A 144,179-nucleotide genomic window follows, 5' to 3' on the forward strand; every position below is an offset into this window, starting at 1 on the left:
CAATTGCTGTGGTAATACCCCGCCTGGTTTCCTCCCCGTCTGCTATGTACTGGCGGAGTAGGTCTAACATGGCCTCCTGTTGGGCCTCCACCATCGACAATCGTGTCTCCAGAGTTCTGGAGGGGGCTGGAGTGGTGGGTTGTGCAGTGATGTGGATGACATTTTCGGGACTGGACTCCTCAGTGGTGGGTAGGTCACAGTCACAGAGGCAGGGATCAACTTCACTGCAGGTGGGTGACTGCAGGTGTTGGGGCGAGGGGGTGAGCACGGGGCGCGGGGTGGCCGGGCATGTCACCTCAGTGTCTTCCTCAGGCTTCACACTGGCATCAAGTTCTTCCCCAGTGGAGGCGGGTGCTTCCAGGGACTCCCCTTGGAGAGGTGTGGGTGTGGCCTGCTTGTCTCCAGCGGAGGTGGTGGTGGTGGTTGCCCTCTTCTTACGGTGTGAGGTGGGTGTCCTCACAGTTGTCTCCTGGGTTGCTTATTCTTTATCAGTGCCTAGGGGGGTAGAAGAGATGCAGGGCATCAGTGATGGTGTGACATGGCAGTGGCGGTGCTGTTCATTATTCATTTGATCATGCTTTCATGTCTTACAGGTGTGTCACGCAGGGTATTCAGAGGGGGCATGTAAGCATTCACTGCATGGCAGGTGGCATGCCATTGATTTTGGGTTTGTGTGAAGTATCACATGGGCAAGCTCCAGGTGTGTTGGCTGTGTGTTGGTTAAGGGATGGGCACTCAGCATGCATTTCAGTGTGGCAGCGTTTGGCCCGCCATCTGTATTTGGGTATGGTCATGTGGGTGTTGGGACATGCATTGCCTTGCCTAGACTCTCTACCACTTCACTTGTGCTACTTCATGGTCTCCCCTACAGGGATCTGCAGGGTCACTCGCCTCCTTCCGCGGTTGATGCCGCACCCATCTCCATCTCGCATAATCCCTCGATGGACTCAGGACTGATGAATCTGCTGGCCGTCTCCTCCCAGGGCATCAATTTGGCAGGGGGGTGGGCATCCCCGCCTATGGCCATGGCCTCCCTCCGATTGGAGGCCATGATATTGTGTACCCTCAACCGGAGGTCATCCCACCGCTTCCTGCAGTCCCTCACACTGCGCGGGGTGGGACCTACGGCTGATACCTTGCGGGCTACCTCCTGCCAGATTTGCCACTTTTGTTGCTGCACCTCCAGCTTCTTGTCGTGGGATTGTTTTGTCTCTGCATGTGCAGCTAGAGTGTCCACTAATACGGTGAGCTCTGCGTCAGAGTAACGCTGTTTACGCAGCCGGGGGGTGTTCTTCCTGGTAGCCTTTGACATCCTCTATGGATTTCCACTGTGCTCTCCGAGTATCGGCTGGTGGTTATGGAGGATGGCAATGGATTGTGTTTTTAAAGATGGCCGCCAGCCCATTTCCCGTTCCTGCGCGATGACGTAATTTCCGGGTCAGTTTTTTGGCGAACACGGTATTACCATGCCGGTATTACCATGCTGGTATTTAGGGGTTGGTATGAGGCGGTACCGCTATGGGCGGGTCCCGCGATGCCAGTATAGGGGAGTTGGAGGCCCTTTAGCGGCATGGCGGTATTGCCACTACCGGCATGGGGGGACGCGCATGCTCGCACACTCGTAATCACCCGCTATTAGCGGGTTCATACGAGCACGGACCTGCTCATTCTGGCATGCCAGTAATGAACCCGGTTTTACCGGGCAACTCGTAATGAGGCCCATTCAGTTTAAGGTTGCGCTACCACCGAATATCACGCTTTGCCTTAAACCATTAGTCACCTGTTGTCGGACATTGCTGTTTCAACCATATTCTTCCTGGCCACGTTCTGCGCCCCCACAGCTGCTTTTGAGACGCATTTCCATCTATTGGTAAGAAAACAGAAGAGAAAACGGAAAGGGAAAGAGACAAGAGGAGAAGCATAGTCACAGCTGGACTGGACTACTGCTTACCAGGGGTCAGTGAAGGAACTAGATCCCATCGACAAGCGCGACTGCCAGAAGTAGCAGGATGGAGAGCTTACCATCAATAATTAACAGGTGAGCCCTATGGGCCGGTACATACCCACAGAAATCGTTCCTGTGTAGAAGGGTTTGAGAGTCACAACAGTCAGCAAACAGTGCACTCAAGTTTTCTCATATCCACGCAGGAGCAGTGTCACCATTTACCGCCGCTCACAGCTTGTCCACAGAGGGAAAGACCGGACGGGTGATCTTAATCCTGGGAGGACTGCAACCATGCCCCAACGCCTCCGCAGAGACCAGATGAGCGTAACACTATAGCCAAAGTGTTTGCACGATTCTTGTTGATGGCGATGAACTCTTGAAGTGATGAAAACAAGTTTGTCCCTATAAATCAAAAAGGGTTTTAAAAGCTTAACAAAACTATAGATAACACACGAGCCCTAATTACAATTATGCAACAGGTTTGGATCATTTGGCAACAATCGTTATACGTATCATTTGTAGATTTTAGTTTAGCTTTGATACAGTTAAATGGGGGCTGCTCTGGCAGAAACTTTTAAAGTGGAATATCCCTCCAGGCTTGTTGAGAATGATCGTAGCCCTGCAAGACAAGATGCGGGTGAGAGTCTGATCAAATAGGGGGACAGGGGGTCACTGATGGACTGGATATCCACATATGAGGGCTGAAGCAGGGTTGCATACTGGCCCCAACTCTCTTTAATCTTTAGTTGCCAGTGCTTTTTCCTAGCCATTGGCCATCCTCAACTGGGCCAGTATCCCATTAACTGGGTTGGGTATGTGGATGACCTTGTTTTATTAGATAGCTCTACTAAGTGGTTGAAGAAACAACCGCATCTGCTTAGTAATTATGCCAAAGTGAATAAACTCAAGATCAACATTGACAAAATGAAGATTATGGCTGTTCATCCTCCTATGAACAACAAGTAAAAGAGATATTCATGGACTTTGAATGGGAACAAAGTGGAAGCGGTATCAAAATGTAAATACCTAGGCATTGATAATGCATTGAACTGGTCCCCAAAACTTAATAAAACTAAATTGTTAGTTGGATGGAAACTTGGTGCTCTAAGTAAATTTGCCTGCAAGCATGGCGGTTGCTCAGTTAACTCTATTTTAAAAGTGTATAAAGCAAAAATATGACCTGTTATGACTTATCGGGCTGAAATGTGGACATACAAATATAGAAAAGAATGAGATCTTTTTGAGGGTAAATGACTAGAACCTATATTTAGACTTTCGATTCGCACACCAATTGAATATGTTCACTCTGAATTTATTATTTGTAGAGAGCAACGTTAGTTGCATGACATCATAATTATCATTGGATGTGTAACAATTATAGCGACTTGACTTTCTCTAATTTCATGAGAGACAGCGTTATTGACCAGATTTACAGTACTGCTAAGGTTTGGGGCCCCTTTGTCGCCTCTCATAGCCCTCATATCAACTATCAGTGTTATAAAAAACATCCAAGATTGATTGTGCAAAGGTATGTCTCCGAGCAATTACTGGGGTACTTGGCCTCTAAGAGGAATACTGCCTTGTTTATTTGACATCATATTAGGAAGACTGAACTATGTCTATGCACATTTTTTCCCCAAAATAAAATATTATGGGAATATGCAAAAATCAAGTTTAAGCAAGTTGACTCATGAGAAATTAGCGATGCCAGATATAACATCATTAGATCTGTTCAGACCTGTAGACTATGTGGTAACAATGTTCTACAAACCACCAAGTACCAATTAACAGAAAGCAAAAGCCTCAATGCTGTATGTAGACAACACTTGATGGTATATGGATGGTAATGTGAAAATCAATCCGCATGGGAAGATGATCTTTGGAACAGCTATATGATGGGTCATTACATCAATTTGGTCTATCATATTACTAAGTTCGGGGGGTTATCAAAAGTTTACTTAATTAAATCTGTATGCCATAATTGACTGTCGTTATCCTGCATTTAATGTTTTACTGTATTTATTCATGTAGTGTGTCCAGGGGTGGACTGGGAACTGAAAGAGGCCCTGGAAATAATTACTGGGGACCAAAAGAGGCCCTGGAAATAATGTTCAAAGTGGGCCCCGTATGACACATTTTCAGCAAGCCCAATGCCTATGAGAAAATTTGGAAATACCATACAAAAGAGGCCAAGGGTGCAGAGGCTCACTGGGAAATCTCCAGAGCCCCCTATAGGCCAGTCCCCCCCTGAGTGTGTCCCTTTCGTTATATTGATATATTGAAATACTTTTGACTGTGTTGCACTAATATTAAAAAACACATTTGTCATAATAAACCCAAAAACACAAAAAGCATTGAACATAGACATACCTCATCTGTGCTGCTGAATTACCAAATGCACCTCCTGGTACCTGGACCTGTGATGTCAGTTGCCAGATAGCTGCACCGTACCCCAGTTCCATTTTCCCATATTTACACCTCAGCAGCATCTCCCCTGGCTCCAACATTGACCTATATATGTGGAAGTCTTCTATTTCAGCCCCAGAATCTCCAGAACCAAACTGGAGACTTGCTCTTCTCTTGATGATCTATAACTTAACAAACTACTCAGGCTTTGACAGCTCGTAGTTGAATTCCTATAACGGAGAGGGCAGACCTGCAGTGTGCGTACATCGATTTTGGGCCCTATGAAGAAGTGTATCTCAGTTTTATAGCTACTGGCCTTTGGGTGTAGCAAGACCCCAACTTGTAAACCTAGGAGATAGATGACCCATAATGTTCTTGAACTACAATGGCGACCTTAGGGTAGGGTCACCTGCGAATGAGTTTTTTATGTAGTTACTCTTCTCTAAACTGAATTAACGTTTGCTCACCTGCACATCAGTTAAAGATATATTTTCACTACTATATTGTGGGACATTATATTTTAATATTTATACACTTGTAATTGAATATTATAAGAAGTATGCTGTATACCTAGCCACCCTCCCTAAGTGTGTGCTCAGCCACGTTTACCACTGGTGGACATGTGTGAACTCCTGTTCACTAGCTATGGGTAAGTCTACCTTACATTCTGACACAGGGTAGAGACAAACCTACCTTACTCATGGTGGGACCTAGGCCAAGGACAAAAAGAGATATATAAAGTCAGATTGACTTCTCAAGCACCTGCACTGAAAACAAAAGTCAGCTTTTGTTTATCTCTAAGAAGAGATAAGGAAAAGTTGTCTTCCGGAGGCCAGTCTGCAGTGTAATGGCAAATGTGTCCAGAGACTTCCAACGGTCCTTTTTCAGAAAAGGAAATCTCTTTAGATAAACCCAGTGTCGCAATACACAAGCTGTAGCTGAACATGGCTTCACGGAGTTGTGCAAAACCTCAGATACTTCAATGTCAGCACTTCTTTTCCCAATGAAAACGCTGGGGCTGGTACATGTTATTTGTGGTATCAATGAAGTTGAGTCTTTCCTGAGCAGGTTCAGGAGCTCCATGTCAGTCCTTTGCTATTTGCCAGTGTTTGACGGTTCAGCACAATAAAGTGAACCCAACAAAATGCTTCAGCTCCTGCAGTACCTTTCTTTAGCCCACTGCTCATGGGCTCCTGGGACTTCTTGGTGTAACTAACTGGTAATGGCTACTCTGGCTCCTGGAACTCAACTTGATGATGGTTCCACCTCAACCTCATGGGGGCTATTGGCAACGCTTTAAAGCAAGGCAGACCACTCTCCATCCAGTATCAATACCAGTGATTCTACCGATCAAGTTGGGGAGTTCTCTTCTCCAACTCTAGTAACTAATCATTGAAAAAGAAAGCAGTCAATCAATACTTCATGCAGCAGTCCTAAATCCAAAGACAATTGGCCATCAACATGATTTATATCAAACACCCTTCTGTAAATCCTCAGTTGACCAATTCTCGGGCAGCAGCAATCAAAGTGTACTTTTAAACCACTATGTTTGACCCCAAGGCCCTGCAGTTCCCGGTGCATGTGGGAGGCGTATGGTTTCACTTGTATTTAAATAAAGCCTAAAGTGCACTTAATACTGGGCTGTCCGAGGCCCCAATCTACTGTTATAATGTGTGCCTGATGTGAGATTTGTCCAGGTCCCAGAAACATGGAAGCTGAGTTTTGCAGCTTTTTGGGCATCAGCCTCAGGTTCAGTGAAGTTGAATGCTGCATAAAGTTATGGGGTTAAAACAATGTGCGAAATTAAGAAGCTTTATTTTGCGCCTCCATTAAAAATAAAGATAGAGGTAAACATGCTAAACGTCTCCTAAAGTTTGAATTCAATTATTTTCAAGAGCGTTCCTTCCGTAAATAGAAAATCTGCATTGGGACTCCATTCAGGGTGTAAAGGAGGGCATGCAGACACACTTCTCTGCATTATAAAAAAATCGCACCACTGTGGTGGGATTGGCTACCGTACACAATCGATTTCAATGCAAAAGGATAACATTCATTGTTAAAAATAAAAGAAATTGTTAAAAAATAGTATGTTTGGATTTTTGCCGTTTCTAGTATATTTAACTATAAAGGGACGAAATAGTAGTCATTACAATACATAATCAGATTATATGTTGTTAAAATAGTTAAGCATGAGAATTAAGAGCAATTCATAGCAGATGCAACATCATCATCATACAAACACAAGTCGCTATTCCGAAATTCTGCTTCTACAATGTACAGAAATCTGCATCTATTTTCTCCACCCCAACCAATTTCCCATAATCAGTAAGATTTCAATAATTGCAGAATGCGTTAACATAAATGACTGCATGCTTTAATTATTTTACAAAACTGGAAATCTCTTAAAAGGAGACTTGGTCAGTTTTTAAAACATTTTCAAATGTACCTTTGGATAACATTGCTTCCCATGGGGAACCTTGCACGTGTGTTACTCCTCCTATTCACTTATTACTGAAAACCATTTGAATTATTTTTCCTGGTTTTCCTTTCGTGGATTTTCTCCAATACATTTTTATTAATTACTGAATGAAAGTAAAAATGTGCCTTGTTGTGTTTAATTTCTTTAAATATTACCAGCATTATTAAACCTTTTCCTATAAGTGTTTGTTGGTCTTTGAACCTTATTGCATGTCTTGCACCATTTATGAGAAAGTCCTGGGGTTGTTCATGTTACCCAGGGGTAAGTCAAGGGACACCATTCAGGTCTGTTGGTTTTCTCATTGATAGCCCTCACCCGAAATAATATGATATGATAGGTTATTTATAACGCGCGGACACAGGGATCGAACCGATGTTGCTCCATATCGTCTTGCTTCCAAGGCGAGCACGTTGCTGCTGAGCTATCCTCCTGAGACAATGTGATTTTCTTTGCATTAGTTCTAGCAATGAGGATCATGCATAAGGTCTATTGACACTTTCTTTTAGCAGTCATGGACAAAAGACTAAACCAACGTCTAATACTATGTTCTTTTATTCACATTTTTTAATTTAATGTTTTTTAATTATTGTATTTTAGTTTATTCAACTTTTCACAAAGTACATTCAAAACATCACAAAGGAAATTAAAAAAACATTAATTATCCTAAAACCCCAACTAAAACGTGTGGGTCCTCACCATCCTCCTTCCCCATCACAAGAAAACTTCCATCATTTCTATTTTCTTCCAAAACAGGCTAAGGAACATAGTACTGACCTGGTCATTTCCACTCATAAATTTCTCACATTGCTCCTCCTCATGTATGTTGGATCCCCATCCAATGGCTAAACCGGCTTCCATTCTTAAGGTCCCCAGTGCTTCATGTTGACATAACAAATGTCTGGCTACACCCTCTCCACATAATAGACATTCCCTCTCCGATTTCTGGATCATTTGCCAGGCTCCCTCTGTTTCCCTTGTTCTTACCAAGTTACACTTGATCGTCAGGTAGTCTCAGATCAGATAATTTACCAAAAAATCCTGTATGTATGTTGCCGGATGGCTCCTTTGTTGAATATGGTGCACAAACTCTGTGGCATTGTTCCTTATTCCTACATTAACCAGTGCCTGCTCAGCCCCTAGCTCGAAAACAATAGCTTTCAGCACTAATTTATAGTGCCGCATGGGATTCACCCAAAATATTACCTGTGGCAATCTTTAGCCATTTTCCTGCTACTTCACATATTCTAGCCAGATTGCTATCTAGCATGTATTTGGCTTGTGGAATATACGCTTCCAGGATTCGATTTAACAGTGAACCTGCTGTTGCATTAACCATTTTCCAATAAAAAGTAAGACATCCCAAGGCCATCTTCTGGTCAACAGACAGGAGATTGAATTCTAACCTAATCATTTCAAAGGCAGTATGAGTTGGTAGTCGTAACCAGCTCTTTACCAGCCCTCATTTCAACTTAGACAGTTCTCCAATTTTATATAGTGCCCATGATTCCATTACATATGTCATCATTCGAAGCACCTTGGCTTGATACAGATGGAGAACAGAGCCCACCGAAGGGCCTCCCCTTTTGTACAAGTGAACAAATACCCCCCACCTGATCCAACTGGGCCATACGATTCAGTCAAGATTCCAGAAGTATTCCCAAGTATTTATAGACCCTTACCTCCTGCAGTTTCAGACCTGCCAATTCCCAAGACGCTTTTAGCTTTCTCTTCTTCTTTGGTGGGTCAAAGATCATAATCTTGGTATAAAGATGTTAATGATCAGTGAATTCTCATCCGCCTAACTATTTAGTTTATTCAGGGAGCTGTGTAGGCCTCCCTGGGTTAAATCTAAAATGGCCAATCATCTGCGTAGCCTAGTCATTGAAGTTGTTTAGTGCAAAGCTTAGGTAGAATCACAGTAGAATGACACAGGGCCACACCCAAGTCTGCCATATAAAGATTAAATAAAATCAGGGCCAGGGTACAGCCCTGTTTCAGGCCCCTGTAGGTTGGTATCCAGGTGGTTCAACCACCTGTTTGATCCACCCTTACCTTGACCCTTGTCTGGGAATACAAAAGCACCAGCATCTTAAGTAGGCCTGGAGGAATGCCCAGGCTTTGCAGCTTGCTCCACAGCCTGTTGCGGTCAATGGTGTCAAATGCTGCTCTTAAATCAATAAATGCCACAAAGACTGGGACATTCCTCACCATCTATGACTGCTGTATTGCAGTAGTAAGGGCCAACAAGTCAGTACCTGTGCTAGATTTCTTCCTAAAACCAGTTTGGTAACGCGGGATGATATCAAGACATTGCTCAAGACATCACAAGTTAGAGTCACTCCATGTGATGCGACTTAAACCAGGATCAATGCTGAGTCACCCAGACTCTTTTGTCTGTTAATGCTGCCTGCAGCCTTGAATGTGCCAGAATTGGATAGTGATCGCTCTCCGCGCATTGGTAAACACACATATCCTTCACAATCGCGGGAAGGTTGGCAACAAACATGTTCCAAGGTACTGCTTCCCCCTTTACCCACTGTGGTGAAATTGGGTGGGTCATTGGTTGGATACACACCATTATTGGCGCTAAACCCAAAAGAGGATAATAGACAGGCCAAATGTATAGATACTGGCCTCCAGCAAGATAGCTCTGAAATACATCAGTCTTAACCACAGGGTCGCCTTACAGAGTAGAAGATAATGAGAGACTGTCTCATTGCCAGCACCGCACATTGGGCATTTTTCATGTGTGCGTAGAGGCAGCAATGGTCAGAATTCCTAGTCTAAACCTTGCATATAGTGATCTTTCATAAGCTGGCGTAATTACATCTAAATATGCCTTAAAGCCAGCCATGTTCCAAGTATTCCAGCCCCATCTTTAGTCTCAAGGCAAATAATACTGGTCTAAACACTATTTTTGCAGACAAAGGGATGGTGCCATATTCTAAATGGACAAGGGCAGTTGGTGCGCTACCAGGTAATAGTAATAGGTTTTTCATAAAAGAGTTCTCCCTGACAAACATCCGCTCAACATTCGCAAACCCCCAAAGTTCTGCTCCATAAAGTGCTGCTGACAATGCTTGCTTCTAATACAGCTTCACTGCTGGTGATAAAGCACCAGCTCCATAACGAGTACAAAAAGATAAAATGGGGCCTCAAAATCTTTCCAGTGTAAGGGCCGCCCTGCTGGTCTGGTCCTTCCATCCTGGGCATGCCTGAAATCTTACTCCAAGGTCGTCAAAACTATTAACCTGCTCAATTGCTTCTCCCTCTATCATCAGATGTATTGAAATATGCCTCCTTCGATTTGGTACAAAGTCCATTGACTTGGTTTTAGATGTGTTTACAGTAAGGCCAAGATCTTTGCACTTCCTCAAAAAAACAAATAGGGTTTGCTTAAGACCTTGTTACGTAATAGCAATCAGCACTGAGTCATCCGCATAAAACAATGCCAGGAACCTGGTTGAGGCCAAATTAGGGCAGTCCTGGCACCCATTTAATAACGCATCTATAATCTCTTGAATATAGATGTTAAATTATAGTCTGGCCAAGACACACCCCTGCCTTACACCCAAGCCTACCCCAAAGAAGGCTGTCTGTTCACCTGCCAGACCATATCGGACACAAGCTTCTGTGTCAGAGTAGAGAAGTGATAATATAGTAATAAGGTACTGAGGAATCTTCCATTTTGTCAATACTCTCAACAACTCCACCTGAGACACAGAATCAAATGCAGTCCTCGGTCCAGAAATAAGACATACATGTGCATTTTATGTAAAACAGTGTACTTCGGAGCTATGAGTTAGAGCATAAAGCATTGGTCCACTGTTCCCCGGCCCTTCTTAAAACCAGCCTGATGTACGCAAATCACATAATTGCTGCCAGTCCAGAGTTTTGGATGGTTCAATATGACTTTCCTGAACAGCTTACCGGCCCCATGTAAAAGAGAGATGGGTCTGTAGTTAGCCAGACTGTCCCTTCCACCCTTTTTATATACTAGGACAATAACAGATTTCAGCAAGGCATTGGGAATCTTCCCTCTAGCCAGTATGGCATTAAATATCCAGCATAGTATAGTGGCCCAAATAGACGGCTCATCTTTAAATAGGTCTGTTTAATCTCGGCCTGCCGCCTTACCACTCTTTTCAGCACCAATTGAATCCTCAGCTTCATTGAGCGTAATGTACGGCACATCTTCACCTAGCACGCAGTCAATGACTACTGGGGGGAGTAGAGAACAGACAATAGAGTACAAACTAGAAAAATGTGCCCTCGATTCTTCCTTACCAATGTAACAAGCCAGTCGTTGATCCGCTTTGGAGTCACTGTCGGACAACAATTTCCAAAATAGGACATTGGGCCTCATTACGGTTCCGGCGGTTACCCTGCCGGTGCTTACGATGGGTTGCAGCCGGACCTGTAATAACTTATCTGCACCTCACTTCCCGGTGCCACCGCCTCATTACGAGTCCTGCGGCCCGAGTCAGGTGCAGCAAATTGTTAGTCCCCATTCTCATAGAGTCCTATGGGATTCTATGGGTATGGGGACACGGGAGCACCGACACCTTTAGCAACAATGCCGGTGCTCCCGTGAAGAGCCTGCCTACCATGGCTGCTGTGCCCGAAAGGGTCATATCTGGAAACAAGGGTGCCAGTAAGCTTGTTTCCAGACCAGCACACTTCTAATAAGGCCCATATTGTCTCTGACGTAGTCGGCATTAATAATCCCTTCCATTGGTCCTCCTACAATGTTCTCTTTTTTGTCAAAATTAAGTTTTTGTACTCAAATCTTGGGAACTTCAATTTAGGTTTGTCGACCCTCAGTGGGTGTCCAATACATTTTACAATGGCTTTCATTGCAGCTCAATAGGCCCAATCGTACCATCCAGATCCACCCACAGCTCTTCGCTTGTTTGTTATTACAGGTACTGATACATACAGTAAGATGTTGCCCTTAATTTTTAAAAACTCTGTCAGGATTGTAACACGCTCAGTCCCCGGGTTACAGATAGATTCTATATTGGTCAGAATCGGGACATACAGTTTTTGTTTGCACTCGATAGATACAATTTTGGCCCAGTTCAGAGCTTTACGAACGCTCAGTCCCCGGCTCTAATGGTCCCAAGTCAATAACTCCAGGGCCATACTCCGCCAAATCCCATGAGAGACTGATGGGGAGGGGAAGATGGTCACTTTCTATCCTACTGAGTATTCTGAAATTGGTCGCCCATTCCCAGTCAGTCGCAGAGATGAAAATATAATCAATTAGTGAGCTACTATTATGCCCAATACAAGTCATCTTTGGCTGGTTGATCGTTTGCGAATCTACCATTACAGGCCCTTAGATTTAGATTTTACATGATGGTAGACGAATGGGCAGCTAAACGGTGCCTTGTTTGTGGCCAGGCAGCGACCAAGGCCGGAATGTCCCAAGCCAGATCTTGGTCGTCCCAAAGCCCTTCCAAGTTATTTAGAGGTTCCAGCTGAAGATTAAAATCTCGCACCACCAAAGTAAAATGTTTATGTGACAATATAGAATTATTCTTTAATAACACATATTGGAGGAATTCTAAGAATGGTAAACCATTTATGCTTAAAGACCTATGTTATATCTTAGCTAAAAATAGAGACTCGGTTTTGTTAGTCTTAATAATAAGCATTTGCACATCTGCAGAGGAAGTTATAAATTCCTTCACCTCCCAGCCTAAAGAGGCTTCAGTCTAGACAAGTAGCCCTCCCGATGTCCTGCACTTCATGCCCTTCGTCGCAGGCACACAGAAGATATGGTAACCTTGTAGCACGACTGGCTCCATGGCCCAAGTCTCCTGGAGAGCAATAACATTATATCCTCGAAGGAAATTACTCTATCCTGGGTCATCCAACAGCCTATTCATGTTCCAAGAGAAGATGCTAAACCCCTGCACACATGGAGCCATCCCCATTACTCCTGCCCCACCTCTGCCCAGTCAATCAGCTGCCTCCACAATGCCAGAATTAGGATCCGATTTTTTAGCACAGCAATCAGACCTGCCAGTTTGGCTTGATCCTCTGGTACACACACACATCAGGGCAGAAGTGAAAACACATCCCCTTATGGTGTTGTCTAGGGCAAAGGGCATGCTGCTCAGTGTAAAAGTTAGAATGAACTTTTGTAGCCCGCTTACAACATACTATGGGTTTATATCCCATAGACAGCAGGATTTCAGAGCATGCACATAGTAGCAAAACAATTGCAGGTGTTACAAATTCAATTAGGGCCCAGTTAGATGCGCTGTTCCATTTCAGTAGTTCGATATGATGTGATATGATATGATATGATATGATATATGATATGGAATTTATAATGCGCCTATACACAAGTGTTTCAAGGCGCGTCGAGGCAAAGGAGGGGAACAAAGGGAGGACAGACAAGGATCCTACTAGGCCAGGTGTCATTCAGATCGTGCAAGTGCGTGGGAAGGGGCAGGGAGAGTGCAGTACATGAGAATAGATAATAACAATAAGTAAAGTAACAGCCAGCAAGTGAAAAATGCATAGATAGGTGCAGACATCAGGTGTCAAGGGCTGGTAGGGGGACTGTAGGGGTACAGAAACAGTCCCCAAGTGCGGGAGTTGCCAGGTGGGCAGTGCAGGTGTGTGTCGCTGGCGGAGGGGGGTCTGGGCCCGAGATCAGAGGGTGTCCAGGTAGCCAGTGCGGTTCAGGTTGCAGGACCTCAAAGATAATGGCAAACTAGCCCTGCTACTTCTCCATGATTTATCAGCAGCATTTGATCTTGTCAACCACCACATCCTCTGTCAACACCACGAAAAGGCTGCGCACTTCTCGGACAAAGCCACCATCTGGATCAGATCGTTCCTGAACAACAGATCCATGAGGGTCTTCTCCACATCTGCCGCAGCCGAACCATCACCAGTCCTATGTGGGATCCCACAAGGATCTTGTGTTTCTCCCCCACTCTATAATGTGTTCACCAAGCCACTATTTGACATACTTGAGTATCTGGGTGTCACCTATACCAATTATGCTGACGACCCCCAGATACTCATTCCAATCACGGGTGACCACATTATAGACACTAAGGCCCTGATCAGGTCTATCAAGTCATACAGACCTGGATGGCCCAACATGATCTCTGTCTTAATGACGACAAGAGAGAGCCACCTCATCCTTGGCTCACAGAATCGGATGAACAAATTGGACCCGGGCTTCAAAGCCTTTAACATTGATGGTAACACCATCCAGGTTTCCAACAAAACCAAAACCCTCAGAATTTACCTTGATTCCACACTTTCTCCCAACAGACGAACCAACGCCGTCATTGCAGCCTCGGCATACACCTGCAAACTGATTTCAGCATGCCACCCTTTCCTGACCACACCCAATTGCATTACTCTCGCTAGGACCTTGGTTATGTCCAAACTTGACTACTGCAATGCCCTTTACTTAGGGAGTAGTCAACGTAACTTAAACAAACTTCAAGTTATGCAAAATAATGGCATCAGGGCTGCCCTCAACTTTCCTAGATCTGCACATATTTTGGACACGAGGCGAAACCTTCACTGGCTATCGGTTACCCAAAGAATATCCCTTAAAACACTCGCCCTTACACACAAATGTGTGAATAACCAGGCCCCTGCCTGCTTGGCTAACCGATTTACTCATCACTCCTCCTTCCACCATTCCTCTATCCCCAGGTCTCTAAAAGATTTCCTGCGCTTAGCCAAAATGCATGCCAGGTCCTTCAGTTTGCTAACATGTTTGGCGAGTAAAACAACCTTGTAGGAATGCACCAGGAGAGAGCACATCCAGTTCCATCCCTGCCTTCTGCAGTCTTCTCGCCACCTCCCGCCAGAACAACCCCACCACGGGACATGCCCAGAACATATGAAGCATTCCCGCATCCATCACATTACACCTGGGTCAACCCTTTGCCACTGCCCCCCAGAAATCTAGCGATCCGCAGGGGTATCAGATAAGCCGTATGTGTCACCAGCAATTGTATGAGCTGTAGTCTCTCATTACATGACACTTTCTTGTGGTACCCCAGTATCTTTTCCCATTGCGGCTCAGCAAAGGATACCTCTAGATCCTCCTCCCATTTCCTTTTTACCCCCAGAGGGGAAACAAACCCATTGGTTAGTAAAAGGTTGTATATTCGCAATATGGTATGCCCGCCCTGAGCAATATCACATAGAATATCCACTATCAAGTTCTTCTCTATCATTTCACCATATGTAGGCCACCATCTTGTAATCTCCATTCTAAGAGTGCTATGTAACATATATTGTCCCTGTGCACTCCCGTATGTTGTGCCAATACTATGAATGGTATGAACGCAGTGTCTTGCAGCAAGTCCCCTATGGTGCCCACTCCACTAGCCTCCCAGTACTTACGGATGTTCCTTCTCTCCTGAGGCGAGGATGCAACTATCGCCACCAGAGGAATCTGTTCCGACACCGGGTCTGTCAACCCCATCACAGCAATGGCTCTATCCCAAACTTTCAGCCCTAAGGACACCAATTGTGATTCTTGGCCACCCCGAGGTTTCCTGAACCACAATAACTCCCTCAAATAATAGTGCCTATCAACGGCTTGTAACATCATGTGTCCGGGGTAGGGCCTTCAGCAAGCCAGTCTACCACAAATTGCAGCTGTCCTGCTACATAGTGCAATTGAAAGTTTGGGACCCGAATGCCACCCTCTCCATGAGGCCTATACAGCGTTGATAGTGCAATCCTTCTCCTCCCATTTTGCCAAAGGAAACTTCTGCAGATGCCTTCTAGGGTCTTAAAAAAGGGCTTTGTGATATAGAATGGGACATTAACAAAAAAGTGTAATAGTCTAAGCAGCACCACCATCTTCAACAATGCCGTTCTCCCCATCATAGAGAGGGGTAATTTAGTCCAGAACCTCATGGAGCAACCATTTGACCTCTTATGCCTGCAATGTGTTGTGTCTGTGTTCGATCATTGGGTCGTGATACACATTGACTCCCAAATATCGAAATGTTCGCTCTTTCCACTACAGAGCCAGCACAGGCAGCACTCCTACCCCGCCCTGCATATTCCCGCTATTAGGAATAATGCTGATTTATCTATGCTAACAGTGATCACCGACAGCTTTGCAAAAAGCGCCAAGTCCTCCAATAGCAACCCCAAGTTATCTTCCGGGTTCTGGATATATAATAGTGTGTCATCAGCATATAAGGATATCAAATGCCTGGCCCCATCTATTTCAATACCTGCCTCCCGACATTCCACCCTGTGGTATTGGGCAATTGGTTGCATGGCGAGCACATATAGCACCGGAGACAATGGACAGCCTTGCCTCATGCCTTTCTCTTGTTCCCATGCACCTGATATGCATCTACCCATCTTAACCTGAGCCATTGGCCTAGTGTACACCAGTTGCACCCACCTGATGTATGTCTGCCCAAATCCAAACCTAAATGATTCTATACTTCTGTCTATGGGATGGGAAACAAATTCAACATGGAACAAGCTGGCCTTCTGAGGAAAGACCAGCAGCCAGTGCTTTAAGTGGGCCGGGGCCTGCCGGGGCCGGGCCCCGGCAGTCTCCAAAAAGTGAGGCTGAGCCGGGGCCCTGCCGGGGCCCCCCAGCCCCACCACGCCATGGCAGGACGCATTATCCCGCCGCGGCCGCAGCCGCAACGAGAGATGCGCCCGCCAGTTAAACGTCAGGCAAGCTGACAGAAGTGCCAGCCAGCCACAGCGTCGCTGTGACTGGCTGGCACTTCCGTCAGTCTCTGTAACTTTCTCTGATGACCCCTCATCTGAGGGGCCATCAGAGGAAGCTACAGTCCCTTAGTTCCCCTCGCCAGGTCACTGACCCTCAGCAAACCCGTGGGCTCCATGATCTAATATGTAGATTAGATCACGGAGCCCGCGGGTTCGCAGAGAGTGAAAGACGCCTCGGGGTCAGTGCTCTGAGCAGAGATCACTGAGCCCGAGGCGCCTTTCTCCTTTGGCAAGGCTTTATAAAAGATGCCTTCAACTGTGTACGTTTAAGCCATCTTTTATACACGTAGAAATATTTCTATGTTTATAACAGATGGCTTGAATCGTACACAATTCAAAGCAACTTTTATAAAGCTTTGTCGACGGACAAAGCCACCTTGGGTTTTGTCCGTCCTCAACGCTTTATAAAAGATGCCTACGTTTCAAGCCGTCTTTTATAAACATAGACATATGTTACAAATGTCTATGTTTATAAAAGGCAGCTTGAATAGTACACAAACCATAGTAAGGTAAGCACACAAGTGTGCGTAACTTACTATGGTGTGTGCACTTTCAAGCCACCATTTATAAACATAGAAATATGTAACATTGCTATGAATATAAAAGAAGGCTTGACAAATACACAAACCATAGTAGTACGCAAACAAATATATAAATGCTCAAATACATTTATATATTTGTTTGCGCACCTCACTATGATTTGTGCACTTTTAGGCCACGCCCACAATGGAGGCCACGCCTCCAAACGAGGGCCCCCCCTCAATTTCTTACCCCACTTAAAGCACTGCCAGCAGCAGAAGTCTTTTCACATTATGGCAGCTGCAGAGGAGGATCCAATTGAGGCCATGTGTATAGGGTAATCAATGTTGGACTGTCCTTCTATAGAGTGGTAAAAAAGCCAGAAGCGTTGAGTATCTAACAAAGTCCAGAAAACCAATAGGAATGTGGCTCTCATTAATGGAACTGCCCCAGCTACCACCTTGAACCTCATTAATCAGATGGTTCCATCACCCATCTCCCGACCAATGACTATCTCTAAACGGTTCCATGTGTAAAAAAATGCTGCCGCCATTTTTTGTAAAGGCGACATTTTTGCTGCGATTTTATCACTGCATACAACAGTGAGATGGAACAACCCGGCAGGTGATGCTTAAGGGGCAACCCGATAATAGGGGGTGCCAATGCAAAGTAACTTCTCTTAATAAGGGGGAAAATGATTCTGTCCCATCCCATATATACAGGGACGGTGATCCAACTACAACTCCAAAAGTAGCTGAAGCTTCTGATCACAGTACAGCTGCTCCTTTCAAAGATTCATCTGCGGCTATTCTCCCACCTATATGTCATCTACCAATTCATATGGCCAAGCACTCTGGTCCTTACAAAGGGAATGATGAGCTCTATGTAAATCATTCCACCCTTCTAGAGATGTGGGGGAAGGTTTCCCTGTTATCTTCAATCAGCAACAGTGATATTGCTTCTACTGTCTGCCCTCTGCAACTTATCCAGAACAGGACTGCGAGACTTGTCCTTGGCCTCAATCCCAGGTATCATATCTCGCCAGGACTGAAAGCTCTGCACCGGCTTCCAGTGGCTGCGAGGATTAAGTTCAAAACTCTCTGCATCGTCCACAATGCCTTCTGGGGCTGGGACCTCAGTACCTTCAACTCACCTCCACATCTTCGCTCATCCACCTCCAACTCCCTCAGGGTCAGTCGCTTCTCCAAGCAACGAGTTGGTGGTAGATCTCTTTCTTTGTCTGGTACCTCCCTCTGGAACAGCCTCCCTTAAACTTGAGGAGAACCATTTCCGGTTCCGGAAGCACCTCAAAACCTTTTTTCTTTGCGTCTGCTTTTTTTCTTCCTCTCCTCTGCTGACCTCCTGGCTGTATTTGTATTTGTATTTGTTTTATTTGTAGAGCGCGCCTGGCCCAAGGGCATCTGGGCGCATAACTTATGTTACAGTTACAGAGAACAACAAGGTACAATGAACACGGTACAGATATACATATTTACAATCATCAGGAACACAGTTCTAATGTTACAATATACAGAAGAACAGCGGGGTAAATGTACATACACTTATATTTTACACGATGAGTAGCATATGACGGGTTACATATCAAGGAAAACCAGCCAGATCTTGGCTTTGTGTTTAAAGGAGGGGAATGATTGCTCATTCCTAGTGGTGATAGGCCGTGAGTTCCATAGTTTAGCGGCAAGGACAGGGAAGCTAGCCCGCCCGCTTTTTGGAGTTTGTATCTAGATATGTTGAGGCAGTGCATTTGGGCAGATCTCAAAGGCTCATACAATTGCTGGTGACACATGCGGCTTATCTGATACCCCTGCGGATCTCTAGATTTCTGAGGGGCAGTGGCAAAGGGTTGACCCAGGTGTAATGTGATGGATGCGGGAATGCTTCATATGTTCTGGGCATGTCCCGTGGTGGGGTTGTTCTGGCGGGAGGTGGCGAGAAGACTGCAGAAGGCAGGGGTGGAACTGGATGTGCTCTCTCATGGTGCATTCCTACAAGGTTGTTTTACTCGCCAAACATGTTAGCAAACTGAAGGACCTGGCATGCATTTTGGCTAAGCGCAGGAAATCTTTTAGAGACCTGGGGATAGAGGAATGGTGGAATGATCTGTTTCGGGGGTAGGGGGTCAGAGGTGGGGGCAGCTGAGACTGCAGCCTCGAAAAAAGCATCACAACCAGACCAGTTGGACGCCCTGGGAGGTATTAGAGAGTGGGAGGGGTTAATACACACCTTGTTTGCCAAGAGGGGTACGATAGATGCAGAGGGGGACTGACCTTGGCACATATTAGGCATTTCTACCTATTCAGAATGTGAGGCATTTATAATGTGAATGAGAAGCAGGCTGAGGGAGGGTGGGGAGGATGTTTGGAAGGGGGAGGGAGGCGGGGGATTGGCGCAATGTTTTGTATATGTTTAAGTTGAAGTTTGTTGATATGGCATTTGTATATGTGGTGCCAAGGTTATTTTGTGTTATTTGGAAAACAATAAAATAATATATTTTTTTTAAGTATAGAATCAGATGTATCGGATGCTTCTAATTCCGTTAGTTCCTTTGGATCCACTTCAGCAACACCTTTGGCAATATTAACGGCAATATTAGTGGCAGTGGCAGCATCACCAGAATCATCGGCATTCTTGCGATTGCAATTTTGACTGCCGTCTAGAATGACCTTAGCCACTCTAGCCACTGTGGCTTTCAGTTCCTGCTGCTCTGCTGCCATATTTGCACAGAGAATAAATAAGGCCTCCATTTTAGACAATGTTAGGTTGAGTGATGAAAGAGAGGTTTCTTCATCTGCAAAAGAACAGTGCCTTGAAGAGGCTGATGCGACATCAGCAAAGTCGCATTCGCTATAGGATAGATCTGTCCGTGAATCCAGAGCATCCAAGTTTTGGCTTATTAAAGTATTGGAGCCAATAATGTTATCGTAGTTTGACAATACAGGACCAAAGGGTTGCTCTTCAGGCTCCAACATAAATTAAGAAGAGAGCCATTATTGTCTATAGATGGAAGACTATGGGTAGGGCTACAGTTAGCCATCAGCTCATTGCAATTGTCCATCAGCTCGATGGGAGGGGGTTGTATAGAAGCCACTATAGAAGTTGCTGAGACAGTCTCAAAGGCCTGTAAAACTGTAGGGGCAGCAGGGGCAACAGGAACTGCCTCTAGAAAACCAAGAATTTTCGGTTGAGACAGGCAGAACATATTTAATCTGTCCTTTTTTGCTCTTTTGGAGCAGGACACCGCGTTTAGCCCATTGTTCTGGTTAGAAGGGCTCCTCGAGCGCTTCCCTGTTGGTGAAGCCACGCTATGGAGGCCATATGTTCTTGTGGGCTTCACAGCTGGATTCGTTGTAGGCTTCATGGTGGTAATAGATGGCAATCTGAGGATAAACAGTTACAGTCCGCCTGATAATGCAGATTCACAGGCACTCACAAGGTTTTCCTCGCAAAAGGGTTACAGTTTTGTTTTGCATGGGCTAGAGTAGGGGATAGAATAAGAGCACATAAGAGCACAAAATGTACTCAAATCTCAGCCCCTCACCCCCTTCATTTCACTTGCCGATTAGCTAGGATGCAGTAAGGCTATGAAGGCTCTTAAGGCTTTAAGGCTGTGAAGCACCCAGCATTTGCTCCTTAGCAGGTTTACCTGGCTTGCCTGCATAGTTCAGGGTAGTCCAGGACGGGGAGAAACCCTTTGCACCACAATGATCACAAGGGGATCACCCTCAATTGCCCCTGAGTTGCCCCTGCTGGTCCTAAAATGCTAGCTCAGCGGGGGAATGGGAAGCCCTTTGGTTTAGCCTACTAGACTGCCGCTACTCCCCCCTCCCGGCTTGCCGTCATTTTTTTCTCCACACAGGCACATGCTTCTTTCCCGGGGCTTCCCCCAGACTTTTCGCCCACGGCCGCGATCGACAAGCGAGCTTTTTTCAAATGTTAGAGCAAAGCACCCTCTAACGTCCTTCCGTCGGTGTGTCAAGCTGCACTGATGCAAGTCGCCTCAGTGTATCAGCCGCTTCTGGCATTGAATTATCCACATAATAGTACCAGTCCCACCCGATCCAATCCACCCAGAAAAACCTCCATTTTACGCGTGGTAGCTGAAACTTCCTTTGCATAGGGTGGTACAATAGACATTTACACCACAACACCTCCCGTGTGTCCAACATATCTATGCCTGTATGAAAGTCACCATTGGCACAAGAATTTTAGGGGTTGGTGCAGATATTTCCAGAATCCCCAATGCATGCTTCACTCCCATTGGCAGTCCTCCCTTTGGACGCCCACCCAAACGCTTACTCGCAGGTCTTGTGATAAAGTTCCAACCATCTACCACCAATGGGTCTGATAACCAAGATTCCTGCAGTAATATCACAGTGAGATCGCCTAAGTAACTAAAAAGGCCATCTTCCTGAAACAAATGGTAATGCTCTCTGGTGTTCCAACTCACCATCAAGTGGATAGGTCCTAAACCCTGGCTGGGAGTATGGCATCCCCCTTGATTTTACCAAAGACCCCAGCCATGCCCAATTAGATTCATCACTCACTCTTCCCTGGTCCTTAATTTCAGGTGGCTCTTTCTTTAGAGGTGCAAAGCTAATCGATCTAGGTGGCAAACCCCCTACTTCATCTTCTGCCCACCTCTACTGAGCTGGAAAATGGACATTCCCAATGGCAGGCTTGGGATATTTTTAGACCATTATACCCGCCCTAGGTATAATAGAACAATCATAACCGAATTTTTAGATTGCCTCCTGAGATTCCCTAATATAGGGCAAAATGTTCTCATCAAAGAAATGGACAATTGATGTGGCATACTCAGAGTTTTCACATATGTCCACAATCCTAATGCCTCCACTAATTATGGAGCGTAGGGGCAAGACACCATGCATTAAAGCATTGACTCTAGAGTGGTTCAGGAACAAAGCTGTTGCCCCCACAGAATAGACTCTTGAGCTGCAAGGCTTTCGTCATAGTTGTTGGAAGCTGTTGGTTTGTAAACAGTCGCCTTCATTCATTCGTAATTCGTACCCAAATCCACCTTAGCCTCATTATTTCCCTTCTCCCCAGCCCAAGTGGGTTCCGATGTACCTCCCAAGTTACATATCAGGTCGTCGTTGGCCCCACCCATAACAGCAACACTCTGGGTGGGGGGCTAATGGACCCAGGTGCATCAGATTGCACCTCGCCTCCAGGACACCTGTGATCGACATTGGCACACACCTGGCTTACTCCACTAGTAACCTGATTGACATCAATCAGCTCCTTCCATGGTCTTATGTTAGTAGCACAATTAGAGAGTGTATGGCCTGATGTTCCCCAGTTTCCTTCGCCCCAGTTATAGCTACACATTTAATACATTCTGTGCTGCCATTAATGACCTTTCCAGAGCACATCCCAATACGGGGGTTTACCTAAGCCATTGGACACCCTACTTTTGATGTTGTCCTTTTTTTGTCAGCTAACTGCTTGTACATGATGGCCTGTCTCACAAGTTATTTGTTTGCCCTTTGCCTGGGCCGTGTATGCCAGATACGGGGTCCATCTCACTGCTGGCTATGGCAGTTGCTACTGTTACTGCTTCCACTGCCGTAGTTGCTCCCTTCACACCTTGTACCCCAACCAGTGACTTTTGCAATAGGACTCAAATATATCCCAACTTCTTTGCTTATTGAAGCCACACCTCTTGTTACCGGATCAGTGGATTTGAGAAGTTCATTGTTATGGTGTGCTAATTTCTCAAACGTCCAGCAGACAGCATCCAGTTTCACTGCTGTGGCCTCATATTTGAAGTTCAAATCCGTCAGGAGTGCTTCTAGGGTGGAGAAAATGGTCGCAGATGAGCTACTTGCCTCCAATTCTGGCGTTCTCAAACATATTTCTCCACCAGTTACCCCATCCTCCTTCCCCACTGCAGAACACGACGACTAATGACTCAAAAATGAGGCAGTATGCTTCCGACTATTATCATTCGAAAAGCTAAATTCACAGTCAATTGAAAGGGACTTGTCACCTGTAGCGAACACCAGGTCTTGGCAGTTTACTGCAGCGCTTGCACTGGGCTCATACTCATGTTCCTGCTACTGTCTTGATTACTAGGCACCTTGCCTCATATAGGTGAACTCGATGCCTTCTCCATTAATAGATCAGCACCCACTGTGATCATTGCCTTCAACAACTCAATGGACTTTAAACCCAGACAGGGAACAGCTGTCAGGAGGTCCCCAATCAGGTCAGTGCATAGATCAATAGCTGCCTCCTTGGTCGCTGGAGGTTGTAGGGGATACTAGTTGGTTATAGTGTTTGAAGATTGGGTGGTGATTTGTAGAGTAGGCTTTACAGACTCCTTAATGGCCTTAGAGTCCCTTAACCTAACAGTCCTATGTGGACACCCACAGGGGGATTGGGTGAGAGAGGGAGAATTAACAAATATATCCTTCCTGACCAATGGTCTAGTCACTGAGTCCTTAATTACTGCTCCTCCATCATTCTCACCATCCGCAATGGACTGGGGGAGGTCAGAGCCTAATCTACGCCTTCCCACTGCAGACTGCTTGACACCCATTGAAGTGCTACCATCTCACTTTAAGAATTGGAGATCACTTCAAGAGAGATGGTCACAGAAAGATCAAAAAATAGCCTGTATGCAGCGTTATGATATGATATGATATTTTATTTATATCGCGCTCGTACACAGGTGTTTCAGAGCGCGACCAGGCGAAGGGAGGGAAACAGGTGAGGAGCAAAAACAACGATTTTACTAGGCCCAGTGACATTGAGAACGCACAAGTGCACGGGGAAGGGAAAAAGGGGGAAAGTGCAGAGCATAGGAGAGAAACAAAATAAATAGCAAGTAAATAAATAATTAAATAGAGTGTTAGCGGTGGTAGTGCAGCCTGTAAGAGGCAAAGGTGTAAGTTTAGTCAGATAGGGTGTAGCGTTACAGTCAATATATGCAATTCAAAATGAATTCAGCTGCTAGACATGCATATGCAGGATTTCCTTGTTCCTTGCTCCTTAAACTCATGTGTAGACCGACTCGTGCCCGGAACCCCGGACATCAGACACTCAATCACACTACCTTTGTTGTAGAACACTCAGGGCTCAAAGGGCCTTTGCCCCACAGTCACCCTGTAAAACTAAAATATACTTTTGTTGAAAATATATATATTTTTTAAAATGTACCCTTGTTGAAAAATGCTCAGAATTCAAACTCAGGGGTTCAAAGGGCCAAAGCCCTGCAGTCACCCCGAAAAACACAGAGCAAGTAATAGTAACAGTAAAGGTCTTAGTGATTGTCGTGATACTCGTGACACTCTTGTAACACTACCTCACAGCTGCTTTAATCAGACCTGGGGGCGACGCCTGGTCTCACTGAGTACCAAATCCCAAGTCGGCAGTTGGCATCTCAGCTCCGCGGACCAAAGTGCAGCACGCAGCATGCATCAAGCTGCTCCTGACCCCTGATCGTGTTGCTGGTGGCATGTTGCCTCTGAGGAAAGGACCTAGCGCTTCGCTTCGGAACCATGTCAAGCTGCATCTCCTCCTCTCACAATGCAAACACCATTGCTTCCGACATTTTGCAAACTGGTGATTTTTATCTCCTATGTACACAGTAAGGTGTATTCCCTGCAACTCATGTACAAGATGATGGAGTTACAGTGTGTTTTACAACATGGCAAGGGTCTATGGGATGGCAGCTGCTCAGGGGAACAAATGACAAGAATAATGACCTGCTATAGGAAGGGAATGGGGGAAGCAAAGCAGATGCTGTTTCACAGTACTTCACACAGAGATTCAAGTTTTACCTCATTTGCGTGCTTCCCAGTTATAGAGATAACTTCTAACTAGAGGAGAGGAGGTTGGCCCATTAGGGCAAGAGACAGGATGACCTCAATGCACAACAATTTCATGAGAGACTAGCTCTTTCGAAAACAGACTATGAAGAGAGACTGATTCTACAGCCCATGTCAACAGAATGTAGCAACTGAGGACTGAGGCCCTCAAGGTGGCACTGCCTAGTCAATCCCACAAAAGCAGTTTATATCAGCTGAGGGACTTCCATAGCATGGCTGGGTTTATACCCTACATCCCTCAAGAATTATAAGAGAGATTTATGGTGGAGGAACACTGATGAACTGCCCTCAAGCACAGCCTTACTATGCACCAGGTTGATTAGGAACACTGGAGAGGTATTTATTTGGAGGTTAGTATTACCAGTGATAGATGCAATTTTAGGATTATATCGTGAGCACAGTAATCACATATTAAATATGGTCTTCATAGCAAGTTTAGTTTGACCACAGAACAATGCCTGAAGAACTCTAGGCATAGCCTGGAGAATAGTGGCCAGGCATGGTAGTTTCTTTGGATATTACACACAATAATTTGAGGGGTTGGATTAGAGGTATTGATGTAGAAACCCATAAGGTTTTGTACAACTTGGTCACTACAGATCAGATTCTCCATACCTGTTCTGTGGTGTTAAGCCTACATATGGTGAATTTGGAACTGACAGATTACAGATGAATGCTCCTGGTCAGAGGTGGGTATGCCAGCCCAGGAGTGTATCAAACATAGCTAGGGCAGCATAGAAAATGGTGAAGCAACATTCCCAAAGTAATCAACTTTGGAATGATCCCCAGAACAATCCCCAAGAGAATTCTAGTGGTGGAGGTTCATAGCTCATGTTCAAGGGAAGCAGAAGGGAACCAAGGGTGGGATGCAGCCCCTCTTTCAGGGGTACCACATCATTTGTTGGGACTGCGATACTTCAGTTTACATAAAGGGTGATCCTAGATGCCTGCTACCTGCCTAATGGTAGGCTGGGGAATGTGGACCTGCAGATGGAACCTGCTCTAGTAGCCAGGTTATACAGAGATAACTCTGGTTACACTTGCATAGTCGGAGACAGATCCAGACATCCTGAACAGGATTCCCCCAAAACATGCATGTACATTCAGGAGTCAAAAGTCATTGGAGAGCCAGTCATAGTTCTTCAAGGACACTGCATCCAGCTGTAGCATAATTAACTCAGGCAAGTGAATCCTGAGAGGTTTATGCATTTGTATGCCTCTAAATCTAGAGGGACGTAGTCGAAATTACTGCCTATCCAATGACAAATATCAACATATAGAGGGAATAGTTAAAAGCATGTGTATGCTGTTATATGAGGTGAGCTCCCTGTGGAGTGACTCCAAGGTTTTACATGCTGCCATGAGCCATGATGGCAAAGTCCTTCCAGACAAAGCAGATGTTGGTCGTCAGAAAGAAGATTCAGAAGGTAGTCTCATTGGTAGCTTGAATCCTGACAGTCAGTACCAGAGTAGTCAGTACCTGCATGTACAGCCTGCACCACATGAGCTAAAGTTGAGAGGAGATCTAACAGAGGTGACTTCTGTTAGGCCCCAGTTGGGGCCACCTTAAAGTCCTGTTTCTACTGGCAGATTCAGAGAGAGCCACCATGGTGAATTGGAACCAAGCATCTGCTCACAACAATTCTAAGTGTTCAGACCCTGTAACTGGGATCATAGTGATTCAGATACATGGCGTTAGGATGCAGATTAAAACAGCAGGTTCCTCTCAGTTGGCCTCTTCAGCATGACAGTGCTGTAAGCTGGCAAATGGGGGAATGTCTTATGAACTGACTGAGCGGCAGGCAGATGGTTGCTCTGCCCAAGCAGGCTTCTGCCAGGCACAGGACGAATGTTGCACCCTTGACATCTATATGCATAGGTATACAGGCATTGGGAGACGCTGCTAGCCTGAATGAGGTGTACTGGGAAAATGGGGACCTATATTCTGAGGCTACAAAATCCCATGAAGATCACCTGCTGGCTTGTGTTGCCACACAGCATCCCCAACAACATGAAACCAACAACAAAGTATCCCCAACAACCTGCACAGATTAACCAAATAAGGAACAGAAGAGAAACCAAATAAGGAACAGAAGAGAACCCTGAAAGTGCAAAAGGTTATCTGATGGCTGTGGCGTCCTAGAAAGAATATTCAAATTATCCAGCTTGACTATCCAGTTGCTGGTTGGGAGAACTGCACCTTGGCTTCTCAACTGAGAGGGCTCAGCGATCCAGGGGTGACTTCTCGTTATGAGGACATCCAGAGACGTGAGCCTACAACTACTTTCAAGAGCCCCACAGACTCCTGCTATCCTTCACAAAGGTGTATATCTGAATATTAGTGATGGAATGAGGGCAATGTGAGAAACATTTGCATCATGAGGGCAGTAAGGCTCTGGATGCTCTTTCTCAATCGTGGACATAAGGATGGATGACAGGTTAGGAGCTAGGGATCCAAACTTGAATCCTGTTGCCTGTAACATAATGACTAACCCATGTAGCGACTATGGTAACCTGTAGGGTCGGCTTCTTAGAGAGAAGATCCTGCTGCCTTGTGAACCCTGGTAGAACGAGGGTTTCACAAAGATGGACCGCAGAAGTGACAGTTGGGTGAGGACAGCACGGTTGGTGCCAGCAGGGGCCCCCATCAACATACAAATATTTACTTAAACCATACATATTTGTGCGCTCGGTCATTACAGACTAGTGACTAGCGAAAACCCACTGCAGGGAGCCCCGGCACCGTCAGAATTTTGCCAACAATCCTGATAACGCTCGCCAAGAGATCACTAGGCATGGAGTATCCTAGAACCAGGCCAACTTGAATCCTGACCCAGAGGGAGTGCTGCAGTGCAATGAAAGTCTACCCCTTGCTATATATGTTGTGTGGACAGCGCCACACATTTAACTATTTATCTGATGCGGCCATGGGTCAATATTGCCACAAAAATATGCCGATATTTTTGTATCACGATATTTCTGCGGGGATATTAACACATAGAACCGTGTGGAGAGGAGGAAATCTATCCTTCTACATTGCCTTGGCTCAGCAGGGTAGGACATTGAGGATTTGCAGGATTTTCCAGCAGGGGAAAGTGCAGACCTGAATAATATGAAAAGTCTATCAAGAAGATGAAAAAGCACTTTGTGTGATGCTGGAAATGCATCACAGGGACAGAGCCTCTGTATCCTTGTCCTTTACTGCTTTTTATCGTGTGTTCTGTCGTATTTTCCACGCAGGAGTTCATGTGGGACTTCTGGCGGTGCAGCTCTCCCTTTTAGTTTGGTGTACAGACCAATGGGATACCCTTATGGCGCCCATGGGTGGGGGTACAACCCTGTGCCACTAGTGTATGTTTTTGGGCACCTCTGTGTGGCCCACAGAGAAGGGTATGGGCTTGTGGCAGATCCATGCTAAATTTGACAGGTGCCCTGAGTATCCTCCATTTTAGGATACCCAGGACCTGCCATTGGAATCAGTTGATTCCTGATAGGAAACAAGATGGCCCCTGTGGCCTCTTGCTTTCTATTGCCTGTTACCTTGTTTTCACAAAGTCCCGGGAAGCCCTGAATCTGTCCCTTCCCCCTGACTGGCTATTGGGTGGAAGTTCCATATTTGGTGTTTTTGTGAAGTCCAGGTCAGACTGGATGTAGCCTTCCCAATGACTGTATGTTGCTGGTACACCCTGTGGGTGGGACCTGGGTGAATGGAGTGTATGATGAATATGTATGTCTTGTTGTGGATGTCCAGGTTCTGGTGTTTGACACAATGACTGAGACAGCCCTGCCCGTAACTGGAATGAATGCAGTTTGGAGTGTTGAATGGCTGGGTACTTGTCCCAATACACATAACTTGTTGTGAGTGTCTGGAGAGAAGTGAATGGCCTGAATGCACTATGCACCTGATTGGCTGCTTGCCTGCATGAATGCCCTTCTGACAGATTGGTTGCCTGAGTGTGACCCAGCAGATTGAATGGGAGATCAACTAGTATATATGTGAGACTCTCACTGCTAGAATTCATCTTCAGAAGCTGAAGTCCACTACAAAGAGTAACTGGAGTAAAACTGAAGCTTAACCTTGAAGCCCAGCTTGAAGAGAAGTCTTGCTGCTGCTCTACTTTGTCGATCTGAAAGCTGCTGTGTCTCCAAGGACTGACCCAGAGAGGACCTGGAAAGGCACCCTCTTCCCGAGCTACAAGGGACCTTCGTGCACAAGCTGATCTTTAACAAAGCTCCCTGGTAGACAGACCTACAACAGGCTGTCGACCAGAGACGGGGACTGCCGCGAATCACAAGGAGAAGCCCCCGGTCACTGTTGTCCACCACCATCGACGACTGCCGTCACCAACTGGAGCCGCCGTGCTCCCTTTGCCTAAGTAACATGTGATCCAAGGACGCTCTCGACTGCACCGTCAACTGCTTTGTCCCGCCGGAGAAAGTCAAGGCCGCCGACGCGCCGAGGAGCATCCGCTGGTGGGGTTCCTGCCACCTGATGACCGTAGAGATGCCGGACAACCAAACGCCCATGCTGGGCCACAGTTCTGTACGCCTCTTCCTTGCAGGATGCCAACGCTCCGTCATCGACGAGCACCGCTACGAACAAAGCTGCTACCTCCCTGTCGTCGTTCAACCCGTTTCCTAGTGGGATCTCCACGATCCGTTGCTCCTGCCTAAATGGGAGCCGCTCAAGAAGGATCCGTCGACGACCTGTAAGTGATTATAATCCGGCACACACCCAAGTCAAAGCCCGGCATGTAGTGCACAACTGAAACACTTGTTTATTTTTGTCTATAAGTTCAATATTCTGAATGATATACCACTCATATCACACTCTTCTCCTGAGACCCCCCCCGTCACACTGAACCAGGAATCAGGCTAGTTTGCCAAGGTAAATATTTATTTATGCATTTAGAATTTAATCAGCATATCTTTTAATAGATGAACAACAATCACCAATTGATTGACAGAACACAGAATAATATCTTTAATACACTATGAATCAAGTAATGAGCACCAAAAACATATGCAGCACAGAAAAGAATACTTTTGTGTTGGTTTGGACAGAAGGCACTATGGTTAGAGGTACCCCCTGCAACACCCCTCAACCCCCCAATAGGCAATGAATAGATGTGAGGAGAGAGCAGGGATTCAGGAATAGCACAAATCAAACAGAATATCAGACCCGCCTTCCCCCTTCAAAACAGAAATACAGAATTGACTTTTCAGCTGTAAGTATGGCTTTTAAATTGTCTTTAGAATTGACTAAGCAAAAACACCAAATGTGGTCAAAAATACTTAAATTGTTGTAAATTCCTATGGGAGCCGCTTTGAACAGTTGCACACAATCACAAGCAAGGATTTAGTCCAAAGAAGACATTTGAAATCTTAAAGTCCAAGTCAGAAACAAATTAAAGCTATTTCACACATGTAAAATTTCTCAGAATTGTAATTCGCGGCAAACTTTTCCTTGCGCGATATTCACGATAACGGGAGAATCGCACTGTTTTGCAATGCAGTTTTGCGTGCTATGGATAGCTACATATGTCAGGTACAAGTAGGAGTTGTTTCATTTCTATAATTAAAACTGAGGGAGTTATACAGGTTTTAGTGAAGGTTGTTTTTGTAAAATAGGCGCGAGCATGGAAAACAGAAATGCACTTTTGAAAATGACAAATGGGTTTGCTTACACTAGAGGATGACTATGAAAAAGCGAATACCACAGAGGGATCTTACAATCACGTGATCAGTGTAACCTGCCTATTGTGCAAACTCTACTTCTTCAGATGAGAAAAGGGTCAGCGCAAAGATAGTTCTAACAATACTGGTTCTGAATGAAAGATAGGATGGGTTTGAGATAGGGATAAGCCAATGCAAATATATTATGGGCCATAGTTCTTCCTGTTAATACTCACAGGGTATGTTTTTAAATTGGACCGTCAGCTCTGGTCATTGGATTGGGTCTGGTCTAGGAAAGACAGCACATCAGGCACGGTACTGGATTAGCTAGGCCAGTTGCCGGGTTGGCGCAGGATCTGCCCTCCTAGTCTGTGGGTACTTGAATCAGCTGGATAGCAAGTTCCTCAGGCAAGCCTAGTGGTGGCAAGCCAGAGAATTTCAGGATACTGGTTCAAAAGTCCTTCTCACACCACACAGCGCTTCAATGGGTGGAGAGAATAAATTTGAGAATTTGGGCCTTGCTGAAATCAATAGTTCTCTATTGCTGGCAAGAGTCTTGGCCTCTGGATCTGGAAGAATATTAAAGCTGGATGTAGAATGCTGGATCAGAGTGCTTTGCCAGAATCAGGAACGTGAGTGGATCTGTGAGTCTGTATGTGTTGTCAGCAGTCTCTATTTATGCTTTAAAATGACATCACAAAGTGGGTGTATTGGCCAGCTTAGCTAAGTGTTAGGCAGAATCCTGTGCAGTGCCCTTAGGGACCACTACACATAATTAAGACTACAGGTGGCAATACAAGTTTTACCTTTGGTACAAGCCTGTACTACTACGTTAAAGTGGTAGCAGTAGCGGAGCAACAAGGCTTATCTCAAGAGTATATGAGCAGTAGCAGAGATTACACAAAGGGACCACAATTACTGTGACGCAAGCAAACACTGACTCAAGGTTTCAGGTAAAAAAAATATAAGTACATTTATTTTTAAACCATCTGTTATAAACACAACACTTCTATTAATTCAAAACCACACATAAAATACACTACAACCAACCAATTCACTTTGGTACACTCTAACTCAAGGTAAGTACCCTATGTTTTAACAGACCTGTGTTATGAAACAAAAGATGTTACCGGGAATACACTTGTGATCACTTTTTGACAGTAATGAGTTTGGTCTTACTAAAGAAACGCGTATCCGCGACAAGAAATTTTACCGGGGCAAAAGCACACTTAGCACCTGAGTTAACCAGAGAGAGTTGGGGGCAAAAATCATAGGCAATACTTTTGTCATGGCAGACAGAATCAGAGAATACTATTTGACGGAATTCAAGAGTCAATAGGCCGGAGCCAGTGTCAAGTGGAACCGGGTTCCTGTTGTCGAGGATCACACAGTCGGACAGTTCAAGGTTCAACGTTGCCAGGAGTACTTAGATATTGTCAACAGAGGAAGTAAAAGTTTTGAGAAGGAGGGAAAACAAGGGCAAACCTTGGAGGCGAAGAAAAGGGGTTCACCCTAATTCCTCAAGCAGAACACAGTACCTTATTCACTGAAGAAGCTGGTGCCAAGGCAGTTGTTCCTGTTGGTTTCCTGTAGAGCCTCGGTTCCTGGTTCTTCGGTGCAAAGGAGGACGTGTGGAGGGGTCTGCACCACACAGGGATGAAGCCGGCAGCAGCGACAGTGAATAAAAGGTGCGCTCCTTAAAAAAAGGAGAGGCTCTTCAGATGGCTATCCGGACCACTACAGCAGTGTGCAGCGATTTTGACCAAGAAGAGGATCCTCTGGCTGTGGAAGATGAGCTGGTTATCTCCAACAGGCTCAAGGGAAGAAGACTCTGGACTGGATCTTCTCTGGTCGTCGAAGGGTAGATAGCTCAGGACTGCAGCAGGGCTTCACCGGGACGGGGTAGTTGCAGCAGCCATCGTCTTCTCTGCTTCTCTTCGGTTCCTTGTAGTTCCAGTGGCGGCTCTGACTTCTAGCCCAAGAGACCTGCCTTTTATGCAGAAATCCCCCATTCACACAGCCTGGCTGTCAATCACGCAGCAGGGGGTTTGTCCAGCCCGGACAACCACCTCAGCCAATCATGGCAAAGTGCAACTTGGGTTTCCTAGGATACCCTGTGCAGGGGGTGACTACACCCCTCCCTCACATCAGCCCACCTAGACACCCAGGTGCCCGGAGGAGGGCTTCTTGGCAGATGCCCACCAAAAGATAGTGAACAAAGGAGGCAAACCTGGTTTGCCGCGCTAGGTAATACACAAGAAGGACTTTAATAAAAAGAAATGGCAAATAAACCCAACTGGAGTCAAAAGAAAAAGTATTTGGTCAAGAGGGTTTATGTTCAAGGCTAATATAATAGCCTAAAACAATACCACGTTTATATAATATAATCGCGGTAGAAAAGTTAGGGTAGATACCACTGCCACCAGCCAAGTCTAAATATTAAAAGAGTAAAACAATGCTCTAGGAGGTACAGATAAAAAGGGATACAGAGTAACTCTTTCCAGTACTCCATGTAAGATTGGGTGTTCTGGATCTGTGGTTAAATGACTAAGTAAAGTTAATGGCAACTTTACCCTTTTCTGGGGGACTGTAGTCAGCCTCAGAAATGGAGTCAGTGGGAAGTCTAAAAGACAACCCTGTGTCACTGCACGGAAGGTGCTGTGTAACACCCAAAAGAAGGGGACTACTGAAGTGGTGTACTCCAGAGTCCACAATCACAAAAACAGGTAAAAGACACATGGCAAAACATGGGTAAGAGCGGGGGAAAAGCTCACACTCTTATCAAGTGAAAAAGATAAACTCCAGAAATTCAGCAAAGCTGCTGGGGGACTCACTAGGTGAGGGAAATTAGCCATATAATGAGAATTCTCCCTAACACTAAGCTTTCCCCTGTGAGCTGGGATAGGATCAAAATTCATCTCTGCCTTGAAATGTGAGTGATTGGATCAAGGCCGGATGATTTCACATTTTGTGGTTTGCTTTACAGTCCTCAGAGACCTCCCTTTAGCCACTGGTCTCAAAATCGGATTTCATACTAAATGTACATTTCTACATTGGGGGAGAAATATAAAGTACAGATTACAGGTTAGGCCATCTTCAGGACAACGGTTACTTCTAGAAGATCAATCTTGTTCCCCATTTCACAAAACGATTTGCTTACCACACGTGATGTCAAATTACTGCAACACCCAAGTGTCCAATTAAGCTCAATAGTCCAAATCACAGTTTACGAACCATAGATGTGCCGTTTTCTGAAATGGGGAACAAGATTGATCTTCTAGAAGTAACCGTTGTCCTGAAGATGGCCTAACCCCTATTTGTGTAATCACTGTTGACATAAGTGGTATACTATAACGGGTCGAAACATATGTCGACTGAGAAGGGAAAATCCAATTTCTTTTTCCTATGTCTTGTACGCATATTCACAATTATTGTTATGCCAAAACTTTTTTCAAACTTTAGCACTCCCCTGTTAGAACAGAAATATGATGACTGAATGGTATGATTGAGTATCACTATTGACAGGTGTTTGTAATGTTTTTTAATATGGTTTTATGAAAATAAAAAGAGATTGATTTTTTGTAAAAGTTGTATTGCTTGAACAACTTCTTCCCAGTAAGGTATACACCTTGTCAATAAAACAAAAAGGTGCACTTTTGACCCTTACCTGTGTTCCATACAGGACTAAAAGAGAGGGGTAGTCAATCTGTACTTTATATTTCTCTCTCCTAGACTTTCCCTTTCAACAGATCTGACCCCCCGTAAACAAAAAATTAGGGAATACCCAATTATTGAAACAACATTTCTACATTGGTCACCTTTATACAATCACACACAAAGATGCCATATTTTATGTAGCAGCTATTCCTGTAAACCCCGCAATGGTGGGATCTTCTCTCAACTTTCTAAAGAATTTTGTCCTTTTCGCTATGAACACAATTTCCCAATTTTATGCAAATTTCCACAAATGTGTGTGTTTAACATAGCGATGCGTGTACATTTTCCCAATTCTAACATGAATACATTTCGCATAAAACCACATATATTGCCATTCCTGTCCAGAACATGTCACACAGTTCTACTGCCTCTTCACACGTGCAGCCAAAAATTGTATTAACAACTCTGTCCTTTTTACATTTTTCACCACTTTGAATAACAAGTTATGAGTCTTTTAAAAAATGTTCATTGTCCATTCTTAACAGCAGATGGTCGCTTGCCTCCATCCCTTTGTCCCTCTTGGGAGTCCATTGCATCCCCCTCCTTGGGGGAAGCTCCTTCCAGGAGAGTTTACGACCACCTCACACCTCCGCTTCCTGGGCTGAAAGGCTTGTCATTGTTCCTTCTCTTTCTGTAGACAAGAGTCTGTTCTAACCCGCAATTAGCACTTCCCAGTGAGTTTCTGCTGAGAGGAAGGCCCTCCTTGTGGAAGAACCTGCTTTTCCAGTTCTTGCAGCTCAGCCAGGCTAATTAACTTCTTAAATCCAGCAAAAACCAAATTTGTTGCATCAAACATAAATACATTACTTGCTTAGCCTTAAAATCTGTGGGATCAAAAACACACCTAAAATCCTTCTTCTTTTTTGGCAAAAATCCTTTTTATGTTTGCTAATCCAGCAGACTTTTAGTTTTAGCTCACTGTAAAGTTTCATTAGTAACTCATCTGACAGCTGTCATTCAGGTATCCCAGGCTACTGCACCCAGATTTTGGCATGGGCTGTCAGTTTTCAGACAATCCAGTTTGTCTGAAGAATGTTTTGTTCTTCACATTAGGACTTTGTATGTTCACAATACTTCATTAGATACATGAATTTTAGCACCAAGCAAGATATTGAATGTTAAGAAGTGTTGTGTTATAGGCATTTTGGAGTTTTTAGCAACAAAGCAGATGTCATTTGTAGGCCCATTTTGGGGTTTTACTTGCAAAGTGCTGCTTCTCTCTCTGCACTCTGTTTGCTGGTCACGGAGCACACTGGCATGTTTTCTGCAGGGTGTGCTCTATTCCACCATAGATGCACCATGGGTGGTGTTTGTGCATCCCTCTTTTTGTGTGCTGAAGCACACGTTTTTTGTAGGTTTTTATAGGTTTTTGGCGCGCAAAGGGTTTTGCTGCCATTGTTGCAGTTTCTTTCACCATTACTAGCAGGGTGATGCCGCATAGCATAGCGGAGTGGGTCAATACATCCCACAGAGCCCCCCTTCCTGACAAGGGGAAGTCGGGAGATTGGGATGTTCTTTTCTGTCAGTGTGGAGAACTTCAGTCGCTTCTCCCCTCAGTGCTGGAGGCGACCCACTCTCCTCGCCGGTTCTGATCAGGAGTATTGCTGGTTCTGGTTGGGCGAATTGCTGGTTCTGGTTAGGAGTGGCACTCCGGGCTCCTTGGGTCTTTCCTCCCAGTCCCCGAGTGGTCCTCCTTGGTAATCCTTTGGATTCTTCTTAGTCCACATGCTAGAAGATAGAACATAGCATGGTTATGGATATGTTCTCACTACTGTGTCCACACGTCATCTGGGCATGTCAGCAGTGGGAAAGACACTTGCATTGGTTACAATTGGCAAAGACACATGCATTGATTATACTTGGCAATATTCCCCATCTATGTTCACTAATGGTTTTAACAGGTGGATTCTGTAAGTGAGTCCTGGGATGGTCACCTCTCCTCCATTTCTGAATCCCACTAATGACTAGGGTCCAAATTAATCTCAAGTTGGTTGAGGAGGTCACGGCTCATATAAAAGGCGGAAGGGACACCTTACAAAACCCAACAAGTATCTATTATGCTTTTGGCATCCCTCGAAATTTTGATCATACAACTGCTGAGCAGAGGATATTTGGAGTGGGGCGCTCCCAGGACCCTTATTGATGCACTGACTCTACGGCAGGTAGGGTCTGGTCTTTTAGGAGTTTTTTTGAATAATGCTTCGCTGATGAAGCTTTCTTCATTATTCAAGTCAACTCGGGCGAGGACAGACTCCTTCCCGTCATTTAACTGAATCGGGAGGAAGCGCTGTTCACCCTTTTTCAGAATGCCAGCTATGAACTTGGTATTTTGGATTGTACCTTAGTATAACATTTCAATGTACCTCCCTGCAGGGTGGAATGCCACTTGAGACTGGCAGGGAGGCTGATTTGCAGAATGGAGAAGAGGTCACCTCACCGTTTGGTGGTCCCATAGCTATGACGGTGCCGTTGGGTGTGTGATTGTTTTGAAAGTACAACCTAATTAGGTCCGGCGTTTGTTCAACCGTGTGGCATGTTGACACTCGCATGGTTGACACTTTGCTTTAATTTAATTGGCCGGTGGGTCTGGGTCCAGAGGACCTTGTTTACACAATCTATGAGGGGAGACAGCCTGCGGAGGATGTCATTCCCTAAGAGACAGGGGGTTCCCTCTGGCACCACAGCTAGGACCTGGTGCTTCATTTTGTGTTGCCCAATTTTAATTTCCAGCTCTGCAGACCCTTCAACAGGAATTTCTTTGACAGCAAAGTTGCTTGGGATCCAGTGTTCACCAGTGCTGGAATTGCACATTGCCCTTGCACCTGGATGGAGGCGTAGAATCTACCTTCCTTCTCCTCCAAGGGGCAAAAGTAATGGGTGCTCTGGGTAAGCTTTATGGTCAATTTGCTTATTTCTGACTCTGACACCGGGATAATTGGGTCAAGACATGGTGTCGGAGTTGAAGAATAAAGCACAGAGTTTTGACAAGCCGCTATTTGGGGAGTCACAGGCTCCCCTTGTTCTGTTTCTGGGCTGCCCCCCCTTTCTGGAGGCAGTCAGCAGAAGTGGTTGATGATGTTTGGGGTTCCTCTTGGGTTGGTTCTGGGTTGCTTCCTCCTTCTAGGAGATGGTCCTCAGAATGGAGTTGGATGGTTTGGGTATCTGAGCACCCAGTTTCATGCGCGATGATTTGACGGGTCTCAGACTCCTCCCTTACTGATTCAAGGCTGCCCTCCCTTTTTGAGACAGTCCTCAGAAGGGCCTTGGGGAGCTAGGGACTCTTCTTCCTCTGGTTCTGGGCCACCCCCCATTTTTGGAGGCAGTCCCCAGAATAGGTTTGGGCATGATCCTGGGTGTGAGCTTGGTGATCTGCAAAGAAAACAGGATAGTTGAATATGGGGGGAGTTTTGGGCTCCCCTGGTTCTGATTCTGGGCTGCCCCACCTTTATGGAGGCAGTCACCAGAATTGGTCTGAACAAGGTGACTTTCTTGCTGGTCATTCTGGGGTTTGATGATGGGCGGTTTTAACTCGGTCCCCACATCTACCCAGTCTTGCTCAGGATCTCTTGGGACCCATATTTCTTTGGGAGGAGTACCCCCATCCCTGAAGGAGAAGATCCTTTTACCAGAATCCTCTGAGGACCCCTCTCCTTCAAATTGGAAGATTCACACCTCCTCAACAAAATAGGCCTTTTTAGGCTCTTTATTTCTCCTACCCACCCTCTGTTCCCTAGGTTGCAGATTTTCAGGGGTAGGAGATTCTGGTTCCGGTTCCTGGGTTTCCAGGGGCTTTTCACAAGTGGGGAAGGAAGTTTCCTCTAAGGCTTTACACCCCCCTTCCCATTGTGTCTCCTCCCTGGGAACTGGTGGGTTGTCAAGGTTCTCTCCCCGTCATTGCTCTGGAGCACCAGACCCTTGATTTCAGGAGTTCTGAGTCACCATGTTCATTGACCCAGATCCTGTGCCAAGTTCTGGACCTGGCACTCCAGTTGGGACACCCGATCTGGCTGGTACGGGATCCTCTGGTCTACCCTTGGTTGATCACGGGAAGGGTAAATGTCTCTTCTCCCATAAGACCCTTGGTTGGGATAGTTTTGGTACCCCTCCACCCTTGGCCTCCCCTCTCCCGGATTGGGCTGTCTGGGTTTAGGAAAGTGGGGAAAAAAAGAAGGGTTGTGTTGGGGGTTGTGGTTTGGCGGGTACCAGGAAAAGAATCCCAGCCCGGCATTTAGGGGATTACTGCCCTCCTGGGGAAAGTGAGGAGGGAAGTTTCCTGGGTTGGCAGCTGCCTGGTAGGATCCCACCCCCCCTTGGGCTGGAAGAGTCCACACATAGCCCAGGATGGGTCTGTTGCCCTTGTAACGGGGGCTGATGTAGTCCGGGGAGTTAGGGGTCCCATTTGTGGGGTTACCTCTCTGACTCCCTGTTTGGGATTGGCTTGAGGGCCTTCTGGGTCTTGTGTTAGAAGGATTCTGTGCAGGAATGTTTTTAGGGCCCCCCATCTCCTGATATAAAATGGGGGCAACCTTCACCTCCGCCACCTTAGCACAGCAGGGGTGTTGGTTGGTTTTGGACTTTTATTAGCACTTTTACTCTCTAGTGGCTTCTGTACTTCGTAAATGCGAGTTGCTTGTTCAATGACCCAGTCTAGTGATCTTTTCTCATGAAAGTCCCGCACCAGCAGGGTCCTAATGCATTTAGGGAGTACATGAAAGAAGGTATTAATAAATTCCCTACTGTCAGTGCACACCCTCATGGTGGTCTGCGCAAAGGCACGTTTCAGCTCTTGGATAAATTCTTGTGGGGCCAGGTCTTCACTACATTGCAGGTTGTAGGCTGCGTTGCGGGCCTCTTGAGGGTTTCTATGGATTGAAAAATGCTTTAAGATGGCCGCCCTATAGGTGGACCATCTTAAATGGTTCTGATCCTCCAGCCCTGCAAAGAAGATGGAGTATTCAGGTCAAAATGTCCACTTGACATACTGAATACAGCTTTGGCTGTCCTTTAGGTGGAAAGTCTCCATCATTTGCTCAAACAATTCGAGGTGCTCCCAAACTAAATATTTGGCATTTTTATGGTAGGGCATTATGCCGCTCTGAATAGCCTTGATTTGCTTCAGGGGATCTTTTAGCAGAGCCCTCTTAAATTTGTTGGCCTTTTTAGCTTTGGTCACCCTGGTCCACTCATCCTCTGACTCAGAGGCACTGCTACCTGAGGTGGCTGTCTGATCCTCTAGGCTCTCCCTGATTCTGCAGGCTTGGGAATGGCTGGCAGAATGTGGGGGCCTAGTCTCCTGAAACCTGTGGTGCTCAGAAGAGTCTTCTGACTCTCCCTTGCTCCCAGGATTGGCTGAGTACCTGCCCCCACCCTCCCACTGTCCTAGCTTGGAAGAGGATTTTAAGATGCTCTTGGTGGGCCTATTTTCATGGAATTCCCCACCAAATTTGACTGACTGATCTCTTGGTAAGTGATATTTTTGCGGATCCAGTTCTCTGATTCTACGCTCACTGGAGTCTCCCTGATCAGAGAGGCTGGCCCTAATATTTGGGAACCTGTACATAGATGCCCGTCCATCCATTTCTGGGAGGTGCTGACCTGTCAGTCCCATATTTCCCATTGTGTTGAAGTCTGCCATCCCTGTGGCCCATGGTTCATATGAGCCAGTGGACATGAGGGTGGCAGAGTCCATGGAATTGAAGGGATTAGAGTCCCTGATGCCAGGGTTCCTGAGGTTATGCTCAGGGGTTTCTCTCTCCGATCTTACCTCATCTATTGCAGCCCCTACTTCCTGATGACATGTCAATATCTGATCTTTTTGCTCCTCTATTAAGGCCTTACTGGTCTCTATGACTTGTTCTTGCATGGCTATCTCTTGGTGGAGCCTGTCATTCTTTTCACAGAGAGCCTCATTGTCTCTCTGTGCTTCCTGCCTGAATTGGGAGTATTGGGCCAATTTTTGCTGCAGGAGTCTCACCTCCTGAGTTTGGTCCTTACTGCTCTGATTATTCTTTGCCAGAGCCTCCTCCACCCACCTGGTGTGCTCTAGTAGCTTTTTGTAATCCATTTTGAAGTGCCAGGTGATTTTCTTCTAACTTTGTTTTTAAATGGCTGACTTCCTGGCCTAAGGCGTCCCTTTCCTGACTTAGATTGCCCCTCTGTGCAGCCAGGTCGTCCCTCTGTTTTTAAGTGCACCAGCTTTCTGGCGCTCCTCATAAAACTCTGCTTAAGATTCTAGGTCTTTCAGAATTAATTTATTATTTTCCTCTTTTAATTTGTCTATCTAGTCTTGTAAGACGACCACCTGTTCTGTGCAGAATCTATTAAAAGTTAATTGTTGCGCCAGTTTTTGTTGACTCTATTTTAAAGAGTCCAACCTTTCCTGACACTCTTTTTGTAGTGTCAGTACCTGGGCATCTTGCTCTGCATTCTTTTGCAGTAAGAGAGCCAGATCTTCTTGGAGCTTCGTGGCATATTGTCTAGCCTCTGTTTCAGAATCCTTGCTATCCTGGAGCCTTTGCTCTGCAGAGTCCAGATTGCTCTGGATTTTCTGCAGGGCTTCCCCTTGCCTCTTTGTGAAATCTACATGGTCTGCGTACTATTACTGTATGACTCCTATGTGGAGGTAGAGGTAGGCCACTATTTTGGCAATTTTGCACTACTCCTCTTTTATTTTAGGGGTCATATACAATTCGCCAAGTGCTTGATTTAATGGACCCTTATCCTGCCACTTATTAAGGTTGATTTCAGTGACTTCTTGTTTTATTCCCTGCAGCTATACCTGTTCGTCCTGTTCTAGCCATTCATCCCTGACAAACAATTTGTGCAGTCGGTGTTCCCTTGCAATATTGAGTTCCACTGGGCAGATGCGCAACATCCCGTAGAAGGAGGAGGCTCCATCCTGGCGTGCATTCATTTGAGTATGTGGTGGATGGATGGCAATAGCCTGAGAGAGGTAAGGGCCCTCGGGTTAAGTTAAAAATAGGGGGACATTATGTATACCTTGGAGTATTGGAACTTACCGCTACCTCCTCGTATTTTAGGCATCAGAAGGCCCGCAGGAAGTTGAAAGGGAGACATTGTTGAGACTGCTATTGTGATCTAGTCAAATTCCAGGAGAAGAACAACACTGACATCCTAGGGTGAGCTGTACTCTTTGTCTCTGGTTTTACTGGTTATGGGCATGCTTAAAACCCATGTGTTTAGGGATAAGGGCATCAACAAGGAATTGGATAGACTATATTGTAGTCTTTTGTAAATGGTTCTAGGTACTCAAATTGAATTCTATCTGCGAAAGTAGTGAAGAGCTAGAATTGGTTTGCCTTTTTAGGTCGAAGACATACACTTCTTCTGACCTTTGGATTAGGTATATCATATATTGTATACTTGATACCCTATTGGTGATTAGGGATTGGCTATGGTGATTAATTAAACCTATAATTCCCGTATTAGTGATACATTCTTGTCTTTTTACCCTTAGATATAGCAATCTGGTGTACAAATAGGAGGAATCTACCTGAAGCACAGGACTACTTCTGCCCCTGATGAATGTCCAGTTACTTGTAACACAGAGGACAGAAACTTATATAAGTTGGGCTTGTTCACACAATGGGAAATGAGAATAATTGAGTTGCCATTGTTGTGTTTTTTGCTGATCAAATATTTGGCATTTTTTCTGATACTGTGAGGTGGAATGATTTTAACATGTATATGACTATGTGATGTGTACATGTTTTTCCAACAATTCTCTGTATTACTTATGCTGAAAAGAGATTTAAATATTAAAAACTGATATTTTTGGTAACATTGTTTTTTGATGATCATTTAGAACACAGAATGCAGCCCATATTTGCTAAGTGGCTGTTTCGAGAAACTGCTATCTGAGGGTATATTTACTGTTTGATATTGATTGTTGTGTGTTCCTTCCTTTTGTTGAAATACATGTTCCACTGGGGTCGCCATTCCGGAAATATTAATTTCCGTCTGGCTTGTCACAGGGTTACTTTACTTTTGCAAACGGGCCCAACTCCATTGAGTATTTCTTTCAAGGGGTGCTTGTACAGTGTAGCACAGTATGGTAACCCAACAAGGTGTATGTACCCCGTCAGCTAACAGGCTGTGTTAGACTGTCACGAGTGGTATGTCTAATTCAGGATCCCACGACAAGCCCCCAAGCTGTAAGTGATTTCAATTCAGCACACACCCAAGTCAAAGCCCAGCATGTAGTGCACAACTGAAACCCTTATTTATTTTTGTCTATACATTCAATATTCTGAACAATATACAATTTATATCACACCCTTCTGCTGAGACCCCCCCATCCCGGTCACACTGAACCAGGAATTAGGCTAGTTTACAAAGGTAAATATTTATTTATGTATTTAGAATTTAATCACCATATGTTTTAATAGATAAACAAATCACCAATGGGGTGACAGAACACAGAATAATATCTTTAATACACTGTAATAATGAGCACCAAAAACATATGCAGCACAGAAAAAAATACTTTTGTGTTGGTTTGGACAGATGGCACTTTGGGTAGAGGTTTCCCCTGCAACAACGCTCAACCCCCCCCAATAGGCAATGAATAGATGTGAGGAGAGAGCAGGGATTCAGGAATAGCACAAATCAAACAGAATATCAGTCCCACCGTCCCCCTTCAAAAACAAGAGAAAAACGGAATTGACTTTTCAGATGTGAGGATGGCTTTTAAATTGTCTTTAGAATTGACTGAGCAAAAACACCAAATGTGGTCAAAAATACTTAAATTGTAATTTCCTATTGGAGCCACTTTGAACAGTTGCACAAAATCACAAGCAAGGATTTAGTCCAAAGAAAACATTTGAAATCTTAAAGTCCAAGTCGGAAACAAACTAAAGCTATTTCACACATGTAAAATTTCTCAGAATTGTAATTTGTGGCAAACTTTTCCTTGCACGATATTCATGATAATGGGAGAATCACACTACAATGCGGTTTTGGGTTCTACGGATAGCTGCAGATGTCAGGTACAAGGGTGTCCAGTTATAGTTTCGAAAACAAAAGGATCGAATGCAAAAGGTGAGAGTGCATTCGACCGAAAACCAAAGAATCGAAATTTCTTTTTTTTTTGCTCTAGTTTAGCTTTAAAAGGTTGTTTTTACACCAAAAACAGGAGTTTGGGCTGGTGGGGGGGGAAATGTTGATTGTTTTTTTCGGTCGAATTGACTCAACCCTTTTGTCATTCGATCATTTTGATTCGGTACTATGACCTATAACCAGGTACAAGTAGGAGTTGAAATTTCATTTCTATCATAAAAACGGAGGGAGTTATAGAGGTTTTAGTGAAGGTTGTTTTTATAAAATAGGTGTGAGAATGGAAAACAGAAATGCACTTTTGAAAATGACAAATGGGTTTGCTTATACTAGAGGATGACTATGAAAAAGCGAATACCACAGAGGGATCTCACAGTCACGTGATCAGTGTAACACGCCTGCTGTGGAAACTCTACTTCTTCAGATGAGAAAAGGGTCAGCGCAAAGATAGTTCTAACAATACTGGTTCTGAATGAAAAATAGGATGGGTTTGAGATAGGGATAAGACAATGCAAATATATTATGGGCCACCGTTCTTCCTATTAATACTCACAGGATATGTTTTTAAATTGGACTGTCAGCTCTGGTTATTGGATTGTGTCTGGTCTAGGAAAGACAGCACATCAGGCACGTTACTGGATCAGCTAGGCCGGTCGCCAGGTTGGCAGAAGATCTGCCCTTCTAGTCTGTGGGTATTTGAATCAGCTGGATAGGAGTTCCTCAGGCAAGCCTAGTGGTGGCAAGCCAGAGAATTTCAGGATACTGATTCAAAAGGCTTTTTCACACCACACAGCGCGTCACTGGGTGGAGAGAATAAATGTGAGGATTTGGGCCTTGCTGAAATTAATAGTTCTCTATTGCTGGCAAGAGTCTTGGCCTCTGGATCTTTAAGAATATTAAAGCTGGATGCAGAATGCTGCATCAGAGTGCTTCGCCGGAATCAGGAAAGTGAGTGGATCTGTGAGTCCCTATGTTTTGTCCGCTGTCTCTATTTATGCTTTAAAATGACATCACAAAGTGGGTGTATTGGCCAGCTGAGCTAAGCTTGCCCCTGTGAGCTGGGATAGGATCAAAATTCATCTCCGCCTTGAAATTTGAGTGATTGGATCAAGGCAGGATGATCTCACATTTTATGGTTTGCTTTAGAGACCTCAGAGACCTTTCCTTAGCCACCAGTCTCAAAATCAGATTTCATACTAAATGTACATTTCTACATTGGTCTCCTTTATACAATCACACACAAAAATGCCATATTTTATGTAGCAGCTATTTCTCAAAACCCTGCAGCGGTGGGATCTTGTCTCAACTTTCTACAGAATTTTGTCCTTTTTTGCTATGAACACAATTTCCCAATTTTATGCAAATTTCCACAAATGTGTGTGTTTAAGATGGGGATGTGCGTGTACATTTTCCCAATTCTAAGATTAATACTTTTTGCATAAAACCACCTTTTTATATTTTTCACCACTTTGAACAGCAAGTTATGCGTCTTTTAAAAATTGTTCATTGTTCATTCTTAACAGCAGATGGTAACTTGGCTCCACCCCTTTGACTCTCCTGGGAGTCCAGTCCATCCCCCTCCTTGGGGGTAGCTCCTTCCAGGAGAGTTTACGACCACCTTCACACCTCTGCTTCCTGGGCTGAAAGGCTTGTCTTTGTTCCTTCTCTGTCTGTAGACAAGAGTCTGTTCTAACCCACAATTAGCACTTCCCAGTGAGTTTCTGCTGAGAGGAAGGCCCTCCTTCTGGAAGAAACCTGCTTTTCCAGTTCTTGCAGCTCAGCCAGGCTAATTAACTTCTTAAATACAGCAAAAACCAAATGTGTTGCATCAAACATAAGTGCATTACTTTCTTAGCCTTAAAATCTGTGGGATCAAAAACACAACTAAAATCTGTATTCCTTTTTGGCAACAATCCTTTTATGTTTGCTATTCCAGCAGACTTTTAGTTTAAGCTCACTTTAAAGTTTCATCAGTATTTCATCTGATAACTGTCATTCAGGTAGCCCAGGGTACTGCACCCAGATTTTGGCATGGGCTGTCAGTTTTCAGACAATCCAATTCGTCTGAAGAATGTTTTGCTCTTCATATTACGACTTTGTATGTTCACTATACTTCATTGTATACATGAATTTTAGCACCAGGCAAGATTTTGAATGTTAAGAAGTGTTGTGTTATAGGCATTGTTGAGTTTTTAGCAACAAAGCAGATGTCATTTGTAGGAACATTTTGGTGTTTCACTTGCAAAGTGCTGCTTCTCTCTCTGCACTCTGTTTGCAGGTCATGGAGCCCACTGGCATATTTTCTGCAGGGTGACCTCTATTCCACCGCACATGCACTATGGGTGGCAGGTTGTGCATCCCTCTTTCTGTGTGCTGAAGCACATGGTTTTTGTAGGTTTTTGTAGGTTTTTGGTGCACCCAAGGGTTTTGCCGCCATTGTTGCATTTTCACCATAAATAGCAGGGTGATGCCACATAGCATAGCAGAGTGGGTCAATGCATCCCACAGTCCCGACGACGAACTCTGCTATTCCAGGTACATTGGGGTTGTAGAACTATTTAAGAAGGAAATAAGACTCTTGTGAACAATATATGGACTGAGCTTGTATATCTTTATTTACAGGTTGCCCAGGTGGGGGGAATCTCCACACATAACTGTGTCTAACAGTAGAGGCCAGTATTCTGCCAATTGTTCTAACCAACTGCTTTTCTCCTATATCTATTGATGGTTACCTTTATTGAATGATCTGTGTGACATTTGACCAGAGTATATTTGATGAAATTTAATGAGATCTGATAATAACTGTGGTACCACTTAGGACTGAATATATTTGCCATTATAGATTAACTAAGCACAAAGTGAGTTAGTGTGATTGTATATAACCGTGAACTTAATTATATAAAGACTGTGTTTTAACTAATACAGTCTGTGGACATTCCTTTGTGGGGGCTTGGGGACTACACTGTACTTAAGAACCAGCCTGCATCACCTCCTGAGAAGCTAGGCCTTGATTGCTAGACTACGTTACCAATAATAGAGAATCTCGGCTGGGGTCCTTTGTGCCTCTCCTCTACCATATAAAGAGCAGAAGTACAGACACCCCCTTCCAGTCTTTACACTATGAGAAAAAGTTAAGTACCATTTTAGAATGCTATACGTTTGGAAAACGCACTCAGGAAGAGGGAGAGAGCATATTACGGCGTTAAGAAAAATAGCTAGGACACATTTGATGCACATTTAATCAACAATTGGATGGGCGGTTGAGAGACCAATTTATGTGGTAGTGCAGTAGCAGCAAAGTTAGGGAGAAGCTATGGTCTGAGGATGACCCACCCCATGGTACTGTCTTACATATTTGAAAAGATGTAGAACACACCATACAATGTATCAAGGGTTGGAAACCAAATTGAGGGAACTAGTGTGAAATTCGAAATACCCAAACAGGCGATCATTTCCCCGACAGACGCAATTGCCACATTGGGCAGTAGTAGCAGTCTTGACAGGAATAAACCCTTAAATGACAGACCATACAGAGCAAGAAGAAACTTTGAGGGCAGAGGAAGGTTTAACTCACGTGGAAGAGGTTGTGGTGACAGGAGGAGATGCTTCAGGTGTGATAGCGCATTTCACTGGACGAGTGATTCAGAATGCCCTGCACTAAGGATTATTTGCAGGATTTGTAAAGGGAAGGGACACTTGGTGAGATGCTGCCAAGTTAGAAAATCCACCAATTGGATTGGGAGTGATCTTAGCGAGGGTGAGCAGGAGGAAAGTGTTAATTTGAAAATGGATAAAGATGAAGAGGTTGATAGACCGAAGGCACCCATCGTTGTGAATGGAGTTTCTATGTTGATGATGATTGACTCAGGTACCAAGCATAGGTTGATGCCAAAGAAAATCTGGGAGGGTATGGGACTTGAGTATCTTAATGAAGTTGACATGCGCCCAAGAGTATATGGGGGAGCGACCATAGACTTAGTTGGTTGGTTCAGGTCAACCCTTAATTTCAAAGGCAGGAATTGAAGAAGTTAATGAATCAAGACATAATTGAGAGCATTGATGCCTCCGAGTGGGTCTTTCCATTGGTTGCCGTGCAGAAGGGTTCTGGGAAGATACGGATTTGTGTGGACATGAGAGAACTGAACAAATGTATTGTACTGGAAAGACATCCGCTGCCAGAATCCAAGAGATTATCTCCACCTTTGGACCAGCATGTTTTTTTCTCTATGCTAGATCTCACTATCATCAGGTGAAACTTCATAAGAAGTCCAGACAATTAACAGCGTTCATAACTTCTGAGGGTCTTTTTCAGTACAAGAGAATGCCCTTTGGACTTATCTAAGCAGCATCAGTTTTTCGGAAAATCATGTTTCGAATATCAGTGGTGATCCAGGAGAGATTTTCTTCCAGGATGACATACTTGTCTATGCAGACAATATGGAAACACACAATGAGAGACTTGAGGGTGTGTTTAAGAAATTGCAGAACGCAGGAATGACCCTCAGAAGAGAGAAGTGCAAAATCAACAGGAGTGAGATTGAATACCTTGGACATGTCATATCATAGGAAGGAATTTTCTCCAAGATGAATTTATGGATGCCATAGAAGGGATGCTGTCAACGACCAGCCATGATCAGTTACGAACATTCTTGGGGATGGCCGAATACAATTTGTTAGCATTTTTGTCAATCACACTGTTAATATGAGTGAGCTTCTCAAGAGGAAAGGGGGATTTAATATGGAATTAATTCTGCAAGGAAGAGTTTGCACTCAGAAAAGATACCTTGGCTAAAGCCCACATGTTGCAGAATTATAGGAGAGGAAGAGCCACCTTCATCATAACTAAAGCTAGTAACATGGGTTTGGTGGCTGTAACGACGCAGCTGGTAGGTGGTACAAAGTATTTAATCACCTTTGCATCAAGACATTTGAAAGGAGCAGAGAAAAATAATGCCACCATCAAAAAGGGGGCTTTGGATGTCAAGTGGGCTGCTGAAATGTTCGGAATTGTGTTGTGGATCACAAGATTTGAGTTTCACACGGATCATAAACCCTTAGTTGAAATGATCATGTCGAAAGGGGTTCAATAAGGTGTCTGACAGGATCAGGAGATGGGTCTCTCATCTCCAGGAATATGATTGCATCGTTAGATACATCCCAGGAGTAGAGAAACATGCTGCCAACTGTCTGTCAAGGATGTTCTCTAATGTTGAAAAGGTTGATATAGATGGGGACACTGAAGTGGTGTTCGAAATTAATGACAGTTCCATCTCCCAGGATGATTGAGAGAGAGAGAGATGAAGAATGATGATAAACTAGAACAATTCATGAATGCAGTGCTAAGAGGGGATCTCAACAAGACCCAAGTGGGGTCGTGGGGTCTCAGGAGCCTATGAGAAGTGAAGGTTGAGTTATTGATCCAGAATGGTCTACTGTGGAGGTAATAAGATCCTTCCCCGGAGGGCATCAGGAAATGCCTAGTAGAACTGAGCCATGAAGGTCATCAGGGCATTAGGAAAATGAAACAGAAAATTTGCAATGACTACTGGTGGCCAGCCTGTGGCCGTCAAGTTGAGAGAGTGGAAACCAGAGGCATGTTATGTGCTAATTATAAACCCTTGAAACATGGGAAATTAATTCAAAATATTGATGATCTGGTCACCTCGAATGGAATGACCATCTACTGGAAAAAGATCAAGGGTCATTCCAAAGTAGAGGGACCAGACAAAACTGGAAATGACTTAGCTGATCAGCTGGTCAAAACCGGAGCCATCCAAGGGGATCTACTAGAGATTGAGTCCCTGTTGGGGGAAATCCAGGTCACTGATATCACTAGGTCCCAGACAAATGCTCACAATGAACTCTCAACTGCACAATGGAGTAAGGAGACCCCAGATGCTGATTTGATTACGGCTCAGAAAGGGGATCCAATAATTGGTAAGTTTTATCAACACATTGAGGACCCAGAGAACTTTCCCCTGACGGATACTGATTACATTAGGAAAGAGGACCTCAGAGTGTTGATGAAATGTCCAAAAATGTTCCAAATCCAAGATGGTTTCTTGGGAAGGAGATCCCTAGCTGGCCATGATCAGTGGGTGGTCCCTACCTCATTCCGAAGCCTGATGTTAAGTCACGCCCATAATGCAGCCACAGCTGGTCATAGGGGGTTTCATACAATACTTGAAATCTTAAGAGAGGTTGCATACTGGCCACACATGGGGCAAGACCTCGACCTATACTTGAAGGGGTGTCTTGTGTGTGCACAATTTCAGCCAACATCCCTCACACACCATGCGCCTCTCCAAAAGAGGTGTATGACACAGCCATGGTCAGATTTACAAGTCGATTTCATCGGGCCCGTGATTCACTCCTCTAGGGGAAACAAGTACATGTTGACCGTGACATGCTTGTTTACTAAATGGGTGGAATGTCTCCCGGCCCCAAACTGCAAGGTAGAAACAGCAGTTGCCCTGATGATCAACCACATCTTTTCGCATTTTGGACTACCCCAAAGGATTGAGTTAGACTGAGGTAGCCATTTTACCAGCGAAGTAATGACAAAGATGTGGGAGATACTTGAGGTCAAAAGGAAGCTACACATTGCTTACCGGCCAGACTCTAGTGGTGCAGTAGAGGGATAGAACAAAACAATTGTGAGCATACTAAAAATGTTTGTGGCAGATTCTGGGCCAAGTTGGGATATTCGATTACCTCTTGTCCTAATGGCCATAAGATCTACCCCTTCATCTGCAAATAAAATGTCACAGTTTGAGCTGATGACTGGACACAGGATGGTGCTACCCCAGCATCTGCTCTACAGAACCCAAGAGCAGACATTGATAAATGCCTCCACAACTCATGAGTATGTTGAAAATCTAAGAAACACCTTCAACATGCTTTTGCCTATGCTCCGTGAAATCTAGAAAGATCTGCAGACAGCATGAAGACCCACTATGACTTAGACTACTAGAAAAGAATGCAATGTGGGAGACTGGGTCTACTTATACAATTTCCAAAGGAACCAGGCCAAACAGCGCACATTTTTGCCTACCTGGAGGGGTCCTTTTGAAATTGTAGACAAAATCTCACCAGTCGCCTACAAAATCTGCATCCCCAAAGACAGTTTGGCAGAGGGGGAAGATATGTGGGTCCATATTAACCAACTAAAGTGTTGCCATCCTAGGCACATTCTGCAGCAATTGGAGGAGTCTTCTGGAAGGGGGGGTCACTCCAGCTTCATAAAACTCCAACTATAAAATATTCCATATATAGTCCATAATTTACAACAAAATAAATGTTTCCTGATTTATCAAAATGTATGTGTCCGCCCCACTATATTAATAGTGGTGGGGAAATGTCGACAAATATGTTTTTGCTTTGTAATCCTAGGATTGGAATCCATGGAGATGAACAAAGGAGGGCCACCCGGGAACCGGGAGGAAAGATCCGAGGGGCCCGGAGTATCGCTCAATACTCACATCAGGACTGGGCGAGGAGAACTGATCAATCCACCCTAATGGAGGAAAAGGTGATGAACTTTGCCAGTTGTAGAATCAAAAGAGATGAGACTGACATCCCAGGCTTGCGAATTCCCATTGATGGATGATCAATGCCAAATCGCAAGGGCAGGGGCTTGTGGGATGTTTTAACCCACTAGTCCATTCCCTGCAACATTATTGTGCGCTGCTTACATCAGAAACCTCAGAATGGCCACTGGAAAGCATTATGCGCGCTAAAATCACCCAGAAGTGCACAGGAAAACCCAAAAAATAGGCGGCCAATCCACTTTTGCCTATGTCAGTGGCAACACAGGAGACCGCTGCCAAAACCCACCATTGGGCTACCACAGAGTAACCTGAAACTATTTGAAAAAGCAGTCCTGCATGGCAAGAGAACCACAGAGCTGATAAAAATCTGTTTTTCCTTGACTGTGGAAAGTGCAAAAATCATGGTTCTCAAACATCACAAAAGATCCAGCATCCTTGGTGGGTGTTCATCATCAATTTATTTAAAGAATTCAACTTAGCACAATGTCAGCAGAAACATATTTATCAGAAGAAAATCTACCTTTAAAGATGCTTGCTTGAAAGAAATATGTCAAAAAGGGTGCAGTACCGCTACTCGCCTGTGTCAGAAGCTGGCGATTAATTAAACCTGTCATTTAAACTTCTAAATTAAGATCTAAGTATGAAAAGGAAAGACTTGCTATCAAAAGCAATAGAGGTGGATACAATTCAAAACCATATTTTAAAAAGGTTGGAATGAAGAGATTGGTGGATATATTTGTTAAAAATGTAATTTGTATTTTAGGACAAGACCATGTTAAGCATTGTGTTAAAAAGTTAAAGCCAGCCACACTGAGCTCAAAGACATTCCACACCTTCTTCCAAACAAAATAATATTTTCCCTTGTGCTCTGCTGAGGATCTGACAGGCAGGTGTGAAAGGAAAAGGGATGAGTACTTTGGTCTGTTGCTCTGAGTGGAGACAAAGGGCTCCCTTGAACTGAAAGGAAATGCTAATTTGGGTGTAGGCTGAAACCAATGCCAAAGGCAGAGAGGCCTGGGAATGCTCTCTGGCCCAGCCAAGACCTTGAAGACTGAGCCAAACCGTTTTGTGTATTCAGAAAGCACAGGAAATATCTTTTGGAAAAAGACTTATAGAAAATGATGCCGAACTGGTAAAAATAAGGAATGTGGAGGTAATTAAAATGAAAAAATTGCTCACAAGTACTGTGGAACGTGTGCAATATTCAGAGACAGAATTATCAAAATGTGGACTTTGTAGCAGTTGTGATAATGTTAAAAATATGAAACTTTACAGGAATATGCCCAGATGGTATGTGCATGTATGTAAAAAAACTGACACTGAATAACCGACCAAAAGCCCGAAAAACTGTCATTTGTGAATCGAAGCTCTCCAGAAGATAGAACTTTGACAGACACGTGCCTTAATTAATATGTAATATAAATCTGTAATATTAGCACGTTTGGGATATTGTGAATATATATGTTTTATGGAAAATAGATTTTTTGGTTAGACACAGAGGGGAGGGTTTTTCTCCCTGGACCATAAACATGACACATCATGACACACTGTTTCCTTCTCGAATCAAGAGAGAGGGAATACTTAGACCAATCAGTTTCCTAGAGGGTGGGCGTAGTATAATCAGCCTCCCCACCCCCTTGGGAAATACATAAATAGGGACTGTTGAGGGCACAGACACACACACATTCACCCATCAACTGATCAACTGGCGAAGCGCTCTGCAGAAAGAACCCATATCCAGACTCCAGAACCCATATCCAGACTCCAGAACCCTGAAGTAGAAGGCCCAATCCAGAAAGCTGAACCCTTCTCAGCTGGCCTTTAAAACCTTGCTACCTGATTTTAACCCCTAAACTTCCAAGGGGTGTAACTAATCCGACAACCTGGCTGTGCTGTGTTGGCTGCTTCTTGCCAAGAACCCTTGCTAGAACCCAAAGATCCAAACCAGTAGAGCAGAGCTGTACCCAGAACCAACCCATCAGATACAGTCCCGGAGGCCGTGCAGACCAGAGTGCCTTGCTGAGAGCAGAACCAAGCGTGTGAGACCTGTCCGATGGCGAGCAAATTCCAGCCAAACCCTTGACCAGATTCCATTCCAAACCCATAGTTGTGAGTATTTAGCATAGAACTGTCCATAGCCATCTGTTAGTTTTAAGTAGTCCTATCCAACCCATCCCAACATATCCAGAACTGCATTGTAGAATCTCTTGTGTCTATCCTGAATCCTTCTCTAATCCATATAATCCTGTGACAATTGTAGTGATAATCATCTTTGCGCTAATATATATTTGCTGGAGAAAGGCAAGCTTCTCAGCAGATAGAAACCATCCGGGGGCGCCCCTGGATAGGTGGCTGTGCTGTCGTGTAGTTTGCGGCTCCATACACTCCCTAGTGTTAATAAATCTTTGTTGGTAAATCTTCAAAAGCACAATCTCATTTGTAAAATCTTGAACCTTTTTGAGAAAAATCGACCTTTACTAAAACCTCTGTAAATTTTGAACAGTACATGCTAGAAACGAAATGTCAAATTGAAGCCAACATCCTCAGCTTTCAAATGAACTAAGAACCACTGCATTCCAACTCCTTATAGTTTTTCTGTAATCACGTTTTTGTGCGCTGAAAAGTTTGCTGCGATTTCGCATTTGGCTCAATTTCACCACATGTAAAAACAGCTCTTTGTTGCATTCAACCTCTGAATTTAGTTTCCTATCTGCTAGTAATTCCAACACCCTTGCTATTGTCTACCGGAACCTATCCAAAGCAGCTCTCACTAGTTCTGAATCCTATTTAGCGAATTAAATCAATTTTTAGTATTTTTCCCATTCCTTTCAAATCACATTTAAAAGCATTTGACCTGTTTTAAAATAATTCTTGTTCTCTAAGCTTGCTGGGGGAATTGGGATTGAACTGCATTGTTGATTGTACATTCCTGGAACCTGTGTACCCTCATTCCATCTCTTCATATTGCATATTAGGGGGGATTGAGTAGTGACAGGGGGAAAGAGTGATTACATTGTCTTTCATTGAATTCATCTCAAGTTTTATTTCTGTGGTGCATTAATTTCATATCATTGCATTTCATTGAACCCACACAAAGTTATTCTCTGCTACGTTATTCTCATCACCCATACTCCTATTGATTAAAGAGATTGTTGAGTATTGTAATATTACCCATTGCTGATCAGTGTATAAATATTAATAAGTGTGACATCTAGATATTGTTCATATTCATAAAAGTAGTGTGATATATATTGTTTAATTCTTCAAATAAATAATTAACTTTGCAAAACAACCTACTTCTTGGTTCAGTGAGACTGGGGAGATTCAAAGAGAGGGGCGTGATATAAGGGTACATCATCCAGAAATAAAATAACTTTTGACATAAAAATATATAAATAAGGGTTTCAATTGGGCATCCCATGCTAGGCATTGACTTAGGTGGAGTGCTGGGTTGAAACCACTTACAGTTGCATGGTGACTATGAAAACGGAATTGCTTTAAATGCAGCAATTTGGAGACTTCAAGATGGCTTTGTAGCTGTATCATAGAAATGCTGTCCATTATCCTAAGCAGAAAAGGAGTGCTCGTAATTGGCCTAAGATTGTCTGCCTCCTTAGGATCAAGGCCAGGTTTTTTAACAAGAGGTGTCACCAAAACTTCCATAATTAAGGATGGGACTAATTTGTGATAGAATGATGCACTGACGAATCTCGTGGGAAATGATTAAAAGATGTCCCAATTTTACAGGATAATTTGGAGAGTAAAGTATCTCTGGGGAAGGTAGTATCTTATAAGGTGTTTTCTATATTTGTACCAGAAACAGGGCAGATTTCAAACAGCCCCTGGCAGTCCCCATGTCTTTCTGTCCCTTCCATATCTGCTAATAGCAATAGGTCCTTTGTATTTCAGTCCTGGTTCATTTTATTGTGTGCTGATAGAATTATATTCTCGAATGTCTGCTGAATTCTTGTGGAATCATCCTTGTCTGGCAAAAATTGTTTTTCCAGGACATTGGGTTTATCCCATGTTTTAAACATTTCAAAAGGTTTCTTGGTTTTATTGTCTGCTCTACGTATTTGATCATTAAAAAAGCTTTTCATTGTCTTCATGATTTTCAACCTATATTCTTTCTCAATCAGTTTGCAAGCTTTTTTATTTTCATCCATTTTATTTAATGACCAAGTGCGTTCTGCCTGTCTTTTAGCTTATTTAAGTGTCATCAGTCCTGTGGTAAACCAACACTGATGATTAGGTCAATCTCTTATACTTTTATGTTTAACAGGCGCGACTTTGTCTAAGAAAGCTTCAACATGAACTCTATATATTGTTTCTAACCTACTAGGTATATCATGATCTTCTGCCAGAATCATAAGATCTTCCAAGCAGGTAGTTAGCTCGGGAATTTTTATTTTCTTGAAGTTTCTACTACAAACATGATTAGAATTGTTATGGCTTCATTGCCGGGGTGCTTGCAGTTGTACTTCACATGCAATAAAAGAGTGATCTGACCCAATATACGGTGTAGTATGTATAGCAGTGACACTCATATTCCTAATGGCAACCCAATCCAGGGTGTGTCCCTTAATATGTAAGGGATCAGAATTGTGGATATGGATGTCCATATTTTTTAACATGAGCTCTAAATCAATGGCTTGTTTATCCTTGGGATCTCCTCTCCATCGGTTGAAATCTCCTAAGAGGATAGTGGCACAGTGAGGCTTATGTAGGGGCATAAGTAATTGCACAAGATGGTCATGCACACTGCTGTTATCATTAGGTGTGATTTTGGTATGGATGATTTCACATCCATCACATTCTATTTTGCTTTCATACATCCCCAACTCCTTTTTAAAAATTATGGCCAACCCACCCCCTAAGCCTCTGTATATTCTTTCCCCAAAAAGGCATAGCCTGGAAGGGTAGCTTGTTCAATTCTGGGTCCGCTGCATGGCTGATGATATATTCATGTATATCCACACTATGTGTTGGGAGCGACCTGGTGTTCAAGAGCAATCTGTTCACAACCTAAGTATTTATGCTATTAGTATCTGTTGGTCCAATGGTTGCAATATTTATGGTGGGTATGCTGCTGGGGCAAACAAGTTCCCCATTATGCTGACTGCTATTATCCTGGGCAAGGGGCACACACTGCTCCTCCTCTAAGCTGGCCACAACTTGTCGTTGCCTATTATATGCCATATCACACTCGGGGCAGCATATACCTTCCTCTTGCTCCAGGGGTATATCTGTAGTAGGTGGTATTACAGCTACCTGCATTGTGCATCCAACATCCGGCGTGTATTTCATTGCCACGTCTTATAACTGATTTCCAGTGTAAAGCTGCATTATGGCTTTGCAGTGCGGTTTCTGTGCAGCTAGCAGGGCTGTTACTTCTGGGTGCTGCTCCATGAAGCTGGCTCCAATACACTGCCATATAACCTAGAGGTATTATCAGTTTCGCGTAGCCCGACGTGTCAAGAGACCAGCAAGAGAATGCGCGTCCTCACACGCAGACTTGTGCAGATGTGCTAGTCCCTGGCGCGCCAGCGCTGACGTGCCTGATGGAGGTCTAAATATGCGCACGGACTACAATTCCGATGGAAATTGTAGTTCGAAGTGCAAAAATACTGTGATTAAGAAACCAAAGGTATTTAGACCAAGCACCATTGGCAAATCAAGGAAATATTCAGATTTTTTAAAGGCCAGGATATTTGAAGCACAATATAAGTAAAATCAACAAATATATTACAATATGGTAAGTAAAAGCAATTATATTAAATTTGGAACCTGGGCAATTGACAATTTCGTAATAAAGAACAGAGCCTAGTACAGGAAATAAAACGACTTAAAAGCACAATTTGTAAATGAAGGTCATGTTGTAAATGAAGGTCATGTGTTTATTAATCATTCAATAATTTTGGAAATGTGCCTATAACTAATGAAAGAGACCCTCCTGTTATTGATAATATTGACACCCAAGGCATGGGAACCCCGCACACAGTACAGCGGGTTATAGTTTCTTACTTATTCAGAGAACCTCCAGCTCACTCCAATAAAACTAAGTGGAAATTGGGAACCAGTGTACATGGCACCAGAATACATGTAGCCACAAGCCATTTCAATATTAGCCTAACAGTGCCAACACAATTCTATCCAACAAGGTTAGACTCGGCCATGACACTAATGCACTCCAATCATTAAGTTCATAGGCCATCAGCTCACAAGAATGCTCCAATACCTATCATAGTAATCCACATACTTTCCATCACCCCAAGGCCACTGGGCTGGCACCATGGGCCCACCTTGCCCCTCCCCCATCCTTCAAGTTCCGATGCTGACATGGCTACATCTATGGCAATCACTGTTTTGCTGCACTACTATAGTGGAGACGGGCCGAGAGGGTGCTCTGTCTCCACCTCCAGTGTACTAAAAGGCCCCACAGGCCCCCATTGTGCTGCGTCCACACATGTCTTACACGTTCCGCAGCAATGGGAAAAATGCACCACAGTGGGCATCATACCGCCTATTTGTCAGCGACCTTCACCTTATGATGGTTCTTTCAAATTACACATCATTGCATCCCATGCCCTACCAGCAGCTGACCCATTTAGTGAAAGGCTCCTCAATTCAGACTATTGCGTGGTTCTTACAAATGATGAATGGGACAGCCCTTAAATGGGACAGCCACCACGCTTACTCTCTCCTTACATCACCACTCAACTAGAACACAGTGATACTATGACACCATTCGGTATAACTGTTCTCATACCAACACTCACTGCTCACTCCACATCATTCTAAGTAACCACTGCTGGTAACACACCCCACAGCCAGGCGTTCTCCTCAGGCCTGACGCAACCACTTCCGCTCTGGATAAATCCTGCCAGAATGAACACATACTCCTGACTTCTCAATCAGCATACCTATCGCTATAATGCAGCTATTAGACGGATACTGCACGAGCTCAAAAGTGAAGAGAGCCCCACTCGGCCTGGAGATATCCTCCATTGGCGTAGTTGACTGAGGTGCCGCTTCTCTGGCTTTCATTATGTTACACCTAGCTTTGTCAATTTTGGCTGCAAAAGCCTTTAGTACCAGGTTACAGTCCTCCTCAGTGAGTTGAAAAGGCGGTGTAAGGTTTTCTGGTTTTTCAATATTCTTCAGGATGTTAAAAAGTTTGTTTGTTTTGTTAGCGGCTTTTTCAATTTCTTCATTGAAGAACATTTTTTTGCCCATCCTTATCCTATCTCTATATATTGTATCCTTTGTTTCCAGTTGTTTTTGTTTTCCTCACTTTTTTCCCCTTGCCACTTCCTTTCCAGGGTCCTTTTCTCTCTTTTCAGAGTTGCCAACTCAGCCGAGAACCATTTTTGGTTGTTATTATTTTTCCTCACAAGCTGAGTCTTTAGCGGAGCCTCGCGCTCTACCATATCTGCAATACATGTAGTGTATTTTTCTAGGAGTGTAGTGCAGTTATCTTGTTCCTGAAAGGATAGCCTGATTTTCCAGCATCCCTGAATTTGTTCTTTACCCAAATTCTTAAAGTTCCTGCTTCTCAGTTGAACATGAGGATTCTGTTGTGGAGCTTGCGTGTGAAGTGTCACTGTTGATGACACCAAATGGTGATCGCTCCAGACACACGGCGTGGTTTTACAATCCGTGGTCTGGGTATTAAAAGCACACAGCCAATCCAGCTGGCTCCCCTGTGGGGTGGTCGCCTCGTCATTGATAACTAGGAAATCAAGATTGTTGAGGTTTTTTTCAAGGGTAATGGCACCCTTATCATTTTTATTGCCCCGCCAGAGGTTGAAATCACCAACTACTATGGTCGATGCATTCTTTGTTCTCAGGGTTTCTAGCTGAGAGCATAGTTCACTCCCAAAGTCCGAGACCAAAGCCGGTGGTCTGTAGACTACCACTAGGTTGAAACAATAATTATGGGCAAATATTAGTTTCAGGTGAATGGATTCGCACCCACCACAACTGAAATTGGCTTTGAAAAATTTTAAATTGTCTTTGGCAATTATTGCAACCCCACCGCCCCGTCCTTCCTGTCTGTTTTCATTATAAATTATGTATCCATCAGGGATTGCCTTCTCACAGGTAGGCCCAATAGGGTCTTTCATCCAGGTTTCAGTGATGCATAGAAAATCGAAGTCGTTGTCCGTGATCAGGTCTCTAGTATTAGATGCATGTTTGGTCATAGATCGGGAGTTCAGGAGAGCCACTTTTAGGCTAATACCTTTGTCCTGAGGGCTACCTTGCCGACTTATATTTATCTGGCTTGTTAGTGGGTGCGTCGGGTCTATTGGGCCCTCCATACCTTGTATCCCTAAAATAGTGCCAGTAAATGCAACTAAATTGGAGGTTGTTGGCCTCTTACCTGTTGTCTCGAGAAGCTCCTAACAGAGGGGTGGCCGAGCCGAGCACCCCGGAGCAAACCGGAGATAACCGGCCCCCACGCGCCGGCGCTTACGCGCCTGACGTGATATTAAATAGTTGCTAGGACTACCAAAATGCTAGGAAATGTATTCCTTCCACACCCGGTCTCCACAGTGACAAAAAACAGCTGTCAAGCGCGTCGAGCGTGTGCATACAGCACGAAAGAGGAAGCAAACTTTAAAAATTTCAAATTTCGCCTAAGCTACAGGCAAAATCACGAAAATTAAGCCCTTAACTAACAAATTTCTTAAAATTTAAAACGGAACATTTTCAAAGCTGACTGAAACGACAAGTCACTGAAATAACCTAAACAGCAACCTAAGTTGTTTAAAAGCAAAATAAAATACAATTTCAATTACAACACAGAGCTAAAATACAAAACTTTAACAACGAGGACACTAGCTGCCCAAGTGAACACAAGTGTTTTATACCGGAGATAACCGGCCCCTACGCGCCGGCGCTTACGTGCCTGATGTGATATTAAATAGTTGCTAGGACTACCAAAATGCTAGGAAATGTAGTCCTTCCACACCCGGTCTCCACAGTGACAAAAAACAGCTGACAAGCGGGTCGAGCGTGTGCATACAGCACGAAAGAGGAAGCAAACTTTACAAATTTCGAATTTCACCTAAGCTACAGGCAAAATCACGAAAATTAAGCCCTTAACTAACACATTTCTTAAAATTGAAAACAGAAGATTTTCAAAGCTGACTGAAATGACAAGTCACTGAAATAACCTAAACAGCAACCTAAGTTGTTTAAAAGCAAAATAAAATACAATTTCAATTACAACACAGAGCTAAAATACAAAACTTTAACAACGAGGACACTAGCTGCCCAAGTGAACCTAAGTGTTTTATACCGGAGATAACCGGCCCCTACACGCCTCGTTACTGTTTTTGTATGATTTATTCTTATTATCAACTTCACTGCACTGCTTTGGTCTACTTTACTCGTTCTATTCTGTTTGTCTTTTTAGTTTATATTAGTGGTTATTTGATGTCGATTTCTCGCATCTGGTAGTTTGTTGGATTGGTGTAATTGAGATGCTGTTATTCTGTCTGGGTTAGTTTGCGTACGGGTTGGTTCTAGGAGAAGAGCCAGGTTTTCAGTAGTTTGTGGAAAGACATTAGATCCTCTGTTAGGCGGATGTGGGGTGGTAGAGCGTTCCACAGTGTGGGGGCAAAGGCTGAGAATGATGATCCACCTAACCTGACTGAGTTTGTCTTAGGTATGACTAGGAGGCCGGCTGAGCTTAATCTTAGAGTGCGTTGAGGGTGATAGGGTTTTAGCTGGTCTTGAAGACATTGAGATCCGGTTTTATGCACTGCTCGATGGGAGATGCATAAGGTTTTGAAAGTCACCCTTCGGGCCACTGGAAGCCAGTGCAGACTCTTAAGGGCCAGGGAGATGTGGTCTCTTGGGCCGAGCGCAAGTAGCAGTTTGGCTGCAGCGTTTTGTGCCCTTTGAAGTTTATTCAATTGGTAAGCGTGGAGTCTGAGGTAGAGGGGGTTTGCGTAGTCCAGTCTTGGTATAGCAATTGATTGGACAGCAGAGAATCTGTTGGGAAAGGAGAGATATGGAAAGATGCGGCTAAGGGTTTTTAGGTGGTAGTGGCATGATTTTGAGACGATGTTGACTTGGCGCAAGAGTGTTAGGTCAGAGTCAAGCGTGCATCCAAGGTTTTTGACTGCGTTATAGGGGGTCGGTGAGTTGCCCATGGTGGATGGCTATGGTTGTGGGTGTGGAAGAAGTTCAGAGTTGCCACATATCACGATTTCAGTTTTGGAGGGGTTTAACAAGAGGCGGCTTTGGGTCATCTAGATCTCTATGTCAAGGAGGCAGGAGGCGAGGTCAGGTTGGGAGTTGGGCTTTGGGTTCAGGAGTTTTAGAATTAGTTGAGTGTCATCAGCGTAGTTGTAACACAGGATGTTGTGTGAACGAATTATTGGTGGGAGGGTGATCAAGTAGAGATTGAACAGGAGGGCAGATAGGCTTGCTCCTTGTGGGGCTCCCGTGTCGACTGGTCGGGCTTGAGAGGAATAGATGGAGAGTATCGTTATTTGGTACCTATCTTTGAGGAATGAAGCTATCCATTTAAGAGCGGTTCCACAAATTCCTAGGGAGTGGAGGCGGTCAAGGAGGATTGAGTGATTGATCGTGTCGAAGGCGGCGGATAGGTCAAGAAGTATTAAATGCGGCGCATCCCGCTGAGTCAGCCGTTATTTTGAGGTCATCCCAGATTGAGGTTAGGGTGGTTTTGGTTCTGTGACGGGCTCTGAAACCTGATTGTACGGGGTCTAGGAGATTGTTGGCTTCGACAAAGGCATTTAGTTGGGAGTAGGCGGTTCGGTCAATGAGTTTGGCAAGGAACCTGGTGTTTGAGATGGGGCGGTAGTTTTTGGGCTCGAGAGGGTCGAGGGAAGGATTTTTTAGTAGAGGTTTGACATGAACCGTTTTGAATGCATCAGGAAAGATGACCGAAGAAAGGGAGTCATTTATGATGGATCTTGCGTGTTCTCCTGCGCAGGTGGAAGCAACAATTTCTTTGAGGATTGTGGCAGGGCAAGGTTCTAGGGGAGAGCCAGATGGTTTGCGGGCAGGTAGAAGTTTGAGAAATTGGTCTGGTGATATTAGACTAAAGGATTCGAACGTAGGTTGCGTAGTGGTGGCAGGCGGTGGGTTGGCCGGCATGGGGGGAGGGTTGCCTGGTGGATGTAAGAGAGCCAGTTTGGTGGTTAGAGCTTGTGTTCTTTCGAGAGCCGTGGCGTAAAAGTGGAGAGAGAGTGAGTCGCTCAGTGATTGAGAGGGTGTCGTGACGGTCGTAGTGCATGCCGGTTTGGTGAATTCGGAGATGATTTTGTGAAGTTGTGATGCTTCCTTTTTCAGTGAGTACATTCCCTTTATCATTTGGAGGAGCACCTCACATGGGGGATTATATTAGAGAATTGTGACAACATGTTTTGCCAAATACAAGTTTTTCACAGCAGCTATCACTCCAGGTATGGGGTGATTTATAATAACCACCTGTATAGTAAACTCACTCCATTGAGTGGTTTCCTGTATGAAATGTGCACAGACCCAGCACTTACGGTATAGAGACTTGGTGGCTAGCACCTCACTGGGTTGTTGACATTGGTTCCAATATGTCATTGCACTATGTCAATGCAGGTGCAGCTCACGGTCACCCACCTAACTGCATGGGGGCAGTACCACACCGAAGGTCCAATTAGCGGTCTAATGTCTCTACATCCAAGCATGAACTGTTCGATTAATCATTAGCGCACATTGCACTTTGAACGCAATTAATCCAGTGTGTTGAGATATAACAACTTAATAGCATTCTGCATTTGCATGCAATAATTGCATTGCAACTAACTACACATTCTGCTGTTTCCTTTTTGTTTTCTCTCTGTGTGTTTTTGATTTGTCTTTTGGCCTTTGTTGATAGTTGTTACATGGTTTCTTTATTTGGAAAATCTTTCATGATGCATGGTTATTATTTTTGCTTTGACATGTTCATGTTTGACACTATGATAAATAAGCACAGTACTGAAGAAGAGTGGTTGCTCGAAACACATGTCAGCTGGGCACACACATTTGATTTAGACAATCAGGCTGTACATTTGCCGGTTACATTTAAAGAATTGGAATGAACAATAATTGCAATGCCAATACCTCTGGCTGTAGAGGCCTTTGTCACTCTTATGTACATTCAATGGAATTGAGGACTAACCTTCCCAAGTCCACAAGCTCACTTGTAATATGTTAATTTGTGCAATTTTTTTGTTACTAAACCACTTAAAATATGTTGCAACATTGATACAGTTTCAACTTGTGCATACAACTGAAATATATGTTTTACAACTGAAATATAAAACATATTGAAACATTTTTGAAGCAAAGTATTCATTAATGTCAATCTGTGTGAGGCGCCTGGCGCGACAGCGTTCGTGCGCATTACCTTTGGGCTTACTGCACAAAAACCCAGACTCGCTTAAAAGTGGAAAATGTCGCTTTAATGTGACAGGCCAAAGCTCACAAAGAAACGCTAACCTGGCCCCTGGCCTTACAGATGAAATTAACCACTTTAACATTTCACCAAACATTAAATAAATAATTAACTCTTAAAGCCTCCAAAAATTGAATGAATAACCCCAACGTCCTCCCTACCTATCTCCAGGTCCTTATCATCCCCTAACCATCTTCTCCAGCCTTCGTCCCCGCTTTCTGCCACCCTCTCCCCGGGGCCATGCCCCTCCATCTTCCAGACCTGATCCCCTCACTGCACCCCCGGGGTAGCCCATTCGTGCAAACAGCACCACCCCCATCCTTACCCGCGCTATCCCCCCCATTGCTTGCCTCCCCCCTCATCCAAAGGGGCCATGCGCCCCACCACCAGAAAAAACCCTCCCCTGAGGTGTTCTTTTCTGCCCCACCACTGAGTTGCTCAACACTTCCAACTCTTCACCATACCCTCGAATAACAACCTTAAATCCAGAAGATAGTAGCTATTACCATAAAGCGAAAAATGAACTCCATCTTCCCTAAAAACCTCAAAGTTCTCATATATAATCTCCTTGTGCTCAAGAACTCACACCGCCGGCAGGGCACAAAACTTTATCATCTCCCTGTTTATCTTTTTTCTTGTACGCTCTACCATGCCTTCACTCACTGCATCCCTCCACACTCTCCTCGGTAACAACTTAGTCCATACCAAACTTACCTTAAGCCAAATTTCCCTAAGCCATGCCAGTCCCTCTTCATTTTCTTCAACAAAGCTACTCCCGTATCCCGCACCAGATCATTCTCCCCTGCTTGTATGATTAACCCGTCCGGGGCCCTAAAACTCTCCTTCATCCCCGCTAGCCTGGGCAGCAGTTGATCCCAGCGCAGCCCCCCAAGACCCGACCACCTTACAATTCCAATTTCATAGCTGCAGCCCAATTGCATGCCAAAAACCCTCTTTTCTGCCTCTTTGCCCGCCCACTTCACAATCGAGTGCCCGACAATCCAAATCTGCCGAATCTGCCCCGTCCTCCTCGCCGTCTCTGAAAATAAAATCACAGTGGCCCTCATTACGACCCTGGCGGAAATCGAAAAACGATGGCGGAAATGCAATACCGCCATCAAATAGCGCTCGGTGCGATTATGACCCGTCACCGTAAATTACGATGCCATTAGCGACACCGTAGTGAACGCCAATGCTAACTGCACCAAGTACGCGCACGCGCGCCATGCCAAACCGTAATTACCACCATGGCGCAACGGTACGCGAATTCTGACCCTAGCGGACATATACCTAACGCCATCAAGCATGGCGGAAAGTACCATTCCGCCATGGTGAGAAGTACGGCATCGCGAACCAACCGTAAAAGGCCCTACTGAGTGCCTGTACACCACTCCCTGGCCACATTGCACAACTCCTCGTAGGTGCAATGAAGTCACACAATGCAACCAGTGAAATGTACAAGTCACCCATGCATGCCAACGAACAAATGAATCTAGGGGCTCCAAGTGCCTTGTGAGTGGCCATCCATATTTGCCATGGCACCATTGCCGTACTGATGCAGCACAGGCATGTGAAGGTTCAAGTCCAGCAACATGAACTGAAATATGAGACAAACAAAAACAGGCCCCCCCATCGACTGACACCAGTGTAAGGCAACATTCAAAGCAGTATCCTGAGTGAGACTGCACCAGCCCTGTACTCCTGCCAGTAAACAAACCAACCATCAGCATAAGCATGTACCACACAAGTTGGCAGAGTGACTGAGCAGCCAGGCTCATCTCAAGAGGGGCCAATGGGAGCTGCAGGGCACAGATGGCACGAATACAGAAGCTATTCCAATGGACATGACCTCAGTCTCCCTCCAAGAAACGCACGCAAACACAGGCACATGTGACCAGCCATATTCTGATAATCACATCATTCCACCAATCCACCTGGCTGACCGGCATCTGTTACACAAAAGCTAATCCCCCGCCCCTGAGCATGACATCATTAAAACAGTCATAATGGTAGCCCCTATCCCTGACCACACTGGGCTTCGTAGGCAAACGCGCCCAGTACAGTACCACGCAACTATACTCAGAAGCCGGAACCCAATGCAGATCTTCTCACAATACATCGCTCCACAAATAGGAATATGCTACATTACTTGCAAAGAAGAACGCTACACGGTTAATATCAGAATAGAAATTTAATGCACAACAAAATCACCAAGCCCATACAGCTATTAGGTCATGAACTCCAAAATATATTTCATTATTGTGGGCTGCATCCGCAATAAATGACCAGCTTCTTCTTGTGTGACGCCCTGTTCCTTCATGGTACACAGGGGCTACATTCACGTTCAAAAAGGCAACATGGAAGCGCCTAGAACCGCAGGGCCGTCCCATTAGGTAGGCACTAGTCCAGCTGAAAGGTCGATATGTTGCTCCTAGCCACTAGTACTGCGTAAGGGCATGTGGCTTATTGGCGATCGTCCCATAAGATCGTAATGGTGCTCCACTGATTAACACGAAGCAGCAGGTGTCGGGAGTAAAAGCCATCTGCAGGAGTGGCATACAGATGGCAGCGGCAAAAGGGGAGGAGATACCTGTCACCCAAATGAAATGAAAAAGAATAGTATGGGCATCAGAACTTCATTTGAATTACTCACTTCAATGATCACACTAAATCCACAGCCATATGCATGCTAGCCCACTCAAAAGGATTATTCCCACCCAAAAATCACTTGCGAATCATAACTATAAAAATCGAGGTGAAAACACTATTACAAACGAGTGTTTGTGTGCATGCGTCTGTCAAAACAGAATCCATTAGATGGGATTAGTAACGTGCATAGACACAAGTGTTTGAAGGCGCGTCGAGACAGGGAGGGTTCAACAAGGGCAGATAGACGACGGTCCCACTATGGCAGCTCTGCATCACATAGCGCAGGGGAGGTGGATAGATTCCAAAAAGCCCTGCACATGGCAAACTCTCCATTAAATCATCTGTCCATGCATCCATACATCATTCCCTCATCCCGGAATGAAAACGCCTGATTATTTACTCACATAACATGTGAAATTTCCATTGAGTCTGTGCGTAATGCAGTCTGCAAAATCCACTGTGCTCCAGGCCGGAATTCCAGTGTTGTGAAGTAACATGTATTTGGGAACGTCCTGCCTTATCGTCCACTACGCTATTGCGCATCCCATACTATTCATATCAATCATTGCATTCTCGCCATGGCCCCTGTCCCAAGGACATTAAACAATAGAACGTTATATTTGCAGTCAGACCTGTGGGCGTCTCCTCGCCGCTAGCTGAAAACCGAAAGCGCCGTCCTTCGAATTCCTCATTTGCAACATCACGTCGAAAAGGCATCTGTGACCGCTTGAAATCACAAATTCATCCATGTAGTGCGGCAGTGTGTGAAAATGGTAACTGGCTTCACTCACAAATGGGACGCCCCGCCCGTCGGTGAACCTCGGTACAGTGCTGCATGAGGGTCCACCGTTAATCGAGTACTACATTCCACTGACCCTTCACAAGTTTGTTCGCGACTGCAAAGATAGTATGTGAAACAATGGGACCATAGCAGAATGAATATATGAACCAATATTTCGCTGCCATCGGGATCAAATACATGATTGTAATAGCAAGATGCCATGCGTCGAATTGCAGCGTTGTGTGCGGGACGTGCTCGCCCAAAGGGGATTGCAGCTTGCACAGGTGGAATGAATCACCACAGGTGGAGGCTATACAGCCTGAAAACACATAAATTGCACACCCAACCCCCTCCCACAACCACACCCACTCCAAAATGCTACCGGCAGGACTAGCGATGTTGGCCCTGGGTGACCTGATAGCACTGCAAGTACTCCAACTTCAAGAAGAAGACGAACACCAACTACTACAACAACCGGCCGCACAGAGGAGATGCAGGAGGAGGAGGAGGGCAAGGCAGGGCCAGCAAGGCCCGCCAGCACAGCCACTACCACCACGCAGGCAGCCCTCAATCCCACGCCTCCGAGCACATCCGTTCAACCTCACGGATGAGCAGATCCACACCCTCTACCGTTTGGACCGGGACACCATAACCGCCATTGTGGACATGACACAGGCTGACCTTGTCAGCATGATAGATAGCCCAACCGCCATCCCACCCCTACTGAAGGTGGTGTCTGTACTCCACTTCCTGGCCACAGGCACCTACCAGCACACAGTCGGACAGTTGCATGGCATTTCACAGCCAGTGTTCTCACGGACACTATTGCAAGTGCTCGATGCCCTCCTGAAGCACGCAGACGACTACATCTCTCTACCACGCTCGGAGCAGGAAATTACGAACACAAAAGTGGGATTCCATGCACTTGGCGGCATACCGGGTTGCATTGGTGCCATCGACTGCACCCATGTGGAATTGGTCGTCCCACATGCCATGGAGGCCCAGTACCGCAACCGAAAACAATTTCATTCTCTTAATGTACAAATGGTGTGTGACTCCAACAGGATCATTACACATTGTTGTGCCCGATTTCCTGGATCAACCCATGATTCTATGGTCTTGAGGAAGTCTACAATACCACGCTACATGGAGCGACACGCAGGGAACAGATCCTGGCTACTCGGTGAGTCTCATTTCATGCATGATAATGTGGGGTATGTGATGCGGCAATGACCTGGCAGGAAGGGGGGGGGGGTGCGTACGTAGCAATGTCATTCCACAAACATCCTTTATTGTCCACATACAGGTGATGCCGGGTATCCACTGAAGAGATGGCTCCTTACACCACTCCGGAACCCACAGAACCAGCATGAGGAGGACTACAACCATGCCCACTCACGTACCCGTGTAGTCATAGAACAGGCATTCGGCCTACTGAAGACTCGTTTCCGCTGCCTCAGCAGGTCTGGCGGGGCACTCCTGTACCGCCATGAGAAGGTTGCAAAGATGGTCATGGCATGTGTCATGCTACACAACATGTGCGTACATAGAAATGTGCCCATGCCCCCTGACGCAGAACTGCAAGCACCTGAAGATGGTCATGATGAGGGTGGGGATGTGGCAGCACCTCAAGGAGTCCGCGAGGCACAGGAGGGCCGTGACATTCGTCAGATTCTCATTGATTCATGCTTCTAGCACTCACGCCTGGTGGCTGATACATGGACACGGGACTTGTGGCACTGTGTGTGTCTGGAACATGCACAATATGGACTGTACGCCTATAAAGGCCTCGTACACAAAGATCAATGTCCACACATCTCATTGGATGATTGTGCAATGTTTATAGCATATGTGAAATTGTGTTACACACCCCATCGACCCGCCACCCAAGTGAGCCCAACACACCCCCTCCACCCTCCTACCTCCCCCCCGAACACCAGTGTCCAAAGATGCTCATTGTCAGTGGGCAGACGCTATTGCAAGCCCCCTCTCCGGGTATCAGGGGCACCCCTGCCTGTGGAGCGCAGGTTCCTCCCAGATCTACGTTGGGGGCTGCCCTGGACGGAACTTGCAACGGATGATGTCTCTGCCTGCTCACGTCCATGCATGTCCCTAAGGGTTTGTGAGAGCTCAGTGAGCTCACGGCGCACAGCGGCAAGTTCAGCACATACGTCTTTGGACGTCGCATGCAGTTCCCCCTCAGGCTCTCGGTGCTTCTCTCCATTTGTACTCTCAGGCTCTCGGTGCTTCTCTCCATTTGTGCCCTTCGTGTCTCTGTACTTCTCTCCATTTCTGCCCTAAGTGTCTCAGTTGATGTTTCTATGGCTGCCTTAGTACCCCCACATTCATCAGCATGGTCCTTGAGGAGCGTGGCCAGTTGCTGCTGTTGCACGATCACCTGGTCGAGGGACTGTTGCCTCTGCTGTGCCATGGCCATTTGCGGTGGTGTCACAGAGGGGCTGATAACCTCATGTTGCCTTGCCACAGGGCTTGTGGGGGATGGCCAGTCGTCGTCTTGTGGGTGCCCCTGCGTGGTATCCTCATGGTGTACGGGATGAAACAAACAGGGGGATTGAGACAGGTCATGGATGGATCCTACATCGATATCCCCGTTTTCTGTGTCGGAGCATGCTGCCATTAATGCAGTGTCACCTATGGTGCTGCTGCCACCAGAAGCAGTGCCTTCTGTGGCATCCATTGGGGGGACCTGTGGTGGTGCTGATTTGGGCATGCTGGCTGCTGGGGTGCCTGTTGAAGTTCCCTCCTGTGTGCTGCCACTTGATTTGTGCTGCTGCCGTGTCTTGATCCGTGCAGCTGAGGTGGAGGGTTTTTTGGTCGTTGGTCTTGGCCCTCTTTGCAGGTGTGCTGGTAGGGGTGCCCTGGAGCTCGTCGTTTGAATCGGAACCTGTGGTGGAGTAAAGGAGGGCGAGCGTTATTAATGGGTCTGCGGAAATTGGAATGGCAATGTATCACATGCATTGGGGTGGTACCTGAGGGTGATTTGGGTCAGGGCCTTGGAGGTGGTTTCATTTTTGTGTGGAATGAGGATGCAGTTGTTTTGCAGCCTGCAGTTAGGGTGTGCCTGCTGCACGTGTAGAGGATGTTTTTAGGATTTTTAATTATTTATGTATTTAATGTGACTTTTAAAGTGCGCTATCAGGCAAATGTATGTGGACGTTCTCCTGGCCATGTGTTTCTGTTGCACTATGTGGACACATGGTACTTCACATGATTGGACAGTGTGGATTTAGCATTGTTTTATTTGGGCCACCTACCTGATTCTTCTGATGTCTGCACTCCTTTCTCCATCCCTCCGACTCCCTCTATACTCTCCATTCCAATGGTGGAGGCACAGATTTCTTCCCAGGGGGTCAACTTGATGGGTGATTCCGATCCTCCCCCGGTAGCTGTGGCAATGTTACGGTTGGCGGATAGTATGCTCCGTACGCGTATCCGCAAGTCGTCCCATCGCTTTCTGCATTGCTGTGGGTTGCGGGGTGCGGTCCCCACCGCACTTACCCGCTGTGCCACCAGGGCCCATATGGCCTTCTTGTTCGCAAGTGCCGTCCTGGTCATTTGCGTCGAGAAGACGACGGCAGCATTCTCCTGGCGGGTCTCTGTGAGCACGGTGAGTTCCTCACGGGAGAAGTGGACCTGCCGCTTGCGGTCGCACGCTTTTTTCGCTACTTTTCCCATTTTTATTGCTTTCACTAGGGTGGATGATGGGTTGGGATGTGTCTCAGGGTAGTATTTTTTATGGTTGTGTGGGAATTCTGATTTTATAGGTGTACGGCGTGCTGTTTCCCGTTCCGGGACCATGTTTTTACTTCCGTTTCCGTATATTTACGGTCACCGTACTTTCCGATTGCCGCTCATTACGGTGACCGCTATGATGGGTGGCGGAATTGCACCTAGGGCGCTGTACGACGGCGGTGAGGGGCGTTTTGGGGACATTTCCGCCATCGCGGACTTTGCACTTCCGCCATGGCGTAGTGCTCGTGCCCGATGGGTCGGAATTAGCCGCACTTTACTCCGTCGTGCAATGGCGGAAACGCTATTTACGCTATGGCGGTCAGGTCAGTCACTTTCCGCCAGGGTCGTAATGAGGGCCAGTGTCACTTACAAACCTCCACCCCCCACAAAGATCCCCCCTCACCACAACCCTGCTGTCCCTTCTCAACCAGACTCTTTTCCCAGCTCCCTGATATATCCCTTATACTTCCCAGACCTCCACCTACCCAAACTCTTGACCTTATCCTCCGACAACCCCAAACGGTTACCCTCAGATGCCGCACCCATCCTAAATGAATGCGTACCAAAATCCTAGGGCTTTTCCCCCACCACCCCAATGCTTTCCTCTGAACGCCCAGCACCTGCTTGCCGACACCCCTGACCCCTCAGCATGTCGAACAACCATTCCCGACCTTCCCGCTGATAACTCTTTCCATGCCAAACCCGCCCTCACCGGGCACAGCTCATTACTTCCCCACCCCAGCGACACCCAGCAGCCCTTCCCCTTCTGGTCAGTTTTCGACCTTCCAAATCAAACATCCACCCCCAAATCCGAAAAATTGACATTCTCCCCCTGTAACCCACCCACGCCCCCTTTCGCTCCCACAAGCTCCGACACCCTGAATGCACCAAAAAACAACCATGTTAAGCAAGCCTGAAACATAACCCCTTCCCAACTCGACCAGCAAACTACTTCCAGGGCCCGGTATAATCTGACCAACAGGGTTGCTGATATCGGTCTTCTGCTATCCTTCACCCCACCTTTTTCCCTCGCCCAGCCCTCTAACATCCTGCTCGCCAACTCCCCTTCATTAGGTGAAAACCCCCAAAACCATTTGCTGTAGAAGGCTATTCCCGCCAATTTCCCCGCTATAGTGGCCTTCGACCAACCGTTATCCATACACCACAAAAGAAAATTAACCACATCATCCCTTCTGTGCTCCTCAGCATCCTTCAGCCCTTCAAGCTACGAGCCCCCCTCTTTAGAAATTCTCCCCACGCCCTCCTGTACGCTGCCCTAGACGACGGTGCCAGAGAGCCCTCCACTAGCGACAGAGCTCTCAGTTTCCTAGCTTCCACAGCTCCTCTGTGATCCGCTGCCCGATCTGGTCTGCTCCAGGTGCCAATCCACGGAATCTCTGCCATTGAAAACGAGATAATGCATCAGCAATGCCATTATCTTTACCCGGTACGTGTGTAGCCCTGAACAGCACATTCCATTCAAGGCATCGCAACACAAACTCCCTCAATAACCTCGCCACCCTCTGGTCCCTCGCTGCTGCCTGTTGACGACATTGACCATGCACTCATTGTCCCCATTGACATTCACCTTCTTATTTGACATCTCCCTGCCCCACAGATCCAATGCCACCAACAATGGAAAGAACTCAAGGAATGCAATACTCCTCCTCTCTTCCAGCCACCTCGATGGCCACCTCTCTGCACACCATATACCTTGCCAGAAGACTCCGAAACCCCCCGCACCTGCTGCATCTGAAAATATCTGCACCTCCCAAACTACTGGATCCCCTTGTAGCCACATGGAGACCCCATTAAATCCTTCCAAGAAACGTAGCCAGATCCTGCAGTCCTCCTGCACTGCCCCTGAAACCCTCACCCGATGATGTGGGCATTTAGCTCCCGCCATGGCCCTCGACATGTTCCTACAAAAGGTACGCCCCGGGGCCACCACCTTACATACGAAATTCAAATGCCCTACCAACTGCTGCATCTCAAGCAAAGTCACCTTCCACGCCACCACTACCTTCTCCAGCAAACCCACCAAACGACTCACCTTGTTGTGCGGCAAGCGTGATGTCATTGTCCTGGAATCCATCTCAATCCCCAAAAATGTCAAAACCACCGCCGGCTCTTAGTTTAGTTTAGTTTAGTTTATTTATTTGTACCGCGCGCCGAACCCTGGGGTAACTGGGCGCCGGAGACTTAGAAACAGTTACAACATGGTAAAAATATACAATACAGACTGTGATAAAACAACAATAGGTGTAGCAGACCGGGTTACAGGTGGTCAACAGAGACATGCGGAGAGGAAGTACATTAAGCAGCGTTTTTGTTGGAAAGCCATGTTTTTGTTTTGGTTCTAAAAGTCCAAAATGAGGGTTCTGCTCTAAGGTTTAGTGGCAAAGCGTTCCATAGTTTGGCGGCCAGGACCGGGAAGCTGGCGCCACCTGCTTTTTTTAGGGAGAATTTAGGAACGGAAAGGCAATGTGAGTATGGCGTTCTAGTTGGTCTAGTTGAGGTGTGATTGTGGAACTTGTCTGCCAGGTATTTTGGTGCATCATTGGAGCGGCATTTATGGACGATGACGAGGGATCTGAGAGTGATTCTGTCTCGTACCAGGAGCCAGTGAGCATCTTGTCTGATGCTGGAGATGTGGCCGTTTCGTGGGATACTGAGGGCGGCTCTGATGGCATTATTTTGAAGCACCTGTAGTTTGTTCAGGTTGCGTTCTGAAGAGCCGAGAAAGAGGGTATTGCAGTAGTCAATTTTTGAGAGCACTAACGCTCTGGCTAGTGTAATGCAGCTGGAGGGTGATAGGAAAGGTTTGCATGCGTTGATGAGCTTATTGGTGTAAGCTGTGGATGAGGCAGTGGCGTTCACCTGTCTTTTGAGTGAGAGAGTAGAGTCTAGATAAACCCCAAGGGTTTTAATTTCTTTGGCTACTGTGATTAGGTTACCGTCTATGTTGAAGGACGCGTAACGGGGGTCTAGTTTGTTTAGCCGTGGTTGGGAGCCGACAAGAAGGAGCTCAGTTTTCTCATCGTTGAGGCATAGACCGTGCTCTGCCATCCAGGCTTGGATCTCCAAGTAAAGGTTGTTGATTCTGGTGGAGTCCTCATCGTAGCACCCTGATAGGGTGATGAGAACCTGGGTATCGTCAGCATAGTTTGTGTATGTGACACCTAGGTTATCTAGGCGGTCAAACAATAGCTTAGTGAAGATATTGTATAGGGTCGGCGAGAAGCACGAGCCTTGAGGAACGCCGCAGGTAATGGGGACAGGGAGTGCTGATGCCCCCGGGGAGAAGACCCGGGTGGTTCGGTTGGCTAGGAAGGACTGGATCCAGGCAGTCGCCTGGTTAGAGAAGGCCGCTGAGGTCATCAGATGTTCCGTGAGGATCTGATGGTCGACGAGGTCGAAGGCAGCTGATAGATCTAGCAGTAGGAGAATGGCTAGATTACCCTTGTCCTTTGCCTCGTCCATCTGGATTTTTAGGTCCAGTAGGGCTGACTCTGTTCCATGCCTTGGCCTGAAGCCGGATTGTCTGAGACCCAGGAGGTTGTTGTCTTCCAGGTGCTTCTGTATTTGCAGGTAGGCCACTCTGTCTAAGATCTTTAGGATGTAGGGAACGGTGGTGATTGGCCTGTAATTAGTTGGGGTATTGGGGTCTAGATTAGGTTTTTTTAGAAGTGGCATGACCCAGGCCTCCTTGAGGCTGCTAGGCACTGAGCTTGATTTGAAGGATGCGTTGATGAGGGCTGTTATGAAGGGGGCCAGAGTGTTGGCGCCTTCTTGGATGATGGGAGCTGGGCATGAGTCCCCTTGGCATCTAGAGGGCTTGAGGCCCTTAATGATGCTTTCTACTTCTTTAGTGGAAACTGGTGAGAAGGAGAAGGGGGGGCAAGTGGACACTTGAGGGGTGGTTGACGGTGGATGGTTTGTTTTTTTGGCTAGGTTGAGCTTTTTCTGTCCGATTTTGGATTGTAACATGGTGATTTTGTCTGCTAGGGCTTTTTGAATCCTCTCACACCAATCTGCATCTTTCACGCAGGTTTCAGCAAGTGTGGGGAGGGATTCGAGTTCCCTGAGGATGTTGAAAAGCTCTTTTGTTTTGGATTTGGCGCTCTCAATTCTGTTATCATATGTCTCTTTTTTGGCCTTGAGGATAGCAGTTTTGTAGGTGGTGGCAGCTATCGAGAGTTGAGTTTTGTTGGCGAGGTTGGGCGTTTTTCTCCAGGTGGCTTCTGCGGCTCGTTTGGAGTTTCGGAGGATTTTTAGCTCTGGTGTGAACCATTTGTTCATATGGGCTGCCGGTTTGGCTTTGGTGGGTTTGAGAGGAGCGATGGTGTCTACTGCTGATTCTATCGTTTTGTTGTAGAGGTCAGCAAGTTTCTCCGCATCTAGGTTGGCGTAGTTTGTAGGGGTACAGATATTGTTTATAAGTGGGCGGAGGTTTTGTAAGGTAATGTTGCGGTTGTTTCTGGTGAGGGTTTGGGGGACGGAAGGGGTTGGAGTGTTTGGTTGTGATTTCCCTTGGATGGAGAAGGAGATGGCGTGGTGGTCAGACCATGCAATTTGCTCGTTTTTTGTGATGGACGTAGAGCAGTTGAGATCCGCTAGCCAGTCCAAGGTCCTGCCTTTGTTGTGGGTAGGGTCTGTGATTCTGAGCTTGAACCCTAGTTGGGAGATGGTGCTTTCCAGGGAGAGCGCATTGGTATCGTTTGGGTCGCCGTTTGGGTCTTCTGTTTTTATCCTCGGCCAAAGGCACCCCCAGCTCCTGCATCAATGCCTGAAAAGTCTGAAGCATGTTCCTGCACTCAGATTCATCATCCGCCCGCCGATAAACAAAAAATCGTCCAGGTAGTGTAAAACCCCTTCCGCACCTGAACTATAAGTAAAAACCCACTGCAAGAATGAACTAAAACGTTCAAAAAAAGTGCAAGAAATCGCACATCCCATTGGTAGAGCTTTGTCTACATAATTCCAATCTTCAAATTGCATCCCCAGCAACCAAAAATCCTCTGGGTGCACCGGCAGCAACCTGAACGCTGCCTTGATATCTAACTTGGCCAAAAATGCTCTGCGACCCACCTTCCTTATCAATTCCACTGCCTGGTCCACGCTCGCATATGACACCCCCCAATCTTCCGGGGTAATGAAATCATTGACTGAAAAGCCCTCCGGCCATGATAAATGATGTATCAGTCTGAATTCTCCCGCCACCTTCTTGGGCACCACCCCCAACGGGGATATCACCAAATCGCCCGGTAAATCCACAAATGGACCAACCACCCGCCCGGTTGCCACTTCCTTGCGCAACTTCTCCTTAACCACATCCCCCTTTTTTCTGGCCGATTTCAGGTTTTCCGCCCATCTGCGCACCCTTGGACCTTGGTACCCTAACCTGAAACCGTCCCTAAAACCATGCCCCAGGATCTTCGCCCCCTCCCTGTCTGGATAAAAATAGAGCCATCTCTCCAGAACCTCTACCTTAATCAGAGTAGAAGCCTTTTCCCACAATCCCTCGTCCCTCTCCCCGCCCCCGCCCACGATCTCCTTGCTGGAAGCACTGTGTAACCGGGTGCCGACCTGCGCATCTGGTGCACTCATGTCTGAACCTGCACGCCGTCCGCGTGCATCCATCCTTGTTGAAACCCCAACACACTGCCGCCTGCTGACCCCTGCCTCCTCCCCTTGCCCCCTCGGGAGCAGGGCAACCAAGAAAGGGCCGGTAAGGCATAGGTAAGCCACTTGCCGTGTGCACCGTCAGCACAGGCCTTGTCGGCGCCATCGATTGCAGCCAGAGGTCCATATCTATTTCCCCCCAAACCGCCTGGCTATCCTCAGCCAATCTTGCCCTCAATTCCTCTTCGTATCTCAGCCACGCAAAACCTACAAAGCTCGTGAAAGCCTTCCTGATGACATCCATATACTTCCATAGCGCTACACACCTCTCTGGGAATTTCTCTCAGTAAATACTGGCGTATATGATAAACGCTGATGTCCAATTCTCGATTGTCACCGGAACGTTTCGGACGCAAGGCTAACTCCCTCTCCTCTTCCTTCGAACCCTCTTTGGCTCTGACCTCCCTGTGTAAAAGCTTGAAAACGTCCACAAATTCACCAGCCCAAATCTTATCCTTTGTAGAAGCCATCAAGTGCGCTCCCAATGGTTTAGTGATGCCCATATATGGCAGCTTCTCATCTTTCGCTTTGCCCTCTGTCTCCTTATCTTTTGTTGCCTGAACCTCCGTTGCCCCAGGCTCCATCGCCCCGTCAGTCTGGACTTCCACTGACGACACCTTTCTCTCCCCACACAAAGCCCCCGCAGCCTGCATGCCCCATCTCTCCTCTCCCCTTGCACCCCTACCCACTCCCCACTCACCCCCGACCTCGTGTCTCCACTCTGCCATGCAGCTGACCATTCCCTAACCTGCTCACCTCGCTCTGCCCTGCCGTCGCCCGACTGCAACCTTGCCTCCACTCCAACGCTCCTCGTCTACCTCCTCAATGGGCTCCTGCTGTGGGAAGAAAACATATCAGAAGACTTGCCTAACCAAATGTTCCGCCGGCTGCTCATCTGCTGACCACCGCACCTTTCAACATCCCCACCTTAACCCCTCACTCCCTCTCCCCCTCCTCTTAGCCACCCTGTAACTCTCATTGCACCACCGCACCGCATACTCTTCCACCCCATCATCATCCCCAATGCCATACCAGGGCTGTTGCGAGCACATGCTCGTTCCGGGTAGCTCCTCAGGTGAACTCAGGGTGTCCGCCCCACCGCTCCCGCTACTTCTTCTAGGCGGGGCTGTATGAACCCCTGCCTGTTCTTCTCTTCCTGGGTGAGGGGTCCTCACCTCCACCCAGAGCTCCTCCTCGCTAGGGGCCATGCTGCACCATCTAGGCTGCACCCCGCTATCCTGAAGAGGGGCGTTCTCAAACACTCTCTTGGCTGCTCCTGACAAACTGTGGGGGCCGCCCCAAACCCTCCACACGACGCCCTCCTAAACAGGGAGGTCGTTCCGCACCTCTCCCTCTCCTCACTGCTCTCTGGTGACCGCTCCCTCCTTCTGCCCTTCACGCTCTTCTGTAGATACTTACCTCCTTTACCTCTCTGTGCCCCTATCCCCCTCTGCACCACCTCTTCCCCTCTCTCTTCCTCTGCCCGCTCTGCCCTCCCATGCCCATTCCTCTCCTCTCCATCTCTGCCTGCATCCCCCACTTCCGCCATACTATATCCATTACCACCCCCAACCCTTCCCGCTGCTCTCCTGGGAGTCTCCCTCCTGGACCTCCTGCCCCCCCCCCCGGGTCCCCCTTTCCCAGCTGCAGGGCTACATGGGACTACAGCTGTAAACACACCATCCGCCGCAGCTCGCCTCTGCGGTCTACCTCCCTCCCCTTCCTTACCACCTGTAACCTCTGACACCGCCCCTTTGAGCTGTGCTTTCGACGCCCTGCTGATAATCGCCAAGGCCTCCCTCATTGCCTTGGTATCAATGAGTCCCTCCCTGCTAGCCTTTCGGCCCACCATCTTCCTCGTATCACTGCACGGCCAGCGACCCAACCAGCGACCACTGCTCACTAACCCAACTCGCAACCCCTAACACTATCAGGCGCTCACCGCCCCAAGAAATAAATGGGACTGGACCCAGCACAAATTCCTCGGCTCCCAAAAATACCACAGCCGCCGCAGCCTGACCTCGGGAAAAAATTGGCATGCTGCACCCCGGCACCAGTTACCCACAGGAACTGCCAGGCACTTGCCCCTTACACCACCACTGCCTAATCCCACCAGCTACAAGCAGAAATGCTCGCCAAGCACCCTTGGCGCCCCAACCCCCAGAAAGTGCCACCCCAGAATCCTAAGCCACAGGGGGCCCCACCAATGTACACAACGGCCCTGCGTATAAAGGAGGAAAATAGCCGGAAACCCAGCCAATCTGGTATCTCCAAAAAAGAAATCACCTTAAAGGAAAATACCCTAATATAAAATAATTAAACTAGCTTACAAAGTCCAATCACCCACTAATTTAAAATTGATTTTTTTTTTTATACCCCCCACCTACCCAAACTCCCCAACACCACCGGCCCAATCCACACCCCCAACCGGCTCTGCGGAGTTGCAGAGCCCGAGAAAGCAGCACCTCCTGCTCCCAGCGGAGGTACGCCGACACCACGCCCGCTCAGCCCCAACGTAGGAGCCGCCGAGAGGCGCAGTCCTGCCCCTGGCAACCAGCTGGCAAAGGCCCGCTGCTCCTACAAAACATGCCCCTGCCTCCAGCGCCTCCCCGCTGTCACGCCGCAAAGACTCTGCAAGCTCACGGCCAGCCGCCGTACACCACGCGCGGCCCGGTGGGACCCACGCCCCGTAGCCACCCCCACCAAGAATCTGCCTGACTCCGCAAGAGAACCCGCTGGCTGAAGGCCCCACCTCCCCCTACAAGGTATGTCCTGGAGCCGCTTTATATACAGCAGGACCCTATTCGTACCAAAGATTCTATAATTTCTATTTTTTTTTAAATACTAAACAAATTCCCTCCCAAATTACTGCACTACCCTGCACCCGCCTGCCTACCTCGCCACCCAAACACCCCGGCATCACGCAGGGAAGGCTCTCGAACCTTCCCTGCCCCTTAAATACCCCCCAGAGGCGCGCTATGCGCAGGCCAGCTCGCTGGCCTGTGCAGCGCCCAAAACCAGCCAGGGGGAAACGGGGGCACCCCTTATACATTTTTGGGTGTGTTGGGAAAGCACACCTCTTGTACTGTCTCCAGTACCATGCAGAGCATTCATACTCACTTCCCCACCAGCGACGCGGTAGAGCGGGACATTCCCAACTTCCTAGATGTTTACACATAAACTCATAATGAGAAATGACATGTAACCCAATGAAACAAGAATGTTCAATGCCTGCAGGAATGTTAGGTGTTATCCACTCTGCGATGTCTCTGGTAATTGAGCCCTTTCCATCTCAGGACAACAAAGGAATGGAGTCAAAGTTTGGGTGGAACAGGGGTGCCGGGGTAATTGGGCAAATGCATACTGTGTAACTGATATAAACAGGGACGGAAATGGACAAGGAACAATTAAAAAAGGCGTAAGAACCCCCAAAGGGGTTGCCCTCTCATTATATGTTTACCAAATTCTTTGGGCTTCTGGCTTTTTTTTAATGAGAAATAAACATATGTAGTTTACAGTAGAGGGGATCTTTAACCGAGACAAACTGGGCACTCTTAGGCGGGCCCTCGAAGATCAAAAGGAGAAACTTACACTGAAGCAATGGGAAGTGTTCGACACATGGCTAGATGAGGCGATGGTGTAATGAAAGCAAAGGTACAGGACTGAGGGAAGTCCATGACCAGTTGAAGGGACAGATAAAATATCTGAGAGGGACAGGAATAAGAATACTCACTTATACCTACAGATATTACAAGAGACATAGAAAGACAAGGAAGATCAAGACGACCATGAAGTGTTCTGCAGAAGATACTGTTGATTTCTTTACTAGTATGCGGGCAACTGTAAATGCAAGACAGAGATGGCAGCAGCCAGGGCAACGACCCCTGGAAGAACCTCCAGCCAAGGGACATGTGCTTCTCTTAATGCCAGTACCAGTACTACCAGAGCTGATTGTCCAAGAAGCTGTGGGGGGACATTTGTTAATAGATGTGCTTCCCTCATCTGTGACGGGCAAAGGGACTTTTTCGGGGAGAATCCCTCAAGTTCTCCAGACTCATCTCAGGCAAATGCTGGCAAGTAACAAGGAGGAGGGGCATCAAAACCCAATCCTTGTTACCGTGCATGCCCCATGGACACCGGGAAGCTTAGCTAAAGAGTTCACAAACACCAGAGAGGGCCTGCAGCGATTCATAGAAGAACTGCAGATGGTCCTCAAATGCTACAACCCCTCCTGGACTGATAAGAACAAGTTTATGAGAATAATAATGCCCCCAGAAGGGATGTATCACTTAGTGAGGTGGGCTGCATGTCCACCACTCGATCCAGGCAATGGGAACACACTAGTCGAAGCAAGGAAACGACTACTGCTATTCATTAAAGACTGATAGGGCTAAAATATAAAAGTGTAATCAGAATGAAGGTGAATCAGCTGTGGAGTATTTGGACAGATTAAAAATAATATTCACCCAGCGCTCAGGTATTACTAAACCGGATAGGACTGCTCAGGAAGCTATAGCTAATTTTTTTTGTAGCTGGACTCTTACCTACATTTTAAGCCCAGCTCAAGAATGTATGCATAGGGTGGCAGACAATCTCTTGTGGAGCTAGTGGTGGTATCAATTCTTTGTGGTGCATTTCAGGAACAAAGAAGCACATATTTGAGACCAAGCTGATGACCCTGCAGATGCAGACCTTGCAGGGACAGGGACAGGCGCAGAACCCAAATCCCAGCTTCCAAAGGGGGCAGCCGAGAAATAGAGTCTGCAGAGCACTTTTGATGCATCGTATAATGCCTCTGGGCCAAGGGGGTAGGTTACCAGGGAGAACCACCCCTTCTTCAGCAGTGGGGGCCCTCAGATCCACAGTGAGCTTCGGCCCAGGGTGATCAGTTAAAGCAGCATGGATGGCTGCACTGGCAGGGCCAAAGGACTGCTAGGCCTGGAACCTTAATCTGTAACTATTACAGGCAAGAAGGACATTGGAAGAGTAAATGCCCGTAAAGACCACATACGCCGTACCAGACTGGAAATGGAAACCTTGACAATGTATTGATATCATGACAAGGGGGACCATGTCCCACCATGGGCCCCACCTATTTTTCAGAATCTCAAAGAGAATAAAGTCACTTTAGGGAATTCTAATGTTACCTTGATGACTCAGGACACCTTCTGACAATCAGAAGAGGGAGAAACACTGGAGGCACCTTTAAACCAGACTTGCTAGATGCCATCTGCCCCTCTCCTCTCCACCAACCTGTACAACTGTACCCCTCTGTTAGACAGAATCCTGTGCAGTGCCCTTAGGGACCACTACACACAATTAAGACTACAGGTGGTAATACAAGTTTTACCTTTGGTACAAGCCTGTACTACTATGTTAAAGTGGTAGCAGTAGCAAGCAGCCAGGCTTATCTCAAGAGTATATAAGCAGTAGCAGAGATTACACAAAGGGACCACAATTACTGTGACTCAAGCAAACACTGACTCAAGGTTTCAGGTAAATAAATTATAAGTACATTTATTTTTAAACCGTTTGTTATAAACACTACACTTTTATTAATTCAAAAACCACTCGCAGACAGATAGCAATTTCCAGAGTGGGCCAAAAGGTTTTCCAGAATTGGGATAGGAACTGGCTTCTCTGATCAGATACAATAATTAAGGGTGCCCCATCTAGTTGTACTGTGTTGCAGAACATTTTGGCTCTGGTAGCTGCTGAAGGAAGTCCCTTTATTGGTGCAAAGTGGATATCTTAGTGAGATAGCCTGCCATCACCATTATCACCATGAACCCTTGACTCGGTGGTAGGTCAAGTCATAGACAGGAAGATTTATTGTCGTCACACATGTAATTAGCTTCACATTCCACTAAGCATGTTGCACTAAAGTGCGCCACCAGACCTAGCACTGATGCATCTGTATGGTTCGTCTAGTTCCTGGATGCCTAGCCAACAGAGCATCATGGTATTCATTGATAGCCGTTTTGATGAAGGAGCCATTCTATAATTGAATGACATGTCCTGTAACACACCCACAGTTCTAGGTTGTGTGAAGTAAGGCTGTCATCAATGTCCTAGAAATACCTGCTGGTTTCTGTCTTGGATTCTTGCAGTGCAACCCCAAATCTTGTTGATGGTAAACCTAAAGGTTGGAGCTCGATGATGCCCAGGGGGCCTGCTCCCGTACTGAACCTGCCCAGCACCTTCCCATTGTGCACTTTCAGTCATAATGCCGCTATCCATTCTCTGGAATATCCTTCTTTCTACTACAGTATACCCTGATGCCTCAACAAATTCTATTTCCCACTATCATAATGTGTCCTTTATTTAATTTTTTTAGACTTTGCAACTGGAGGAGCTGCAGAGGCCATAGTTTCCAATTTGAGCCAATTACAAACTACAAATCTAGCCTTATTTCAGAGGCAGAGACCAGTTCACGTTGTATGGTATAACTTCAAGGTAAGTACCCTGTGTTTGAGCGGACCAGTGTTGCGAAGCAAAAGACGTTACTGGGAATACACTTGCGATCACTTTTTGACAGTAATGACAGTTCGGCCTTACTAAAGAAATGCGTATCTGCGGCAAGAAATGTTACCGGGGCAAAAACACACTTAGCACCTGAGATACCCAGAGAGAGTTGGGTGCAAAAATCATAGGCAATACTTTTGTCAAGGCAGACAGAATCAGAGAACACTCTTAGACAGAAATTCAAGAGTCGATAGCCTGGAGCCAGTGTCAAGTGGAACCGGGTTCCTGTTGTCGAGGATCACACAGTCGGATAGTTCACGATTCAATGTAGCCAGGAGTACTTAGATATTGTCAACAGAGGAAGCAAAAGTTATAAGAAGGAGAGAAGACAGGGGCAAGCCTTGGAAGCGAAGAAAAGGGATTCACCCTAATTCCTCGAGCAGAACACAGTACCTTATTCAATGAAGAAGCTGGTGCCATGGCAGTTGTTTCTGGTAGTTTCCTGCAGACCCACGGTTCCTGGAGCTTCGATCCGATGGAGGACGTCTGGAGGGGTCTGCACCACACAGGGCTGAAGCCGGCAGCAGCGACGGTGAATAAAAGGTGCGCTCCTTAAAAACAGGAGAGGCTCTTCAGATGGCTATCCGGACCACTACAGCAGTGTGCAGCGATTTTGACCACGAAGAGGATCCTCTGGCTGTAGAAGATGAGCTTGTTATCTCCACCAACCTCAAGGGAAGAAGACTCCGGACTGGATCTTCTCTGGTCGTCGAAGGGTAGATAGCTCAGGACTGCAGCAGGGCTTCACCGGGATGGGATAGTTGCAGCAGTCGACTTTTTCTCCTCTTATCTTCGGTTCCTTGTAGTTCCAGTGGTGACTCTGACTTCTAGCCCAAGAGACCTGCCTTTTATGCGAAAATCCCCCATTCACACAGCCTGGCTGTCAGTCACGCAGCAGGGGGGTTGTCCGGCCAGGACAACCACCTCAGCCAATCATGGCAAAGTGCAACTTGGATTTCCTAGGATACCCAGTGCAGGGGGTGACTACACCCCTCCCTCACATTCAGCCCACCTAGACACCCAAGCACCGAGAAGAGGACAGAGGAAGACAGTGAACAAAGAAGGCAAAACTGGTTTGCCGCGCAAAGTAAAACACAAGAAGAACTTTAACAAAAAGAAATGGTGAATAAACCCGACCAGAGCCAAAAGAAAAGGTATTTGGTCAAGCGGGTTTAAGTTCGAGGCTAATATAATAGCCTAAAACAATACCACGTTGATCTAGTATAATCGCGGTAGAAAAGTCAGGGTAGATACCACTGCCACCAGCCAAGTCTAAGTGTTAAAAGAGCGAAACAATGCTCTAAGAGGTGCAGATAAAAAAAGGGCTAAGGATTAACCCTTTCCAGTACTCCATGTAAGATGGGGTGTACTGGATCTGTGGTCAAATGACTAAGTAAAGTTAATGGCAACTTTACCCTTTTCTGGGGGACAGTAGTCAGCCTCAGAAATGGAGTTGGTGGGAAGTCTAAAAGACAACCCTGTGTCACTGCACTGAAGGTGATATGTAACACACAAAAGAAGTGGGCTACTGAAGTGATGTACTTCAGAGTCCACAATCACCAAACAGATGAAATACAAATGGCAAAACACAAGTAAGAGTGGCAAAAAGGGGTACACTCTTACTAAGTGGAAAAACAAACACCAGAAATCCAGCAAAGCTGCTGGGGGACTCACCAGGTAAGGGAAATTAGCCATAGAATGAGAATTCTCCCTAACACCCTCCTCTGTGGCCCTCTGTATCCTACACCTGATGTATATCTGTTCTGTTGGTACCTCTTAAAAGTGCTCTGTTATGCATTTGTACTGTTGTATACCTCGTAAAGCACTCCATTTGGTATCTGTATTGTTGTATACCTGTGTAAAGTGCTCCGTTGCTGCTCGAATCTAGCCCTACGACCACTGTGAATTTCGTAGGCAACAATCTACTTGTACTACCTATTGTATATGATATGGGATCTTTCTGGTTGTGCCCCCTGTGAGCGTGGATCTTTTCATGGCCATGCTTCAGGAAGAAGTGGAAGGCTTCCTAGATAATCCTGATCCTAGATGGGGAAGTGACTTGCAGGCACTGATAGACTGCCTCTTTATGGTCTACACATGATAATGAAGTAGGTTACATACATTCAGCTGTGCCAGTGAAAATTAAAGTGGATCCCTTTCAGCGATTGCTGTGCATACTACAATACCCTTTGAAACCTCGGTATCATCCCTGTAATTGAAGAACAAGTAGAGCTGGGAATGAAAGCTCCTAGTAGTAGCCCTGGTAACATCTCGATTTTTCAGTTGAAAAAGCCCAGGAAGGAACGCTATAGATGTGCACAGGACTTAAGGGCAGTTAATGCTGTGGTGGTGCCGGTGATCCCAGTGGTACCTAACCCAGCCACCATACTGTCTTGTATCCCACCGAATCCAGCCACTTCATGATGATGTACCTGTGTTCTGCCTTCATCTCCATTCCTGAGCATCCAGATAGCCAGTACTCATTTGCATTTTCACATATGGGGATCCAATATACATGAACCCATTTAACTTAAGGCTACGCAGAGTCTCCCATCCTTTTCTCTGAAACAAATGAAAAAGGATTTAGATGATGTAAAGCTTCTAGGAGGGTCTGTACTCATCCAATATGTGTATGACTTGCTGATAGATTCTCTCTCATATGACACCTGCAAACAGAGCACTCAGGTGTTACTGACTACACTAGCCATGAAGGGCCATAAAGTGTCTTAGTGAAAACTGCAGCTCTCTCAAGAGAGAGTGCATTATCTAGGAGATGCCATCATAAAATGAGATCACCTGATATCCCCATTTTGGTAGGAGACTCTCACCAAATCCCAAAGCCTGAGAAGATTACCCAGATTAGGGTGTTCCTAGGGATCGTCAGTTATTGCTGGTAGTGAATATCATGTTATGCAGAGTTCATAAAACCTCTTCTATGGCTGAACACAATAGATCCACTACAGTGGACGCCAGAGCTAATGAAGCAGTTACCAAGATAAAGTGGTGCCTGGCAGAAACACCTCCCTTAGGTTTACCTAACTATAAGAAGCACTTTGTCCTATAGTGTCATGAGAGAAATAGGTTTGCCTTGGCCGTGCTCACGCAATAATCCAGAATACATTTCCATCCCATAATCTACTACACCAATGAATTAGACCTGGGGGCCGCTATGATGCCCCCATGTTTAATATTACCGCTGGCCGTGGCCCTGGCAGTGGAGCAAAGTGAGAATATAGAGTTGGGACCTCACTGGAGGTAGCTGTGCCTCACTCAGTCTCATTACTTTTAAAAACAAAGACACAGCATATGTCAGTTTCAAGAGCTAGCAAGCATGAGATACTTCAAGTGTAGGAGGGTACACATAGCAAAAAAGGCAAATGGATGGGACAAGGTTGTCAGTTGCACGAGGATTCACTGTGGAAAAATGACCAGGGTCATCTAGTGGCCCTCAGGATATCGATGTCCCATCTTGTCAGGCTATACCACAGTGAAACGCATGTGGGGCAGGATAGAATGGTAATGTTACTGAACAGATCCTGGTTTGCACCTAATTTTATAAAACTGCCTCAGGAGTTTTCCCAGAGATGTGTGCTGTATTTACAAAACAATGTAGGTAAAATTGTACGGATTGTGCCATGTGTCTATCCACCCCATGGTCCCGTTGTGGACGTCCAGATTGATCTCCTGCAATTGATGCAATATGACAACTGGTAATACCTTCTTGTGATAGTAGACATGTTTTCTCGGTGGGTAGAGGCCCATCCGTGCAGAAAAGCAGGTGTAATAACTGTTGTCAAAGTGCTCATACGAGTGTTCATCCCCAGGTTTGGAGTTCCTATAACCATCAATAGCATCCAGGGTACTCATTTGTTAAAACATTGTGAAGGCACTTTTGTCCAACTTAAAATTGCAGCATAATCTGTACTGCCAGCAACACCCCCAGTCTGCTGGGACAATGGAGAAGAGGAATGGGGTTCTGAAAAACAGACTGGCCAAAGTGTGCCAGGGGACCAGGCTGATGTGGCCAGAGGCATTGTCCTTGCTGTTGGTCATTATGAGGAGTACTCCTAGTGATAAAAATGGGCTTGGCCCATATGAGATCCTCTATGGGCTCCCCTTGAGACTACCTGTATTTCCACCTGGGAAATAAATGTCTAATGACCTGCTGTTGTCTGATGATAGGTTGCTAAAGTGTGTGAAAACATTATTCTCTTCTGTCAGTGTCATCCATGACTAGGTCAAGGCTGCCCTGCCATGACAACCTTCCAGCCTGGGCCACTCATTCCAGAGGGAGATTGAGTGCTGATTAGCATTAGAGTCCACCAGAGAAAGTCTGCTCTTTTCCCAAGGTGAAATGGGTGAGTTACTGTGCTTCTGACATCAAACTCAGCCGTGAAGGTGCAGAGACACACAACATGGGTTTTCGTGCCTCACTACAAAAGAGCAGTAGCCCTTGTAGAATGAACACTCTGACTGCTATGCTGTATTTCCTTACCATAGTGTGCTGCCTTTCAGCCTCTGCTATGTTGAATGTTGCTGCATATGAGCCAGCTGTTGCCAATAACATCACTAATATAGTCACAGCTTCTGATATACATGGGTGGATGTTGTATAAGAAGAAGTTTATTATTCATTGTCAAGGGCGAACGTGTGATTTGGGAGGTACCAGGCAGTGTGAGGTAGATCTGTAGTTGAACTTTGTACCACAGGCTGCTGAATACCTGGTTGGCGTAATCCCAGATCCGACTGAGATGTTGCCAAACTGAATGATTGATGAGGACTGCCTCCAAGCTTTGAATGTGGAATCACAAAATCATCAAATACCACCCACCACTGCCTGTAGAAAAGGATACTACTGAGCACGTAGTTATTTTTTCAATGCCCAGAGCCTTCCCATATTTCGATCTGATTAATTTTTGCTATTCTGTTTTCTTCACCAGGAGAAGGAATTGAATGCTCTGCAAGCTTATTTATTGGCATTCACAAACTCCAGACATCATGGTGGTGACCGCATGGACACAACTTGGCTTTGATATGAGCATTGTATCAGACATAATGAATTTGACCCTTGCCATGCAACGATTGGTGGTGCCAGGATTATGTTACATTGAATACTTAAGTGCAATGTTGGATAAAAGCCCTGGGTGGGCAATTCAATTAGAGTGTTATCTATTGACTGTATTATAATTTAGGAATGATACCAAGGTGTTAAAGGTTTGCTCCAATTCAACTAGTATGCTTTGCCATGTCTTACGGGATATAGATAACAGAACCTGCTGCATGAACCATCACCTTAAGATGCCAGAGGTTAGATTTAGTGAATTTGTTAAGTACACATAGGTTTGCAATCAATGACTCTGGTGTGACACGGTGTCAAAGCTGGCCAGGTCCGGATGTTGGTATTTAGTGGTGAATGGAACTTTAGCTACTGCATAATTTATTATACCACAGTCTACTTTCCAGGCGATGACACAACAGGGAGAGGAGCTATTTAGAGGATGACAGAAAAGAGAAGTAGTAGATAAAATATGGAGTGGGGCTAATACTGTCCTTGAGTCTTGGGGTAACTACAAAGACACAAGTCTAGACAGCTGCATGGATCATCTTGAAGAAGCCACAGGGCTTGCATCTAGGGCAGAGCTCTCAAATAGCAAGGCGCAAGTCAGGGAATTACATGTCATTGGAACTCTTAACCGGTCGATCCGGGATGTGCTACAGCAACTAATGAGTAGTATGATGATGGCATTAAAAGAGCTAGAAAGGGACATGACATGTGGAGAAATAGAAGACGGCCAACTGCTTTCTAACAGAGATGATATACAATATAACCGCTGGCTAAGTCTACTGGTTAATTATTCTGGGACACCTGACTATCTCTGGCCCTGGAGAAACTTTGAGAAGTACAGTGGGATGTCCTGTGAATAAAAACAGTGGTCCTTCACCGGTCAAGGCCCGATCAGAGATCTGTTGAACACAGCTAGCCAAATACTGCCTGGTCCGTGGGAGGATGCAACTGGGAGTGGATGGGAAGAGAAGCCCCCTGAGAGTGCCACTCGATATTTGATCTCTGCCTCTGAAATAAGGCTAGATTTGTAGTTTGGAATTGGCTCAAATTGGAAACTATGGCCTCTGCAGCTCCTCCAGTTGCAAAGTCTAAAAAAATTAAATAAAGGACACATTATGATAGTGGGAAATAGAATTTGTTGAGGCATCAGGGTATACTGTAGTAGAAAGAAGGATATTCCAGAGAATGGATAGCGGCATTATGACTGAAAGTGCACAATGGGAAGGTGCTGGGCAGGTTCAGTACGGGAGCAGGCCCCCTGGGCATCATCGAGCTCCAACCTTTAGGTTTACCATCAACAAGATTTGGGGTTGCACTGCAAGAATCCAAGACAGAAACCAGCAGGTATTTCTAGGACATTGATGACAGCCTTACTTCACACAACCTAGAACTGTGGGTGTGTTACAGGACATGTCATTCAATTATAGAATGGCTCCTTCATCAAAACGGCTATCAATGAATACCATGATGCTCTGTTGGCTAGGCATCCAGGAACTAGACGAACCATACAGATGCATCAGTGCCAGGTCTGGTGGCGCACTTTAGTGCAACATGCTTAGTGGAATGTGAAGCTAATTACATGTGTGACGACAATAAATCTTCCTGTCTATGACTTGACCTACCACCGAGTCAAGGGTTCATGGTGATAATGGTGATGGCAGGCTATCTCACTAAGATATCCACTTTGCACCAAAAAAGGGACTTCCTTCAGCAGCTACCAGAGCCAAAATGTTCTGCAACACAGTACAACTAGATGGGGCACCCTTAATTATTGTATCTGATCAGAGAAGCCAGTTCCTATCCCAATTCTGGAAAACCTTTTGGCCCACTCTGGAAATTGCTATCTGTCTGCTCACAGCTATCAGCCACAAATTGATGAGCAGACAGAGAGAGAAAATCAGTCATTGGAGCAATAACTGAGATGAAGTCTAGTGCTGGAACAAGGCAGTACAGCAATTGTCTTATGGGCAGCTGAAATCTCTTATAATAATTACCCTCACAGCTCTCTAGGCTTCTCTCCATTAAACTGTCTTTTAGGGAACTGTTCTACGTTCACTCGTTTATCCAGTTCCGTACTGAAGAAGGCCCCAACTTTCTAACAACACCACAAACACCTGATTCAGATCCTGCACCAGGCCTAAATCTTGATCAGGCCAAGAAATCATCTGGGGATAAAGTGTGGTTATCAGCAAACCATCCACACTGAGAGGAATGTGCAAGATCCATACTAGGTATGTGGGCCACCTATGAGGTTGATACAAGGCTTACAAGGTGCTAATAAGAGGCAGATATCCAGGAATCTACCGGATTTACACCTGCATGGAAATGACCATCTGTTCTGATCCTCATCAATCTTTCTTCTTCCTTTGTCACAGTCAACCACTCCATATTCATAAACCGTCTCCATAATACCCTAGGCATCATGGACAGGGCACTGGCATGGCTCACCTTCTTCCTTTCTAACAGACTATCCCAAGTGCAAATAGTTCCTTTTCTCACCACACTCTCTACCTGCGCATCCTTCAGGGTTCTATCTTATCACCATGGCTCTTCAACATCTACCTGTCCCCTCTCACCCACCTGATCCCCACCTTCTCCCCTAATGTCCAGTGTTATGCAGATGACACACAGCTCTCTTCAAAGCTGCCATCCTCTACCTCCTCTGCCTCCTCCCCCATACCTGACTGCCTGACTGCTACTCAGGCATGATGCTCTGCCAATGATCTCTGCCTTAATGCCAGTAAGATGGAGATCCTTCTCATTGACCCGCTTGTTCCTTGTTTCCCCCACACTCTGGTCAGACTCCTTGGGTCTACTCCCCTCACCACCTGTGAGGCAAAAAACCTTGGGATCATCTTTGACTCCTTTCTCTCTTTCGCTCCACACATCACAGACCTTGCCAAGAATTACAACTTTCAGCTGCACGTCCTCAGGGGAATTTTACCTTTCCTCACCTTCCCCCAGAAGTTCAACGTCTTTAGAGCCCTGGTTCTCTCCAGGCTGGACTAAGCAACAGCCTGTTCCTCAATCTGCCTCTTTCCTCCCTTCGCCCCTGCAACTATTCCAGAATAGGACTGCATCTCTCCTGCCCTAAATACTCTCCACTGGCTCCCGGTGACTGCAATGATCGAATTCAAGACCCTTTGCATCATCCACAAGACTGTATGGGGTCTGGGACCTCTATACATACAGCTCTGCCTCCCTAAATACCTCCCAGCCAGAGTACTTTTGGTCCTCTGGCTTCAGCTCTCTGCAGGCCAAATGTTTATCCAAGCAGAGAGTGGGATGTAGGTCCCTTTCCTCTGCTGGATCCTCCCTTTGGAACAGCCTCTGCCTCCCTCAGACTTGAGTCGGATCTTCTTCTTAAATTCCGGAAACTTCTCAAGAATGTCCTCTTCCTTCCCTCTCCCCTTCCCGTGCCAACTCTCCATCTGTCGCTGGAACTGGGCCTGGTCCCTTCAGAGTCATACTGGGGCCAGACCACCCCCTACGAGTCCCCCCAGCATCCCTCATCAGCACTTGCCCTCAGGCTCCCTTTCCCAGACTAGCCCAACCTGGTCCTCCCTGCCCGTCGCCTTCATCCTTCCTTCCTCCCTCTTCCCCTGGAACTTGCCGCCTTGGCACGCCCAGCACTTGTCCACCTCCTCCCTTGGGGCACCCCACTCCTACACCTCTCCCTCTCCCCCCCCCCACCCTGCACTTACCACTTTGTCATGCACTTGCATGGTAGGATTGTCACAAGGCCAATATAACCGCTTTTGTTGTTCTACGTTTTTGGTTCCCATGTCTCTCCCCCATCTAGTCTTGTGGCGCCTGGAAACACTTGTGTGTAGGCGCCATACAAATGTCCAATAATTAATTAAATTGATGCAAGTGTTAAACCTTAGTTTGCCTTGTGAAGTCGGAGTAGAAATGCACAGCGGAAATGTTATGTTTACGAGACAATAGCAAATTATGACTCTTGAAGGACGTTTTTGTCTACAGGAAAGTCTTCAGCTTTTTTGTACATTGTTTTATTTAGAAAATGTAAATGATTTATTCGATTTATTATGCACATATTCTTCTTGAAAATAATATTTTAATTGCACAGAAATGTAAGGGAATTGGCCCAAAGTTTGGCTGTTAGGACGGGTGCTGGGAATTATCAGAGTTGGCGTTAATCCATCCATGCCTGTTGAGCGATTCACTCCTATCACTTACATTCTGGCATTGCTAGTACTGCGTTTGTAATTGGTTGAATAACAATAAAAGAACATGGATGCAAATCCAGTCATCTCAAAGGCATGGGGGGTAATTCATGGAAGCAAGCGCAGAAGTGGCACACGCGGCTTGCGCACAGAGTGCGCATGCGGCAGCTTGCGCTAGCCGCCTGCGCCAAAACCCATTTTGGCGCACAGCGTATTCATGGATTTTCATATCCATAACCAGCCGTGGTGCAGAGTGGCGCAGCGGCCATACAGCAGTGCCTGTTACACCCCCAACCCTGCCCCCTGCACCAAAAACATTGCACAAATCCCCTAAATGGCGCTAACCATGATACAGCCCCCAAACACAAAAACGCGCTAAAAACGCCACACAGCCCTCACGTGCCAGTGAAATCGCGTGTAAAACTCCCTGCGCACCCCTCTGAATACACATACCCCGCTTGCGCCAGCGAAATCACGTGGAAAACTCCCCACACACCCCTCTGAATACGCGTACCACAATCGCGCCAGCGAAATCGCATGGAAAAACTCCCCCCCTGTGGTGTAGGCTGCCTGTGGAGCATGCCCAGGGGTGAAGGGCTGTCTGCGGGGCATGCCCAGGGGTGATAAGCTGCCTGTGGGCTGCCTGCGGGACATGCCCAGGGGTGATGGGCTGCCTGCGGGGCATGCCCAGGGATGAAGGGCTGCCTGCGGGGCATGCCCAGGGGTGATGGTCTGCCTGCGGGGCATGCCCGGGGGTGAAGGGCTGCCTGGGTGCATGCCCATGGGTGATGGGCTGCCTGCGGGGCATGTCCAGGGGTGAAGGGCTGACTGCAGGGCATGCCCAGGGTTCATTGGCTGCCTGTGGGGCATGCCCAGGGTGATGGGCTGCCTGCGGGGCATGCCCAGGGAGGACGGGCTGCTTGCTTGTATACAAGGGGTGCGCGTGGAGTTTTACACGCGATTGGCCTAGAGCGAGTGGGGTATGCATATTTCGGGGTGCGCTGGTACTTTTAGACGCGTTTGGCCTGGCGTGATCGGGGTACGTGTATTCTAGGGGTGCGCATGGAGTTTTACAAGCGATTGGCCTAGAGTAGGGTACGCATATTTCGGGTTGCGCGGGGAGTAATACACGCGATTGTGCGTTGTGGGCCCTCCCGGGTGTGACCCTCCACCCCATGACCTCCAGGTAGCCCACACCACAGGGGACCACCCTACAACCCTGGGCATGCCCCGCAGGCAGCCCATCCACCCTGGGCATGCCCCGCAGGCAGCCCATCATCCCAGACCATGACCTGCATGCAGCCCAAATGGCACCATGCACTTGGGAGCCCCGACTCATGTCCCCCAGCCAACCCCCAGTGACGGCAACCTTCCAGCAGGCCCCGACTCATGTCCCCCACCACACCTCCACAACACCCCCAGTGATGGAAACCTGCCAGCAGGCCCCGACTCATGTCCCCCAGCCCACCCCCAGTGACGGCAACCTGCCAGCAGGCCCCGACTCATGTCCCCCAGCCCACCCCCAGTGACTGCCAGCAGGCCCTGACTCATGTACCCCAGCCCACCCGCAGTGTCGGCAACCAGCCAGCAGGCCCCGACACATGGCCCACCAAACAACATGTCATAACAAATCAGACCCATGGCCTTAATGCCAACCCAAATCCCCCCTCCTCTGGACCCCAGTACAAGCACGCAACCATCCACTGCACCCTCTCCCAAATTACCCATGCCATGAGAGTCTTAAAAGAACCAGCATGGCCTTGCATGAATGTACAACATAGCCACACAGTGGCAACACATGACTGAGGTAATGTTCATAGAGACATGCACAAAACCAATGAGAGTACCCAACACCAATAATGAAAATATATGAAATGTATTAAAAAACCTATTGAAATACATAATGAAAATTAAAATTTGCAAATAAAGAAATAATGAAAGCAAAAAAATCAAATAATAAAATCCAATGTAAAACAAAAACCCACAACAGGAAAATAGAAAAGTGGTCCATTGCCAATGTCCATATAAAGTACATTAAAAAAAAAACATTGATCCATGGGATGTCCAAAGAAAGAAAGTACGTACAAGCCCGGAACTATATACAATGGAAGTCCAAAGGGTCCATGATCCACAAACAAAAGGAAACCTAGAAAAAAGTCCTATGAATAAAAAACTATATACATAAAGTGGAGCAATGTCCATGAACTCCAAATAAAAATATAAAACAAAGGAAACCTAACCCTAAAGAACTATGTACAAAAGCGGTGGGCAAGTCATACGGCTCACTTTTTTGATGTTCTGGGCCAGGGCATCATCGAACTCTGCATCGATGTTCTGGAGTTGGGCCTCTTCCCTGGCCTCGAGGTCTTGCAGGGATGCAGCCATGGCCTCCTCCAACTCCCTGCGAGTTGCCTCAAGGCACTCAGCCCGCCTCAATGCCCTGCGCATGGAGGTCTCTGCCCTGACCATAGTGAGCCGTGCCACCTCCACCCGCCGCCACTCCGCATCGATCTGCTGGCCCAACCGCTGCCACACGGAAGACACTCCCAATCCTGGGTCCTCCTGCCCTCCGCCCGATGCCTGCCCCTGTGATGTTGATGGCACAGAGCCATCATCACTCCCACCCTGAGCCTGCTGCTGCCTCCAATGCAAATGCCTCTGGCACCACAAAGGCCTCCAGGTTGATGGAATCCTCTGGGGCCACCATGCACGTGCCCTGCTCGATGATGCCTGTACGTCCTCCATCTGCTGGGATTCAGTTGGTGGTTGGCCACCCCTGCTGAACCTCCGACTCCTGACTGTGGCAGGGATGTGTCTTCCACCAGTCTGGCCACTGGCTCAGGGGCAGCTCCACAGGGGGCCCAGTTAATACTTGAGCGGGACGATGGCACGGAGGACGACGGGCGCATAGGGGGTTCAGTTGAGGAGGGGGTCGCAAAGAGTTCCAGCACACTGATGAACCCAGTGCTGACGACCTGTCCTAGTAGGTCGACGCAGCCAATGATAGATCCGAAATGACGTGCATTGTCCTGACGAGAACCCTGCGCATCATCCCGAATCCCACGTTGGCGCAACACCACCACAGCTAGGACAGGCTCAATATGGGCTCGGATTGCAACGTCTGCAGGGAGAGAAAGACCAGTTGTTGTACGTGCATCCCCTCCCTGAAAACGGTCTGGACGACTCTGTGTCATCTTCCTCCATAGGACCCTGTGGAGGCTCAGCTGCCCATACTGCTGCCGAGGAGTCCACCTCCAAACGCCACCTCTTGGATGTACCCTCAGCAGCTGTGGCCACGGATGCGGCACCAGACTCCTCACTCCCTGAAGAGATGACAAACTGGGAGGGGAGCTGGACCCTGCGTCTCCGGCTGGTGGTGGGATCCCTGCCGCTATACTCGACAGCACCGTCTCCACCCTCTTCATCAGTTGATGCTGCAGACAGGGGGAGACAGAACATAGGCATCAGGGCACTGTACAATGTTTGTATACACACATGACAGTTGCACATGAGTGGCATTGTAAAACTTCACAGATGGCATCACACTCCCCAACACACATACCATTTGAACCCACATACATGCACAAATTAACAGGAATGGTGCATCAAGAAGCAGCATCCATACACACACAACAGCATGAACATCCAAAGGTCAGCCAGACGTCACAAGCAACATGGGGAGTGCCAAACACATGCACACACGCCACCAGACAGACATGCATCTGTACATCTCCACCACCTGTCACAGTGCAATCACCGGCAACTATGTCACATCTACCAATTGCCTCACTACATGTCTGTGTCACATGCATCCATGGCGTATCACAGTCGCACACATGTCGAACACACCCACACGCACATGTACACCATGCACGTGCATGAAGGTGGAACCAGCATCCATGTGTCACACCCCAACCATGGCATAGTACATACACAGAAATGCCAACATGTGTGCGTCTCCACGTGCAGTTGTGCATCATGCTTTGGAGCACATACACCATTGTTGTGCATCACACATGACTGGACTCACATGCGGCAGGCTCATGCCCTTGCACATACACATCCATACATGGGCCTTTCCAGACATATGTCCATGCTGCACACTCCTGGCACGCCTCAACATGCACTGCATCCAATCAGTACACATGGACACTTACCGCTCGACTCCGGATGGGTCTGCCTCTCAAGGACCTGGAGCTGAAGTGCTGGGTTTATGTGTTGCAGGACCCTCATCTGGTCGTCGGTAAGGTGGACCCGGCACTCCTCTGCATCTGCTGCGTCCAAGAGGCGCCGGGCCTTCCTGAGGGTCCTGGACCTGAAGTCCTCCCAGCGCTTACGGACGTGTGGTATGTCGCGAGTTGCCACCCCTCCACGTTGATGGCAACTGCAATGTCCGTCCAGATCCTTCTCCGTCCATCCTTGTAGGCGCGTGTTCTTCAGAAGAGGGCATAATGATGTGCCAGGACTTGCTCCACCAGGATGCCAACCTCTCCTGATGAGAAGCTGGCAACCTTCTGCCTCTCTGGCTGGGGGGTTGCCAGTGGTCTCTGATGGTGTTCCCCCCGAAATGGCAACCCCTGAGGCAGTTGTGAGTGGGCAACTGGGTCCTGGTGCTGGGCTGTGGAGCGATGGAACTTCAGTCGGGAGTCTTCTGTTCCAGCAGGGGTGGTCACATCAACTGGACTCCTGCAGATGGCTGACGTGCAGGCACCAAATAGCAGGGCATGTGGCCAGCAGGCAGGCAGCAGCAGATGGCTGGTGGGAGTTGGCTCGGGTCTCTGGGGGGCAGGAAAATGGCCTTCGGGACAGGAGTGTGGTCTTCCGTGTGTTGTCGCGTGGCCAGCTTGATACGGAGTGATTTGGCACGTGAAAAAACAGCATGTCATTGTGTAATTCGAGGAAAGACCCTTAGCGTGTAAGCGCGTATGTGACGTAACACACGCGGACGTTTCCCTCGGCATGGTGCATAGTGATTCAGCACGTGAAAAAACAGCACGTCCACGTGTTAATGCATGTAATTTGATGAAAGCGCCTAAGCGCGCAAGTGACGTGACGCGCGCAGGCGTTTCTCTCAGCATGGGTTAAAGGTGAGTGGGCCAGCAGTTCACTGTACGTGCCTATCGTGGAGACCGGCGCATGTGTTGCTACTTCTGGTTGTTTCATGCGCCATCACTACTTCACAGTGGATCAAGGACGTATCTCTTCTTTTGGCGGGGGTATTGGCTACGCTAGTCAGACAGTGAGTGGCGCATGCTATTTTTCCCACTGCGGGTGCCCCTGTGTATCGCTTACCCATTTTTGAGGTTATAGTAGCCTGTGTGTCCCACGCCTACATGTTTTACGTGTCCCTGGGTGCCACTGCGTACTCCGGGAGGTTAATTCCACACACGTGGGCTACCGGGGGTTGTGTGCACGGTTTTACTGCAGTTTTGGAGTGTGTGAGGGTTGCGTGACCCGTCACTTCATCACCGGGCGCACATACAGCCTTGCAGATGCACAGGGGTGCTTTTAACAACTAGTATCCCAACCCCTTCACCCCAATTGCCCAGGACAATTGTTGTGTACACCTCCCATTGGCACTACTACATCTGCGCCGGCACTGCTACATCTGTGCCATGGTTGGGAGGCCACGAAAGGTGAGGGGTGCCTCAGCTGGGCATACTCCACGTGGCGGGTGTGGTCAGGGACGTGGCCGTGGTGACCAGGGAGTAGGGGGACTCCAGGGTGTCCAGGATGGCTGCAGAGGGGGAAGTGGCAGGGGTGCGCCACTTCAGCAGGATGTTCTGCCATCTGTTGGTGCAGTCATGCCACCACCCCCTGTGGTTCCGGGAGATGCAGCTCTTGCATCTGGCACTGGCACCCATGTGACCCAGCAGTCCGTTGAATCGACTGCCACGGGCACACGGGTAGTGGTAGCTGCTGGTGCAGCTGTGGACACCACCACCCAGGCTCAGGGTCGGCCAGCGCATGCTGCGTTGGCACCTGAAGAGTCCCAGAATGATTTCCAGGAGGTCAGGAGGCACACGGTAAGTGCACGCAGGGCTGCCCTGACCGAGACACATGTCCCTGGGGCAGGATTGTCATCTGCTGCCCCGAGCAGCTGGGTGTTGGCAAGTGCATGGGCAGATCCAGCCGGCACCAACCGGGCTGTGAGTCTACCATCAAGGACAGTCCCGGTCAATGACCTTGGCACAGCAGATATTGCTGCGCAGGGTCCAGTCAAGAGCACGCAGCAGCCACTGATGCAAGTCAGGACTTCCGTCCTTGTTCCACCTGCCACTCCCTCAGTTCAAACCACCAGCGCCACTACCCCTACTGATCAGGGCGGCATTTGCCAGTCAGGGTCTGGATCACTGCCCAAGAGGAGGAAGGTTGCACCTGCACAAGAGGCTGGGACCCCACACACGACTCCGGCCTCCGGCACGTCGAGGAAGAAGCCTTTCGGCAAGCAGGAACTGGACTTCCTTGTGGGCTACGTGTCGGAACACGAACGTGATATGCTAGTGGGCCCAAATTGTCACACTACGGCTGCCCAGAGTTGGGTCCACTGGAAGCGTGTTGCGGAGAGTGTTAGTGCATTTGGACATGAGGTGCGCACAGCTCAGGAGTGCAAAAGGCATTGGGATGACCTCTGACGCTGTGCTAAGCTAAAGCATGCCTCCAATTATGCCATGACTGGGGTGACTGGTGGTGGGCCACTACCTCAGGAGGAAGAACTCACTCCACAGGAGTTGATCAGAATTGTTTGAAGGAGTGGGAGAGATTTTGACGCCGCGTCCAGTGTGTGTTTTTGCGTGCTTGTCCAGGCCATGTGTGGTTTGCTTGTGCAATGTGTTGTGCTTGACTGCCAATACATGCTATGTGTACATGGTTCTCATGTGCGAGTCATGCAATGCTTCACTAGTGCATGCCAGCTGTGCAGCATGCTGGACATGTAGTGCAGACAGGGACTGACCTCATCACCACACTTGCACCCTACTCACATGCTAGTCACCCGGCTGCCCCTCCAGTCCATGTTCGAGCTCACTGGCCCTTCTGCATGTAGCCTGGGGTGTCTTTCCACTCGGCACTCGGACAATGTCATTGCATGGCTGACATGCATGTGTCTTCTGCCTGCATGCTGGTTCTCCACGTAGGCATGCTCCCTTGCCCCTCCACCCCCCTGCACCACTATTACACCATTGAACTGGTGGGTAACATGTTGGACTACTGCAATGGCCTGTTCAACGCTCCTGTGTACATGCACACTTCCCCCTGCCAATCTGCGAGACACATACTGTGCGGTACATCCTCGGTCCTTGATGCAGGGTGTCTCACTCGGAATGTGCAGATGTCTGATGCTCCACAGGGACATGAGTGCCCATTCATGCTCCATTTGCATTACGTGCATGCCCCTATGTGTCCTTTGCAGGATGATCTTTGTAGTGCATCTCCAGGATGACATACATTTAATGGCATTTCATCAACCATTCCATGCTCACTGTGGCTCAGTCCAGCATCACGCACATGTTTAGGGTGTCATAGTCTGGTTGGGGCACAGGCCTCTCCCTGTCTCAAGCCCCCTGACTCTGTTCAACTGGTCTAGTACCTTCTGCACAAATGGGTGTAATACAGAGGGTTCATCATGTGTCCTGCTCACTTTCCCATTCTCATCTGCTGTGTTGTCAGTTGACTCAGATGATGCAATTGAAGGTACTCAACACTGTCTGCCAATACACAGTTCTCTGGTCAACCTTTCACTGTCATGCAATGCCTCCCTGCAATTTCACTAAGGGGGATGGGGAGTGACTGTATCCATGCAACCCATTGCATGAACATTGCACTTGATGCCTGACCTTGCACTTACACTGCCTTCTTGTTTATTGTTTGACATCATAATGTACTTGTTGATGTAGATAGTCAGTAACGTGCACATGCTATGCACTGCACCAACCCACTTCTGAGCCATGTCACACCGTTCTACATGCCTACCCACTGATGCAATGTCAAAGTGACCTGGCATGTATGGTCAGATTGTCATCCCTTCACTGTCATGAAAGGCATAGGCACAGGTGCATCCTGTGACACATGTACTCAGTATTGAAACACCCTAGTGGGTGTTTAGCAAAGTTGATAGGTCAATCTGCAGTCTATACTAACCGGCATAGGCCGCAGATTGACTGTAGCCTGTCAATCGGGTTGTAATGACTGTGGAGCTGTCTGCACGTGTGTATGTGCATACTTTCACATACATCAAAGAAAGCAGCGTTGTAGCTGCTTGCTTTGCTGTATTGGTTCCTGTTCATGTTCACAATACAGGTGTGTAGGGAAACAGGTGTTTTTGAACACTTTCACATGTACATATGCAAGCAGCTTCAATGTTGTGTAGTGCAACATTGCGGCTACTCACTTATGTGTGTGTCGAAAATGTTAATTTACACATGTGTCTTCTGCAGCTTTTTTGTTGTATGACTAAAATGTAGTTAATTAACGTTAATACTGCTGCGATTTCAGCATTGTGCCCATTATGTTCAACTGGCACAATCCTGAAGGTGCACTGTCGTGCAGTATGTGTATGCCCAGGGCCACTTAGCTAATCTGATGGGGCCTGGCTGTGATGATTTGACACACTGAATAATGTTTTAGAGCACAATCAATGCACAATGTGCTCAATCAGGCCCTGAGGGGTGTTCTGAAGGCTTCATGGCGGAAGCTCGGACCGGACTGGGCGTTAAGGTCCCTCATGCCTGGTTTTTTTTTTATCTCAACATCATCACATGTGGGTGTTGAGGTGCACCCTGTACCTCCCCCTTCCTGTTTGCCTCCTCCCCGGGTCGTATGTAGCCATGTTTTATTTTTATAGTTAGTCTAATTAGTCAATATAGTTTAAAATTGTTTGTCTATTGTGCATTCATGTGATGGTGTGGTGCTTTATGGCTTTTGAAAGCATCCACTGTCTGGGATTTTTTCGGCATCGGAAGCGGCCTCTGCGTAGTACGACAGTAGTCAGTCGTACGGCAGTCACGTGAAGTGCGGCTTGATGCTAGGTCCTTTCCTTTGATTGTCGGACCTGAACGCGGAACGCAGACGCGAATTGAGCAGCGCTCCAGCTCCAGCTCCAGCGCCCTCGGCTACGGCCTACGGGCTACGGGCTGCGGGCTCGGCAGTGATCGCGGGGGGCAGTGGGGGCTGAGGGAGCGCGGTAGCGCGCTAACGAAGCCACCAGCCACCTGCGCCGGTCGGTGCCTGCAGAGAAGCTCCCAGCTGATCCCGCCCAGACACGGAGCGATTGTTAACCAGGATCCGTGTGTTATGTGGCTTGCCCTAGAGCTGTGAGTAGCTGAGAACAGTGGCTGACATACCAGGTAAATTGGTTGCCCGATTGACTCTCTCTGCCTAGGGCTATACGGGCTATCCTGTGGCCCAACCTGTAGAAGGGGGGGCTTGGAGTGGCCAGGAAGAGCAACGGCTGATAAAGTGCTTATAGTGGCTACCCTGTCTACTCCAGATACATGAGTCAGGTTGGCTGTGTGTGAGGCAGCCTTTTTGTTTCTGGGGGTGTACTGGAGTATTGGATGCGACACCTATGCCCTCTTGTCACGTGTACAGGGGGCGGCACCGCGGGATCTGATGAGGATGCCAGCGTTCCGATAAAACATTAAGATATAATTTGACGCTAAATCCGGATGATTGGGGACAATGGCCCTCATTACGACCCTTGCGGAAATCGAAAAACGATGGCGGAAATGCAATACCGCCATCGAATAGCGCTCGGTGCGACTATGACCCGTCATCGCAAAGTACGATGCCATTAGCGACACCGTAGTGAACGCCAACGCTAACTGCACCAAGTACGCGCGCGCGCGCCATGCCAAACCGTAAATACCACCATGGCGCAAGGGTACGCGAATTCCGACCCTAGCGGACATGTACCTAACGCCATCAAGCATGGCGGAAAGTACCATTCCGCCATGGTGAGAAGTACGGCATCGCGAATCAACCGTAAACGGCCCCACTGAGTGCCTGTACACCGCTCCCTGCCCACAAAGTACAACTCCCCGTAGGTGCAATGAAGTCACAATGCAACCAGTGAAATGTACAAGTCACCCATGCATGCCAACGAACAAAAGATCCACAAGAGGGGCCAATGGGAGCTGCAGGGCACAGATGGCACGAATACAGAAGCCATTCCAATGGACATGACCACAGTCCCCCCCCCCGAAACGCACGCAAACACAGGCACCTGTGACCAGCAATATTCCGAAAATCACATCATTCCACCAGTCCACCTGGCTGACCGGCATCTGTTACACAAAACCCAATCCCCCGCCCCTGAGCATGACAACATTCAAACTGTCATATTGGCAGCCCCCATCCCTGACCTCACTGGGCTTCGTAGGCAAACGCGCCCAGCACAGTACCACGCAACTAAACTCCGAAGCTGGAACCCAATGCAGATCTCCTCACAATACATCGCTCCCCAAATAGGAATATGCCACATCACTCGCAAAGAAGAACGCTACACGGCCCATATCAGAATAGGAATTTAATGCACAACAAAATCACCAAGCCCATACAGCCATTAGGCCATGAACTCCAAAACACATTTCACCATTGTGGGCTGCATCCGCAAGAAATGACCAGCTACTACTTGTGTGACGCCCTGTTCCATCATGGTACACAGAGCCACATTCACGTACGAAAAGGCAACATGGAAGCGCACAGAACCGCAGGGCCGTCCCAATGGGGAGGTACTAGTCCAGCTGAAAGGCCGAAATGTTGCTCCGAGCCACTAGTACTGCGTAAGGGCATGTGGCCCATTGGCGATCGTCCCATAAGATCGTAATGCTGCTCCACTGATTAACACGAAGCAGCAGGTGTCGGGAGTAAAAGCCATCTGCAGGAGTGGCATACAGATGGCAGTGGCAAAAGGGGAGGAGATACCTGTCAACCAAAAGAAAAGAAAAAGAACAGAATGGCCATCAGAACTACATCCGAACAACTCACTTCAATGATCACACTGAATCCACAGCCATATGCATGCTAGCCCACTCCAAAGGATCATCACCACCCCAAAACCACTTGCGACTCATAACCATCTATATCGAGGTGTAAACACCATCACAAACGAGTGTACCCGTGCATGCGTCTGTGAAAACAGAATCCATCTGATGGGATTGTTAACGTGCATGGACACAAGTGTCTGAAGGCGCGTCGAGAAAGGGAGGGCTCAACAAGGCCAGATAGACGATGGTCCCACTATGGCAGCCCTGCATCACATAGCGCAGGGGAGGCGGATAGATTCCAAGAAGCCCTGTACATGGCAAACTCTGTATCAAATCATCTGCCCATGCATCCATTCATCATTCCCTCATCCCGGTATAAAAACGCCTCAACATTTACTCACATAACATTAGAAATATCCATTGAGTCTGTGCGTTATGCAGCCTGCAAAATCCACAGTGCCCCAGCCCGTAATTCCAGTGTTGTGAAGTAACATGTTTTTGGGAACGTCCGGCCTCATCGCCCACGTCGCTATTGCGCATCCCAAACTATTCATATCAATCATTGCTTCCTCGCCATGGCCCCTGTCTCAAGGACATTGAACAATAGAACGTTATATTTGCAGTCAGACCTGTGGGCATCTCCTCGCCGCGAGCTGAAAACCGAAAGCGCCGCCCTTCGAATTCCTCATTTGCAACATCACGTTGAAAAGGCATCTGTGGCCGTTTGAAATCACAAATTAATCCATCTAGTGCGGCTGTGTGTGAAAATGGCAACTGCCTTCACCCACAAATGGGACGCCCCGCCCGTCGGTGCAACTCGGTACAGTGATGCATGAGGGCCCACTGTTACTCGAGTACTACGTTCCACTGACCCTTCACAAGTCTGTTCGCGACGGCAAAGATTGTATGTGAAACAATGGGACCATAGCCGAATGTACATATCAACAAATGTTACACGGCCATCGGGTACAAATACATGATTGCAATAGCAAGATGCCATTACCGAATTGCAGCGTTGTGCGCGGGACGTGCTCGGCCAAAGGGCAGAGCAGCTTGCACAGGTGGAATGAATCACCACAGGTGGAGGCCATACAGCCTGAAAACACATAAATTGCACACCCAGTCTCCTCCCACAACCACACCCACTCCGAAATGCTACCGGCAGGACTCGCGATGTTGGCCCTGGGGGACCTGATAGCACTGCAAGTACTCCAAGAAGAAGACGAACACCAACTACAACCGGCCGCACGGAGGAGACGCAGGAGGAGGAGGAGGGCAAGGCAGGGCCAGCAAGGGCCGCCAGCACAGCCACTACCACCACGCAGGCAGCCCGCAATCCCATGCCTCCGAGCACATCCGTTCAACCTCACTGATGAGCAGATCCACACCCTCTACCGTTTGGACCGGGACACCATAGCCGCCATTTTGGACATGACACAGGCTGACCTTGTCAGCATGATAGATAGCCCAACCGCCATCCCACCCCTACTGAAGGTGGTGTCTGTACTCCACTTCCTGGCCACAGGCACCTACCAGCACACAGTCAGACAGTTGCATGGCATTTCTCAGCCACTGTTCTCACGGACACTATTGCAAGTGCTCGATGCCCTCCTGCAGCACGCAGACGACTACATCTCCCTACCACGCTCGGAGCAGGAAATTACAAACACGAAAGTGGGATTCCATGCACTTGCCGGCATACCGGGTTGCATTGGTGCCATCGACTGCACCCATGTTGAATTGGTCGTCCCACATGCCATGGAGGCCCAGTACCGCAACCGAAAACAATTTCATTCCCTGAATGTACAAATGGTGTGTGACTCCAACAGGATCATTACACATTGTTGTGCCCGATTCCCTGGATCAACCCATGATTCTATGGTCTTGAGGAACTCTACAATACCACGCTACATGGAGCGACACTCAGGGAACAGATCCTGGCTACTCGGTGAGTCTCATTACATGCATGATAATGTGGGGTATGTGATTCGGCAATGACCTGGCAGGAAGGGGGGGGGTGGTGTGCGTACGTAGCAATGGCATTCCACATAATCCGTTTATCGTCCACATACAGGTGATGCTGGATATCCACTGAAGAGATGGCTCCTCACACCAGTCCGGAACCCACGGGACCAGCATGAGGAGGACTACAACCATGCCCACTCACGTACCCGTGTAGTCATTGAACAGGCATTCGGCCTACTGAAGACTCGTTTCCGCTGCCTCAGCAGGTCTGGCGGGGCACTCCTGTACCGCCATGAGAAGGTTGCAAAGATGGTGATGGCATGTGTCATGCTCCACAACATGTGCGTACGTAGAAATGTGCCCATGCCCCCTGACGCAGAACTGCAAGCACCTGATGATGGTCATGATGAGGGTGGGGATGTGGCAGCACCTCAAGGAGTCTGCGAGGCACCGGAGGGCCGTGACATTCATCAGCATCTCATTGATGCATGCTTCTAGCACTCACGCCTGGTGGCTGATACATGGACACGGTACTCGTGGCACTGTGTGTGTCTGGTACATGCACAATATGGACTGTACGCCTATGATGGCCTAGTACACAATGATCATTGTCCACACATCTCATTGGTTGATCGTGCACTGTTTATGGCATATGTGATATCATATTGAACACCCTATCGACCCGCCACCCAAGTGAGCCCAACACACCCCCTCCACCCTCCTACCTCCCCCCCGAACACCAGTGTCCAAAGATGCTCATTGTCAGTGGGCTGTCGCTATTGCAAGCCCCCTCTGCGGGTATCAGGGGCACCCCTGCCTGTGGAGCGCAGGTTCCTCCCAGATCTACGTTGGGGGCTGCCCTGGACGGAACTTGCAACGGATGATGTCTCTGCCTGCTCACGTCCATGCATGTCCCTAAGTGTTTGTGAGAGCTCAGTGAGCACACGGCGCACTGCGGCAAGTTCGGCACATACGTCTGTGGACGTCGCATGCAGTTCCCCCCTCAGGCTCTCGGTGCTTCTCTCCATTTGGACTCTCAGGCTCTCGGTGCCATTCTCCATTTGGACTCTCAGGCTCTCGGTGCTAGTCTCCATTTGGACTCTCAGGCTCTCGGTGCTACTCTCCATTTGTGCCCTTAGTGTCTCTGTACTTCTCTCCATTTCTGCCCTAAGTGTCTCAGTTGATGTTTCTATGTCTGCCTTAGTGCCCCCACATTCATCGGCATGGTCCTTGAGGAGCGTGGCCAGTTGCTGCTGTTGCACGATTAACTGGTCGAGGGACTGTTGCCTCTGCTGGGCCATGGCCATTTGCGGGGGTGTCACAGAGGGGCTGTTTACCTCATGTTGCCTTGCCACAGGGCTTGTGGGGGATGGCTAGTCGTCGTCTTGTGGGTGCCCCTGCGTGGTATCCTCATGTTGTACGGGATGGGACAGACAGGGGGATTGGGACAGGTCATGGATGGATCTGACTTCGACATCCCCGTCTTCTGTGTCGGAGCATGCTGCCATCAATGGGGTGTCACCTATGGTGCTGCTGCCACCAGAGGCAGTGCCTTCTGTGGCATCCGTTGGGGGGACCTGTGGTGGTGGTGTTGTGGGCATGCTGGCTGCTGGGGTGCCTGTTGATGTTCCCTCCTCTGTGCTGCCACCTGATTTGTGCTGCTGCCGTGTCTTGATGCGTGCAGCTGAGGTGGAGGGTCTTTGGCCGTTGGTCTTGGCCCTCTTTGCAGGTGTGCTGGTAGGGGTGTCCTGATGCTCGTCGTTTGGATCGGACCCTGTGGTGGAGTAAAGGAGGGCGAGGGTTATTAATGGGTCTGTGGGTATTGGAATGGCATTGTATCACATGCATTGGGGTGGTACCTGAGGGTGATTTGGGTCGGGGCCTTGGAGGTGCTTTCATTTGTGTGTGGAGTGAGGGTGCAGTTGTTTGGCAGCCTGCAGTTAGGGTGTGCCTGCTGCACGTGTAGTGGGTGTTTTAGGGGTTTTTAATTATTTATGTATTTATTGTGAGTTTTAAAGTGCGCTATCAGGCCGATGTGTGTGGACGTTCTCCTGGACATGTGTTTCTGTTGCACTATGTGGACACATGGTACTTCACATGATTGGACATTGTGGATTTAGCATTGTTTTATTTGGCCCACCTACCTGAATCTTCGGATGTCTGCACTCCTTTCTCCATCCCTCCGACTCCCTCTATGCTCTCCATTCCGATGGTGGAGGCACAGATTTCTTCCCAGGGGGTCAACTTGATGGGTGATTCAGGACCTCCCCCGGTGGCTGTGGCAATGTTGCGGTTGGCAGAAAGTATGCTGCGGACGCGTATCCGCAGGTCGTCCCATCGCTTTCTGCATTGCTGTGGGTTGCGGGGTGCGGTCCCCACCGCACTTACCCGCTGTGCCACCAGAGCCCATATGGCCTTCTTGTTCGCAAGTGCCGTCCTGGTCATTTGCGTGGAGAAGACGACGGCAGCATTCTCCTGGAGGGTCTCTGTTAGCACGGCGAGTTCCTCACGGGAGAAGTGGACCTGCCGCTTGCGGTCGCACGCTTTCTTCGCTGCTTTTCCCATTTTTCTTGGTTTCGCTAGGGTGGATGACGGGTTGGGGTGTGTCTCAGGGTAGTGTTTTTAGTGGTTGTGTGGATTTTGTGGTTTTATAGGTGTACGGCGGGATGTTTCCCGTTCCGGGCCCATGTTTTTACTTCCGTTTCCGTATATTTACGGTCACCGTACTTTCCGGTTGGCGCTCACTGCGGTGTCCGCTGTGATGGGTGGCGGTATTGCACCTAGGGCGCCGTACGGCGGCGGTGTGGGCCGTTTTGGGGTCATTTCCGCCATCGCGGACTTTGCACTTCCGCCATGGCGTGGTGCTCGTACCCGATGGGTCGGAATGGGCCGCACTTTGCTCCATCGTGCAATGGCGGAAACGCTATTTACGCTGTGGCGGTCCGGTCAGTCACTTTCCGCCAGGGTCGTAATGAGGGCCAATATCTGTTGAATTAAAATATTGCCTCTCTTCTCCCGAAACTTGTCTCAACTATATCTATTGATCTTACATAGTGTCTATACCCTTGAACGGATGGCACCCTCTAAAAAACCTTCCATTTCCAAATACAATCTAAGGGAAAAAAACAGGAGGCAGCCCTGGGACCTATAATGGAAGAAAAAAAAGTAAGAGAAATAAAGTCAAGAAGGGAATCCCTGTTGATCAGGGAAAGATCACGGGTTTCTTCCCTTTAAATGTGCCAGTGGACATTAATCCCACTGCCCTGGAGACACCTATGGAACCAGTGGTCAACATCTCTAATTTGGGCAGTTCGCTCAACTTTGAAGACATCGACAATAACTCTCTTTTAGATTTGTGTCTGAATATCCAGAGAGGCATGACTCCCCAGACAATAGCCCCTCTGGAAAATGGAAACCTCTCAAGGTCTGAGAGCCAAGCTAAAGAAGATGGCAAACTGCCTCCCCATGATGGGTCATCGGTGAGATTATCAGCCTCACCTAATCTAGTTATAGACACATCATTGGCAACTGACACAGAGAAAACCAACAGTAATTTCCTGTTAGTGCCAGAAATTGCGGAACTACAGGCATCTGTGGCATCCTTACAATTTGCATTAAAAATATTGCTGTGGATGTCTGGGCGAACATTGGCAAATACAGATGCTTTGATCAGTGACCAAGTGAACCAAGTGAACCTGGCTGAAGAGGCGGAAAATAACTTAACTGAGGCCATCTCAATAGCAAATGAGCTGCATGAGCCACAAACCTTAGCTCCAAGCATAGAAACATCCGAACATCCAGAGATATTGCCAGAGACACTGCCTCCATGCAAGCCGCGTAAACAACGCAAGAGGGATAAGCTAGCATCCTGTGGGGCTAGAACCAGTAGTCATGGGGCTTCACCTCCGGAGATGGGGAAGCCCATTCATCGTTCAAAAAAAGCAAAAAAAAGAGCTGCTCGGGCAAAGAAACGGAAAGTTCTAGGCAATGGCCGACTAACGAGCTGGTTGATCGCTGGGGATACAGAAGCCCCGGACGGGGTAGACGAACTTGAAAATACAACGAATGAGTCTTTATTTGAAGACGACATTGTCCCAATAAATATCCCAAAAACAGCTAGCAAACATGGTAGTCCACATTGCTCTGTATTTTCAATATCAGATCCTATAAAAGAAAATGATGCCGTTTGGGGCAACCGTACCTGTATTATAAAAAATCTGTATCAATCTGATAAATGTACCTGGCTCTCTCGCTCTGAATTTTTGAAGAGATTGTTTTCTGTCCCTCAATTAAGAGTTTTACAATCTGAGGACTTCCAATTTTTAGAGCCTTTGACTGGTACATGTCCCAAGGTGTCAGCTTTACATTGTAAATGTATATCCACTGCTCAATTATTAAGGACTTTTAAAAAAGAATTGACAATGGTGGATATTGAGATTGATGCTGAACTGATGTATAATGAGCCAGGTGATCCTGAATCGGAAACTGCGATCGATAGTTCGGCCGTTGCTTGTCTTAATATACCAATTGGAAAGAAGGTGGACATGACAGAAGTACAGTCTGTTTTGAGATGGCTGACAGAGGCTCTCCCCAAGGTCTCAGCCGGTCATTGAAAATTATTGCTGGCTTCATGGAACTGCAGGGGCTTTGCCCACCTCCTAAATGAAGATGGGCCGATTGCACAACTATCTCATTACAATTGTATCTGTCTTCAAGAGACTTTGGCAATGAATCCTCTATACTTGGATGGTTATAATGGCCATCAGGTACCAGCCAAAAGAGGAGAAAGAGGACGGCCCTATGGAGGGCTATGGATTGGGGTAGCTAATTGGCTTGGTTCTAGGAAGCTGGACTTGAATCAAGATGAACAATTGCTAGCAGTTGAAATAGTATATAAAAATAAGGAGAACTCTGGTAAACTGCTAGTTGTCTGTCTGTACAATCCTCCGGGGGCAGTGTATAGAGAGTCCTTACAGGAAGCATTGCATGAGCTATTAGCCAGTTGGCTAACCATTGAAGGGAATGTGGATGTTTGTGCAGTAGGAGATTTTAATACCCATATGTTAGGAGGTGAACAGAGAACGGCCAACCTAAAGATATATCCTAAATGTGCTATGGAACATCAGAAAGTAGAGAGTGAAGGATTAGATTGGGTATATTTTTTTCGTAAATGGGATCTTGAGATGCTAAATGGTCGTACCAAAAGTGATCATCCGGGCAGACATACTTGGAGGAATGGTGCAGTGGTTAGTACTTTGGACTATATTTTCGTCTCTCCAAGCATGCTTCTATTAGTCGAAGATATGATAGTAATTCCTAATAATTGGAGCGATCATGCAATTTTAGCATGCTCATTTGACAATATAGAAGTTCGTACCCAATTTTGTATGGTAGGGGATTTAAAAATGAATCACGCAGGGACCTGCACCCGCTGGTCGGATAGGAATGTACTACTTGCGACAGAATCTCTAAATAAAAACTACTACCCCAATACAAAAGAATTCACAAAGATGTCTATTGATGATGTAGAGAACTGGATTTACCAGTTCTCGGACAAACATGCTGCAACTTCTGCTGGTGGTATGATCAGCGACCAAACAAAATCTCCCACTTATGACAGATACATCCGAGATACTAAAAGAACATTGAGGGCTAATCTAAGACGAGCCAAGAAAAGTAGTTTAACTTGGGAGATATATACTTCAATATCTAAGAAATTAAGGAATAAATATAGGGCAGACATTAAGGCAAAGAGAAGCCTTGATAGGAATAGGTCCTGGCAAAGGCTGGTGCAGACTATTTGCTCTCGGAAATCCAGTAGCATATGGTCACTCCTTAATGAAGCCAGGGGGAACAAGGCTCGGCAGTTATCAAACCCAATATCTAGTGCAGAGTGGACCAGGTTTCTGGAAAAGCATAATGTAGAATCTAAATATGATGAGATGACTGAGATAGGTAAAATTCCATCTGACCCTTCTATAGACATCTCCTATGAATCCATCTTGTCTACGATTAAATCATTGAAATCCTCCAGAGCACCTGGCCCAAATGGACTGGCCAATATTGTAATAAAGAGCAACCCGGAGTTTTGGTCTTTATTAATGAACATTCTGTTCACAAAAATTCTGAGCACAGGAAAAATTCCAAGCTCTTGGCAATCGGCCATTCTAATTCCTATATTTAAAAAAGGAAACAGATTTGACCCCAACAACTATAGATTACTTTCTATGTTAGACAGTACAAGCAAAATATTTGCCTCACTTTTATTGGGAAAACTCCAGCAATGGGTTGATCAGGCCAATATATTGTGTAAATTCCAATGTGGCTTTAGAACGGGGTATTCCACTACCCACAACCTTTTGGTTGTGGATTATATGCGCAGCAGGGCCCTACAAGGTGGGCAACCCCCCCTCTACGCTCTCTTTGTAGATTTCAAAGCCGCATTCGATTCCATCCCACGAGAAAAACTCTGGACGAAGCTACGAAAATTAGGATGTCCAGTTGATCTTTTGTATTACCTTAGGCTGCTACATCAGAACACTAAGGTGAAATTAAAATTAGACCAGGACGGTCATGTGTCGGAGGAAGTACTACAGAATAGAGGGGTTAAACAGGGATGCGTGACTGCTCCACTTGTATATAATCTATATGTTCACGACATCCCTTTGAAAGTAGCTACTGCAAGAAATTGCCCTCCCAGCATAGGTAAAACCCCTTGTTTGGTTCTCGCATATGCAGATGATATAGTTATATTTGATCACACTATCAGTGGATTACGACGTTCGGCAATAGCCCTCTGGGAATATTCTGCACATAACGGGCTCACTATTAATGCGGAGAAGACACAAGTGATGAGATATACAAGTAAAAGATCTTCACGTGTACTACTTCTCATTGATAGTGTTGTAATCTTATATGCCCCGGTATATAAATATCTTGGTATAGAGCTAGAACCCAAAGGTGACTATTCTACATGTAAACGCCACCGAAAAACAAGAGCAGCACAAATTACTGCCCTTTTTAAAAGCTTTACAACTAAACAGGGAGGCTTTACTCTATAGGGAACCCGTCATCTTTATATCCAGGTCTTTTCCCCCATGATAGTTTATGGCCTTGAATCCTTGATTAAAATGGATCTGGATTGGCTACAAATTGTGGAGGGAAAATTTTGGCGAACGATTTTGGGACTTCCGGCTTGTATACCTATGTCGCTACTAAGATTGGAGCTGGGGCTTATATCGTTAAAAGCGCAGGTATTGAAAAAGAGGATGGGATTTTATCTAAAAATGGTGAACGGCAAGGGTAATGCCCTACTAATGTCATTTTCTGTGAAAAGTAACAATGAGGGCCCCATTAGAGAATTTAAAGATCAAATGGAACAGTTACTCAAAGACATCTGTTGGAGACATCGTGAAGGGCTATATACTGAAGCGATGCAATCTCTCATGGGGAGACGGTTAGAGTTGTGGGACTGGCTTGGAAATTTTGACCATCTATGCAAGCTAAAAAGACATAGCTTTGTGCAAAATAGATTATACAAATTTAAGAAGCCGAAGACATATCTGTTGCTATGCCTATCCCTTAGGCTCAGGAGATTTATACTGCTACTAAGAATTGAATATCTTCCCATAAAGATGACTACAGGGGTGATAGATAAGCTACCCAAAGATCAACGCTATTGGCGTCTCTGTAAGAATTTGGAATATCTTGAGACAGCTAAGCATGTACTCACGGAATGTTTGGCAATGATAGATGATATAACTACTCATCTGGAAAAGCATGTACATAATAGGGAAACCATAGGGGACATGCTCTTCTGGAATCATTGTATCAACACCAATAGCATAAGCTTGTCAAAAGCACTCTATTCTATCTGGTTAAGGGTAGAAGTTAAGTTGGGTATATCTATATAATGCTTGCTGGGAGTCGGCCAGGTTGTGCTCCTATATGAAAATAGTGATATTGCTAAGTGAATCATAATGTAGGTGATTATGCCCATGACTATGAGGCAAAAAATGATTAGTACCTTTGGTTATATGGTCGATGATGAATTATAGAGACAGTGAACGAATCATAACTCTGCGTTGATTGAATTTGAACTTTTTTTAATGTGTATATATTGTATTGGAATTTTATTCATTGTATGGTCTTATTGTCTAGATTAATATGTGTAAAGTTTATTATTTAAACTATGTCACATTAAAAATTATTATTATTATTATTATTACTGTCTGTTCCAGCTGGGCCCAATCAAGCTTGTCTCGTGTATGTGTTTGCAGCTTGGGGTCCTGACTCACATATGCCACTCCTGCTTCCCCTATCCATGGGCTCGCAAGGATGGTTCAGTGTTACAACCATTTACACAAGGGCATTGGACTTTCGTCATATCTGTGGCCTGTCTGCTGCTGTACTACTTGCGTTAACACCCCTAGTGGGGATTATGGATGTTTTCTCCACAGCATGTCTGCAATCAATTTTGGTGGGTACATTATTGAACTGTCCATTTATTGATGTTGATTGGGATGTATGTTCATTTCTTGCCTGTATACGTGCTTGATGCACTTCATGCTGTAGACAGTAGCCTGCACCCTTTAGCTGTCAAACTCACACTGATGGTGGGAGGGGGCCGGGTGGTGACAATGTCAAGTTGGTACGTGTTGAGTACAACCCCTGGGGATTGTGGCAAAGGAGGATGCATTAGGAATGTGACCCAAGAGACACAACTCACGGTCCAGTCCTCACCTTAGATGTCCGCCTATACTACTACTACGCTCTGTTCTGTTTGGATGGCACGTTGTGTCTGTCTTCCCTCTACAACTTTGATGCTGCCTGACGGCACAGTTTTCCAACTTGACTACAGCTCTTTTACTTGTTTTTCACACTCTGGTGCCTTTAGTCCCTGTTCTTCTTCCTGCTACTGTCCTTGTTGCAGATCTGTCCGCCATTCTCTCGGGCAGTTATTTATACGTACTCTTACACTGCCTTGGTTTGCCTCAGTACACTTCTGTTCAAATGCATCTCTCTGTCGCTCCTCCTGTCTTTCATATATTACATCCATGCTTTTATGTTGAGTGTTGCCCTTTTCCAATGCTATTCAACTGTTGTGGCTCTTAACTTGCTGTCAGCTGTTTCCGGCTATCTTGCATTCTCTGTGCCTTTCCAAACTTGTGCTGTCTCTGCCTTTCTTAGTTCACGCTATCAAGGATTGAATGGGTTTCAGCTCAACCATCCAGTTGTGTCAGCCTCCTTGGTTATTTTCTACTCAAGTTCCAGCTCTACCTGTCAGGGTACAGAACCTGGGGTGTGTGGGAGGAGGTCAGATGTAGGTCTCAGACATGGCCAAGTAACAAGCAGCATGAAGACACACACAGAAAGCTTTCCAGCCTTATTAAAGCCTTTTATGCCCTTTCTGCAGGATAAGGAGCCTCCAGACTACCTTTCCCAGCAGACACCGGACCAAGAACTACTAAAACCTTGCCATGTTGGGTGAGGCACACGTGCACATGCGCGCGCAAACAGAAGCATGGGCCTTGTGCTCAGGCATCCAACAGAAGCAGACGTGTGTCCAGGAGCTCCAAGAAAGGTGAGCAGCACGAGGGGCCATGCCCCAGCCTACCTTCCTCCAGGCCCCTCACACATGCAAGCTAAGTAGCACCAGTGCTGGGGAGCTTGGCCAGGCATTGGGGAAGATGCGCACAGTACAGCTAAGCCATGCTGAGGACCAAATGCCAAGAAGCTTTCCAAGTTGTCAGGGGCACACGCAGGGGGGTGTTGCCCATATCCTCGAGTCCACCCAGTTCCATAGAAACTAGGTTATTAGCGCAGTAGCGTTCCTGGCCATGAACTAATACAGCGCAAGGGGGGGGCACCCAGCGACGCCCAAACTCGAGTGCAGTGCATATCATTAGCATAAGCAAATTGCCATGTGCGCTACCTATAGAAATATGTGGGTGGCAGAACACGACTTGTACTGAAGTCCCACCTCGCCACATGCATATGGCAGCTCACCCAAGGACCATTCTATCATTTGTGATTCTTAACACATGGTCTTCCATTTACTGCGGGCAACGTGGGGCTGCCTTACCGCATTAACAGTGTATGAACCAACACGGGGGCAAGCAAAAGTATACGAACAAAGCAGCAGACAAGAGTGCTTCTTTGGGGAGGAGACACTAAGTTTGAGGCATGAATGGTGTTATGTGTGTGTGGGGAAAACAAACACAGAATAGTAACTCACACTCTCTTTGCAGCATTGAACTGCTCCTGTTACCGGACCTGAGAGTACACAGGCAGGAGGCCAGCACTCACCCCAGAGATAAGTCTCTCTTTGGCTCGCCTTTGAGTCATTTTGTACAATGTGCATGAAGAACATGGTTTCTCTGATTGAGTATGTGTAATTGTCAATAGTTGTATTTTGTCTTTTGCCTACTTTCCCTTGCCCATCCACCTCCCCTCTCCTGACCCTCTTTCCGGTTATCCTGAATACCGATGCCTATCCAAACAACGGATCCCTAACCCTCTTTCCCCGCCGGAGTCTCAGAGGCTTGTGTAAGTTTTACCTTGCAGGCGCCCAGACCATGGAGGGGATGGTTGGTTTGTGCCACTCCTGCGCCTGGAGACTGGAACTGTGACACTACCCATCAGTTGTTGCATCCTCATTGATTATTGTGTACTGAAAATGCTACCCATCCTGTTGAACCATTGTTCAACTGTGCTACCTTGGTAGTTCTTCTATCATTCTGCTTGGACATATGCTTGGCCATATTCAGCGACTTCAAGTCATCTACTGGAGGCTCTTCCAGGGTTTTCTCGTGGCTACAGGCTTTTACCCTGGTTTGTGGGTTTGGCTCCTTGGAGTTCTCTGCGATTTGGTATTTTTACCAGTCAAGGAGGCCTTTGAGGGGGCTGGACCCTATTTACACGCAAGGTAGAACAAGGATACCAAGGGGTAGGGTGATCCTGAAACCAGGTAGTCTAGAAGGAAGAAGGCAACGGACCCCAGACACAGTTCTTCTGAAGGTCATGGTGATGAGTAAATGAGGGAGGGCGTTTTGTTGTCGGACAGTACGCTTGGGCTGCAGTGTTTAGGCACTCTCTGACATTCTCATTGTGGGGTACTTTGTACATAATGCGTTCTGCTGGTCAATGGCTGTTCCTGTGTTGGGTTTACTTTTCAGGTGTCAGGGGATTGTTGTGGTTTGACATACTGGGGTGTACACATGGCAAATGTTCACATGTGATGTGTACAGGAAACTGAGGGTCACTTGATTTCACATGCATGTATTGAGTGCATGTCCCTTCTGACACACAAACTTACACAATGCTCCACCACACGTACAACCACCCTTCCATGCCCACACGTGCACACAGATTGCCTTCTCTGGCATGCTTTGTCCCTGCAGCGCATGATCACTTACCATTTGGGGATCGTGTACATGCGTCAATAGGTAATTTTTGTTGCTTGTCCTTTTTATATGATGCCCAAGGTGTATCCCCAACACAATGGCTTCTCACTGTGCTGTGTGCTGAGCAGTGTGTTGCAGGAGACACACACAGCACACGGATTAGGGATTTGCGGATTTGGCTTGGCCAATGTGCATGCCAACAGGCATTTTGTCTTTTGTTGATGGTAACGCTGGTGGCATGCATTTGTGTATGACTTTGTATGTGTGGAAGATTGTTGGTCAGTCATTTCATCTGATTCCATATCAGGCGTGATTGTCTCAGGCCTCTTTTCAGTTATCACGTTTCACTTCGTATCTAATTGGTCATGTGTTGGGCTTTTGGTTTGCTCTTTTGCTGTTGCATGCCATGTCATGGAGTGGCAGACAAGAGTGATGTGGGTTGGGAGGGTTTGGGTGACATACCAGTGATTGTCATCGCCATTTTTGCTGGGGGGTGGTGTGATATACACCTTGCATGTGTTCCTTTTGGTCACACAGGATTGGGTATGTTTAAGTAGCTAGGGATGCACACAATGTAGCACTTCTGTGGCAGCGGGGACGCTTCCACCTGCCTTCTTGTGGCAGACATGTTTACGCCTTTGCGTGTCTTTTGTCGTGCGTGGGTTTCCCGTATTCAATTCCATGAATATCTGTTGTTCACGCGCATGTGGGCATTCTGTGTATTTCCCAGCAGTACTTCCCTAGTTACGCCTTCATTTTCACGAGTTGTTCCCCATTCTGCATGTTCCGCCCCCTTTTTGGTGTGTGCGCTACACGTTGTGCGCTTTCGCTGTGCACGTCGCACACGCCGTTCGGGATGTTGAAGTGACGTGTGAGCCCGTGTGCGTCACCCACAAATTTGGTGCACATCCTGGGGAAAACACGTGCAGGGCCTTCCATGAATCGCATGCGTGCCTGTGCGCTTCCTTTCTCCGGCTTGTACCACAAATTTCAGCGCACATTTGCTCCATGAATCGGCCCGTTGGTCTAGTAGAACAGCTCCACACATCTTTTGTAAAATCGGTGCCAACTCAGATGATTCGTTATAGAGTTTCTTTTACAGGTGTACACAGCTGTTTTGTCCTCGTCTGTCTATATTTGGTTTTATAGCTAATTTCAGAACAGGCGGCACTCTCGACCCCCACCTTTGCTTCATTTTAGTTCTTTGCACCCATATTGAAAATGTGTTGTCTTCTCACATAAATTGATCTTTTTCCATAACAGGCCAGGTGGAAAGAACATTCACTCTCCTTCACTCGACACAGCAAAGAAGAAACAACAGAAAAGGGGAATTTTCTTTTGTTTTGTTTTCCTCCAAGGAGGGGGGTGTCAGGACAACAACAAGGGGTCGCCCTCTGAGAAGGGGGAGGTCATCAAAAAAAAACCTGTCTTCTTCCTCTGTCTAAAACCCAAGGGGTAGCGGCTGCTCCTGGAGTGCTTGTGCGCCCCGGGGGAAGTAGATGCTGGACGGCACTGCTGAGGCCAATCACCAGTGGAGGCCAGGGGTGCAGCCGTCAGGGGTAAGAATTTATGTGCCCAGACCAGTGAGTACTTTGACAGGGATACACTGTTCTGACACCCCTGCCGCCGGCAACAAGCCCCAAGAGGCAGCGATTGTCCCGGGGGCATTGGTGTGCCGTCAAAAGGCCTCCCCACGAGGGGACAGGACACCGGCGGCGCAGTGACTGAACAGTCCACAACATCCAACCGCCGTCACCATAACAGACATCCGGCCCAGCAGTCATCATGGCGGACGAGGACAATGAAGGAATATGTCGAGGATAGCTTGCACCACTACACCATTTTGACGTGATGGGCTCGCCTGCCAATTTGGGACCCCGGTGGACAGCTTGGGTAGAAAGCCTAGAGCTGTCCTTTTAGGCGATGGAGAACAAAGACGCAGCAAAACGCCCACCACTCCTGTAGTCCGCCGGACTGGCAGTTCAGAGGCTATTCAAGATATTAAGGCCCAGAGATCAGTCATACGGTTCAGCCATAAACAAGCTTGAACGAGTACTTCCGGCCCATGGTCATCAAGGACTATGAATGGTTCAGGATGAGGTGTGCGAGGCAGGAGGAAGGGGAGAGCCTCGATGCATTCGATGGGAAGCTTCGTGGCATTGCGCTGTCCTGCGACCTGGGAAACTTCGAGGGCGATGAGATCAGAGTGCAGATCATCTACGGCTGCAGCTCCTCGAAGCTACGCAAACAAGTCCTGAGGGACCCGACGCTCACGCAATTGGTCATGTGTTGGGCTTTTGGTTTGCTCTTTTGCTGTTGCATGCCATGTCATGGAGTGGCAGACAAGAGTGATGTGGGTTGGGAGGGTTTGGGTGACATACCAGTGATTGTCATTGCCCTTTTTGCTGGGGGGTGGTGTGATATACACCTTGCATGTGTTCCTTTTGGTCACACAGGATTGGGTATGTTTAAGTAGCTAGCGATGCACACAATGTAGCACTTCTGTGGCAGCGGGGACGCTTCCACCTGCCTTCTTGTGGCAGACGTGTTTACGCCTGTGCGTGTCTTTTGTCGTGCGTGGGTGTCCCGTATTCAATTCCATGAATATGTGTTGTTCACGCGCATGTGGGCATTCTGTGTATTTCCCAGCAGTACTTCCCTAGTTACGCCTTCATTTTCACGAGTTGTTCCCCATTCTGCATGTTCCGCCCCCTTTTTGGTGTGTGCGCTACACGTTGTGCGCTTTCACTGTGCACGTCGCACACGCCGTTCGGGATGTTGAAGTGACGTGTGAGCCCGTGTGCGTCACCCACGAATTGTGCGCACATCCTGGGGAAAACACGTGCAGGGCCTTCCATGAATCGCACGCGTGCCTGTGCGCTTGCTTTTTCAGGCTTGCACCACAAATTTCAGCGCACATTTGCTCCATGAATCGGCCCGTTGGTCTAGTAGAACAGCTCCACACATCTTTTGTAAAATCGGTGCCAACTCAGATGATTCGTTATAGAGTTTCTTTTACAGGTGTACACGGCTGTTTTGTCCTCGTCTGTCTATATTTGGTTTTATAGCTAATTTCAGAACAGGCGGCACTTTCGACCCCCACCTTTGCTTCATCTTAGTTCTTTGCACCCATATTGAAAAAATGTGTTGTCTTCTCACATAAATTGATCTTCACTGGCAAGCATGACTCCTCAGATCTGGGAGTACATAAGTGAGCCTGAAATGGGTAGGCCCAAAAATAGTGTTTAGCCTCAGCATCGATCAGGCGAAATGAAAGGAAATTTGATTAATCTGGGGGGAAAAATCAGGAAACGATTATGGCCTTGACATAATCCATTTTTACAAACGTTGGCTGTTTCATTCTTGAACTGGCTCTGTCGTTAAAGCTCACAAAGCTACGGAATTCAAAAGAGAAGGCTGGGAATGGAGCTTGAACCCTCTGATGGCAACGAGTCTTCGAGGTGGAACTCCACAGACAGGAAAACAGGAGCAGGCCTCTCCCAACTTCCTTTTAGATCCCTCACTTACATACAAAATACTTGACTTCAATGTCAAGAGCCAGTTCCATCTCAAAGATTTCTGATTAATGTCCGCTCGCTCGATATGCTCATTGACTTTCTTTCTGCAGGCTACTGGCTAGCCCTAAATGACTGATAAGTCAGGGAAGACGCAAACAGCCATCTTGGAATTGTATAATGATATAATAATGTGGGGTTTTACGCAGCTCTTTGACAGCGTTTGACAGTTATTGGGAAACCACCAGTCAGTTCTGTCAGGTTTCATCAAATCTAATGGAGTTGTGGTAACACCAAATAACAAATCATCAGTACCAAAGATGGTAGCCCAGGTGACTCCGAGAAGGAAAAATGATGCCAAGGGAAGCTGCGTGCACTTGACTGGAAAGCATATCATTACTAGCCAAATTATTTTTGGAGAAAACTAACACAAGTCTCTTGGTTGTCATTGAAAAGTCTCAATGCGTACTCTTGGAAGTTACAAATTACAAAAGGATTTAAGTTTTTGAAAATGATGTTCAACCTGTACAGGCAGATTCAAATCTCAGCCCCGACCAGTGAATGTTTCGCACTCACAGTGAAATATTCTATGTCCATTAGAATGGTCCATACTCCACGCTTTGGAAAATTGGATGCCTCCTCTTTCCACCGGCTTATCAAGCTGAGGATGCTGTGTCATATAGAGCATCTAATAGTGACTTCCTTTGCTGTGAAGCTCTTTTAGTTTGAAAACCTCAGAAAGAAACAGAAAAGACAAAACCACCACCTAGAACATGACAATAAATATTTGAATACATTTGTGAAAGTGGATTGTTTAAAACTTCTCACTATAATATCATGTGCAATGCACAAAAACACACTAAGACACACATCAGCACATGACAACCCTGATAGATGAAAAAGGCACGTGTTGTTGCTTATGAAATATGAGTAAAGAGGACATTACTCTAGAGGGTGCGGTTAATGCAGCGATGCAAGTCCTTAAGTATATCACCCAAGGGTACCTGACCCCACAGCATGTCCAACCGATGCCTTGTTTAAGGATTAACAGGACTGTCCTGTTTTACTCAAACATGAAAACTCAGATTTCCATTTATGAAAAGGGTTACCGACATATCTTGTGTCAATAATGATGTTTTAGATATTTTAAGGTTCCCATGAGGAAAGCTTAGCGGTTAGAGAACACATTGAATGTTATTTATCACAGGCAATGTGTTTACATGTCATGTGGAAGGCACTGGACATGAAAACAATGCACATATAAGCCCTCTGCTTCCATTACACCCAGCTGCTATGCTCAAGATAGCAAAACGGAAGCCACTTCATGTTTCCGGATGTTTAACTCACAAATCGCATCACAGAACAACATTTCAGTAAATAATGGATGTGTGGAATGGTGCTCTATGCCGCCAGCTTAGACCTATACACACTGGCAACACACAATACCCAAAGTGTGTAGCAGGGGCAGAAGGAAATGGCCGATATGCAGGGCAGTGTGCGAGACGTTACACACAAATGGCAGTTCAGATGAGCTGGATGTTTATGGATCGTGGGGTGACACAAAGCTTTGGTGCAGCAGAGAACAAGCATGTTAAGGTATGAGGGACCAGAACATTGTGACAAGAAGGTTCTTGGAGATGTGTTCATGAGGGGTATATGCACACATACAAACAAATCAAGCATGAAAGAGTTTACTATGTTCACCGAATTTAATGTTTTGGTTGCCTACCAACTATATCAGAAGCATTGGCCATCCGCTGACCCCATTGAAGATTTTAGTTGCCTGCCAACCCTGCTGAACACCTATGTCATCCATCAGACCACAACTGTTGACCCACAAAATTCTTCATTTCTTTAGCCACATGCCTGTAGGTTCCCATTCAGCAGCCAGCCAGACCCAAAGCTCTGTGGTCAATCAGATCTTGGGCACGTCTCTATGAATAAGATACTCCAAAGTGTCTGCCAAAACCAGAGAAAGCAGATCAGCACACAGGAACCAGGTACTGCTGACCTGTACCCATCAATTCAACAGGTTTCCTATCTGCCTCTCACATTGACCCACTAACAGTGCACCCACCCCTTTGCCTTTACAGTGGCAGTCACAGCGAGTCCAACCAAAGTGCCAGAAGGGTGCTATCCAAGACCACTTACATAATATTGCATAATACAGCATAAATTCCATCGTACATAATTAAAGAGGCATTCCCATGTTTGGATCATCCACAGGATAGTAGAAGGTCTTGAGTCAATCTACTCCTCACGTGGAGAGGGATGGCCTTAAACAGTCACTGTTGCTGCAAAGAAAAAACCTTAATTCTGCATACACTGGTTCACAAGTCGGGAATGAGCGCCTCCCTCCCCCCTCAAAAAAAAGGGACTAGCAGCCTTACCCAAGTCTGGTGTGATCTCTGATGCACTGCTACCGGTAGGCAATGTATGTGTGTGTGTGTGTGTGGGTGTGCATGCGCAGTTCATCCAACTGTAAATGATTTTGTGGCGTGTGTTATGTGTGGGTCTAGTTCCTTTTGCCAGAGAGCGTCATGACATCGTTATGACGCCTCTGTAAGAAAAGACATTAAGGCCCAGATATCAGTCATACGGTTCAGCCATAAACAGGCTTGAACGAGTACTTCCGGCCCATGGTTATCAAGGACTATGAACGGTTTAGGATGAGGTGTGCGAGACAGGAGGAAGGGGAGAGCCTCGATGCATTCCATGGGAAGCTTTGTGGCATTGCGTTGTCCTGCGACCTGGGAAACTGAGAGGGGCATGAGATCAGAGTGCAGATCATCTACGGCTGCAGCTCCTCGAAGCTACGCAAACAAGTCCTGAGGGACCCGACGCTCACTCTCGATAGAATACTAGATCTCGGCCGAGCCCAGGAACTGGCGGAAGTGCAGGCCTCAGTCATGGACTCCTCCAAGCACCACCTCAAGTTGGAGGCCCCCATGCAGCAAGTAAAGCTCGAGGAGGTGGCAGCTGTCGGCAAGTGGCAAGGAGGAAAGCCAATGAGGAAGGAAGACTGGCCAAGGAGACACCCCAGTGCCACTATATGCCATCAGTGCGGGTGGGATCTCCCTCACACGCAGGACTGCCCTGCGAAAGGACACATCTGTGGAAGGTGCGGGAAAGAAGATCACTTTGCACGGGTGTGCCTCGCCCCAACTCAAGCCAGCATGGCGGGGACATCGGGAGGGAGTGAGCCGAAGGGGAGAAAGGCCCCCAGAGTGGTGGCGGTCCAGGTGGCAGAAGGTCCCAGAGGAATACATTATGATATGGGAGAGGAGGAAGATGAAGAAAATGTAGTCTTTCTGTCCTGCACCAGCAACAGTGGCCAGTTTGATCAGGGATCTTCTGAGTTCAAAGAGCCCGTTGTCGGGCACCGTGGTGTGCGGACTGAAACAAACCTGTTTGTTTGCAGTGCTAAATGTTTAAGTTTTTAGTAGCTATTAAGAGATGCTCGGACTGGAATGCACCCAATGTTTGCTGTGATGATGTAGGGGCACAGTGGGTGCGCGGACTAGAATGCACCAAGTGTAACCCAGTAGAGGGTTCCCGTTTGCAGTGGGGTTGATTTTTGTTTGTTTATAATAAAGAAGGGATGTTATGTGTGGGTCTAGTTCCTTTTGCCAGAGAGCGTCATGACCTCGTCATGACACATCTGTAATAAAAGGGGCTCTGCTGCACTGCCGTGTGGTGAAAGCTTCAAATGTGAACATGTGTGAAGAGACAGTTTATTCACATGCTAAACAGCAAAGAATTCAAAATAAAGAGCTGCCTGCTGCCCGGCTAAGAGCAATGTGCTCATCAAAATGTGCAGGCTTCCAAAATAGTATGGGTGTGAGAGATTGCCATTTAGCAAGAGTGAAGAAGCATCTTTTTATATATTTGTATTAAGTTTATAAAATGATACAGGGAATTCCATCTCTGGAAGGGTAATCTAACAATCGTATTCCCTTTTCAAAATTGTCATAACAAAAGCATATTGTACACCTCTGCCCTGCTGCACTAGCAGCCTGATCTACAGCGCCTGCTCTCCAGTGGCACAGAGCAAGATTGCAGGTCACAGGTGCCCCTCTGGTAGCTGCAGTGACAGCCATGTCTCTGCAGCACAGGGGCTGCATTTCAAAAACTACATAACTTTGAGTTTGCTGTGCTGGTGGCATGTAATATAGCCTATACCTGAGTTTAAGTTATGGTGGCCAGCATCTCTCATAGTTATCCAAGCCACACCATTCTGATTTCACACATGTCAGCCCTGTCAGCTCAATTCAGCTGGGAAAGGGTTTTATGTGTTCGCCCCCAGATAGGCTGTCTTGGCTGTTGCTAGAAACACGGTTGCCTCGGGCTCTGCCTCTCTTTGTTCCTTTGTGAGTGCAGGTAACACCTCTCCCAACCCTACCAGAGAGACAACCGCTCCATGGGAAACTGCCCTAGAAACAGGAATGAAAGGATACACCTATTCACAAAAGGATTGGCCTCACACCAGGGTGCTGCACTCTAAAAGTGCCCGTCAAGTCCGCAACCCCACAAATGCCTCATCAAACCTATACTGTAAGAACTGCGCGTCCAGTCACAAGTATCTTCACAGTCAAACCAACCGTCAAACTGACCCTGGTGGCCCTCAGCTTTGCACTTCAAGCATCAAGTTCAAAACACAGCAAGCTCCTGTTTGACCCTTGCGCGACACCCGTTCTGCGTCTAGAACAATGTGACTGCTGCCCTTGAACTCCGCCAAACCGCATGAATAATACACCTTTGAGCCCCAGAGACTGGTTAGGTCACCTTTAATCCTTTCTGCACCCAAGCATATCCTTTTAAAAACATTACGGTTTTTACTTGACCCCTGATTTATGACTCAGAGTGATACATCTTTCTATGTGTACATATTCTGTGTTCTTTCCTCAGTGGGATTTGTATAGTGGGATTTGTATAGTGCTTTCGTATCTTTTTTTTATTTTTTTTTTACAGATATTGTGTTTCATTAACATATATCATTTTTATAGAACCTTTATTGGACATTCGCTTTATTTTGGACTTTTGTACTATTGCTGTTTGGGTTGCTACTTGCTACTGAATCACATGCACACCCCTTTCAGAGTTACCACAAAACAGCAACGCATCCGGTTTGGCAAAAAGCATATGTCATTTGCGTTTACATCTTCTGTAGACTGGTCTGGCCCTCGCTAATGCTGTTGCTGGGTGTTTCGGTGTGGAAGGGAAAACAGGCTGGGCATTCCCTCTACATCCCTCATGTTTACCTTGTATACCCAGGGAAGGGATGTACCATAAGAAACGTGATGGAAAGTTAAGAAGGATTCCTACATGGGAGGTAAGGTTTCCTCAAAAGTAAATACTGTGACGAGAAAGCGTGGGAATGGGAGTAATGAGGACTACCAGTAAGTAAATGAAAATTCCAGTATAAAGCGTGTTCCCAGTGCTTAATTTGTGGGGGTGTTTGCCAGGGCTCAACCCTCACTTATTTCGGAGCCCTGGTAGATTGATTATGAAGTAATGATAGCCAGAGCATCCATCAACACCAATGCATAGGTGGCAGCTGCTCATTGGGGTCAAATGTGTCGGCACTGTGGGGAGCAGTTGTGGGTGGCGGCAGCAATGGTGTGGAACTGCACGCTCCCACCGTCACAAGCGTGCTAGAAAATATTTGGGCCCTGGCACTTACTTTCTCACAAATTAAGCACCTGTGGGTCCTGACAGGATCACTCACTCTACGTCAGGGCTCTTGCACATCTCTGCCCTGTGTACACTGGCATCGGGCCCTAAAAAGGCGTTTGTATTATATCATAACCGGTATGGGTGACGAAGCGAGGAGTATTGCGCGGTGAATACACATCCTGACCCCCCTCCCCAATCCTCGCGATCCCAGCCCCCACCTTCCTCCAGCCACCCCGGAAAAAGGACATGGATGGAGCCTTGCCGTTGCCTGGCTATTGTTAACCAGGCTCTGACAAGAATGATAAAAGCGCCTTCTCGTTTTTTTTAAAAATTAATGACTAGATGGTGCATAAGGGCTTCTCTTTTTCTGCTGTAATCAAAATACCAAATATCCTTGAATAATGTGTATTGTGCTGAACGTTTGCTTCAAACCGGCCGAGAAGATTGAATTGCATGAAACACAAATCCCAACAATTTAATGTTTATATGTAAAAGACTGATTCTGCAATAAAAAAAAATAACATTTAGATATAATGCGAACAAGTGCTGCCATACATTATGAGCATTTGCTGTGAACAAATCCGAAATATAATTACATTCCTATTTTATCAGCGATGTGAAAAACATGTTTTTTCCCAACAAATTGTACACGAAGTACTAGTATCTCTGCGTTAACACGGAGCCTTTATAAATTTCAGTTTCCATTCAAAAGCGGTAACTATTTGTCCTTCTTACAGAAATTCTGTAGACGTTTCGTCCACAGAAAATACCATCGCGGAGATGAGTTTGACAACAGCGCCCCCAACAGGCAATTCTGGGCTCACGAGTTTGTACGTACCATTTCTATTTCCTTGGCTTTTTGCATGTTAGAATTGTAATTAAATACCTCGCTAGAAATCTATAAAGCAGAGTAAAATAGTCACATTCCGAATATCTTTAAATGCAAAAACGGAAGCTTAAATAAATTCTACTTTGTTAATGTACGCTACATGTGTGTTTGGTGTGAGAAATCGTGAACGAGAAACACAAGAAAATATTACTGGTGGATGAAGATATGTTTGATCGGTTCACAAAAAATGGACCTTTATAAACTCTTTTGATGTGGGGAAGATCATCTGTGCCACTGGGGTGCTTCTTTACCGCAACATTTTTTAAAGGTATTTTAAAAATATATATATATATATATATATAAGTTCACATCGAGGGTGTTCGATATCAAAGGAGACACAAAAGGAATGTTAACAAAGGAAACTACAAAACACGATGGCAACAAAAGAACAGCGTGCCAATGGAAAATGCAGAACTTTGCCAGGGGGTGAATGTGAAAGCGGCGCACGCAGCCTTTCTTTACACGATTTGATATTTACGTCCAGGTGGGCTGGTCCGTTTTTTCATCTTGCTGGAAAAAGAAGGGCTCAGAGGGGGTTTAGAGTTCAGTTGTTTTATTTTCGTGCTGAATACACGTTGGTGTCCTCCTCGTCTTAGATACAATACAACACCAAAGAAACAAGCAACAGCCACAATACAAAAAAATGTGCACATTGCGCAAAATGCCCGAAACACATACTGAATTGCCACCGATGAAGTAAATACGCACGTGCAGAGCTACACTGCATCTAACTTTCTCATATCATACATCCTGCTATTTCAAAAATGTACCCTCTCTGCTTCGAGACTACCTGTCAGCCTTATTATCCTCGTATGAGGCAATGCCATCTAGCAAGTAGAAGCGTTAGCTTTTGTATTTATTTAATTTATTTATTTATTTAATTTATAATACGCGCTCAGGCCCCAGATGTATCACGGCGCTAGATTACATAAAGTAAAGCATAGATAGTTACAGTACAGTCCAGGGGTTTCAGTTCAACAGTAGTTACATAGGTAATCATGCATATTTGTTAAAAAGTGCGGTTTTGACTTGAAAGAAGGTTCGTTCCTGACTGCGGGAGGGATCGTGTTCCATAATGCGGCCGCGATGACAGTGAAGCGGGAGCCCCCGGATCATTTTCTGCTAAATCTAGGTGTAGTAAGTGAGATGGAGGAAGTTGAAAGTAAGGTTCCCGATTGTGTTTCTTGGAGATGCCGTGCGTGAGATAAGGGGGGCTGTGTTGTAGAGGCAGCAGTGAGTGGTGGAGAGTATTTTAAAATCAATGCGTGCTTTCTGATTTGAGAGATGTGCTCTGAGCGTTTGAGGCCCCAAACTGCTCCGAGGGTGTTGTTCTGTGTGAGTTGTAGTTTATTTAGATTCTTGTAGGAGGTCCCTGCTGAGATGGCATTACATGCAGTATGTGGGTAATTCCATCTCAGAAAGGGCGGTCTGCTAATCAAACACCCTAAGCTCCATTCGAAAAGCATAGTGACCAATGTGCCCCAATGCACCAATCTCCTGATCTGCAGCACTTGCTCTTCAGAGGTCCCATGTGCCCTTTTGACAGTTGCTGTGACAGCCAAGTAAATTCAGCGCAGGGGATGTATTTAAAATGTATTTGTAAGTTCCAAAACCACAAAATAATGAGAAATTACCATCCTGGAGCCAATTTACACTATACATATAACCCATACCTGAATTTGGGGTATGATGGCTGGTTATTCCCATAATTATTAGTCATATCTGATTTGAATCATACACATGTCAACCCTGTGAACCCAGATCAGCTGTGGTGGGAGGCAGAGGCGTTGCTAGGGGAGGGTTGGGGGGCTATAGCTCCTGGTCTTTTGGTTGTAGCCCCGGGTAGAATCTCAGGAGCTACAGCCAAAAGGCTAGCTAGCCCCCAGTGCCAACAGTTCCAACATCAGCCTAGCCCCGATTCTTTTCCAGACCTAGCAACGCCCCTGGTGGGAGGTGTGTATTCTAGTCAGACAGCCTGCCTCTGCCAACCAGCAGGACAACATACTAAAAGACTATGCCTCTATTTTGATCCTTTGTGAGGTTGGGTCACACCGCTATCTAGCGTGACAGGCAATCAACAGAAGGTGTCCTGGGAAAAGGAATCGCATGGCACCGCCTAAAGAAAATGGCAAAAAGGTAAAGACCATTTGTCACAAGGACAGGGATTGGACTTCTTAAAGAAGGTTTGTTTTTGTCCAATCATGTGTAGACCTCAGTTTGTAAAAGAGGGGGTCTCCCACTCTTTCTTTGATGCATTGCTGGACTGCAAGAAGAATGCATTGTGTCCCGCTTCTGGGAGAGTTGACCTTTCCAGAGCTCATGCCAGTGAGGTGAAAATTGAGTGTTGCAAGGCAGAGACAAGCTCTGCTTCCTAACCACTCCCATAGCACATTGGGGGTAACCTGCTACCGGAACAAGACCTGCCGCTCTACCAGCCACCCCAGTACACAAGACCTCACTGAAGTTAAAGGACTCCTGCAGGTGTTTTTCAGCCTCCCCCAGGTTGAGAGAAATTATATCAAGGACTCATCCTGTCCCAAAGGCCCTGGATTGGGAATCACAGCATCCTGAGAGTTCAAACAGCCAGGAGCCCTCTATTTCACAGCTGAACCATTTTCAGCTGCATTGGAGCTATGTTAGACACATTCAAACCAACAGGACCTTCAGGTGCTGCTTTAGGCACTATCTTGATCTTCCCACCACTGTTGCTGCATCTTAGAACCAGTTTTCCACTTTACCATGTTAAGAATTTCAGTCAGGCACACACCCGGGTCTCGCCCAGCATGTAATGCACAGATGAAATTCTTATTTATTGTGTCTATAGATTCAATATTCTGAGTGATAGACCACACCCAGGAATTCACCACTCCGGCCACTAGTTCCTTTTCCCCGTTGTTGTCAACATGGTTGGAGCACCCATCCACATAGACAGTGGGCATTCCCTCACACTTGTCTTCTTCAGAGATTTTGTGTGGGGAAGTGAGGTACTCCTCCATATTGTCCTTGATTTTAAGACTTTCGTCCTCGAGACAGTTTTCTCAGGCACAATCATGCAAGTCAGCAAGACCTAGCGCGAGGGGACTCTTGTTTTGGCCATATCTGACCTCCACAGGAAAGCCTTGCATTGACAGAATCCAGGAAGTAATTCGGGAATTACTCACATTTCCGGCGTGGATTCTGTCACTCTGAAGATATTGCAGAGGTTGGTGTGGAGTCTCCACTATGAGGTGTTCCCCCTGGATAAACGGGCGGTAATTCTTCAATGCCCACACCGTTGCCAGGAGTGCCTTCTCACAATCATTGAATTTTTCCTCCACAGAGGATAAAGTCATACTTGCATAGGAGATGACTTTATTGACCTTGTCATGCTTTTGGTATAATACTGCGGTCAAGCAGGTATTTGAGAATCCTGTCTGCAAGAAGAACTCCTTGTTTTTGACAGGGTAAGCTAGACAAGGCGCTTGTGAGAGGCTTCTTTTGAGTTGTTTTACTGCCTTGGCTTGTTCTGGACCCCACTGCCACCTGACCCCCCCCTTCAACAGATGGATCAGAGGTCTTGTGATCTCTGCGTAATCCTCAATGAACTTTCTACTGTAATTAGTCAGTCCAAGGAGGCTCCTTAGCTCACGCAGAGTTGTGGGGTCTTTTAGTTTCAGGAGGGCTTCCACTTTTGTTTTCTTGGGGACAGAGACCCTCAGGAGTTATCTCATGCCCCAAGAAGTTGACACGGGTCCTGCACCACTGTGCCTTTTGGAAATATTGTTTTGCTCCGGCAGCCCTCAACTGTGTCAGAACACAACGGATCTCCGCAATTTGTTCCTTCGCAGTTGAGCTTTGGATCAGAACATTATCTACATAGGCCAGGTTTCCTTTCACCCAAGTCGGGCATGGCCATATGCAAGAAGATATTAAATGAATTGCCGGAGTTGATGTATCCTAAGGGAGTCTGGGTCCAAGTGTACTGCTACCCCCCAAAGGTAAAGGCCAGCTTGTATTGGTCCTCTCTACTGACAGGTACGGTCCAGTACCCATTGGTCAGGTCAATGGCAGTGTATACCTTTGACCCCTGGATTTGGGCCAGCCCATGGTCAATTTAGGGAAGAGGCCATCCGGACATGTGGGCTCAATTCTTTAGCTCCCTTGGGTCGGCACAGAATCTCCACTGGCCGTTCGGTTTCAAAATCCACAGCACCGGATTATTAAAGGTGCTGAGGACTGGACAAATTATCCCACGGGACTCAAGGTTTTTAATTATTTCTGTGAGGGACTCCATGGATGCGAGAGGCAAGCGATATTGCTTCACAAACACTGGAGTCATACCAGGGTCTGTGGGAATTGTTGTTGTATGGATTTCGGTGCTACCACAGTCGTATGAGTCCCCCGCAAAGAGATCCTGAAAATCTAAGAAAACTTGTTTCAACTTTTGCTTTTGCTCCAGAGTCTCTCAGGCATCAGCTAGGTTGACTCTCTCTTCAACCATCTGCCTGAAGCCCGGAAAGACTTCTGGTTTGGCTATCTCAGCGGCCTCCTCCAACTGGGTGGAGAAGTCCCTGGTTAAAGATTGACCTGGACTGAGGGGTCCAGGTAGGGAAGGCAGTCCTTGTGGACTTGGAACATCACCTCATCCCTCCTGAAGTCACAGGTCACTTCTTCCTTACCATAGGAGCAGGAAGAGTACACCAGGAAATTCACCCCATGCCGGGTGAAGATCCTGTCTGGTGTTGTGTCATTGTCGCTATCACTATCAAAACAGTCATTGGGGATTGGTCCTATCAGTTAATTACCTAAATCTATGGAAACATGTCAGTCATCAACTGCCATTCCAATAATGGTGCCTGCGCCCAGAGTGATACTCCTAAGGTCATTGTTATCCACCACTATTGGAATGGTGTTGTGCTCTGTATTGACTAATGGTGTTGGGTTTAACCCCAACCCTTGCTGTTGGAGATGGGTGTTGAAGTGAACATATGCGTCAGGATTTTGCAGTTTCTGTCCTCTTTTAATTTTTACTTTAAGTGGGGCTAGTCGTGTCCGTCCGGGGATGGTGACTTCCTCTCCAATTTGAATTTCAACTGCATATTGCAATTGAGCTGACCGGAATGCTTTCTCTGGATCATCAAAGTCCATGGGATTACCCGCTAATCGGGATCAGGCTTTGAAGTTTATCAGGTCCAAACTAATGGCAAAGAGATTGAGAATGTCACTGCCTAAATAAAATGCAGCAGGGACATCTCGCATGACCCAACAGTTATGTAATATGCTTTTGTTGCCCATCGAAATGTTTAGCACAGGCAGGAGATGTTTGGAATTGGGAGTTTTCGGAACATGGCTTCGCTGATGAAGCTCTTACTGTGTTCATGCACACTCGGGCGAGAACAGAGTCCTTCCCCTCATTTAACTGAATAGAGATGAACAACTGTTCTCGGAGTTTCTGATTGTCAGTTAACCTTTGAGCTGGTTTCTCATCATTTTGGACAGTGGAATTTGCATTTTCTGATTGTGTATTGGTATAGAATTTCAGAGTATTTCCTTCCAGTGTGGAATGCCACTTGAGACTGGAAGGAAGGTTGATTTTCAGAAATAGAGAGGAATTCCCATCACCAGTTTGTTGTCATACTGCAACTACTGTCACGTCAGGGATTTGGTTGTTTTGAAAATGGAATTCAGTGTGATCCTATTTTTGTTCAACCATGTGCCATGTGCCATTTAAACTAACACGGTTGACACTATGTTTCAATTTTATTGGTCGGTTAGTCTGGGTCCAGAGGACCTTCTTTAGACAGTCTATTAGGGGAGACAACCTACGGAGGATGTTATTCCCCAATAAACATGGTGTGGCCTCCGGAGTCATGACTATGACTGGGTGTTTCACCTTGTGTTGCCAAATTTTAATTTCCAAATCCGCAGTCTCCTCGACAGGAATTTCATTCCCATCGAAGTTCTGAAGTTGTCCAGGAAGAGGGGTGAAAGGGATCTGGTATCTCTCCTCCCTTCCTGAATTCAGACGATCAAAGGCTCTCTTTGACAGAAGAGTGACTTGGCATGCAGTGTCCACCAGAGCCAAAAATGTACATTGCCCTTGTGCTTGGACCGGGGCATAAAATCTTCCCTCCTTCTCCTCAAGGGGGAAAAGATAATGTGCATTTTGGGCCAGGTGGTGAGTTAGTTTCTTGACTCTTGATTCTGACACAGGGATAGTTTGGGCAGGATTCTGTGTGGGAGCTGGGGCTCTGTAATAAAAAAATGGCAGTTGGATATCAGGGGAGTTTTGGGCTCCCCTGGTTCTGATTCTGGGCCACCCCTCCCCTTTTTGGTGGCAGTCCCCAGGATAGGTTTGGGCAATGTGGATTTTTGGATTATCATTCTGGGGTTCAATGATGGGCGATCCTAACTCAGTCCCCACATTCATCCAGTCTTGATTAGGATCTCTCGGGACCCATTTTTCTTTGGGAGGAGTTCCCCCATCCATAAAGGAGAAAATCTTTTCCCCAGAGTCCTTTGAGGACCCCTCTTCTTCAAATTGGAGGACTCTAACCTGCTCCCCAAAATGGGTCTTTTTAGGTCTTTTATTTCTCCTACCCGCCCTCTGTTCCTTAGGTTGCTGACTTTTGGGGGCAGGAGATTTTGGTACCGGTTCCTGGGTTTCCAGGGGCTTTTCACAAGTGGAGAAGGAAGCTTCCTCTGAGGCTTTACACCCTCTTTCCCCCTGTGCCTCCTCCTTTGGAACCGGTGAGTTGTCAGGGTTCTCTCCCCGTCATTGCTCTGGAGTACCAGACCCTTGGTTTGTGGAGTTCTGAGCCACCATGTTCATCTGAGGGTTCTGCTGAGCCCTCAACATGCGACCCAGATCCTGGGACAAGTTCTGGACCTGGCGCTTCAGTTGAGACACCCACTCTGGCTGGCACGGGGGTCTCTGGTCCATCCTGGGTGGATCACGGGAAGGGTAACTGTCCCTTCTCCCATAATACCCTGGGTTGGGATAGTTTGGGTAACCCTTCACCCTTGGCCTCCCCTCTCCCGGATTGGGCTGTCTGGGCTCAGGAAAGTAGGGAAAGAAAGGAGAGTTGTTTTGTGGTTTGAAGCTTTGTGGGTACCGGGGAAAGAAGTTCAACCCGGCATTTGGGGGATTACTGCCCTCCTGGGGAAAGTTAGGAGGGAAGTTTCCTGGGTTGGTAGCTACCTGGTTGGATCCCCCCCTTGGCTGGGGGAGTCCACACATACCCCAGGATGGGTTTGTTGCCCTTGTAACGGGGGCTAATATAATCAGGGGAGTTAGGGGTCCCATTTGTGGGATTACCTCCCTGACTACCTGATTGGGATTGGCCCGAGGGCCTTCTGGTTCCTTAATTGGAGCGATTCTGTACCGGTATATTTTTAGGCCCCCATCTCCAGATCTAAAATGGGGGCAACTGTCACCTCCGTCACCTTAGCAGCAGCAGGGGTGGTGGCTGGTTTGGGGTTTTTATTGGTGTTTTTCTTCTCTTCATGTTTCTGCACTTCATAAATATGGGTCGCCTGTTCAATGACCCAGTCCAGTGATCTCTTCTCGTGAAAGTCCCTCACCAGCTGGGCCATGATGTATTTGGGGAGTGCATGGAAGAAGGTGTTAATGAACTCCCTACTGTCTGTGCGCACACTACTGTTGGTCTGCTCAAAGACATGTTTAAGTTCTTGCACAAATTCTTGTGGGGCCTGATCTTCCCCACACTGCAGATTGTAGACCGCCTTGTGGGCCTCTTGGGGTTTTCTATGGACTGAGAAGTATTTAAAGATGGCCGCCGTGTAGGTGGACCATCTTGAGTGGTTCTGATCCTCCATCCCTGCAAAGAAGCTGGAGTACTTAGGGGAGAATGTCATTTTACATATAGGATGTAACTCTGACTATCTTTCAGATGAAAAGTATCCATAGTCTGTTCATATAATTCAAGGTATTCCCAGACTGAATACTTAGCATTTTTTTGATAGGGAGTTATAACACTCCTAATGGCCTTGATCTGTTTCAGCAGATCTTTTAGTAGAGCCCTCTTAATTTTGTTGGCCTTTTTGGTCTTAGTCACCCGAGTCCACTCATTCTCTGACTCAGAGGCACTACTGCTAGAGGTGGCTATCTGATCCTCTAGGCTCTCCCTGATTTTGCGAGCTTGAGAATGGCTTTCAGAATGTGGGAGCCCAGTTTCTTGATGCCTGTGGTGCTCAGAAGATTCTTCTGACTCTCCCCTACTCCCAGGATTGGCAGAGTACCCCTACCTCCCACTGCCCTAGCTGAGAAGAGGTCTTTAGGATACTCTTTTTGGGCTTTATTTCCTGGAGTTCCCCACCAAATTTTACAAACTGATCTTTTGGTAGGCGGTATTTTTGAAGATCCAATTCCCTGACTCTCCGCTCATAGGAGTCTTCCGGATCAGAGATGGTAGCCGTGACATTTGGGGTTCTCTACAGAGACTCCCGTCCATCAATTTCTGGGAGGCACTGCCTGTCAAACCTATCTTACCCATTTTGTTGAACTCTACCATCCCATGGCCAAGAACTTTTGAGGCCATGTACAGTTCACTAAGAGCTTGGTGTAATGGGCCCTTGTCCTGCCATGTTTCTAGGTCTGTGGCAGTGACTTGTTATTTGATTTCCTGCAGCCAGATCTGCTCATTCTGTTGTGATTGTGACCCATGGGCAGTTTTGTAGATTTCTGCGCGCACAGGGTTTCCACATTGGTAAATTGATGCAGTGGGGCACATCAGCAATGGTAAAAATATCCCACAACCATGCCAGCAAAGTACGTTGTTGCATCAGGTTGAACAAGACACTAGCGGATGTGGGAAGGCTTCAGTACGCTGCATCCTGATCACGCACCTTGAGTCACCAGCATCTTCTTCTTTGATCTGTGATTGAACATCATACTTACTGCGGTGACTCCGTTGACTTGCATCATTAGAACAGAGAATTGAACTACAACATGCCACTCTTCGAACCTGCCTCAACATCTGCTCCTCGACTGCATCGCAGCGACTCGCAACATCCGAACCTGACACAAACCACTCAAACAATGATAAGAAGCCTGTTTCGATACTGTTGAACTGTCAATAGCTGATTAAGCTACCGTGAGAAGGCCCTAACCCCGCTGGTACATTTGTTGGAACCCTGCAGACTGGCTGAGCTCATTGTGCACCTTTTTCACCCAGACACATACACGTTTTGAACATGTGGTATTTTATTGCCTTTTTCCTACCTGCTAAATATACCCAAAGTACTTGCATCTTTATATTCTGCATTTCTATGTCTTCCTTTACACGGGTGGGTTTGTGATAATGTTTTTAATAGTTAGTTGTACTTTGGTGTCTTTTGCTAAAGTGTATATTTTTTTTAGAATCTTGTCTGGACAATCCTTTATTTTGGACTGTTGTACTATTTCTGTTGGGTTGCTACTGTTTCACATGCACACACCTCTTGAGAGTATAGCTTGTCCTCGGACCACTTTACCACAAAAGTTAAGGGAGGTATATCTCTTACCTGTGCCTAATTCACCTTTATGATTGGGACCACTCTTGTTTTGTAGTAGTGTGTTGTAGCTGCCCCTCTACCTCCTTCTCAGGGCATAAGAGAGGCTGGCCTACTTATAATCCACCTCTTTGTTGGTGTACTTTTGGACAGTTCTCCCGAGGGAAGGCTGCTGGGCTTGTCTTCCCTCTTTCTCCTGTATTTACATTAGGCTCCTGTGGCACTGGTTGTGCCTTCTTGTCTTGAGATCCAGTGGAGGCGTATAGGGTATAGAACTCTGGTAAGTAGGCGGGCCCCTTGAACTTAGCTGAAGAATTAGGCTCTGCAGGGTCACGTATTCTTGGTGTCACAGAATCCTGCAATTCACGGGCTAATGTTGGGAGTTCTGGCTCCACATATCGCTGCATCTGCTCTCCACTCGCCGGGGTGAGGAGGATGTGCAGTTAGGTAAGTAGGTGGAGTGAACTTACTTTCTAGTTCTGCTTACCCATTTCAGGCGCAGAAGGTGATGTCAGTGCAGAACTATTCTGGATTCCGCCACATCATGCTCTCAGATGCCAGGGCATGGAAGATTGTTGGCTCACCATACACAATGAGCATGGGCAAGGAGGTAACTCATGCACTGACTTTAAAATACAATAGTTGCTTTGTTGCAGCATGATTGGGTTGGAAAGGTTTTGTGAGTGCTGGACAACCTATTGTGGTCTTCTGGACTTTATCATATGGAGAAGTGGAAGCATGTGGCACTGTTTCTTTTTCTCAAGCAAAACCAAAGGTGATGGCTGGAACGTTTGGAATCAAACATAACCCTGGGCACAGCTCTGGGAAGCCCTCCATGCCATTGTTCTTCAGCCTGTCAAGCCTTTACAGAAGAGGGAGGGCCATATGCAATCAGGCTCGGTCACACCCCAAAAGGAGCTATGCACCCTGAGCTGATTGTCCTTTTTCGGACTCCTCCAGCACTCCCACTCGCAGAAAGACTGCCAGAAAGAGTCAGAGTGTCCGTTTTTCTGACAAGTTGGAATCACTTATCAGAGACAGCATGCAGGAGGTGCATGACGGCAGAGGCCGAATCAGAAGGAGGGGTTACATGTCCAGGCATTCGTTCACTTCTCCCTCTTCTTCTGCCTCGCTCTCTTCTTCTTCTTCACCCCTTTCAAAGGAAGAAACCATGAGGAAATATTTGGACCATGATACCACTGGGAAACTAGATCATTTTGCTCAGAACATGGAATTCTCCACAGAGGATCTGCAAATTCACCCTAAGTTTCCTGGGGTCACCCAGACGTGAACCTCTTGCTCATTGTGCTCAGAGAGGCACAACTCCACCTCACTGATTAGGCCCAACAAGGCTGAAACACGTGTCTGGGGTTGCTGTTGGTACTTTTGTTCAGAAGAGAATTTCCATAGCATTTCGGTGCTGGACTGCCCATGTGGGCGGGACAAAGACTGATATGCAAATGGAAATTTCCCTTCTGTGGAAGGTACAGTGAGCTAATGTGTGGCTGTGGACTCTTGAGTGGGTACCTTCCCAAAAAACAGGCAATTTAGCCGTGTTCGTTCTCAAAAAGGGGCGCCTATGGACTATCTTTTGATTGTCTGCGAATTCATATTCAGCATAAGTGTCAAGAAGGGGTTGCCCCTCTTACCAAAAGTCTGTGAAAGGTTCTTTAGGGAATGGAGGGATTCAGACAGAATCTCAATCCTGAGACACACGGGAAAGCTCTACCCCTTTCAAGGGGAAGAACTGACCATCCCTTCATCCCTTGAGGTGGACTTCCTCATGTCCAGCCCCACCTGACTTTTCGCTATGTTCCCATAATGGAGTGGATAAAAATGTGGATGGTGCCCGCCCCCTGAAAGAACTTTGCACAGGACCATCTTTCCCTGCACACCTCAACCTAGGCTTTTTACACCTCACTGGCCCTGATGTATGATTTCTGGACACTTTACTCTTGCATGTAGAGATGGGGAGAGTGTATAGTACTCCTGGATAACATGTATAGTATAGCATATGTCCTCTCTGAGCTGGCCTTGGACAGTTTGCAAGTAGCTTCTCTCACAGTGTGCACATCTGTTCTAGCTAGGTGGCATCTGAAAGACTGACAGTCAAAGGTCTTCCAGAAACCTGTTGCTATACATTTAGGCGGCTCTTCAGGAAACAACTGGCGAGGTGAAAGAAATGAAGATGATGCATCAATTTCGACAGAGGCAGTTTTATTCACTGTCTTGCAAGCCAAGGAAGGCTGCATCCTACGTCTATCAGGAACTGACTGCTCTAACATGATACTCCGTCCAGACCCCTCACCTTTATCGGTCACTGGCCACCAGACACAACTGAAACCTAAGAAGGTTCCATAACCATCACTAAGTCTTCTGTCACACAAGTCCCCCCACCTGCCAAACACAATCAATCCTTTCATTAGTCCATAGTCATTTTGCACTGTCCACCTCCAGTTACTGTGTCCCTCTGAGAGGTGTATGTACCTCTCCCTCATGACAACTGCTGATCACTTATGAGAACCTTATTGTCTTTTCCAGCTCTGACCAGCCTGGGTAATCACGTGGGTGCCAGCGCCCTTAGAGCCAATTCCTGAAGACCTGCACTTTTCAGTCCAACACAGGACACATGCTCAAAAGGTTGATGAGAAGAAAAAGCATTGGCAAAGTCAATGGAATCAGAGACCTTTCTAGAGAGTCAGCTAGGAAAGGAATTTAAGGGGAATTGAGGCTGTGATGTAATAGGGGGTGTGCTCAACTTTATTTTATTCATGGTTATTGTTGGTCATGACTCGTTTTCTTTCTTAATTTTATTTGTTTCTCACAATAGCCCGGACAGAGCAAAGGTTCATTGTGTCTAAAGGGAGAAGAAGCCTTAATTCACCCTTCAAAGAATCCAGAGCTGTTGATCACCAAGGTCCAAACCCTCTTCCTCAAATTCTAACCGATCTTAGCTGACAACCCCTCATGGTCATCTTTGATTAAGGGCAAAGCCAAGAGCTCCCCCTTAAGGAGACCAGAGAAGCATATCCACTCAGGTTGTCCCAATCTTTATTGTACTTTCATCCCCCACAGGTCCTAGTAGTGGGCATGCTAGGATAATTTATTCTGCGTTTGTCCCACCTATATCAGACACCTGGGTCCTGCACTGTATCAAAAGCAGTTACTCCACCAAACCCACATCTCTCCCTTCAGGAATGAGGAGCTCTACCTTGTCCAATGATCCTCAGAAGCGGGCTTCACTGCGACAGGAGATTCAGTATTGATTAGAGAAGAGGACTAAGCCCTCTGTCCACCTGAAACACAAAGGGAAAGGGTATTATTACACCAACTTGGGCTACTGCCTGGCTGTAGACCTCAAAGAGCTCAACCTACTCTGAATCCTCAGCCATCTCTCTGTTGTACAGGTTAAATTAATGGCTGCCTCCACATCTCCAACCAGCCATGTCATCACTGGTTCCTGAGATTCATCATTTGGGCCAGCATTTTCAGTTTACTTTCCTCTCCTTCAGGTTGGGATCAGCCCATATATAGAGAGGGGTTGTCATTTACCCCTGCTTGGATGATCTGCTGACTCAAGGTCCCTCTCTGGCAAGTGTAGATGAAAAAGTGTGTACAATTCACAACTTTTTAACGGCACATGGGTTTTTGGTGGATTTCAAAAAGCCTCATTCAACTCCATCTCAGCAGCCCCAGTTTATCGGAGCCCAGTTTCTGTCCAAGCAGGGTTGGGTTCTACACCTCAGGTGAGGTGCATTTGCATCAATCAGTAGGTATTGAGGTTGTGTCCTCTTCAGAAAGCTATGGTGGAGAGATGGTTCAGTGTTCATGGTCTGATGGTGCTACTCTCTTTGTTATCCCCTTGACATGTCCTTACCTGTGCCACATCCAGTGTCACTGTCTCTGTCATTGGGCGCCACTATCTATGGACCTTGAATAGCTAGTCCCTATAAATGCAGGATCAATTCTGCTTTCAAGTGGTGGCTCAGCCTAAAATATCAACTGAGGGGGATCCCCCTCAATTTCCCTATTCCACTTATGATCATGACAGACGCAAGCAGCAATGGCTTGGAGGGTCCTCCATGAAGACAACTATACAGGGGAAATGGACCACTGAGGAATTCCTCAGGTTGTCCAATTAGCAGGTATTGTAAGAAATCACAAGGGCCCTGCAGTTTTCTCCCAGACAATCATGGACAGGCCACTTCAGAGCCAGACAGAGAACAGAAGAACCAGCACAAGGGCATTGGCTACCACCATTTGAAAGCCACCACAATTTGGAATTGGGTAGAATGGAGCCTGTTTTCCTTGAAGGCTTGTCACATCAGGAGCATCGACAGATGCCTTGAGAACTCCCTCAGTAGGGTGTTTCACTTATCACCTCACTTATTCATTATCCCAGCTGATTTCCGGATGATCACAGGGCTGTTTATGTGGCCGGAGCTGGACTTGTTTGCATTATAATCCAACACAAATCTTCCCCTTTTCTGCTTGATGATCCTGGAGGAGGAGTCACAGGGAACTATTCCCTGGACAGAAGACCATTTCTGATTCCCAGGGTAACCAGGAGGTCAGCACGATGGTCATCATGGTACACCCTTACCAGACCATGAGACATTGGTTCCCCTCACTCTTACAGCTATCAAAGGCACCTCATCCCCCTTTTCCCAAGTTCCCATATCTGGTTCTTTACCCAGGGTCCTGGATACTGGCCAAAAGATGAGGTTGAAAGGACCTTCAGCAAGAGGGTCTCTCTGGGCCTCTCTTTTTATCCATTCAGAGAACCATTGACCTTTGACCTGGTGTTCCAATTTCGGGGACTGGAGGACCTGTGTAGTTTGGTGCAATGGGAATTACTTGTTACTGTTGGCTTGTGTTCTTTCCGTCGCGGCTTCAGAAGGGATGTGATCTTGGTCTAGTTTACTCCTCCCATATGACTCAGTAAACAGCTATCCAAGCTTTCTGAGGTCTCTTGATGGTGCTGAATCGAGTAGTAAACACCATGTCCAGTATTCTTAGGAGGTTTTCCATCTCACTTCCTAGAGTTCAGTCCCTCCCTGTTCAGTGTTCCATTCAAGCCTCTCTCTTTTACAGACTTTAGATACTTTACTCTGAAGAACGTCTTCCTCATGACAATCAACTCTGCCAGGAGGATTGGTGAGGTTGGGACCCTGTTCTGTACCCCACCCTTCCTGGTGGTTACCCTTGAGGATGTTACTCTCCCGTGTTTTCCTACATTCAGGCCTAAGATTGTTTCCACCTTCCACATGTCCCTGGACATTGTTCACCCCTCTCTAACGGTAGACTTCACAGAGGAATGGGAAGCTTCTAGCCACGCAGAATGTCGAATCTGCTATCATGACTTACTTGGATCACACAGGTCCTTTCTAATCCTCCAACAATTTCCTCATCACCTTTGTGGGGGCGTGGGGGTTAGTCGGTCATGTGATCTTCCCTGAATCTATTAGTTGCTTGATCCATAAGACAATCTCCCTGACGTATTCCCTGTCAGCATTTATACCCCCAAGGCAGTGACGGTAAGTCCAAAAAAAGGGATGGCAACATCTTGGGTGGGGGTAAAGATGGCTTCTCTCTTGGACACCTGTATGGTTGCCAGGTTGTCTACTCTGGGCACTTTGATGCACCATGTTTGGCTGCATTTGCCAGGCCAAATTGGTCACAACCTTGTTTCCGCAGTTTCTACAGGATGCTCTCCTGCTCTGCTTCTTGGTTAATAAATGTGCACCAGTTGTCACATCGTTTGCTTGGTCTGTATTGCATTTCACTGGTTGAACATGGGTGGACTGGGATGAGGAAGAGAGAAAGTGGGGTGTAGTTCTATGTCTGCTTATTAGTAATTTTGCGCCTTGAAACACTTGTGTATAAGCGCGTTATAAATGCCATATCATATCATATCATAATTTCCATTACACCCATTTACTCTCTTCCTCAACACAGTCCTGATACCTTCCTCTTTTTGCCCAGGATTCTCGATTGCCCCATTTAATTGGGTATGATACAGAAGGATTGTGGGTAGGTCCACCCCTCCTATAATCTGGAAAGAGGCAGGAGGGATGGCCTACAAATAAAGATATATTTGTAAAAAAATAGCAGGGAGAATGCCCGTGGGATGACCAACTTCCCTCACATGTGTGCACTGGGATGAGGAGGAGAGTGCCTACGTGTAAATAATCAGATCATTACACACAGGGCCATTGCACGATTAATGTTGCTCTGGGGTTAACACCATTACACCATTTTGGCACCACTTTCCTTGAAATTTGCGTGACTTCTGGTTGTGATGAGTAAAATGGAGTATGGTTTAGTTCCATTACCTCAACTGCACGACTGGACCTTAATAAATAGTGGAATTTCCAGTGATGATGAGTAGAAGGCTCTCACTGTGACCTGGATAACAAAAATAACTAACACTGTTTCATGTCATGACAGTGGATGTTTGATGGTACACTTGAAGGCGAATAATATGTGTATGTGGACTACCTATATCACCACCCCTTTTACATTCTAAAAATATTGGGTCAACGTGTAATAAATCCATACAAGGATAATTGTATGATAATGTCACCTTCTCAAATGACCATTGTACAAGAACCATTGGCAAATCCAGGACACTTCTGTAATGATTGAAGTGGTACCTCCATGAATCTCTATGGCAGAACTTGAAAAGTGTGTTATGTGCTTGTACAGGCCTGTAGTGTCTGTCTATACATGTTTATAGCTATAACCCAGTGACCTCGTTATGTGAAAGAGGGGTTACACATTATGTCTTACTTGAAGATGGCAAAAAGAAGTGATGGGTTAGGGAGGGGAAGTATTCAGAACAGGAAAATTAAGAAAGCAGCTATACTCACTTTTGTTTTGTTTTAAGAGCCTGTTTGCTTTAATACGAGTAAAGACATAAAAACCAGGACTAATGTCTTGCAGAGGGACTCCCAGGACCCCCCTTGTTAATTTGCGTATGCAAGTAACTTTGGGTCTCACCCTAAGTTACTAGGGGAATCCAGACGTGGACCCCTTGCTCACTATTCTTAGAGAGGCACAGCTCCTCCCTACTGATGAGGTCCAACCAGACCGAAACACGTGTCTGGGGATGCTGTTGGTACTCTTGTTCAGAGGAGAATTGCCTAGCATTTCGGTGCTGGACTGCCCCAGGGCAGGACAAATACTGATATGTTTAGGATATTTCTTCTCTGTGAAAGATAGTGAGCTAAAGACTCTGGGTAAGTCTCTCGCAACCAGGACTAATGTCTGGCAGAGGGACTCCCAGGACCCCCCTTGTTAATTTGCATATGCAAGTAACTTTGGGTCTCACCCTACGTTACTAGGGGAATCCAGACGTGGACCCCTTGCTCACTATTCTTAGAGAGGCACAGCTCCTCCCTACTGATGAGGTCCAACCAGACAGAAACACGTGTCTGGGGATGCTGTTGGCACTCTTGTTCAGAGGAGAATTGCCTAGCATTTCGGTGCTGGACTGCCCCAGGGCAGGACAAATACTGATATGTTTAGGATATTTCTTCTCTGTGAAAGATAGTGAGCTAAAGACTCTGGGTAAGTCTATCGCAACCAGGACTAATGTCTGGCAGAGGGACTCCCAGGACCCCCCTTGTTAATTTGATTAAGCTATAAACCTTTCAGATACAATGTGCAATATTATTATGGTATACCAGTAAACAAGCTGGGGATGAATTACATCGCCTTCATAAACAAAGCATCACTAAACCGGTGACTGGCCCCATGCCAGGGGTACCTCCCACTGTTCCTGTCCCAGAAAGAGGATCAGAAAAACACATTCGCATTTGAGTGGACATGTGACTCCTAAATCAAGCGATTGAACGAGAAATATATCATGCACAGAGGATCACTGTCATGATTAATTCATTAAATTTACCACTGTCTTTTCCAAGTTATACCTCAATAAAGGGTAACACCAGATGGAACTGACACCTGAATCATGGTACATCACAACATTTACCATTCTTCTGGGTCTTTGTCGATATAAAGGCCTTAGTTATTGCACCTCCTCTGTGGCAGACATATTCCAGAAAAAATCCACAAAGTCATTTGTCACATCCCAAAATGCTTATGTTACACTGATGACATCTTGATATTTGGCACAATGCGGAGTATTG

Source organism: Ambystoma mexicanum, chromosome 2p (assembly GCF_040938575.1).
Source record: "Ambystoma mexicanum isolate Mex_15411 chromosome 2p, UKY_AmexF1_1, whole genome shotgun sequence".
Taxonomy (NCBI): domain Eukaryota; kingdom Metazoa; phylum Chordata; class Amphibia; order Caudata; family Ambystomatidae; genus Ambystoma; species Ambystoma mexicanum.